The sequence below is a fragment of the Phaseolus vulgaris genome, chromosome 2 (genome assembly GCF_000499845.2).
Source record: "Phaseolus vulgaris cultivar G19833 chromosome 2, P. vulgaris v2.0, whole genome shotgun sequence".
In the NCBI taxonomy this organism is placed as follows: domain Eukaryota; kingdom Viridiplantae; phylum Streptophyta; class Magnoliopsida; order Fabales; family Fabaceae; genus Phaseolus; species Phaseolus vulgaris.
Window position 1 is genome coordinate 2,712,318 of NC_023758.2, and position 136,887 is coordinate 2,849,204.

Genomic DNA, 136,887 nt, shown 5'->3' on the forward strand with positions numbered 1-136,887 from the left:
CATTTGTAGGCCTTAGTTGTTTAATGAATACAAACAATTCAGAGTCTACGAGACTCGGACACTTCTCTTAAATGGACGTATCCGTGTCGTACACACTTATCGGTGTCGACACTCGTACGACACTTGTAGGACACTTATCGGTGAAGTGTTCAATTCAAAAAATATGTTGGATTTTTGAAAATTCTAACACGATTCTACAACAATTTTAAAATGTATAAATACAATAATTTTCTAAAAACTCAAATTTATTGTATAAATTTTTATTATGATTATAAAAATAAGGAACAAATTCTTTTGAACCAGTCATGAAAAATATCTTTATGCTCTCGAAAGAATCTTAAACATACTTTTGCACATAAATATTTATTTTTAATTTATATAATTCAAAATTATATAATATATAGATTTGTGTCTCCGTATCCTACTTTTAAAGATTATACGTATCTCTGTGTCCGTATCTGTATTGTGTCAGTGTCCGTGTCCGTATTTGTGCTACATATAAAACCCAGTTGAGTAAGAGAAGTTAAAACCAGATATTTTCCTCTTCATCCATGACTAGGCTTGCGTTTGCGTTTGTGGTAAGTGGAAGATCTCATCAGCATCCACCTTCCTTTCTTTAAACACAACACCATTCCTTTAACTCCAAATACTCCATAGGACTGCTACCCAAGTATGTTTGGCCACAAGCTTCATCTTTATTTTTGTGACAATTATTACTACTAATACCAGGGAGAAGACAAACTATTGCAGGGACATATGGATGTACAAGACATCGTGCCACATTTGATAACATATGCGAGCTTTCTGTGCCAGCAGGCGAAGTCAAAAGACTTCATCCCTCTCTTCACCTACTTCAATCACCATCTCAAATGTGGTCCTACAAAGTTTACAACTACACAATTTAAATCTTTAATCGACTTATAAGAAAAAGATATCAAATTGCAAGTTAATCGATAAACATACAAAACATGTTTAATAATCATATCGTTGTCCTTTTTTAGACGACATTGATACATGTTCCATCAACATAGTAAGAGAAGGAAAATATATGAAACATCCATAATCAAGTGTTTGGCTTTAAGTCATCTGATAAAATATCTCGTATCCAATATCAAAAGCTAATTTTTCATTGGAGACAAAATTATTTAAAGATTTAAACATATCTTAGATGCTACTATATTGATTATTTGTTAAATTAAGACCCACAACAGTTCTATCTCAGGGATGTCGAGAAGAGTGAACTAGAATAAGAAGGTACTGAGTGATCAACATTAACCAGCTTTACTACTATCACGCCCTATGATAGAACCTTTGCCTTTTTCAGCTTTCTCCGTTAGATAGCTAATAATTTTGAAGCAAGAAAAGATCTCATATCATTTACTATCACATTTTGTACAAGCCACTTCTCTTGACTTGTTCTACTTTCACTCGGTCCATGGACAACAAAAGCAATTCCATACTATGGTGAGGGAGAAGGTTGTTTCTTCTTTTTTGCTGTTTTCAGCCATCGCAAAAACAAAAAATATCAGAGAGAATTTATTGTCTTGTTCTAATATCATAAAGAATAAGTATTTAGCAAACTGAAATTCACGTTCATATTTCAAAAATTGTATCCTATGATTACAATATTTTTTAATTATATACGACACACGTTATTGAAATTAATTCTCAAAGTCCAAATTATACAGCTGAATTACGGGAGATACATATAAAGTTCCAAACTATAGGAATATAAACAAACACACTAATAGATATTACAATTTCTCCAGCATAATTGACTAATAAAACAACAGAAGTAAACGGAAATACAGAAAAACGTTGACTGATAGAAGCATCTTGTTTCAACTGCTGTAACATCAAGAGGCTGCCACTGAAACCTTAGTTTTGTGGGACATTCATTGACCTTTCCTAACTCAGTGAAGAATTCAGGGTTCTTGACAGAGATTGCACAATCTCATGCACACTAGGACGACTTGCTGGATCACTCGATATGCAGTTATCAATCATTTCAATCACAAACATAGCAAGTTCAAATGGACAATTTTCTTGCAAAGAGGGATCCACAAACGCCTTCAACCTCTCCTGGCCACTTTCTTCACCAAGCATGACACGTAAAACATGTGACAAGTTTGTCTCGTCTTCTGTTAGAATAGCAGCAACCTCTTTTCCTGTGATCATTTCCAGCATCACTACCCCAAAAGCATACACATCAAGCTTCGTAGATACAAGACCATGTTCCAAATACTCGGGAGCCATGTAGCCTCTTGTCCCAACAATGTGCCTAGTGGCAGGAAATTGATCTTCCCCTCCTTCCACACGCCTAACAAGGCTTAAATTTGCAACCTTTCCCCTGAAGTCACCATCCAGAAGAATGTTACAACTCTTGATATCCTTGTGGATATAAGGAGGAGAAGTGAAACTGTGAAGATAATCTAGTCCTGTGGCCACATCCAATGCAATCTGTATTCTCTGCGTCCAACTCAGAAACTTCCCATCCACGTTGTTGAAGAAGATCCATTCACTCAAAGCTCCATTAGCAGCATACTCAAAAACAAGGTACCAACGCCCCTCGTGGAAGCTAACCCCGGAAAGGCGTATAACATTGGAATGGTTGATTTTGTTCAGTATCTCCATCTCCTTTGTCACATCACCTTCGATCTTTTTAATTGCTGCCAAATCACCATTAATCACACCGCGATAAACAGACCCTTTGATCCAGTAGCTAGGACTAAAGTTATCTGTTGCTCGCTTTAGTTCCTCAAAATCATACACCTTGAACGATTGACCTATGCCAGATATGATCTCTGAAAATTTTTCATTTACCCTCCTTTGTGGTTTTTTCTTAGTTGCCTCAAAATTCTTGGCCACTACCGCTGACTCGTCTTTGTTTCTATTTTTGCGATAGCGTGTGAAGAAAATGACAGCACAAAGAGCTGATGTCAAGGCAACAGCTCCAACAACAGCATACACCCATGTTTTCTTGTGATGAGAAGAGGGGGGTGATGAGGGGGGTGGCGTAAGTTGAGCTGGAGAAACGGTTTGAGAACTTGAGGGCTTATCGTGAAGGGGAATTAGAAGTGTAGTAAAGGGATAGATAGTGGATTGTGACAAAGTGAGGCTATTAGCTTCAAGAGTGGTCATAGTGCCAACACCAAATTTCTCAGCGATGACTGAAACAAAATCATCCGGCTTCACCAAGTAGCTTAAGAGGTACCTAATGGCTATCTCGGTTTGGTTTTTGGTGGGACAAGCACATCTGAGAGGCACTAGAAGTTTTCTACCGGGGTATATGTTTGCTGGGTTGTGGTTTTGACTCTGCAAAGCTTGACATGTTGTGAGGCCCTCGAAAGTGTTATTAGCAATCAAGAAGTAAGTTTCTGAATTCTGGAATACATAGGATGTGTTTGTTTGATAATACTCACCTGCACAGGAACAGTTGACCGGAACAAGCACCAACTTGTTTGTTTGGAAGGTGTCATTCAGGGAAACGGAATTTATATGAGCAAGTTGGGACGGATCAGAACCTAATAAAGTAGATATTGTGGAGACAGAGTTGTAAATGGGTTGAGATCTGAAAGTAAGGAATGCTTGGCAGCTGTTTGCACCATTACAAGTGTAACCACGAATAGAGTTTTTGTTACCACTTGAAGGGCATGCTACTGTGCCTAAACCAATATAAGGTTGCTGCCCCAGAATCAGAGAGAAGTTGTGGATCAAAACGGTGAAAAAGATTATGAGAGTGAAGGGAAAGAGATGCATTGTTATTGCAGACAAGAAAGGTGTAAGAAGGATTTCTCAGTGAATGCAATTTGAACCACTTATTTTCCTTTTTGTACACAAGCAGGCCTAATCCTAGCAATTGCGTAGCACTTTATTAAATGATTTAGGGAGTGCATTTTCAATTTTTTTTGGAAATTATTTTATTGATTGGTGATGATTTCTGAGAAATAACCAGTATATTGATTTTGGTTCTTGAAGTTGACTTGGAAGTTAAAATATTTTCAAGCAGCAGATTGGCTTGGATTGTTGTTGACTAAACAGTGGATAACACTATAACATAACAAAACTTGGATTATACGTTAACTTTACGGCCTGTCTCATCACTTCAGGAGAATAAAATCAATTAAAAAAAGGATGAAAAAAATAACTTCAAATGACTGAGACGCTGAATCAGTTGGTTTTGTTTTGCTTATATCTTCTCTGTGCAACAATGTTGGTTAACCTCTCACTCATAATATTTTATCTTGTAATAACATCTTTAACCAGCCCATTTTGCAATCCCTTTTTTTTTACACTACCGCAATTTCCACCTGCTAACGTGGACATGAGCTTAAATTATGTTCTGGAAAATTTAACAACTTAACTTCTGTTCAAGCAACAACTACGAAGTTTAAACTGAAAAATTCAATCACGCTAAAACATTGAAGAACGCATACTTTGCTCCAAACCTCAAAAGTTCAAAGCTACTTTCAGTTGATAATGGGATGAGGCAATGGTAGTTACGTTCAGACTTCAACTCAAATATTGTGATTTGTGTTTTGTTGGTTGGAGCTACTTCTTTTATGTGGTTTGGTCTTTTGTGATATGTTTCTCAATTTTTGTGTAGAACTTTTCTTTTGGAACATAAAATAAGATTTTGATTGTTTTGTATTGTTCTTTTCAAATATTAGATTTATAGGTTGTGACGAGTAATTTATTATTTTTGATGTTGTAGAAATAGATAGGAACTCTAAACTACTTTCTATTATTTTATTTTTTTATTGATAAAAAAATACTCAAATATCGATTGAAAGCTCGTGTGAAAGTGGTTTGAGTACGTGGAATCTAATTCGAAGTTAAGTCAGAGCAAATTAATTACTCCAACCGTACCATACCATGATCACAAAAAGAAAGAGCATGGCCAAGCGTCAACTTTCCTCAAACTCCCAGTTTAAGGTTAAATTAAATAATATAAACTTCTCTATAAAAAAATTTAAAATAGATAAAATAGCTTATATTTTGAAATAACTATATAAATTATATTATAAATAATAAATATCACAATAGATTTTAGTTTATGAAATATCGCTTTACCAAATTACACTACAAGAAAATCATGAAATAAAAATTAATTTTTAAAAACAAAAAATAATTAGTTGTTATAATAACTAAATTAAAGACTATTTCAGATACTAAAAAAATTTTGATTTATAAATTAGTTTTTATTATTGTTAAATGATTTCTAAATTGATATCTAATTAGCAACAAAGGTTTTTCTACCAAATTTAGAAGTTAAATAATTGGTAGTTAAAACCTTGGTAGCTAATTAGAAACTATTTAACAATAATAGAAACTAATTTTTTTTTAATTTTTTAAATGGTTTTAATTTAGTTACTATACCAACTAATTATTTTTCTCGTAAGTAGTATAGTATCGTGAACAAAGTTGAATTATACTACTCAAAATTTAACCAAAATTAACTCAAATAGTTTTCAATCTGATTCCATTAGTACACAAATCAAATGGGTTTAGGTGAGACCAAGCTCTAGACTTTCTGGCCAACCATTTTATTAAAAAGTAACTACAACTTTATAAAATTAAAAATGATATTATTTTATTAATATATATTGCAATTTATATTATAAAAATAATGTACGCAGAAGTTAAAATTAATTTCGTTTATTTTATTTAAATTTTAAAAATATTTATTTTACTTATAGTTTGTTTAAATATTGAATCAGTTTAGCCTATTAACGCATTGATCGAACATGAGACCATTAGACTTAAAATAATTTAGTCAGTAAGAGAATGAATCACATATAAGTTTAAAAAATTTTACCCCTAGATTCAAAGAAGAGATATAGGCTCCAATAACGAATCTACATTCTGAAATTGGAAGAGTTTTTTTTTAATCCCTAGGTTCATTGGCATTTTATAGGAGTGTAATTGCCACAAGTGATTGTAATTATTATTATTATTATTATTATTATTATTATTATTATTATTATTATTATTATTATTATTATTATTATTATTATTATATTTTTATTATTATTATTATTATATCTACAGCATTACTTAAATACTTTACTAAAATTAAGACATAGTTAATAAGTTACTCCCTTCTTTTTACTCATAAATTAAAAATGGCAATAAATACATATATTTTATATAAAATAATATCATCGCTCTCTTAATAATGGAATTATATTTACTCCCATTATTTTCTATAAGATTAAAGCAATTTATGTGAGAAAAAATTTAAAAAGTAATTAATAATACGGAAGAGCATAAATGATTATTACATATGTTAAAGGAGAGAATATTATTTTATTTTACTTGGAGTAAAATGGTTTTCATCAAATCATTTAAAATAAATTGTACTCGTTGGATTATGAGGTTATATTGATATATAAAATTAGTAAAACGGTTGATAAAATCCAAATCGATCTATTCTGGGGGGTTAACTGAAAAATTATATGGCTTGATCTAGTTCATATTTTAAATGAACAAAAAAATAGTCTAAGTCAGCTTTGTATTGAAAAAGGAGATATTTTTGTTCAATTTAGAACAAAATATTAAAAAGTAATTCCAAACTTAAATACGTTATAAAAATAAATTAATTTTTAAAAGTAAGTCATTTTTTTTTATTTTAGATGTAATGATTTGTATATAAAGTTTAACACATAAATTTTAATAAACATTTTATTTTTATTTTTTTAAAATGCTATCATTATCTAAACTGATTTGGAGTACAAATTATGGCAACCATATAAAAATTGATCTTCAATTTAAATCATTCAATCTTGATACAATTCATTTTTCCAGAGCAATCTATCATGTTAGAACTATTTTCTCAGCTATATTAACATATAAACCTGTGTAACTTCTATGTTTCTTCCGGATCTTGTTTTGTTATATAGTTTTCTTCGTTTTTATCATTTTAAAATGAAGATTCAGTGGAATAACTGCTTTGAAAGTTATTTTATCTCACTTTTTGTTTTCTTTGCAACTTTTTCATAATGAAAGACCGTGACTTAACTCAATTAAATAATAGAGTAGATTATATCATCATTTTCAAGCTATTGTTTTTAATCAGGCACTACTAATTTTGTTTACAACAGTTCAGTATCACATTAGATTATGAAAGCTCAAAATGTAAGGAATTCATTCATATAAATAAATCTTATTTATTTATTTTACTTAATTCAAAACTTGATCACTTGACCCATTATTTTAGTACTCTCCAATGAAACACTATTGTAAATTATCCCTAGAATCGGGGACAATATTTGTACATGGTCATGGTAAACTTAATAGCAATATTGTAATGGGTCAACTCAACATAATGAGAAAGTAATTATTATGGTTGGTTTTATTCTATCACAGAAAATCAGTGCAAGAATTGCACATTAAGGTGAGATATTCCAAAAGCAACCGATCCTGTCTTTGACTATACAGACAAAATGCGAACATAAAAAAACTGAGAATAGAACACAGCAACAATATTTGACTACAATCTATTTCCCCACCAAATTAGAAAATTTTTCCGCGTTTTCTCAGTTTTCTTCGCAACAATAATTCATAAAGTGGCGTAGAACATCGCGTTAAGCGCTTTTTTTTTTGGTAATTTTACCATTTTTTTAAATTACTGAAATGAATAAATTGTGCATAAAAGGCGATTTCATTTTATATTTATAAACATATTTATATATTTTTTTTAAAAAAAATTAAAGTTTTTGTTAAAAACAATTTCGATTTTACTATTATCATTATAATAAAATCAAATCATAAGAAAAAACACTAGTTTAATTTAATTAAAATTATATTTTTAAATTAATTTTAATAGTTATAATAATATTTCTAATATTTATTATAATTATAATAACAATAATAAATATTACTAGTAACAAGATTATAATAACTCTAATTATTATAGAATAATAATATCATCAATTTTTATTATTAATATAATTATTATAATAAAACTAAAATCTTTTGGAGAAGAACGAGTTGAAGTAGTGTTTCTTCGTATAATTTCAGTTTTATTTTTTCTTAAATATAAATTATATTTGCAAAAATGATCTATGCAAAATGAAGTCATCTATTGAAGGATGATTTATTTTATTCCGTAATTTTCTTAACTTTTACTCATTTTAGTAATTTAGAAAAGGAACACTAATGTGGTTAAAAGACCATTTTTAGTTTTTTGATTCAATTATGGTCCATCACTGTGGCTTTAGTTAATTTTTATTTAATTCAAAATTAGGATGTGTTTCGTAACAAAAACGAAATAAGAAAAATTATGGTAGAGTTGAAGTAATATAAAGTTGCTTTTTACTTGGTATAATATTAACTTTTAATTGTTTTACAGAAAATAATTTTGAATTTTTATTTATTGTACTTTCTTTCATTTATATTCCCACAGTACTGTCATTTGTCAAGATTATATTGCAGTTTACATTTTAGTTTTATTATTTAATTAAGAAGAAAAGGAGGGATGATAGTTGGCTCCAACACAAAAAATACTATTCTGGAAGATTAATTATAAGCCCAAACTTGAAAGGCCACAAGGCTGAAATCAGACTAGTCCAAATTAGATGAGAGAAATTATTTTTTTTCCACCTTTAATTCAAACTAAAATTCTTTATTTTTCAAAAAAGACTTCCCACAACCCTTAATTCTAGTGAGGAAAAAGTTTTTTCAAATTTTTCCTTCACCCATACCTTCTCTTTAACCTTCATATTTTTTTTTTCAATTCTCATAATACTCTTCAATTAAAATTAACAAAAATTTAATATACATTAATTTTCTTTTAATAAAAAATATATAAAAAACTAAAAATTCAAGATGTGTCAAATAAAGTTTTCTATAAAAAACGATGTTAATAAAATATCACATTTAAATTAATTTTTGTATATTTTAAAAACTGTTTGATATTGTTTATTTTTAAATACTATAAAAAATTAAATAAAAATATTAAGTTATTTGAACTAATTTGTGTCATAAAAATATAAGTTAAAAATGATTAAATTATTTCTCTTCAAAATAATGAAAAATAATAATAAAATAAAATATAAATATATTTAAAAATATGTTTACTTTTATTATTAGTTTGAGCAAAAATAATATTTTATTTTTCTAAATTTTTTGTCATTATTTTGGAAGTCAAAAAATCCAGAAAAAAAAATGAAGTGTAAAAACGGAGTGTGAAACTACACAAAATAAATTTATATTCGTCCTGAGAAAATAGAATACAACAAATTTTCTTACCAATTGTCTCATACACGCTCAAATGATAAAATTGTTTTCTCAAACGCAATGACTGGAGAAGAATGAAAGTATTACGACAAATGCGATTGCAAAGAAAGTATGAGGATGCGGAAGTGCAACTGAGATTATTTAGAAATATGAAATTATGTTTCATTTAAAAATATTTAAAAAATTTAAAAAGGTTAAAACTGACTTTTTAAAATTGAGGTGGAGGTGCATTTGAAAGGTGGGGAGGTGTTGGGAGAATTTTAAGTTTTTCATATGAAAAAGTTTAAATATTTTTCCGCTTGGACAATAAATTCTTTGAGGCCCTTTAAGCTCAATGTGCGAGAAATGGATAAGAAAAAAGTGCATGATATAATGATAGATAAGAAATTACATTCATAATACAATAGTTTTAATACACTTTGAAATAAATGAATTTCTCATCATTTGATATACTAAGATAAAAAAAATTCTCTACTTTTTTTATCTTATCCACATAGAGATGTTTTAGTGCATCGTAATATGCCTGATGAGCGGGTTAACGATCTCACATATTTAACATCAACAACTTTAAAACGTTGTTCTTCGTTATAGTTTGGTTTTGGCACACGTCCTCCTTTTGTTACTGTGAAAGAAGCTCCATTCTCAAATGCGTCTTTTACGGAATGAAATTCCCATGCATCTCCATTTGTATTATTATTCTTTCTCCATGTCACCTAGGCACGTTAAATCATAAAACACTATCAAATCAAAGAGGCTTTCACACATACCCAACTTTTATGAGGTGTTATTAATTGGATATTAAGTAGTTGAAATGGAAATGCCAAAATTGCTTACCTCCTTGTTCCCTCTTGTTGGTGCTATAAAAAGATTAGCTTCACTTTTGAGGCTAGGTCTCATACTTCCACCAATGGCATATTGCAGCCAACCTAAGTAAAGATTGTTCACTACATGTGCATATCCATGACGAATCCTGGAATTTTTTATTCATGAGAAAAGAAAATAAACTATGAAATTTACTTAAGTTTGTTTAGATTGATTTATTACTTAAATAATTAATTACCTTGGCATGCGTTGATTACAGTTAGGTCCAAAGTGATTATATACGACAGTAACCTTCATGTTCTGATCTCTCACATAACCATCATCATGTCCAAGAAGCATAACCTTGTCTTGATTTCTAAACCAGTTATTAGATATAGTGACATCAGTCGAACCTCGTGTTACATCAAGTAGACCATCTTGACAATTGTAAAGTGTATTATGATCAATCCAGATCTTTGAAGCAGTAACTAATCTTATTGCATCTCCATCTACATGACCCAGAGAAATCACCTTTCCTTCTGGTCCCATCGTAACCCCTGGGGTTTGAGGTTTGCAATCATGAATTCGAATGCCATGGATGATTATATTTGTGGCCTAAAAATAAAAGAAATAAATAAAGTTGTTCATTAAGTGTTAACTTGTATAAACAAAAATTGAAATGTTGTGTGTGTGTGAATATTTTATTTTGAGAAATTGGTGAATAGTTACCTTAAAGACCATTAAACATGCATTTTTAGCAATGTCAACATTAACTCCTCGACCATCAATGGTGGTAAAACTACTAATAAGAAGGGGTCTCTCGAGTTTAATATGCATGTCTCTTTGGAATGTAATCCACACTTTACCTTGAATTACAGAAGCTCCATACCTTAAGGTACCAGGCTTGGGGTTTATAGGATCATCACTAGGGTCAATAACTTTATAATGGACGAGGTCTTCACCAATGTTGTTTATCATCTTGCCAGCATAGCCTATAGAACATGTTGCTAGTTGAGGACGCTGAATCCTCCATTTAGGATTCAATCTCCAACATTGATCGATCACATTCATTTTCAATTCATGTATTTTAGATTGTTTTGCAACACTAAAATTTGAAAAGAGAATACCAATAATAATAATGTTTAAAGCAAAATGCCAATAACTAAAAGTAATATTACCAGATATCATGGTAAAAGATTGTTATAATTGATGAATGTGAATTATAAAAAAAATATTGAAAAGAGAAGATGTTTGATAGTATGATTTGAAAAATTGTAGTGTAAAAGGTGATTATATATAAAAGATTTATCTTCGGAGTTAGTTTAAGTTGTTTTCCCAAGCTATGGCCAATGAGGTATTCCTTGCTAAAGAAAAACTATGAACAGAAATATGTAACTAAGTCTGCTTAATTAATTTTAAATGCTAACTTTAAGTTGTAACAATTACCTAATTTTAGGCAACTATAGAAGTAAAATTAGAAATTCAGGTATGTGATATTTTTCAAAATGCTAAAATTTAATTTGAAATTCATTAAAAAATATTTTAAAGTTAATTTAACATCCTATAAAATTATATAGCGTATGTCATGTTCTTATTAGATTATATTACTCGCATTGACATTTGTTATATTTAGATTTGTTTTTCATACACCGATATAATTTGTTATATTTCTAAACCAAAAAATAAAATATTATTAAAATTCATAAACTGTTATATTTCTTAAAGTCAGATTCCTCTATTGATATACTAATAGAAAAATCTCACTAATTTCATAATAGCCTATTAAACAGTATATTTTTTTAATAAACATTCTTCAACACCCATTTCATCGTGATAAATAAAAATAAATTAAAAATTTAGGAAAGAAGACAAAAAAATATAACATTTATTATTTTAATAATAATTATATGAAAACTAAGTTCTAATTAACTCACAGTAAAACGTCCCTTCCAATGCATGTATAACTAACAGCTAGTTTGTTTCCGTGGAAATTTTGCAAGCAAAGAAAAATATTAGTGAGAAAACCAAAAAATAAAATATTATTAAAATTCATTAAGGTAAAAAAAATTGATTTTCCTTTCTTAACAAAAATGTAAAGATTTATGAGAAAATAAGAGTTAAATATATATTATATAATTATTAAAAATTTATATAATATCATTAAAAAGTTAAAATTATTCTTAATTTTATTTGTACCAAATATTTAATAATATTATTAATAAAAGTAAATGAAAAAATAAATATAATTATTTATTATAATAATAATATTAATCATAAATATAAATATATAAATTTAATTTTTGTTTTTTTATTTAAATATTTTAAAAACAAACATCAATTTGTAAAATTATACTACAGAATCATTCTAAACCTCACAAATTTAAATAAATTTTCCTTATAAATCTATTATAACATATTTCAATCCAAACAACTTCATTTTCATCTCAAATCACTCTAAACAGAGTTCTTCAAATCACTTTAAACAAATCACTTTCATCCTATTCAAACCCACCGTAAGTAACTTACGGAAAAATCAGCTATCTAAAATTATAATAAAAATAAATATATAGTTAATAAAATTTAAAAATAATTAAATAAGAATGATAAAATTTGAAAGAATAAAATGTTTTTAAGAATTAACTAGATTGCATTATTAGAGATATAAAGGAAGTGAAGATGCGGCGACCAGCAGCTGAGGTTGCCAGGTTGTCCGTGAGAAAGTGAGTGTTGCAATACCAATCTGTTAACATACGACAAAATTAAATTGATAAGACTGAATTATGGGTTATGAACGAAAAGACGCATGTTCCATCCATGTTTTCTTGTGTTTTGTGCGATTGAATGCTGTCTTCTGTTCACTCTCTTGCTATGTCCCCACAACCAAATGTCTTAGTTTAAAGAAATCAAATAATGACCAGCAGAGAACGAAAACCATAACAAATAGGCTTTCAAAAATTTGTTTCTTTTTAAATTAATTTAATCGGATTCAAACTCATCAAAATAAATAAATTACTGTGATAAAATTATTATGTATGGTGGTAGGGAAAGTTAGAAAAAATAATTTAAAAATTGTTCTATTATTTATAAAAAAAAAGATAATTTGTTTAATTAAAAACATCTTTAATTTTATTTTTTATTTTTTCTCCTTTTGTCAAAGAGTCAAATATTACTGATGTATCTGGTCTTTTGAGTGAACCAACTATTCTCCTTCGTCTTTCAACAAGTTAGCATCTTGGACTCTTTGGAGTAATTCACACGCACGCTGGTATCGATTTTATAAGTTTGGGACAAAATTAATATATGAATGGTGTTAATATAGATTAATATTTTTATAATAATTATAATGATGATGATAATAATAATAATATAATCAATATATGTGTTTGAAAAGAATCTAATCTAGGTATGTAATTTAATATTTTAAATTATGGGTTAATTTTCATTTGCTAATATTTCTTTTAATACTTTTAATTGTGAAAAATAAATCAAGATCATTAGTTTGAGATGATTATTAAAACTCAAAACAATTTCAAGATTGATACTAATAGTTTTCAATTCATCTTCTCTTAAAGTTTTAAATTTATTTGAATCAAATAAAAAAGTAAACACGTTTCGTATTTTAAAAATGGTATAAATCGATTATAATTACCTATAATGCGAAAATAATATGTGGTTAAATGAGTTATTTCATTACTAATAATTCCATCAAAAAAAAATTTCTATGAATCTTGCGTTTTTCGTAAAACTTTGACTCTATTAATTTCGATAGTATTTTTGTGTGGATTCTAATACAGGTACAAAATCATTTCCCTATAATTTTTTAAATGAGTTATAAGGCTTCTTAAATAATCTATACCAATATCTATATGCATATTTTTAGATTGCGTGCTATTACTAAAATTGACAACAAAAACATATCACACCAAAAATTTATTCCCAATAAAAATTCAAAATTATACATGTCATAAGTTGCTAAACATATACTTTTACTCTTTATTTTGTGATCTTCACTAGTTTTTGATAATTCAATAAAGTGCACTCCTTGTTTTTGGTTCTTGAAATTTTACGACTTAATACTTTCAATTTTATATTCCACCTAGATTTAGAAAGTGGTTTAGTGAAAAACTTAGATATATTTTGAAATAAGATTTTCCACCCTTTGGTAAAAGAAACAAAGAATAAGTGTTTTGCAAAACTCCAAAAAGGAATAGCTCCAAGACATGAATTGACCATATCACTTAGAATTATCATGTAGAAACTTTATGCAGAACTTGCCAAATCTACCATTTGAGCAGAATTCTAGTTTATGATATCTTTCGGACAAGCTATACGATCAGCACATATTTTCTTAGGATTAGTATATATCATGTTATAGGGCTGATCTCAGCTGGTTTCGATGGATAGGAGGTTTTTAGTCATTTTTATATATAAGGAGTTGAGCATCTCCAAATACTTTAATTAATTTAATTTAATTATTTTTATCAAAAGAAAAACTTAAAATTAAATTCAAATTATGACAACCACAATCAATGATTATACCATGCTAATATTTTTTGAACTTTATCTTCCATATATATCAATTATTACATCCTTGCCATTTATATCATTATAAGGTGATATTTATCCAATACATACATAATTTTATCAAAAATACTTTTTTCCATGTTGTTTCATTCGGTTGTAAAAATTCTAAAAAGTGTTTTTTCTTTTTATATTTATTTTGACCCAACAACTCAAATATCAATACATCTCAAAATATGAGTTATTTGCTCTTGATGGTTTCCTCTGCAGTACAATAATATTATCCTAAAATGATAAAATGGTTTTGTTCTTACTGAATTAATGAAACATAATTGTGAATATTGTTAGTTGGTTTTGCTCATCCGTACATATTTTAATTCCGTTTTTTGAGATTATGGTTGTGTTGGTAACAGGAAAAAAGCCTGGCTAGTTTATAGCAGTTACAGTTGCATATATAATGGTACCATTTTCGTGAAATGAAATTATAGAGGGATAGTATGGACATACAAATATGGATAGTGGTTGTTTAATAAGAGAACTTATACATTATTTTGTGTTAATTAGAGTTAAGTATTTTTAATAGTTCAATAAAAACAGAATCAGAATCAGATTATGTTACGTGGATATGATATATAAAAAAAATATTAATAATGAATTTATCTTTTTACACACTGTTACATGATAAATCTATCCTAAATTACTGGAAGAGGTTATATAATTAATTTGGTTTTACTGATTTGAATGTCGAATTATCCTCTTTTTTATTTTTTTCGAATGTTGAATTACTAAAATTTTAAAAAAAACTACTGGGTGTAATTTTTTACATTAGCCACAAAGGACGAATTTAATCGTCTTGTAGCACCTAACTTATTAATTTAGTGTGGATGCGTAAGGGATCATGTAAGCAGTGCTGTGTCAATTACTTGGGAGAATTAGAGAGGACTATGTTTGGAGTCGTAGAGTTGGATGATGACTTTATTTCATAGGGAATGCAACCACGGCACGAACTAGTGATTTATAGGTCAAGAAATAAAAATAGAGTTACTTTACTATATCACATAAAAATTATAATTATTAAAAAGTGAAATTTAAATATTAAAAATAATTAAAAAATATAATTATTAAAAAGTAAATTCTAAATATTAAAACATAATTCATAAAAATAATGCTTGTATATATTTATATTTATTTTTAATCGATCTGTTGTTGTGATTTGTATTTATTAGAGAAAGGATAATGATGAAGCCGAAGTCACGAGATCAAACTGGACACCCATGCATATGACGTTAATAACCAATTTGCGACGCACAGACGCCGTTCTCTTTGTCCCTTTCTTTGTTCCTTTCTTCATTCCTATTTTTTTTATACTTCCTCAAAATTCTTATTTAACAACATAGGATTATCGTCTGTTTAAGGAATGGTAAAACAATAACAAACACCAGATTCATAAAAAAAGTCAATTATATAAATATATATTATAATTTTGATATTTTAATGAATTTAAAATCTCATATCATAAATAAAAAATATTTTAAATAATTTTATTTTATTTGTTTTACCGCCAACCTTCTCAATTGTTGATTAATCAAATTTTGAAATTTAACCTGTTAGCTTGTTTATTTACCTGTGTAGAATAAAGAAAGTTTTTAAATAAGTTAACATGTTAGACAAAACTTTAAAAAAAAAAAGTTAAACCCAAAAAACCTTATAATATTAATTTTGTTAATAATAAGTATACTGACTAGATTAATAAGACCTTCTCTATCTTATCTTATTTAAATTTGTCTTGTCTTGTTATGTCAGTTTTAAAATCTTATACGTTAAAATTAAAAGACATTTTATTTTATTTTATTAATCTTATAATTTTTTTTAAGACGTAATTTTATACAAAGTTCTAATCTAGAAGAACTTTGACAAGAGTAATCTTCAGCACGAATGTCATAAATTTTAAAATGTATATATATCTTACTTTTTTTCATATCAATTTAAACTTCCTTATAAAATGTACTAAAATATAAAGTTTTTATGCTATCTACACTTCTATAATCATTTTGTTTTATTTTTATTGTAATATTGTACAACATAAAATTTGATTTTATTATTATGGTATATGTTAAAATTAAAAAAAAAATACCATTTCATTCCTAAAATTCATATGATTTCATTTAACATTTGAATTTTTACTTTAAACCTAACTCAACTCCATAAAACCAACTCAATAAGGTGAGGTTTGCATCCACTTATATACTATGAAAGACTCTAATCTCTAGTCGATGTGGAATCTCCAACAAAAACCTTGGTAGCTAATTAGATACCAATTTAGAAACCATTTAACAATAATAGAAATAAAAAACTTTGTTAGTATCTAAAATGGTCTCTAATTTAGTCACTATAACAACTAATTAATTTTGGTCCCTAAAATTGGTTTCTATTTCATGTTTTTCTTGTAGTGATGGCCTAAGCAAGGGATGTCTTTGTGGATACGCTGGGTGTCTTAAGAGTGAAAAGGAATCTAATTAAAGAGATTGATATATTGTATTTTAAGAATTTTATTTTAACTTTGAGAAACATATGCAATTAATCTTATAGGTTTTATTTTAATGATATTTTACTTAAAAAAAAGAAAGAAGGGTTGAAGAGGCCAGGTACGTAGGGAAGATGAACCTTGAAGAGTTTGAAGGGCAGGTTCAACACCTTTGTTTGGAAACAAGATCCCATCTTGAACTTGGCAAGAATAATGGAATGATTCATGCGGTTTCATTGCAAAACTCTACACATCCTACATTTTTGTTTAATTCACTCACTTCACACTCCCAAACAAGCAAAACAATGAATGACTCCATTGAAAATATTCATGAATTCATTGTACGTTATATTTTTAATAAGAATGGACAAATGTAGAAATATAGCAGCTAGAAAGATTCATTAATGTAATTATTTAAGATTTGAACTTGAATGTGGTATTAAATTCAAAACAGTTGAGATTGCCTTATAAAGTATTTCTGTATACGGGAATGATACATCAAGGATAACATTAAATAATTGATTTATTATTTTTTTTTTATCGTGTTTTATTTTTTTCTTCTATTATTTCTAAGTCTCAAATTTTGACTATATTTCCGAAATATTTTTGTTTAAAATATTTTGATGGTAAGACAAGTGTTTGAAATCAGCATTTTTCAAAATTCGACGGAGAATAGTTTGGTACACACTCAAACAAAACAGAACAAAACAAAAGTGGCATGTAGTATCCGATTTATTTTGTTTAAAGAAAAAAGGTAATTGGAAAACCCGTAAAAGAAATTGTTAAAAACCGGAAAATGAATCAATTCTCAGTGGGTCAATTAAAAATAAAGTGTTGGCAACATAGTTTTTATTGATTAGATTTATTTAAAAACGATAAAATTACAAAAAAATTCACAAAATTTTATAATTTTCAACAAATTTTAACTAATAAAAAGTATATTAAATAATTGTGAGAAAGTAGTATTAATTATACATGAGTTTCCAGAATATGCTGTGAATGTTCCGAATGAATTTACGGTTCAGGGCCTACGGGTGAGAGCTACTTGATTTCGCGTCAGAGCAACTTGATTTGGGTTCAGAGTTTCTTGTTTAAGATGATGAAACAAAAAAAAAATGAGTACGGAGAACACAGTACTATAATGTCAACACTTTTTTGACATCTCTGCCCACTTTAACTTTGATAATGGTATCAACAAATAATTTTAAAGAGTTATGAATCGAATGTGTATAAAAGGTAGCTGTGTGAAATCATTGTTTTTGTTTGATAAAATAAGTAGAGGAGACACATTGTAGTGGATAATTTTGCATTTGTAACATGCAAGAAATTATGCATATAGACTCACATGGAGTTCACTAGCCAAAAGAATCGATAGCATCGGTTGGGAGAATATCCTCCCACAGACGTAGCAACAATACTAAATTTTTGTTTTAGGCAAATTGTGCAATGAAACCCCGATAAGGACAACACGGTCCCACCTTACATACGCGCTTTTCGCGAATTCACTACTTTATTGAGTGTGGTTTTAAAACCTCCTCTTCCTTTAAAACCAGGTACGCTAAACCTGTCTCCCAGTTTGAGCAAGAGGAGCGAAATTAAAATACACAATGCCTCCCTCGTACTGCGTGAAGGAGACTAAACCCTGCGTGGGTTGGGTTCAGCATTACTTCCAGGATTGTCTCTGCGATCTTAAAGATGAAATCTCCTTTGCCTTGGGCTTCACTAGTCTCATATGCTGGGGAGTAGCAGAAATTCCTCAGATTATCACCAACTTTCGCGCTAAGTCTAGCCATGGTGTCTCTCTAGCCTTTCTCCTCACTTGGGTCGCTGGGTTCGTCTACTTTTCCCTCTTTCATTCTCTTCTAATTTTATCACTCTAATTCTTTTGCTAATCTCTTTTGATGCAGCGACATATTCAATCTCGTTGGCTGTGTTATGGAGCCTGCCACGGTACCACACTTTTAACCATTAACATTCAAATCAAAACATTTATTTTCCTCCATACCTGTTCTTATTCCAGTTCTTTCATGCTTTAATGTTTTTTATATATGTAAAATATGTTCTATTTGTACTTATTGTGTTTTGTTTTTCTTCTTGCTTTTTGGATGGCTGCAAAACCAGTTGCCTACTCAGTACTACACAGCTCTGGTAATTACTACTCCGAATTTCCTCTGCAAATTATTTTCTTTTTGGGGTGTTTGGTTCTTTCACAGCTTCAAGCAATATAGTTCCGAAACCTTTAAATTTATGTTTAGCCTTGGAAATTGCATCTTTTTGGATATGTGTTGATTTTTATTATCTTGGTTTTAAAGACTTTCAGATTCTCATGAATGCATGAGTTGCTCTTCTAGTAGCAAGTATTTATTGTATAAAAGCCTTTAAAGAACGATTTAATATTTATTTTTAAATATTTAATTAGAAATGTTTTAATTAAATGTATTCAAATCATTGTCAAAAAATTAATATTTAAGGCATTTATTAACAAAATCCTGGTATAAATTAAATTGATTTGTATTTCAAAAGCAAGATTGCAATAATTTAATATAAAAAAATTTAATCTAACGCAAGATTGAATTTTCTTCAATGAAGCATATTTAATTTTTGAAAATAGATTTTACAATTGTTAACTTTGTGAAGCATACTATCCTGAACTTTGAAAACTGAAAGTAATTTATGTCCTTAAACAAAAACAAATGTTTGGAAAAATAGGCGTACTTGTTACAGAATACAACAAAGCAACGACATGTCACAAGTCTCAAAGGCCACCATCGGACACGTGCTACTGTATTCATTCCAGAGACAAATCAACGCGAATATTCTATTGAAATCATCTCTTCCCCATTTTCATATTTCCCGTGTTCTTATATTTTTTAATTATTTATATAAGAAAATATTTAACAGTATAAAAAATTGTAGACTGAGTACATAGAAATTAAGCTTAAGTCCTTACCGTCACTTGTTAATGTGATGTGCAGCTTTACACAATCACTACGATCGTGCTAGTTCTTCAAACTCTCTATTATGACTATATCTATAAATGGGGCAAGCATCATCGAAAGACCAACATGGACGAGGTACAGTAATAATTTCAAATTTCTTGTGCCTGTCTCTGCTAATCAAAATCGAAATCTAATTTAAAAGAGAACATGTTTATTAATAGGCCCAGGAAGAAGAGAAAAAACCCTTGAGACCCAAACCAGGGCCTCAATCTGGGATTGCAATACCAAATGACGAACCCAAAGCAACGCCTCGACGGGAATACTACTACAGGTAACTATGTCGTTTAATTTCATATACGTACATTTTGCAATCTTAAATAATGGTTTGATTAAGAGATGATTCAACTTATTATTTGTTTTTGAGTTAATTAAACAGGTCAGCCAGATCTCTGGCTGCTAATACTCCACCATTTGGTACCTACTTGAGAGCTGCTAAAAGTGTCCCTTCAGCCATGGAAATGAACAATGATTCATCCTCTGATGATGAGCCACCTCAACTTTCTTCCACCAAGCCTGTGACACAGCCTAGACCCATCCCTCGATCTGTCCCTGTGAGTTTTTATCCCTCAAATTAAGGTCAATAGAATTTGTATTAATGTCTCAAAGGTTGATATCTTAATTATGTAATTTAAAATGATAGTATGTATGTATAACATGATGGTCAAATTTTGAGTCGCTCCTATTTTTGTCTTGATCTACTAATACATATTTACCTCCTATGTTTCAGGCAAGCTATGGAACATTTCTAGCAGCATCTATGAACTTGCTCCGGCAGGGTAATGCTTTGAAGGAGGGATACATCAGATTCAATGGAAGAAAGCTACTGGTGCAGGTATATACATTGCCTATGGCACCGGTTAACTAATTTATTCACACACTGGCATGATCATTTCTGCAGAGTATAAGGTTGCTTTGCATAATTGCATTACCTTGCTGCACCTAATTTGTTGAACTCATCACAGGAGCAAAACATGCACAGTGCCTTGGGTCAGTGGTTAGGATGGTTCATGGCTGTTATCTATATGGGTGGCAGGCTCCCTCAAATATGGTTGAATGTCCGTCTCAGAACTTTTTCTTTTTATTTCTGATAATATTATTCGTTTCTTCTACCGTTGTTTTCTATTTTTTTCTGTGTTAATTACTGATATAAAGTTGTTGACCAGATTAAACGAGGGAGTGTGGAGGTAATGTTTGATCTTAATCATTTTTGTTTTTTCAAATTATAACTCAAATTGCATTTCCACTGAGTTATAGATGTGCTTTCTCTCTTTATCACGACAGGGCTTAAATCCTCTGATGTTCCTCTTTGCATTGATCGCGAATGCCACTTACGTTGGAAGGTTACTATTTCCCTCCCTTGCATATGTTTTTCAGCCTGTTATTATGAAGAAACTAAAATTAAGCAATATTCTAACTCCTCTGCTGTTCTGGCATGTGTGCAGTATTCTTGTAAGAACTACTGAATGGGAAAGCATCAGAGCAAATATGCCATGGTTGTTGGATGCCGTAGGTTGTGTCGCATTGGACCTATTTGTATCCTTTATACGCAGTTTTTTCATGCAAATATTAAATCAAAAATATTTGTTGTGAATAAGAAATTGCCTCTTTTTTTCAGAACTTACTCATCAAACATAGAAATGTGTTTAGGACTAGAAAGTTGTTAAACCTTAACAATGGCAGATAATTTTGCAGTACGCCAACTATAGATACATTCGGAAGAAAGCAAGAAGTGATGATGGTGATTACGGGAACTACAAGGAAGCCAGCAAAACTTTTGTGTCTTGATATGCCGAACTGTAACAATACGTGTTAACCTTCCCAAGACTGAACCATGGTAACACTTCAATTCCATCATAACATTTTAGCTATTAGTAAAGGCGTGGTTGGAAAATTGAAGTTGCCTCGTTAGGAAACGTGTCTATTATTCGCGCGTTAAGATGTGCTATAGGAAGCTATGCTATCAAAGTTTGTTTCTAATATTGTTCTTATATGGAGATGGAATGTCTCATTTTCATTGCTAGGTTTCAGATTTATTATCGCTAAGAGATCTTAACTCTTGAATCTTGGATATGGAGTGGAACTTGGGAGAGAAAATTCTTAAAAGTCTTTTGGTATTGAGTGATTAAAGTGATAAATATTATAAAATATGTGTCTTTCTCTAACCTTTACCTCTTATTTATAGAGTGTTTATGTTGTTGGTAGATTTAGATTAACACAAATAATGGAACTAATCTTTGTATCATATAAATTTTTTATACACCTTAATTAATTATGTTAATAAGGTACCTTAAATAAGTCAGATTCCTAAAGTATGTTGGATAAAAAAAAAGGATAGATCTCAACTATCAATTTCACTTATTGGTCATAGTACAAATTAATTATTATTTGATAAAACAAATTCTCTTTAAATCTATTGACCGGTACATGCTTATTTAAACTGTGAGTTACAAGTAACCTAGTTTAACTTAGACCACCGTTTTTTTTAGTTTAAGTTGATTTGTTATAAGAAATTTTCAGAGTTTTTTCTTTTTTTATCGGCAAGAAATTTTCAGTGACTCTTGGAGAGTTTATTTTGACAACTCTACTCTTAATATATAACATAATTTTTATTTACTCATCTCACTCTTGTATAAAAATTGTTCTTACAGCATATATTTATGTTATTTCGTTATTTATAAATCAATCATCTATGAGAATATATTTAGGAAAAAAAATATTTTAATGTGAAAGTGAATCAGAAATAACTAATATCAGCATACATTATCAAAATTAATTTAACATAAAAGCTCTCTCTCTCTCTCTCTCTCTCTCTCTCTCTCTATATATATATATATATATAATAATAAAATAATTAATTAATTTAATAAAATAAATAATTACATAAAATTGTTTGAATTTAGGTTATTTCTCTCATTGATTTCCTAGTGTTAACAAGGCCTGAGACAAAAACAAAATCTAACTGATTACGCGTTGAAGCCCACTTCTGATGTTGTTTTAAAGGTGTGTTTCTTCCTGGATTACACTTTTCAGAATATTTCTGGAATATACTTTCTATAACACATTTTATGAATTGCAGATTTATCATTCTGAAAATTAAAAAATGTGTTTTGGTAAGAATATTCTAGAATGGTTTTTTGCCTTCCAGATTTCCCATTCTGAAAATACACTTTGCTTACTGAACCTCTATCCATGAAACACCTTTTCTTATGTAAACCTTATTCCGGAATTACTCAAAGTTATCAAGGATAATTTTGGTATTTCAAAGAATGTACGGGTGCCAGAAGAAAATGTAGAGGTGCAGGAAGAAATACCCATTTTAAAGATGCATATGCCTAACAAGAGGCTGCTTCTTCCTGCACCTCCATACCTTCTTGTGCCATCCCCATAAATTTTTCTTATTCCAAAAATACCCTTTTCAATATTCCGGATTATATAATCCGAAAGTCATTTTTTAGATTCAAAATTAGCATCCGGATTATGTAATCCGGAAGTCTTTTGTGATTAGCTTCCGGATTACATAATCCGGAAGTCTTTTCTATACATAAGATTAGCTTTCGGATTATGTAATCCGGAAGCCTTTTTTTCCGATGTGTTATTAGCTTTCAGATTACATAATCCGGAAGTCTTTTCTAAATATGAAATTGACTTCCGAATTATGTAATCCGGAATTTATCCGGATTACATAATCCATAGGCTTATTATTTTAAATCCAAGAGGTGAAAAAAAAGGATAAAATGGTATTTTTATATTTAGTATGGGGGTGGCACAAAAAGGTATGGAGGTGTAGGAAGAAAGAGTCCTAACAAGATGACACCATATGTTTATGGGCCTAGAGATGGAGCCATGAAGGTTTTAGGTGTTGTGTGCATGAAGCAAGGTTGAAGGATGGCCAATACATTTTCAATTAACTTCAAAATGAACTTTAAATTTACTTTCACTTCAAAATAGAAAATATGTTAGAAGAAGTGTATTATAGAATGTGTCAATGTTGTTCTTTTTTTAGTTATGATTATTGTTTATATTTAGGAGTCTCACGCTGTTTAAGAATTTATGTTAATAATAATTTAAATACATATTTTTTTAATTTTTTAAAATATTTTTTTAAGATAAAATTATGATGAAATTTTAAGTTAAGACCAGACAATATCTCAAATTTCATGATTATTTTTAACGATATTTTGTCAATAAACTTAAAGTCGGAACATTAATATCTTTTATGATAAAAGAAAAATAGCTACAAAGAAGACGAACTTTTATTCTTTTAACCTTAAATGGAAAACTTATCTCGATACTCTTACATTAGTTAGATTAAGAACAACATCCTTTTCCGTTAACCCTTAACCTTTTAAAGATAAAATCATACTGAAATTCTAAATTTTAAAATAGATAATATCTTAAATATAAGTTGGAACAAGTATGGTAGTGAGAAAGAGGAAACCGGTAGCATGTATCTAAAAATGGATTAATATCGAGGTTTAAAAGGTGAATGTCATTAATGTAAGTTTGAAGCTTACAATTCGGATTCAATTTTCAGCTTCCAGAGGTTGGAGTCGCTTAGAAGACAATTGTTGGTTCTGGCGGTGAAAGAAACAAACAACCAAAATAGATTGTAACACCTGTCGCTGTTGCTTTTGTTGTAAAAAAACAAGGAGATATGAAACCCCACCCAACACATCTCCACAAATGAAACGCAAAAAAAAAAAAAAAAAAAAAAAGATGATAAAGACTAACCAAAAATTTAATGTTGTTCTTGAAGTAATCCACATTTGCTGTCGAGAAATTGAATTAACATGTGTCCTAACTTCGTATTCGTCATTAGTTCTAACCGACATTTTAGGGACTTTGTTCATCTCAATGGTACATCTCATTTTCTGTCTGTCACTACTCATGTGCTACTTTCTCGATCCCTTTATTTCTCTATCTATATTTTTTTCTCATTCATGCAAACACAGACAATTAATTTGACCGTATAATATAAAACCATTATGATGCCTTGCTTTTCATTTTTAATTTACAACACCATAGTAATCCGCGAACCCCATGTTCTATATCACCCTGTTTATATTGCGTACAAATTTAGATACATGCATAAGTTGACTTCAAAGTTAAAATAAATGACTCATTGCAATTTTTAATGCCTCAGAATCTTTATTCTGGTTGAACATCTACTCTTTTACATCGTCTCGTCGCTGAAACTAGCATGCTACTTCATCTAGGGTCTAGCACAAATGAAAAACACCTAAAATCTAGTAGTCTGGTTGACTTAAAGAAAACTTTTAGTACACCAAGTGGACCAATTTCAAGTTTGCAACACTTTCATCATAAAAAATAATAACAAACGTCGTTTGAAATAATCCAGGGAAGAGTCAGAGATCTCGTTTTGACTGCTTTATGCCATCTCTCATGGAAAACATATATTATACTCAAAATAAATGTTGAGCAATGGCAAAATTATTATAGTTAATCTCACTCAAACTATATATCATAATTTCGTATACGTTTAACTTAACATCTTTTTATGTCAATTCTAAATTAAACTTCAATTGGTTTTAAGAATTATCAATGACTAAAAATGATATTGTATGAATTTAAATTATTTATTATATGCAATTATAGTTATATTTTGGAATTGTTTCAACCGTTAAAGTGAATATCACGGTGAGAATGGGAGAATATGCAGAAAGTATGGGCAGCATCACTGGTTCCACGAGACACGACGCCTAACGTGGCAGATTAGTTGTTAGCTTTCTATTAATGTTTCTATCTGCCATTTGCATGTTCTCCCAAAGCTTACAACATTAATTTTATTTTCATTTCTTATTACTGAATCTAGGTATTTATTTCTTCATTTAATTTCAATTTCAATAAACCGTCTAAAACGAAAACATGATGAATGGAATTGTTAGACGCGTAGAGGCTCTGTAATGACGAATTAATGTTTACGTACATTTCTGACATTGATTCCTAATGCATGCATTGAAGCTTTATAGTAGTACTTTTTTGTTTTTTCATTTAGTGAGAAAACTTGACTTTTGTTTCTGTTTTTTCACATTTATTCACCTATGTACGATTTAGTAATAGGCTATTGATTGTTCTATAATTGTTGAATTGAAAAGAGGATGCATAACCACCACGGTCCACACTGCATTCTATAATCAATGGGAATGTTGAACATGGGTAGAAAGAAACAAGTTTATTGAACTAATTAAATAGCAAGCATGATATTAGTTTTGTTATAATGTCAAGTAATTAAGGGGAGTGTGAAGTACCTATCACAACATCATTTGTACAGATTTTACATTTAAAAACATAATGGTATTATAGTTTTAAAGTTTTAAAGTCAATTGTTATCTGATTTTTCGATTTAGAAAAATATAATTTCATATCATAGTAATTAAAAAATTTACTTAAAGTGTAGAAGGGGGAAAACTGGAATTTACTTTATTAAATCAACTTATAATCTTCTGCATAATAGTAATAGGGTTGAGGTTGATGATTTTTTCAGCTTAATTTGAAAAATCAAATGCAAAATTCTTTGTATGGAGTTTGTTCTGAACAGAATTCAAATTAAAGATAATTTTTTAAAAAAGGGATGAAATCTTAGATATAAACCTATGTCCCTGTGTGCTAGTTGCAACCTAAAACTATTCAACATATTTGTCTGGAATGTAGGGTTGTTTCTCAATTTAGAATAAATGTTATAAGTGGTTAGGAATTTATCAATGTCACATAATTGTGTTTAATCGTTTTCACTATTTTAATTGTGCAGACTTAAATAAGAAGCAAAATATGGAAAATTATGTGGGAGAGGTTTAGGATCACAAAATTAAAGTGGTCTTAAAAAATGGAGTCTGTGATGAAGAAATTTTTGGATTAGCAGAATTAAAATGTTGGACGTGAATTACAAATTTAAATAAAATGCAGTTGTTTTCTTATCCTAACTGATGCTTATGTAAAAAACTTGCCTACAAATGGCATAATCACTAGCATATACTCTAATTTTAATCTCTTCATGTTGAGGCTTGTACATGTTGAAAGTTTAAGTGGTGGATGTTAGGTTTTCGGGCTTACTATCTTAGCAACAGAAGCGCACGACTAGCTTTTGGTTTCTTTGTTTTGACAGGGTAAGAGGAAATGGTTTAAGCATTTTGGAAGGTGCAATGGTAGAAGGCACTAACTCAAGGCAGAATTAAGAAGAATCATCAGAAAGGAGGAAAATGAACTAATCTTTGTGTAAAAGGCAAAAGATGACATAACATCTAATCTCTACTACAATAGAAGAGAAAAAGGGATGGCAGAAAACACAGTGTTACCCTTAGCCTTAGCAGCAGGTATACATCAAGCTTTGAAAGACTTTGGCAATATGGTGGTTTTATCAAGCAAAAGCTATGTGTACCAAGTGGTTCAGTGATGTAGATTCTAATAGTAGAGTTTTGGATTTTGTAGGATTCTGTAGTTAGATAACTGGATGGTTGAGTCTATATGTGGTTTTCTGGGTTTGGTTTTAAAGAGGAGGTTTGAATTTTCTAGTACTTTTTGGTAGGGCTGTAGTATGTGTTTATGGAGTGAGTAATGTTTTTTATATTGGATTTTTGTAAAACTTCTTTTTTGGATAACTTGCTGCATGATATAACTTTTGTATTATTAATTACTATTCTTGAAGATTCTAGCATAAATTAGTTGGTTTTGTGGAAATTCTTCATAGAAGTGCTTTGTGAAAATTATTTTAAAGTTATAATGGTTAAGTTAATGTTTGTATTTAATCCTTAATCCAAGTGAGATGTAAGATTTTATTCAAATAAAACAGTATTCTACGCTAACTCCTTTCTTGTGGGTCACGTGGACGAAAAGTAGAAGCAGACGCACGCATATGAGCAGAAAAAATTGTGGCAAGAAAATAAAATAAAAAAATTAGAAGGATAAAATAAGATATGGGGTAAGTGAAATAAAATGTTAAGTGTTAAACCGAGTTAAGTTATATAGTTCGTCCTTGTTTTTGGTTGAAGGGAGGTGTAGGTTTTATTTATTCATTGTTAAATCTAAGTGCGTTTTTAAATTTTAGAATTGACTAAAGAGTGGGTGTCTGAGTCAGTGATTAGTTACTTGTAGGAGCAAATGAGTCCAATTTAGTATTTAATTTACGGGCATGGATGATTCGATCTTAAAAATTTTGCACCACCAAAAAGAAGATACAAACAATCATGATCAACCTAGTCAAAACCTTGAAAAGCAATGTCCGGCTTTGGCCAGACAATAGAAGAGGAAAGAGCGATGATTCAGTTTCAGAAGAAAAATATCCAAAATACAACACACCATCCTTTTCAGATCCGTAGCTACAATAAACCCAGCGTCACCGACACAATACATCGTTTTCAACTTTTCTCTCACACACCCAACCACTGTTCAAGTTCGTTAACAAGTCTGAAGATTGCCCACTCCCATTTCACACACGTAATAACGCCACAAATATTATTTCAGAATCAGAACAAAAATAGGAGGTAAAAAACAGCATTCAAGAAGACAACTAACAAAACTACACTAAAATTAAAAGTTTGGTATTGGTAACAGTAGTATTTGAGTGGCTGAAAGAAAAAAAAGTGGAGGATATATATATATATATATGTATATGTACCTGGCTGTACATGTACAGTGTAAGATCAACACGGCCATAGCATGGGGCCGCACACGGCGAGGAAGGAGCGACTCCGGCGCCAGCTCCCAGGGACAACCAATATACAACACCACTGCTAAATCAAAACTACCCCGCAAAGCAAAAAAAAAAGTTTATTTGAAAAAAAATGTACTTTTACTACTACTAATAATAATAATGATGAAAATAATAAAAATGGTTGTGGCGGGCTAGGCTTCAAGAGCGAAAGGGGTTTGGAGAAGATCGTAGGGAGCCCACAAGGCATCCAAGGGGCAAGGGCGGTTGGCGTCGAGGCGGGCCCAGGGCTTTCCCTTCCCACTCCAATGCAGGAGGCTGACCGGGCCTGGATGCAAGTCTCTGCAGAGGCCTCGGAAGTTATCCCCGCCAAGCCCGTGCTGGTTCCACCTGTGATCCACCGGGCCTATGTTGCCAGCGAAAACGAGTAGAAACGGCGGCAGAGAGCCCAGCTCGTAGATCCGCATTCGCTTCTGGAGCTCCATCCACTCCTCGATCTTCCTAGTGTAGTCGCCGGCCCGCCAGCGTTGCAAGTCAATCACCATGACACCGGTGTTGAAGTAGCAGGGCCTTCGGCCCGCGAAGGTGAGGGAGAGAGAAGGGTTGGACCAGAAGGAGGGAGTGAAGTAGGCGCTGAAGTTGGCGTTGCAGTACTCGGGTGCGGCGAGGACGGTGTCGTTGTTGTCAATTCCGAGTGGCGTTGCGGCGAGTTTGGCGATGTCGTCGACGAGGACGAGGTCCGAGTCGAGGTAGACAATTTTGCGGACGCAGGAGGGGAGGAGGTTGGCGAGGTAGTTGCGGGCGTAGTTGAGGGGGCAATCGAGAGCGGAGCGGATGGAAGTGGAGATGAGGCCTGCAACTTGGAGGTCGTTGAAGGGGTAGATTTGGAAATTGAGATAGGGGAAGGAGTTGGAGAGGGTGCGGTTGAGGAGGAGGGAGGAGGAGGCTCTGGAGGCGGCGGTGACGAAGTGGAAGACGACGTTTTCTGGACAGGAGGAGTGCTGGAGGACGGAGAAGATGGCGGCCATGGACCCCCGGAGGTAGGTGATGTCGAGTGTCATTGCCACGTGGACAGCCTCGTCCGAACACGTGTCGGTGGGTTCCGGGACAATGGTGGCACAGGTGGGGGAGTTGTAGAATTTGGGTGCTTGTTTGAAGTGTTGTTGATGATGAGCAGTGATGGCAGCGGCATCAGTGGAAACGAGAAGGATGAGACAGAAACGTATGAATGCAGAGGAATTGGGTGCATGAGTAGACGCCATCACCTCTCCGATGAATGATTAAACGAAAGAAGGATGATTGAAGGTTTTATCTATAACCATTACAGAGAAAGAGAAAGGAAGAGAGAATACAGTTTCATCAGTTCCTCTTCTACTCTATCACTACTGCTACTACCATACAACCACCACCACCACCACCATTTTCTCTCTCTATGCCTTTCTTGCCTTCCCTCCTTCTCAACCCAAGTTTTTTCAAGTTACCCTTTTAAGCATACTCACTCATCTTCTCTATTACGTACTCTTCTCACCCATACCATTTCTACGCCCACTTAATTTCACTCTACATCAATAATGTTACTTTCTGTTCGATATAACTTTTTTTTAGATAAATAATTGTTTCTCAAATTCATTTCACAACTTAAACAAATAAATCAACCATGTAATTAATTAATAAACTTATTTCTTCTTCAGTCAAGCATCTGATTATTTATATGAAATATTGATTCCAAACCACTATTTTTCTTACTAATTTTATTGCACACTTGGGAATGAACAAGAGCGAAAAAGTTCTTACATATATTTTTCTAGTAAGGATTAAACACAAACCTGTAAGTCTAAATAATTATATCAAATAATATAATTATTTATTAAATCAATTAATTAATGTCCCTCTTTTGAAGTAATACACAACTTATAACAAACTAAAATATGTATAATAGCTATAGATTATATTAAATTAAATTGGAGATAACGTAGGAGTGAAAAGAAAAGAAAAAGGATCCCTGTGATTGAGGAATTGGGATGCACAAAAGGAGTCACTTCCTCGAAGGGCATAGATGGGGCATTTGGTAACATTACTAAAAAAATTGTGATTAAAAACTTAGCCACCACCTTCTTTATTCAATTGGCCTGTTGCAAATGGCTTCACAGAGGAGCCACGTTGCGTGAAAGGACCCCAACATAGTGCCACATAAACATGAAATGTCATATAAAATATAAGGAATTTGTTTCTGAGAAAAAAAGAGCGAAAGAAAAAGGTATTTTGGTGTTGGTTAATTTGAAAGGGAAAGGGACATCCAAGCTAGAGAGATATCACAGTAACAACTTGTCTTTTTCTCTATATTGTGAGCTATTCTGCACCTTCCTTCGTCTACTTCCATGACCTCATGTAATTTTAGTAAACTTTACCAAATTTATGTTTTCTTCCACACTTCATACACTTTATAAAAGTCTCACCAACAAAATCTCTTACAAATTTAAAACTATCAGGTGCTGATCATGTCTGATATAATAGACTTTTAATAAAAATGATAGTTGTTTACTCTTATGGAATGACGTATTTGTTTTTACTGAATGTATCAGAAGTAAAACTAACCTTCGTTTAATAAATTTTGCAAGATGAGACTCTCTCCAACATATTTTAATATTTGAAGAAGGCAAAACGCATTATTAACATATAGAAGAAGCAAGAGTATAAGATGTACTCACTTATTGTCAAGATACAAAGATAGAAAAATATAGTTAAAAATCCTATTATATTTATTTCAAATTTTGATATTTGTATCAACTTCACCTCTTATTTTATTGTGGTGGAATGATCATGTCAGTATGTTGTCTTTATCTCAACACTTGTTGCACAAAACCATGGCCTAGTTACCAATTTAATTTGTTCTACATTATTCTTCCATACATGTGTCAATTTTTGCTGCAATCGCTTTGCTCAAAATAAAATCATCTTAACCCACAACACACCAAATACATTTTTCACATCTCATACTATCCATCCATGACTTTCCATATTAATACATGTGCAACACGGGACCGAGAACTAGGTCATGAATAACTATATTTAACATTATAATAGTACAATTAAAAAATTTAGAAACAAAATCACATATAATGTCATAATTAAAAAATTTAACGGTGAAAATTGTATTACTACATGTCTATAAAGAATATAAGGATACAATTCATTTATACAAATAATTTAACCAACATCATCTCAATTTATGATTCATTATAGTTAATTATCCTAGACTAAACACTAACTTATACTCTTCTCATCGAGAATCAATATTTAAATAAAATACTTAATTATCAAATATTTAGATTCTAAATTTGGTAGTAAAAACTTTTGTAACTAATTAAATATCAATTTAGAAACCATATAACAATAACAGAAATTAATTTAAAAACCAAAAAATTTTAATCACTAAAATGATATCTAATTTAATCATTATAACAACTAATTATTTTTTTATCTAATTAATTTCTATTTAATAATTTTTAACTTTTCTTTCACACCCAAAAAGTTAGACCCACAAAAATAAATTTAACATTTCAAAATTGACTTATTTCAAAAAAATCAACAAAAACTTCAAATTGTCCCACAGATGAAATATACTTAGTGAAATTTATCATTATACAAAATAACAGTGAAATTTATCATTATATAAAATAACTCACATACTAGGATAAATCACCTCCATTTAGTTTTATTCAATTGAAACTAAGTTTGGATTTTTTTTTCTAGTGAATCATTTCTCTTACTCTTATAATAATTTTTCATATAAGTTTATTATTATTGTTGTTGAAGAACTCGTATTAATAAAAAAATAAATTAAATTATTTAATACAAATATATACAAATCTTCACTATATTATCAATTTTGTGATATTAAATTAAATTTATGTTTAAATTTTACTTTTTCTCAAGAGAATTTATTTTAGTCAAATTTTGTATCATCAACTATAATCAACTCGGATGTCTTTTCTAATTAAAATTTAACAAGAAAACACTAATTTAGAAAATTTTCTATATAAATAAAATGCATAGAAAAAATAATTTAAACGCTTATTAGAAATAACCTTTAAATGACTTCTTGACATTGTCAGTAGAAGTATAGAATCAACCATTTGCACTTAGGGCATATTTATTTGCTATCATTTGCTGAAAAAAGCCAACGTTCACTTTCATTTAATTGATTTTTTTTAATTCAATTTATATAATATAAGTTTTTAGTAATTAAAAAAATTGCAAATTAACCCTTTTGACGCGGATCAGCTCATCTTACTATATTAGATGAAGTGAGCGAAAAATAATTGACATATCTTAAAACAAATTATTTGTCGGCATCTTAAAAAAAAACAAAAATTTAACGTGGTCCAAAAACTTGGGATGACTTAACTGAATTCGTAAACCGTGACATTTTATTTATATATACAACTGTATAAACCGAATTTCCGTTAATCAAATTCAGTTTAAAAACAATGCATAAATTGTTGATGTGCCAAATTGTGTTTACTTAATAATTTATATTTTGGATATATAAGACTAGAAATAAATATTTCATTATATATAAATAGGTCAAACTTCATAATTCACTTCACTTCTTAACAATGTAAACAAAGTTTTTGAATTAAGATAAAATAGTGTTTGGAAGCAAAGATTCAATCTATATATTTAAAAAAAAACAATGCATAAATTGATATAAGTTGGTTACCATTAGTTTTTTTTTTTCATTTTTGCTTTAATAAATTCATTGGTTTAATTTGATGGTATGTAACTAATTAAGAGTTTAATGACATACTCGTTCATCTAATTTAATATGACTTTTAAGATAATTATTGTAAAATTTATAAATTTATTATACGCAGGTGATTTATGATCGGGTTATTATATAAATTTATATTACATTGTCAACGTACAGTTTTTATTTATTTTTTCTTTTAATTGAATATCATTCCTTGATTTTAAGTTTTTTAGCATAAATTTATATTCTTTGAGTAAAATTCAAATTTCTACCAAAAGCTATTCTTAAATTTTTAAACACCTTAAAAAGTAAAACATATACGCAGATTTTATTCCATTTTATCCATCCAATAGTTGTCGGTCATAATGAATTCTGATATATATATATATATATATATATATATATATATATATAATGATTAAAAAAAATATTTAGATAACTATTATTTAAATTTAGAATTCTTATCTGATTATTTTTCTTTAATGAATAAAAATATTTATTATTGATGATAAAGACCATTTTATTTTATGTATTGTTTGTGTTGTTTACTGTTAGGACAAATGTTTCTTGGATGCTTCGTAATCGATGAAATACTTGTTTTAATTACGGTGGAAAAATTAGGTTTAAAGTTACTTATATTTTTTGTGAAGGGAATGCGTGTGCTGATAAATTGACTAATTTAGGATTTATTCATAGATAATCCTTTCATTGATATAATAGATTTCCATCTAGTCTGTTATTATAATTTCTTTATTAATATGTATAGTCTACCTATGTATCATTTTTGTTAATATATGAGTTTTGATCTAGTTCCCCAAAAATACTTGAGATGTCAGTCTAATATAGATATCAAGTAACATAGGGATGCCCTAACATGAAATCTTTTTTATATGTATAAAAAAAAACCATTTTATTATAGTTTGCTTTGATGAGGAGTACTGGTACCTTTGAAAAAAAAAATACATTTCATACTTTTATTTTTGTTGGACATTTAAAAAGGCCGTAAATCTAAAAGTGCTCATTAATTAACTAGAAAGTACTAATTGATGAAAAGTTATAAAATTTAAACTTGGGTATTGAAATTTATAATCTTATTTTCTCAAAAAAAAATTACAATAAACGGAAAAGGGAGGGTAAGAAAAATTTAAAGAGTTTTGTTTGGTAATGAGGCACAGTTAAATTGAGCATGTGGAGCTTTGGGGAAGAGGCATGGTAGAAGTCCAATACCATTTTGTTTGGTACCACAAACAATAAATTGTTCCCACTTCTTAATAAATGAGGATTGACTTTTCGTTCATTTTCATTTTCTGTTCTTCGTTTCTGCAAACTACAACCTCAACTATTCCAAACGTGAATCACGCCAAGGACTTCCTTTTACAATTCAACATCTATAAATTTGCTTCACATTTTATACAATTTTTTTTCTTCAATAAAAACTATTTTTATACTACTCCAAGTTATTTATTATCAGTAAATGATGCATTGCACAATATTTTTTATTTTAAAATATATAATTTCAAGGTAAAGGTAGAAAACATAAAAGTTCACAATTTTTTTTCCGGAAAAAAATCGATAGACTATGACTGACCTTTTTAGTTAGAATTTAATTTTATTCTAACTCGTGGTATACTAAATTTAGTATCACAAATTACATAAATAAAAATAGAAATGACAAAAGTTACTTATGTTATCAATAATAAGTATCCAACGAGTATCTTTTGCTTCAAAATATGTTTGGAAAAAATTCCAAAATTAACTCAGACATTCCTCCAGAAAATGTTTACGAAATTTAAGACATATTAAATGTTAAAAAACACCAACAAATAATTAGGAACTATTCTTGATATAATTTTTTAGAAAAATATATTTTAAAGGTAACAAACTACAGATCCATTAAAATTACTGCATAATCCAACCAACAAATTGTTGATAAGGACGAAACTATATTTAATTTCCTTAAACTTCTCTAAGATTGACTCTTGTATATAAAAAACACTCACTAGAAGAGATGAATTGGATTTTTTTTAACATTAATATTAACAAAATTAATAAATAAGTCCTAACAATAACATGATTATAAAAGATAACTCTTTAATCCGATTATACTCTAAAACTCCTCACAATCAAGTGCCAGAATGAGGCTGATATTCTGATGCTGAGATATCTTTTAATTTATATTGATACATATTAAGAATAACAAAAAGAAGAAAAGTCATCAGATTAAATAGTATAATTATTAATCGTACCATGTGAAAAAAAATTATCTATTATTTTTTTATATATATATAAGCTTTCATTTTAGAAAAACTTTTAATTTAATGAAAATTGAAATGTAAAGATTTTCTTAAAAGCCTTCATTATTTCACCTTTACAGTTTATTGATTTACCCTTTATTGGTTTCCATCATAACTAAATATGATGTGCGGATGAGCTTCTTTAGTTTAGGTGGACATAATTTTATTTTATTTTAATAAAATTAAAATATCTTTTAAATTCTCTCATTTATTATATTTCTCATTTATTACATATTAAAATATCTTTCCTGTACTCTCATTTATTATAATTTTTGTTGATAAAAAAAATCATCTTAACTATTTTTCATATTTAATAAACCTTCAACCATAATCTGTAAACCAATATTCACATGCTTGTAACTACAGAGGCTTTGCCCTTTGATTCTATGAATAAAAGGGTGATATTTTAAAATTTGAAATAAAAAATAAAAATGCAAAAAAGAAAAGAGAACATTCCCCCCTCTGGTTTTGAAAAATATGCTTTTCTTTCCACTTTCTCTTTAATCTATTTCCCCATCCTGTTTTTGTCTCTCCTCCAAACATTCCAATAAAAACCATAAAACCTGTGAAGATTATTTTCTGTCCATTGGCCCAAATCCAAAACAAAATAACTATACTTAAGAGCAAAAGGAGATAAAATATAGACTGCAGAAGATAAAATATAGACTGCAGCATCATCATCGCCTCTACGTACAATGATATCTGATAGAATTATCTACAAACAAAGTTAACTAAATGCCCAAATCACAATAAAGGAGTTCACTATGTCTCCAAAGCAAATCAAAATATATCTATAGTAAAAAATGGTGTATTCTTAGCATGCCGCCGTCTAGAATCTTTTAAACATCCAACAGTTTCCATTCTTATGAAACCAGACACCCTCAATTTGCCGGTGGTAAGGAGACAAATAGCACGGAAAGTTTCAGTTATCAATCACAATAACTCTCCAATGATGAGATCCTGTCGTACCAAAAGTCCTGCTGCTAATGAAAATGCTACAGCAGTGAAGCTACCAATGCTCCTAGTAAGGGGGGTATGTTTTGATAAGTTTTTTTACAAACATTGCTAGAAGAAGAAAGTGAATAGAAAAATGGAATTAGTTTTCCACAAACTAATTAGTTTGTGGGAAAGTTAAAAATGAACTCTTGTATAAGCAAATATGTGAAACTGCTACAATATTAACTTATACACAGTAATTTTAACACTGAAAAACTAATTTCATTTTTTCCTCTAAAAATACTTATGGAGCAGTTTATTTAAACTTCAAGGCTATTTGAACCAACAACCGTGGAACATGGGAAGACTTGGGAGATGCTACTAAGACAGCAAAACTGCAGGCAAGTGATAAAAGACCAAACAGGTAGCATTCAAGTTCACCGCAGATGCTTATAATACAGTTAACAAAGAGTCAAACACGCAGCAGCATTCCCAGACATAGAATTCCCTCTTCAATCGGCTAAAATATTTACACACAACAACTCCTCGAGAAGCATTGCAACCTAGACAGAAATGACATTACCACACAAAAATAACCGTAAGGAGGACAAGAAATCCAATCAACATAAGCAGATTCTTCAAAACATTGTCCTCCTGCCGCTGCACTTGGCCGCCAGTTGCCTGCGGATACCCGCGCGTGCCCCCTCCGTGAAAGCTATTAAACCCAAAGGGGTAACCAGAAGTTGTCCCGTAGACAGTGGCATCCTGAAAGCCATGGAAATGAATGTTGAGCAGTGACGGTATAAACCCAGCAAAGGCAGTGGAAAGTGTGAAGTTCCCAAATCTGGCAGTTGCCATGGGAATGAACCCTCCCATGAGTCCAAACCCATAACTCCCAAAAGGGTTGGCCTCAGGAGGAGGTGGGGGCGGCGCAGTTTGCGGCCTCTGCCCCGAAGGACGGTGAGGAATCTCCATTCCAGGATATGATTTAGTTCTGGGATCAGTCTGTGTTTTGCCCCTGCCATAAAGAGGCACCAATTTCTCCTCCTGCACAAGGGCCTTGCAAACAGGGCACTCCTGAGAATGGGAATGATGATGGAGCCACCTATAAAGGCATGGCCAACAGAATAGGTGACCACAGAGTGTGATCACGGGGTCTTGCGCCAAATCGAAGCATATGTTGCATTCGAAATCACCAGCATCGTTTGAACTGTTACCCGAACATGATGGGCTCGGAGCAGACGGTCTCGTTGATTCCCCAAAACCACTCGTCATTTGCCTAATCCCTCACTCAGATCTTTACAAACAAAACCAAACCCTACAATGTCACCCAAAAAAAATCATCAAAGGCTATATCACATCATCGTCACCGACAAGGCCGTACTAAAATACAAAAATCAGCGAATTGTACTAAGATCTGCAATTAATCAATCGACGGACAAATCTAGAGATTGAACGTGGAAATTAGCGGAACGAGAAAATGCAACCAACATGAAAAAAGATTCAATAAAGCAAAAAAAAAGATACAGATCTGATATCAGAATATGAAAACAGAAAATTATATACAATAATTAACAATCAAATAAGCAAGCATAAGATAAACTTACAATTTGGTTGAGGGAATGACAATTGGTTTGGGAAGGCACAAGAATTTTGATTAGAAAAGTAAATCCTGCGTAGCAAAGCCCCAAATTTGGTTCTAACCGAAAACCTCGTGGAAGGTTCCAGGTTCTCTACGTGCTTCCTTTCTCACGTTCTATTTGTTTTATTATTAATTTATTTATTTATTTATTCTACTCCATTCTTTCATTATTCTATCGTATAGGTAATCACAACGACTATGCAAATCGGCCCGTTTCACTTTCTGCCAATTTGGGCCATTATGCATTATGAGTGACTAGTCCCGGCCCGACATAAAAAATAAGTAAGAATTGAATTTTACTCTATGAAGTTCTGATACTCTTCTTAAATGGAGAGTTTGTGTTGCACACACGTATCGGACACCAACACTCATAAAATATTTATCGGTGAAGTGTCTAAAGGAGAAATACATTAATTTTCTAAACACTTAAACTTATTGTAAAAAAATATTTTTATTATGATTATAAAAATAATGAACAAATTCTTTTGAACCAGCAATGAACAAATTTTCTCTCTTTAGTTAAGAAACATTTCTACTCGATTAGATTTTCGAATAGAGTAAACTTATTTTTGGCTCTAAAGATCCTTTGTTTCCTGTTTTTCCGTAGGATTTGAGAAAATTAATCCTCTCAACGTATTCTACCATATACTGCATAACTTGCGTTAGACCTTTATATCTTGAAGCTTATCCTAGGGGTAAAATTCTAGAGCTTGTTTGGAAAGCAAGCAATTAAAGTAAGGGAAGCTAACTTTAACTTTCAATAATACCCTATACTAAAATATTTGAAAGTGGAGGAGACATGGTCCCAAGTTTCAAATTCTCTTGCAAATATGTTATTTGATAAAATTGTTTGATTTTATCTTGTGTGAACATGTATAAATATTAGATTTTGATAGTTTGGAAGTTAGATATTGTTTTGATATTGGAAAGGTTCTTGAATGTTATGAATTTTTAAATATTATGTGATTGAATGATATGTATTATATATGAATGATGAAAATTATATGAATTTGATGTCATACATTTGGGATAATGTATGAGTTATTGTTTGATTGTACATTAAGTATTTAAATTATATGTTTAACAAATATCCTCTAGCTTCACTAATGATATAAGTCATATAAACTAAGATATCAGGTGGTGAGAAGCTGATGAGCGAGTTCATACACACTAGGTGTCGTTGTAAACACTCGGTATTGGATGTTTGAACTTATCCTGATCTTTGATGTATGGATTAGATGTTAGCCTCTGATAAGGGACAGACTTAATGAGTCTTCTGGAAGACGATGAATTCATGTGTAGTGAGTATGATTGAAATGAGATCAAAGTGTTATGGATTGTGATTGAAAATAGATCCATGTGTGACCTATATGAATGATGTAATTTGTATTGAAATTTTATGTGACAACATTTAAAGAAATGTTTATAATTGATTAGTTTGATTGATTTTTTTCTTGAATTATGTTATGAAATTTATTTTAATTAGTTTACCCTTACTTTTTTGTTGTGCTGTGAACTGTGACGACTATATTACGTACATGAGCAGATGATTATATAGGAGTCGGAGAGTCTGAATGACTTTAGAATATTGTTTTGAAACTTATATTGTAAATATTTGTATTTATGTAAACTCTAATAATGTATTAAGAATGTTTTGAAAAACTCTAAGCTTGTCCATAAATATATAGAACTTGTATTGTATGTATTTTTTAGGTGTTAATTTTTTTATTTTTTTTACAAAATACTAAAAGTCAAGTTAGTTGTAAAACTGATTATGAGTATAATGAAACTTAAATTGAAAAGGAGAAAATGTTTATAAAATAATTATTCTCAAAGAGATCTCCCTAAATTTGCTTTTGCTAAAGAATAATAATTAATGACATTTATGTTTAGCATAATTATTACTATCTGTATATATAAAAAGATTAATTGTTTATAAACTATCGTACGACTACTGAATAAAAATGTGATCCGATATATTATCAACTAACTTCCTTTTTTTGCAGAAACTTTAGTTGTACTATATTACGTCGTAGTTCACATTTTATGTTTCATGCCAAAATAATAAGTAAGGGTATAATGCATAAAAGTTTTAATTTTAATGTATAGATAAATATCATAAAACAATATAATTAATTTAATTTAGAATAGTAAGTATTATCACAATTAAAAAATCATTTTACAGTCGTTATCCAAATATTTCATTCTCTACTATTAATATTATTATCACTTCACTATCATTTACAAAGTAGAAACTCAAGTTCTGAAAGCCGATTTAAAGATTTCAATACTAGATCTAGAATCCTTAAAATAATAGAAGGATTAAAATCATAAATTGCAGAGAATAAGAGAAACTATTGAATACGAGAATATAAAGATGTTGGAGTTGAAGATGTAAATAAGAAAACCTATTTAAGAAACTTCGACATAAACACTCCCAACAAAAGAAAAATACGAAGAATGAAATCAACCAATTTATAAACTTTTAATAATTTATAAAAAAAATCATTTTCTCCAATTTTATAAACTCTTAAATGAAATAAATTTAAATTATAGGATTCAAAAAAATTATATATATATATATATATATATATATACATATATCACTACAAAATAAATTATTAAATAAAAATAATTAGTTAGTATATTAACTAAATTATATAGTATTATATTGATATTTAGATTAATTTTTATTATTAATAAAAATTTATAAACTAGTTTTTAAATTAATATTTAATTAACTACTAACTTAATAGATTTTAAAATTGATAGTTAATTAAATACTTATTTAAAAATTAATTTAAATTTTTTATTAATAATAAATACTAGATATTAATAATTTTTATTAATATTTAATTTAGTTAATATAGTAACTAATTATTTTTTTATTTTAAAAATTAGTTTCTATTTAATTTAATGATTTTCTCTTGTTATAGAATGTTACACTATTTAATATCTTTTTATTTCTGTTTGATGAAAAAAAAAGGTAATCCTTTCTTACTCAAAGTTCCATATCTGAAAAAATTTATATTAATATAACATTAATTTATATAAATCAAAAATTGACATTATATGTATGAGATTTTTGTTAATACCTTTATACAGATTTTTTTATTTATTTCTTTTGCGATTAAATTATAATTTTATATGTTTATTCGTGTTGGCTAAAAAAACTACACAATAATAATATAAACAAATTATCAAATTTTAGTTTGTTTTAAAAAAATATAGATTATGTCCTGATAAAACATAATAAACAAAAACTAAATATGAAACGATATTTCAAATTCAACCGTGAGTAAAATATCATGATTCAGGAGAACCGAGGGGTGTGCCCAAAAGAGAGGTCCAACTTCTTGTTTTGCCTCTTCATCCAAAACCTTGGTCATTGTTCTTATAGTTGTCATTTTGAAAGTGTTGGAGATCCAAGTCAACTAAATATGTAGAACTTATTTTATGACCCGATTTTATGAGTTAAATTATATTTAAAATTTACTTCTTATCATAGTTGAATTACTCTACCATTACACGCATACAACATATGTGGAAAAAAAAATCAGTTTATTACGCACATATTGAAAGAATACAGTAAAACTATAGATAAAAATAAATAAATAAACTAGATAAGATAGTGTTGAATTTGAGGATTAGTAATGTGACGATGGGTTTGAGAAGTGAAATAAGATTGGGTCCAAATGAATAATGAATGGGGCACCTACCAATTTGGCAAACTCTATTCACTACGAACACCACAAATTTACTGTCTCTCTCTCTCGTCTCTCCTTGAGTCTCGACCCTCCACCAATCCAAAATTACAACACACGACAAGGGTAACCAGCAAAACCAACAAGACAGGGTAATGTGAAGAGGAGAAGAGGACCACAATCTACGGCATGTACACGTCACCGTCCGGGGGTACCCTCGGTAAGGCCACGGCGGTGATGAAGGCCATTAGCTTCTACCTCTCCGACCACCCCGTCATCGTCAGTTTCCGATGGAGCCACGCTCTGTGGGGCTCTACCTGGTCCTTCCTCTTCTACTCAATCGCTCTCTACTTTCTTGTTTCCATTTTTCTCCACCTAATATTAGCGTTGCTTCTTCGCCGCGGCCAAAACGTTCCACTTGGGCCGTTACCCGCGCTTCACAGCCTCTCAATGTCCGTCATCTCCGCCACCATCTTCGCCGGCCTTCTGCTCTCGGCCGCGGCGGAGATCAGAGAGACGCAGTGGCTCTGGCGGCGTTCCAAGACCCCTCTCGAGTGGCTCCTTTGTTTCCCCCTCGGGACGCGTCCCTCCGGCCGCGTCTTCTTCTGGTCCTACCTTTTCTACCTGTCGCGTTACGTCCACATGTTGCGCACCGTGTCGGTCGTTCTACGACGTCGTAAGCTGGTTTTCTTCCAGCTCTTTTATCACGCGATTTCCACGTTCATGTCGTTCATGTGGTTGGAGTTCTCGCAGTCGTTCCAAGTTCTCGCGATCCTCTTCACCACGCTGGCGTTTTGCGTTATCTACGGGTCCCGGTTCTGGACCGCGATCGCGGCGCGTGGCGCGTGTTTGCAACTCGTGCTGAACTGCCAGATTGTGTTGCTTGGGTGCAACTTGGTGTGTCACGTTGGGGTGCTTTTGCTGCATTTTTTCACAGGTGGGTGTAACGGGATTGGCGCGTGGGTCCTGAATTCTGTGCTGAACGGCGCTGTTTTAATGCTGTTTCTTAATTTTTACATGGGAGTGGATTTAGGAAGAAGGAGGAAACCTAGTAAGAATGTGGGTGATTCTGATTGTGAATGTGGTGATGATAAAATCGCTCGTTCCTGCTCTGTTTTTGGCGCTGGAAAGGAAGCAGATAGCAATAAATTGAAGTCATGTTAGAAGCAGAGATTGAAGGTTTTTTCTGGAATTGGGCACTCTCACTTTTGTAATTTAAAACACATATACGCTCTAAAAGCCAAATATGTTTGTAGGAAGGTATATAGAGTTTGTTAGTCGAGTGGAGTACTCTTTTTTATCATTTACACTGTAACTTATACAATCATTCTTCATCTCTTCTGTACAATCATTGATTTTTGTTTGTCATAACATGAGAACACATTTATTAGTTTATAAAATAATATTTAACTTAATTAATATAATAACTAAAATAGTTACTATTTAATAGTTTTTTATAATAATTATTGTCCTGACTAATCTCACATGAAATTATTTTTATTTATTTATTGTTAATATTGTGTTTAAATCTTCCCGGTTCTTATTTGTATTTTGTATTAAATCCTAAATTCTAAACAAATTTTGCATTTTAATTCGTCGAAATTAATAAATTGGATATAAAACCAGCAGATATCGTAATTATTTTTTAGTTCCCAAAAATATAGTTATGATTTTATATAATTTGATAACCGTTAAATTGAATAATTCGTATTTATTAGAGTGACAAATTTGATACAATATTAAGCAGCCATAAATTGACAAAAAATATAAAATATATTAAAAGTAATCATAGATATCTTAATGAATTACGTTTAGTATCAGTTCAGTGTCATGCAGAAAAGAATCATCCATTCACTAATTTCACACACACAAAAAAGTCGGATACCATAATTCTATAAACTGCAATTTGAAAGCTAACAATGCGTAAGGAGTGCTGTCAGGTTCCTATGAGGTGCAATTGTTGTCATTAGTGGATGCCTCAAACATCAGGATCCTATCTAAAACATGCATAGAAACTTTACTTACATCCGAAAAACCAACCATATTTCTCATCTGAGGATTCTATATCTTCATTTAGAAATGAAATGTGCTAATATATTTCAATTAATAATAAAGTATAGTTTTCGAACAAAATTCTACTAGGAGAATTGAACTTAAGATGAAATTTACACCTACTAATATATCCTTATCTCTAATCTCTAACATTTCATCTAGCAACAATAGAGTAAAAGAAAGAACAAAATTAAGCAGGAAAACTGTTCCTATAGGCAATTAGGCAGTACAGAAATAGAATAGAAGTGTTATACACAAGGTAAAATTTGTATGTTTCTTTCATAATCATAAGCACAATAGTGTCGTTGTTCTGGGTGTTTAATGAGTACAATATAGCAGGAGCAAAGAAGATGCCAAGGGGCTCTCAAGTAGAGTAATTAATAATTTTTTTCACAACCACAGTCCTTGCTCTCCTTATCTGCCGACTACATTCGTCAGCTTGCTTACTCAAAGCCTCAATGGTCTCTGCAAAAGTGTCTATATTCTTCTTAATCTCATCAATCGCAAACTTTACACCATCCTCATTTCTCAGAGCAAAATCAGCACTCTGCAACATGGATTCAATCTTTATTTCCAATTGGTCAATGCGCACCCGGATGTTGTTCAAGTCCATCAATGTAATGTAACTAGCATCATGCATAGTAATTATTAAATTTCTTTGGCCGTTCAAAGCTTTCTCATATCGCTTAAAAAGCGAGTCACACCATTTCCCCACGGAGCCCATTGGAACTAGCAAAGCACCGACCAAAGCAGTTACAACAGGTGGTGCAGAAATCGCAGCTGCCACCACTGAGAAAATCAAAACAGACACGAAGGCAGCAACGAAAATGGCATTTGACACCCTCTTCAGTGTCTTGAGGGACTTCAATTTCTTATCGAGCTTTTGCTTTCTGATTTGCAGTTTCTTCAGCATTGATGCTTGCTGTTGATAAACTGATTGAAACAAGGAATAAAAATCTTCTGTGAAAGGGTCCCCAGCTTCCTTGAAAACCTTAAGCTCTTGCAATGTCTTCAAATAAGTAGACCCTTCAACCCCATTTTGCACCTCTTCCTCAAAATAGGTAATTGCAGACTTAACCATAACATGCCTTTCGCGTGCTCGATTCAAGCATTTGTCAAGAGCATTGCAGAATTTCAATGTCTCGAGGCTATTTTCAAAGAAGTCCTCCACCAAGGAGAACAACTCCTTGTCCTTCTTATTCCATATATCTTGCTTACATTCCAGAATGACTTTGGCAACATCCTGATTCATTTCAAGCAAACTACCAGTCACTTCCCCAAGTGACTCAATGGATATAGAACGAACCTCAATCCCATTAGCAAGAGAGGTGATCACCCTGTTGGTGCGCTCCCGAATGGTAGCATCAAGGGATTGCAAGTTTGGATCTTCAACACATGCCGCTTCATAAGAACTTAAATCAGCCGCATAGAGAGAATGGGTACCCATTTTGATGGGTGTTGGAACATCACTACTACTAGGTCTCTTACTTGTTCCACCTCCCATCATAGCAATTTTAGTCCTAACAAGATTAAACCTAACCCAACTTCAGAAAAATTAGAAGATCAAATGGACTACGATTAACTTGCTCTTTCCCCCCCCTCTCTCTCTCTCTCTCTCTCTCTCTCTCTCTCTCTCTCTCTCTCTCTCTCTCTCTCTCTCTCTCTCTCTCCTCACAAATTCACAATCAATTACCAATATTCCCAATCCTCAAAAAGTGCATAGTTACAACTGATCAATTAGATTCTGGCTGAGATGCAAGCAAGAAAGATTCTCAGAATGTAGCAAGATCCCGCACCCAAAAGATCCTCACTAGAGAACACAGAATAGGTACATAAAAACAGAAATTCTAAAAAGGGGATAAATTAAAGCTGCAACTTTTAAGTATATATACGCAGAGGGCCGAATTAGAAGTTCTTAGTACCTGGGATTCGGTCGAAGTTTAAGAATTACTTTGGTGTCTGTCACTTGAGTTTCCGCCCAAAGTGTGAGTGAAAAGAATCAGACATTCCAATTAAGTGAAAACCACGATACACGAAAGTGAGTTGCAGATTTAATGTGCAAAGGGAGGCTATGAACGTAATTGAGAAGTTTGAGGGTTTGCGATTTCCCGAACCATGGAAAAAGTCAAAGAAGAAGTAGGTGGTCAACACCAAAGAGCGTCGGGGCTCAGTAGCTACGTCGTTTTTGAAGCTTCAAAGAAGCTTCATCATCTTTAGTGTTCTACCCTTCCAAAACGAGGCTAGAACAACCAAAGGTGTGCGCTTCGACCAAACTTGTTCTTTAATGTTTCTTTGTACAAAAATACTTTCAAATCTAAGTTTTACTTTTCCTATCTTATTTACCGTCAAGTGATGATGCAATATTGATCTTTTTATTTTTAATAGTGTAAATTAAGTGTCAGAATAGAATTTTCTAAACCATTTATCTAACTTCATGTGTACGTAAAATATATTATAACTAATATTAAAGTGTCGAGGACTAACATTGTATATAATTAATGCAATAGTACAAAATTAAAGAAATAATATATTATATTTTATTAATAATTTTGTTTTTATATTTTAAATATTTTACTTGTATAAAAAAGTTATGATGTTTTGGTTTTTTTAAGTTTCTTGTTTGGATATGTTTAAGATAAAAATGTTGGGCTTCAGGCTAAGGGGTCATGGTCTCATAGGCCTAACTTCACCTTCAAATTAACATTCTGAAATCCAATACGTCGAACTGGAAATGAGTCAAATTGCATAACAAATATGAGACTGTTTCTTCCTGCAACTCCATAGGTTTTTCTGTCATCCCCATATATAACGTGAAAATACCTTTTTAACCTTCTTGTGCCATCCTAATAGAGTAGCTTCCGGATTATGTAATCCAAATACGCATTTGAAAAAAGACTTCCAGATTATGTAATCCGTAAACTAAAAAAAACTTCTGAATTACATAATCCGAAAACTAATCATGCATATGAAAAAAAGCTTTAATCCATAACCTAATTATGAATTTGAAAAAAGACATCTAGATTATGTAATCCAGAATATTACAGATAAGTATTTTTGGAAATATGAAAATGTATGAAGTTGGGAGAAGAATATATGAAGGTGCAGGAAGAAACAGTCCAAATATGATAATCAAGGTATTAAAAGTATAATTAAGATTAAAGTTAGATATGGTATTTTTTGATGAACTTACATATAATTCAAAAACTTACAGTTAAAAATAATCTATAAATGTTTTTAATTGTATTTTATAATTCAAAACTACTTTTGGTTAATTTTAAAATAATCAAACACTTTGCGCCTTATACCGTGATTAGTCTTCATTTATTAAAAAAGTGTGATTTTTAATTTCCATAAAAATCCAATTAAGATGCAATTTTGAAAAATAGCAAATTTCAAAACTCTTGGAAGTGGCGGTTGTGCAGTGTGAGCAAAGAGATTTCCACAAAGTGTAAAACATGAACACACTTTCATTCCTTCCTTGTATTCTTTAAAATAGTTCTTATTTTAACAAAAAAATCTGTATTTAATCGCTTGTAAATACGAGTATGAATAATATTAATTTTTTAAATTGGATATTATAAGGAAGATGATTATGTAATATTTCTCTTTGTTCGATTAAAACACTTTTAATATATTATATAATCTACAGAATTTATATTAATTTTTATTTAATTTTTTAATTTTTTAGTTTATATGTTATACATTTGACTATTTTTACTCTTTTTATATTTATTTTATCTTTATCTAATTTATTATTTGATAGTCTCATATGATATTTATATAATTATATTTTTTTAATATTTAACATTTAAAATAAGAAAATGTGTATATTTACATTGAATATTTGATAATATAGTTTATTTGCCTCTGTGAGTTTTATTTTTTATAAAAAAAATATTTAATTAATATTTATAACATTAAGAGATAAGATATGGATATATTAAATTTGTATAGGATGAAGATAAATAAATAAAAAATCATATCCGTTATATAAGGGGATGAAGATGAAGATAAATTTTTACTTTTTAAAAATAATGATAAGATAGTCAAAGAAGACTCACCCACCTCCTTAACTTCTGCTCTACTAGTGTAGGTCAATTTCTTTAAAAAGGTTTTTTAGAGAAAAAAATCTCTTTAAATTAAAATTAATTTATGGATAAGTGATTAATCTATACTTATAAAATTTTATTGTTTAACTTTTACATAAATTAATTTAACTTGATAAAAAAATTGATTTCAATTTTTAAATTTTTCTTTCAATAAGTTCTTTTGTAGGAGATTATCGAAGTGATCATAGAGATATTGATACAAACACTAATAGTTTGATACGTAATTTTCAGACAGCTTTGACAACAGTATTCTTGTTGTGTTGAAAATTTTTGTGCTTAAAAATTGAAAAAATCAGAGAGTACATTTTAGTTGAAGTTGAATATTGTGGCTACATTTTATTGTTTGAGTTAAAAACAAGTACAAGATAGTAAATTTACAATTAAATGGAAAAGGAAAGAACTATTATTTCACATCATATATGCCCCGATTTGGAAAGCAAAGAAGAAAAAGACTGCAAAGTCCTTCGTTACATTTATGTATCCCCAAAAGTTTAAGGTACCTGACCTTGTCAGCCGCCACCAAGCCATTCCCCGCCGTCTTTCCCAATTCAACGAATCTTCCTTCTTTAAAGTTTACCCTTTTTAAAAGTTTTTAAAACTAAGGATGGCAAAGCGGGCCAGCCCGCCCCGCATTGGCCCGTCCCGCGTTTGATCCGCAAAAATGCAGGACGGGTTGGCCCGCCCTGCAAAGTTATTGCGGGCTAGAATTTTCAACCCGCCCCGCATAAGAGCTGGCCCGCAGGTTTGCGGGTCAGCCCGCGTTCTTTTTTTTTTTAAATTAAATATTTATTTTGTTTACATTTTGTTATTAAAAAATTGTCAAATTAAACCTATATATTTGTTATTATAAAACCTAACTTTTTTTCCTTCCTTTACAAATATAGTCAAACATCAAAACATTAAGATAAATATCAAATATCATTATTCTTCCACTTCCAAAACATTAAAAATACCTAATTCCAAAACATTAAACATAAACATTAATTCAAAAACATTAAACATAAACATTATTGACATTCTTCCATTTCAATAACATTGGATGCCACCTTAGTAGAACCTTCATCCATTTTTTCATAATTATAATCTTCCCCGTCATCTGCATATATTAAAACAATGACAATTAATTAATTAATTTTTCATAAAAATAATACAATAAAAATAAGATAACTTTTGGCTCAATTGATGGTTTGGTCATGGGTAACTTCTAAAATACCCTTTGCTTACTTCTCCTTCTCTAACCGGTGTCTTGCTCCTTTATCGTGTTTGAAATTGATTTAATTGGCATGACCCAGTTTAGGTTGCCCTGCTGCTACTAAGTGTCAATATTTTTTTCTTGCGGGTTTGCGGGCCAACCCGCCCCGCCCCGCAACTGGCCCGCGCGGGTTACGGGCTAATGCGGGACGGGCTAATGCGGGTTAGCGGGTTGAAAAGGTCATCCCGCCCCGTGTTTTTTACCTGCGGGCCGGCCCGCCCCGCTTTGCCATCTCTATTTAAAACTATATTTATATGGATAGATTGGATATTCATTCATACAACAATTTAATATATGAATTAGATTAAATATTTATTAATTGAATTGACTTTTTAATGGATCAAAATTTATTAATAATTTTTTTATTGAATTTGTTAATACATTGTGACATGAGAAAGACACATTTCCATGTAGCTATGTATCTTCACCCTCACTTTATATTTTATTTTTAATTTTAACAATATGTTTTTTAGTATGGTACGGAGTGTCAAGCATTTTTCTTCATTTTTAAATTGTAATAGTTGCTTGTGAGGGCTGATGGTGGTTGGTGGTGAAAGTTGGTGATTGTGGTAAATTTTGTACAATTTGAAAGTCACAAAACCTAAAAAAAAACAAGGATGTGCAAAAATGAAGTACAAAACTAAAAAAAAATCGTACTGGAGTACATCGAATGCAACAAGTCTTCTCATAAATCTTTCACACACTATCAAGTGATGAAACTGCCCTATCAGATAGTGCGGCTAGAGACGAATAAAAGAGTGTTGTAACTGAAAGAGAGGTATGCAACGGGAAATAATGTATGAGATGCAGAAGTGCAATTAAGATTATTTAAAAATTTGAGATTGTAATTAATTTAGAATTATTTAAATTTATATATGAGTAAGGTATAGAGGTGGAGTAAGAATGTATCGTTAGAAATATCATACTATCTTAAACATTCTATACACCTTCCCAGATACCATCTTAAAAATGATTTATCTCTCTCCTTCATCTCCTTAACTTTATAACTTTCTCTTATCACTTCATTGTCATTTATTCCAACTTATAAAAGACTTTACAAATAAAAATTATAACATCTCCATTTTAACATATACTACATTTATAATTACTCAAACTCAAACATTTATTCAATATGACTATTTCATTATGATATCTTGAATATAACTGTATACTAGTATGCATATTTTGATAACAAAGAGAATATTTTTATATTTTTATCTTTATTTAATATTTAAATTGAAGTAGATACTAAAAGTATTTTTCTTTATTATTGAAGATCATATGTTTAGTAGCAAAACTTCTTTTATATACTTTTAAAATTCCAATTGTATTAAAATTTCTACATTTTTTACATTTCTCTAGGCGGAAATCCAAAAAATAAGAAAATAAGTTAAATTCACAATAACAAAAATCTATAAAAATAAAATAAAATATGATCAACTATCTTCATTTGTCTCCTATCGACCTCTCGCAATATAATTTATTTATAAAGCAGATAACTTTTAAATTTTAAATTTTAGAAAGATTTTATACATAGCAAAGCTATAAAGAGATAATTTTTTCAATGAAAATAAAAATAAATACTTATAACTTGTTTTGAAACTTTAAATTTTTTATCAATATTAAAATTTATTTCTAAAGAAAACTGTAACTCTTACGTTAACTCTGTGAAATACAGATATGCTATTATGATTAATATTAAATAAATAAAATTATTTTATTAAATTTTATATATTAATAATAGTAATTTATAACGAAAAATGTATTTAACTTAAATTATTTGTAAAACAAATAATGACTTAAAAACATATTAAAAGGGTGAATTGATTGAAAAGGATCTTTAATTTTTTTTTTAAAACTTCACTTAAAAATGATTGTGATTTATGAACATAAGAATACCACAACTTTAAGATAATGAATAGTAATAAGAAATAAAAAACACACAAAAATATTTATTTTACTTCGATTATTTCTAAATTTACATACACTTAATTCAAACAATTTGGACTGAATTTTTCACTAAAATCTTAAAATTATTCAATTATAAAAAAAATGTGTAACTAAACCAAGATAAAAAAAAAAAACTACTCATTATTAAATCATTTCTTATTAAGATTTTTCAAAATGTTATGAAAACATCCGGGATGTGTTTGGATAATGTGTGAAAATTTGATGGAATGGATTTGTGAGGATGTGAGAAGAAAGTGAGTTTTTTTTTTATTAAAATATGTTGGGATGAATGTATGAGAAAAATTTATGTGAGTTTGTGAGTGATGTGATGGTTGTGAAGAGATTTTAATTTTTTTTAAAGATGTAAAACATTACTTTACAAATTTATCCTTACCTATTAAAAAGTTTAATAATGAAATAATTTTTTTAATTCAAAATATATTCATAAATTTTAAAATTATATATTTAAGATTATGTTGTTTGCTTCTTGGATTATGCATAATTGATTTGTGAAATGGTTTGATTTATGAAATTATTTTTATTTTAGTGTGAAATTACTAGTTTACCTTACTTTCTGTTTTGTACTTGTTTTAAAATTTATGATTATGTTTTGTACTTGTTTTAAAATCTATGATTGTTACACAATAACATATGATGTTGAAGACGTTAAAAATACATATTAATATAGATAGAGTAGTCCATATTTCTTTTATTATTTTGTTTTTAATATATATATATATATATATATATATTTAATTAGATAATATTTATAAGAATAATTTAATTTAACAAATATTGAAATGAGAATTTAATTTTTTATATAAACTGTTTTACGGAAACATGTTTTTCTTTCTATGGTATTAAGGAGGAAGTGTGAAGGAATGGTTGAGAGGAAATTTGACGAACAAGTGTCAAGATGAGAGAATAACATACACTACAAATAATACTTCTTCAAATAATACTTTTAATTATCAAATAAAATGTTTATTAAATAAGATTATTTATGTAACTTTTTCACTAAGCATTAAAAAAGACTCCTTACAAGAAAAACGTTAGAAATATTTGATGAAGAGATATGTAGTACGACTTAGAACAGAAAAAAATAAATGTTAACTACTATCATGTTGTTTTATCTTTCTGCATGTGTTTCACGGGATGTCATGAATTACGTGCTAAAATTAAAAGGAATTATAGTTTCCGAAAAGAAAATTGAATTATGCATTAATGGGGAAGCGAAAATTCAAAATTAGGAAAAAACGCGCTTCCAACCTTATCAGATAGCCGTCTCTAGGCACAAACTATTTTTTTTTTCTATTTTGTAAACAAAAATTTAAGCTGTCCTAAATTAAGAAAAATAAAGACCATCTAGTTTAGAAAATTATGTGTAATAATTTGTGAGAAAATCATTAATATATGTAATATTTTCTTCTTCAAACAATCTAAACTACTTAATGAAAGTTAGGTGGACATTGTTTTAGTCATAGTCTTATTCTAAAATAAATTCTTATATATTTGAAATATTAATTCTATACATTTTTTGATTGAAATGAATTTCTAAAGAAAATTTAAGTAAAAAAAAATCAATATTTCACATAGGATATATTGTTATTTATCTTTGTTTTACAATATTTTATGCATTTTAAAGGGACTGTATACTAATAGATATGCTTTTAACCTATCTGGATAAATATTATCGTTCAAAATTGATTTTAGATAATACCATACAAATATCAGCAAATTTATTAAAATGTGTTTATCTAGTATAAATATAGGAAGGTTTTTACTATATAATAATCATGAAAGTATATAATCTGAAAACAAATCTGAAGGATAATTCAATGAATTTTAATATAAACAAACACGCCAAAAAATAATTAGATTAAATTAACAATCAATACAACAAGTCTATAAGTTCAAGAAAACATATTACAACAAATTATTAAATAAAAAGTAATTTTAGAGATAAAAAAATTATAAAATAAAAAATAATTAATTTATATATTATTTTATAGACTAACAAAATTATTAATATTTAAATTAATTTATATAATTAATAAGTAGTTTCTGAATAATAATAATTAAAATTCGATACTTAATTCAATTTAATAATTATTTATTAATACTAAAAATTAACTTTTTTAGTTTTTAAACTAATATTTAATTTTATTAATATAATAATTAATTATTTTTTATTAATTTTTTTAATGAGTTTTTAGTAGTAATAATTAATCCTAAATAAATTTTTCAAAATCAAATACTCTATTGTGAGATATTTATTTTATCTTATTCACTAGAACAATATCCATTATAAAATTTATTAATTTAAATTTTTATATTGTTTACACAAAAATATAAATAATATTTGTATTTGAAAACACTGAAAAATTTATTATCGGTGATAAAAAATGGGTCTGTGTTAATAATGTTATTCACTCTTCTTTCTTTTTTTTCATTAGAAAGCAATAGTTATAAAGATTTTTTTTACATGTTTGTCTTACTGATTTTAGTCATTTGTTTTTTATATAACAATAGTTCCTACAATTTTTTTCTACATAGTCTTTTTTATTTGCAAGACTTTTCTGATGAAAAAAATTTACAAATATAGTGAGTCAGAAAGCAAAGTTGAAAATGGAAAAAACAAAAATAAAAATTAATATGATTTAAATAATACTTACTCTCTTACTAAAGTATAACGCTTGCCATTAAAAACAATTTTAATAATTATTTAATAATTATTAAAGAGTAACACATTATTCTTAAATAAGAGTAGTTGATGTTGAAATTGCACATCAATTAAAAATAAGAGTAGTTGATGTCTTTACAAATTAAATTAGGTAAATTAAATTTAAATTTTACTTTTTATAAAGTCATTTAGAATTCATTTTAAGGAGTGTTTGTATTGAATCTATTGTACACTTATTATTATACTATTTATAAATAAATAATTTTACGCAGGAGTTTAAGGAGTGTTTGTATTGGATCTATTGTACACTTATTATTACAATATTCATAAATATATAATTTTACGCAGAAGTTGACTGATCTGGATATGAATAAATATGTTAAAAATTTCAAATAAATTAAAAATAAATATTTTTTATAATATATATATTTTTAATTAAACATGAACTAAAAAAATGGTTTGTTAAAAATGTGAGAAAGGTGGAAGAATGTAGTTTTGAAATGGAGAGAGTACAAATTAGGGACTAGCTGGTTAATTTAATTTTTATAATAAAAAAAACTGGTTAAAAATTAATATAAAATAATTGATTTCATAAGTTTCAAAGATAAAACCAAATAATGATCACATGTTCCCCTGGAAGAAGAACCTATAGTTTGATCGCCCCTGACAGTAAAGAATATGTCCTATCAAAAATTCCGAAAGCAGGTGACACACAGAGCCAAAGCAATAAAAAATACCTATATTTTATTACAAATTCACTCAACTACACACACACCTTAACAAACAAAATTGACGACGAACGAAGCAAAGACGTGAACACAAAACTATTTGACGCGTCCCCAGAGACAAAACTCGGTATCCAATGTCTTCAGATGCTTTGCACACTCAATCACACTAACTAAACTTCTTTTTTTTTAATATAACGTGATTATTATATTCTTGATTTCGTTAACTTTTTTTAACTATTATTAATATATTAAACTTATCTTTATTATTAATAACTTTTAAAGTGTTATCATTGTATTTATTAATAAAACATGGAAGTATTCATAATATTTAATGAAAAATTAAGATTTCATAAATAGACTATCAGATTCTGATAAACTGTAAATATTGTATTAATAACGAAAATATGAAGTATTAATTAACTTTGCCTGTAAGCGATGTAATCGGTTAAAGCAAGTAGCGGCGCTGCCTTTCGGGGATCAAACCCAAACAATTGTTCCTTGGCTTCCTGCAGCAGTTTTTCAGCAAACTCCTTAGAGTTATCTATCCCTAAAAGTTTAGGGTACGTGACCTTATCAGCGACCAAGTCCTTCCCCGCCGTCTTCCCCAATTCCTCGGACGTCTTAGTTACATCCAGAATGTCATCAACCACCTGAAACAGCAATCCGATGCTCCTGGCGAACTTCCTTAATTTCTCAACCTCCTCGTCCGACCCACCTCCCATTATTGCGCCCAACACAACCGCAGCTTCCAGCAACTTCGCCGTTTTGTGCACATGAATGAATTCCAACCTCTCCAACCCCACATTCGAGACCCCCTCCGAATCTATATCCACCACCTGTCCCGCCACAAGGCCTTCCCCACCGATCGATTTCGCCAGCTCCCCAATCGCGCGAACCACGCGCGTCGGGGACACGCCCTCGGTCGCCATCGCCACATGCTCGAACGAGAACGCAAGCAGCGCGTCGCCAGCAAGGACCGCCACATCCTCGCCGAAGACCTTGTGGTTGGTGGGCTTGCCGCGGCGGAGGTCGTCGTTGTCCATGCAGGGCAGATCGTCGTGGATGAGCGACATGGTATGGATCATCTCGACCGCGCAGGCGGAGGGGATGGCGGTGGCCTCGTCGCCGCCGACGAGCTCGCAGGCGGCGATGCAGAGAATAGGGCGGACCCTCTTGCCGCCGGCGAGGAGGGAGTATCGCATGGCTTTGTGGATCTTCTCCGGGTCGCGCAGCGCAATGGCTGCGTCCAAGGCTTTGTTGACTGTGTGGGCCTTGTGGAGCATGTAGACTTTGAAATCGAAGGTTTGATCTTCGATTTCCGCGATTCTCACAGTACTGGTGTCTACCTTAGTGGGCACAGCAGAGACTGAGAGAGAGTGAAAAGAAGAAGAAGAGGATAGTTTTGGCGTTGGTGGTTTGATGGTATTGGGAAGCAGTGAGAGAGTGTGGAAAAGGGGAGTGTGAAAGAGAGGTGAAGGTGTGATGAGCATGGAGGAATTAAGACAAACGTTAGGAGAAACCATGTTTGGTACCAAGTGAGAAAGACGAAATGGTGTTGTGCTGTCTTACGTGTTCTTTGTTGTGGTTGGCCTTGTTAGATATATAGACTTTGGCCTCAATGCACGCCTCTTACCCTATACATAGTGGGATCATTTCTCATTCCCAAAATCAACAAAAAGAAATTGCTTAATCAAACAAATGCATTCATCTTTGCACATTTCATTAATTAATAATTAATACCGATTAATAAAAAATGGTATTAAAAGTTAACGTGTATGAATTATTTCCTCTTAAGTCACGTATTTCATTTAATATTTAATTCAAATTTAATTTTTTGTTTCCCTTATATTATCAGATAACTCTGTATTTTATATTTTTATTCTATTTTTCCCAATTTGTGATTTTAGTTTCTTTATTTTAGAATAGATACATTTTGTCCTTGATTTTAGAAAGTTTATTTTTATTTTTTTTATCAATAAAAAATAAATTAATTAAAATGGACATCTAAATTTCAATCCTATCACAAAAGGTCATATTTCCCAAATCCTATCACTATAGGTCATAGTTCCCAGAAAATTCATAGTCCATAGATATCCTATAACTTCTTTACATGGTACACCAAGAAAATTAGAAAATATTAATAGTACCTTTAATGAGTTTATAATTTAGTTAAATCAAAATACAATATTTGTAAAGTTAAAAATAAATATGTTTAGAATGTGAGAAGTAATTATATCAATTTTGAAATAATATTCATATTAGTGTTTGTTGTGAACTTTTAGAATAGTGTTATCCAGCAGATAGTATATGGATGAGAGAAACTCAATAGGTTTACGTATAAAATAAAATGTCAAAATTAAATTTATAATAAATGCTTAAAGAAAAGGATTGGATTGGAGAAACTCAATGGGGGAAAACACGAGCCCCAACAAAAACTGGGAAGTGCGTCAAAGATAGATAGATGCTTAAATCACTTTCTTTATGGTTATTTATGGTTCTATTCACTTTCCAAAGACGTTTTCAGAAATTGTCTGTAGCAATGACAATGACGTCATGGTGCTAATTTTTATTGTAATGTTTCGAATCAAGAGAGTAATAAAATAAGTGTGTATTATTAATTAATAACAACTATTCTCAATATGATTTTGAAGATGATAGTTATACACTACAAAAATAATAAAATAAAAATTATTTTTTTATAAAAAGTAATTAATTGTTATAGTGATTAAATTAAAAATATTTTAGAAATTAAAAAGAATTGATTTTTAAATTAGTTTATATTATTTTTAAATTGTTTCTAATTAGTAAATCAAGGTTTTTTTCTATCAAATTTATTTAAAATATAAATAATTAGTAATTAAATATTTATATAGTTAATTAGATAATAATTTAGAAATTATTTAACAATAATAAAAATTAATTTAAAATTGTTTTTTTAGTTTTTAAAATAGTTTTTAATTTAGTTACCATAGCAACTAATTATTTTTTTTTCTAAAGTTAATTTTTATTTTATGATTTTTTTATAGTAATAAAATTCAACATGTACCAAGGTTTGTGATTATATATATATATATATATATTTCTATTGAAAATTAAATAGCTTTGAATTAAGAGTTAATAACATTGTTTTCTTAAAAGAAAAATAATTAAGTGAATAATTTACTGATGTTTGAAACAAAAGTTTTAATATAATTACAAAATTTTAAAAGTTCACTGTTTTTAATGAATTTATTTACATGTTTCAATTATTTATGAGTCTCATATATTAATAATTAACAGTGACTAGTATAAAATTAAATTGCTGTAAAAAGTTAACGTGCATGAATTATTTTCTTTTTTATTCATATACTTCATGCATTGTGAAGCGTTTGAAATGATTCATTTAATATTTAATTCAAAGTTAATATATTATGCTGTTTAAATTAAATGATAAAACCGAGTTTTATTTTACTTTCTTAATATAAATAAGTATCCTAAAAAATATTCAGCAATTTTGTTTTTTTTAAACAGAGATATTTAGTCTCCTATTTTTTTCAAAAACCCGTTCAATACTCAATTATATATGTTTTATTTCTTATATTTCATTGAACTCAATAGTTTGCCCGTCTAATTCTCAATTATATCCATTTTATATTTTTATTTTAATGAACTCAATAATTTGCTTGTGGTATATTAAATCAGCATGTTAAAATAAAAGAATAAAACTTATGTAAATTTATGAATTGGGCTAAAATTTCATTTTTTAAATACGTGAACCAAATATATTTATTTTAAATTAGAATATCAAATTTACACAATAAACTAAATAAAATAATTAAAGTTGTATTTATGACAAAACGATATTTAACATCTTGTTTAGTTTAGATAATGGGTTAGAACCGGAAAGGATAAGATTAATGTTATATTGGATGAAAAAGAAAAAATATATTTCTCCATTTCATCTTTATTTTCTAAATAAATATATTTAACTTGTATTCTTATTTATTTATTTTCATTAAACTCACTTATTTTCATTGTATTTTTTCATTAACAAATAAAACATGAGAAAATGAATGGATGGTAGTTAGAGTGTTGAAAGTCAAATCGATTAAAAAACAATAAAAAATCTTTTGGATTATGTTTCGTTTAAATAATTATTATGGAAGATGCAATAATCTTTTGGATTATGTTTCATTTAAATAATTATTTAATAAATAAATAAAAAATCTAACTAGAAACACCATTTAATAGACCGTGACAAGTTGAGAATGAAGAAGAGATGAAAGGCAACAAAGGCCAAGAAGTATATGACAAATAAAGAATGTGGCATTGGGTGAGGTTTTGAGTGAGAAGGAATCTGTTGCCATTTCTGGGGTCTCTTCTGTGACTTTTGTCCTTATCCTTCTGTTTTCATGTTTTTACTAAAAACACTAAAAACTGTTTCAGCCAATGCATGTATTTGGGTTGGTTGGGAGTGGACACGCATTAACTCCAACCTAACGATGAAGATTTTTTTCACTCACATTAAATCAAATATTTCATTTTTATTTTTAAACTAATTTTAAATAAATTATCTATTATATTTTTTTTCTTCATTTTTTCTCTCCAAATAATTTTTAAAACATAATAAAAATGATATATATATATATATAATTGGAAAGTAATTGTTATATTGAAACTCAAAAAATAACAAATAAAAAGAAGAATGCCAAAATAAAGATAGGGAACATAAAAAATAATTATTGCATTTTATTTTTTAATTACGAGTATTTATGCAATTTTAAACATGTATTTTTTTTTCTTCTTACTTTCTATTTTACTAAGTAACCGAGGAAAAAAAATTATGCCTCACCGCATTTAAAAGTATCCTAAATGTACTCTTTTTTTAATATTGGGATGATAAAATATTGAGGTTTAAAGTATCATTTTTTCCAATGTAATTTTTTTATTATTAAAATGACTTGACTTAATCAACTTGTTAGTGTTATTTGTCTTTTTTTTTATTAATTTGTATTTTTTAATTAAAGTAGGAAAATTATTGGATAATATTAAAATAATTACCTCCTTTATCAAACTCTTTGTAACTTTAAGTTTCATAGATAGTTTGAGTATAAAATTTGATTAGAAGTTTGAATTTAGTGGCTTACTCTAAAATACACAAGTTATACACTTAATCTCTTTTGCTCTTAGATGTTTCCTAAAAAAAATTTTTTCAAAAGTTTCTTTATGTAGTTGTCTTAAGAATGAACTTCTCCTTTGGATTTCATCATCCACCATATCTATCCATCAAAACTTCTTTTCTTATCAACACATATAGGATATAGGATATAAGATAATTTCTTATCTTTAAGCACTGAGTTTTCTTTCTTTTTTTTCTCTCTACATCTTTGATTAGTTTATTATAAACTCATCTTCTCATTGAATATATGAGGTTTGTGCTTATAAATTAATCTAAACTTAAATAAGGATGATCATGTATTGCTTGAGATGTCTATGTTGTCATCCTGATAGTCTTGAGTTTATATAAAACATATTGATGTTGTTGGTGTTGTGTTGTAAAGTTACATCCATAATCTATATAAGTTTGATTATTTGTGTCATACGTATATGTGGAAGGGGAGTAGGAGGTCCCAAAAGTTTATGTATCACCTCTTAACACGTTAAAAAAAATTATCATAGAATCATAGTAAAGGTTCTAACTATATTTTTTGAACTAAAATCACATAAGAAACACAATAAACCTAATTTCTTTAGGTCAATAATGTTAGAAAACTCGTTTGACTCTTATCATATGATATTTTTGTCTATTTAATTCAACATGTTAGAACATGAATAATTCATCAAACCCCGTGACTTAATACTTATAAAACTCATCAACAAGTCAATAGTACCTTCCTTGTTATCATTATAATACTACTCTGATAATTACTAATCATCATTACTACACTTCTTATTCCAACATATCATCCATACACTGTCTGGTCATTAATCACACTTTGTGGTTACATAACCACCTTTTAAATTAAATGACCTGTATATTTGGAATAAAACAATCTATATTCATTTTTAAACAACCACTCAAATATATATTAATCTTAAAATTGAATTATAAACTAATAAATGAATGCCACTTAGTGATGACTCACGTAGCTTGAGCGCTATTTTAATGCTTGAGTGGTACTTAAAAAGGAAAGAGAGATGATTGATGCAACATTTTTCTCGTTGAGCAACAAATCAATGTTTGAGTGTTCAAATTTATAAAATAAATACTTATTCTCTTGTCACTCAAGGTCAAAGTAACACTTAAGGCGACCCAACTTAGTGCAAAAATATAGTAAGTTTAAAAGTCTAATACAAAACATTGTTTCATCATTCTTGAGTGATAATACATTATTTGAGTGACAATGTGAAATCTTGAGAAAAGAGAATACACGTGACATCTTTCTCACTTAATCTTCATGGCAAAACTTGGACAAAAACTTTATCTCTTAAAAGACTTGATGAATGTTTTAATAATAATATTATGTATCTACAATAAATATTATCGTTTAAGCGATAGGTTGACGCTCAAATAACATAAAAAAAATTCTGTACTTTATCTTTCTAATATTATATATATATATATATATATATATATATATATATATGAATCTGAGAGAGAAAGTATAAGACAAGTGAATGATATATAGTACTCATGATTGCACCTATCTATACTAAATTTTACAATTGAGATCCAAATTTAGATTCATCTCCATTTAGATACTTATATCTGGAGTGTAATAAGTATCATTCTATTCAAATTCTATGTAGACACAACTCAAGTAACTCTTTCTAATCGTAAAAAAAAATATCTTACATTCTAATAGTAAGATTGTTGGTATATTTTTTTAGCTACTATCAACAAGCCTAATAAAATAAATCATAACATAATCTAGCAACACTTGTGAACCATAATGATTTAGAGAATTATACGATAAATTTCTCAAAATAAATAAATCATGAAAATAAATTGAGATTAACTTGTTGATAAATTTAAAATATTCTGATTAAATTAATTTGTAAGAACTTTTTTAAATAATTTTTTAAATTTGTATATAAATTAATTTTAATTTATAAATAAACTAATCTCACTTTTTTTAAAGTTTATTTATCATAGATTTTTTGTAAGATATATCTTGATGAGGGTCTTTAAATTTAATTTGTTACAAGACATTTGAAAAACTAGTAAACTTGTTATATTATTAACTGAAATAGGTTTATTAATAATTACAATTTCCTCGTACTATTGATAATATATATATATATATATATATATATATATTTTGTTGGATTATTATATATAATTATGTATATACAGTATAATGCAATAAAATATTTGTTTACAAATATATTTGTTAGGCCTTTTATTGTATTAAAGATGGTTAATACCCTTATTTTGAATGACATCAAATAAATAATTATGTTTTAAGGTATCAAACAAAATATCATTTTAAATTCATTCAGATTAAGTGTTTCAAACAAAATATTAGATGTGCTAAGATTAAGTATAATATAAGTCTAGGATTAATTATTTATCAATTTATACTTTATTTGGTATTATTTTTTGGAGTGTCCTGTAACATTTCCTATTTTGCATTTATATATAATCAAATAAAAGTAAAACAAACAAATAATATGTAATTAACATATGAATATGTACAATTATTTCAAAAAGATATCCTTTTTATAGAGATTTTAATATATACACCAAAACTTTTTGAAACAAATAAAACATTCAAATGAAAGTTATCTCATCCTCGAGCAACCTCATGTGCTCCTGTGTATATTATCACAGATAAAGAAACAAACCCAAACAAAAAACAGGATAAACTAGCTATATAAATATTTATATATAATTTCAATTTCAAATTAATAAACATAATTCATCAAGTGTCATACAATTTCTTAAACCATCAAATGTCTATTAAAATTCATAAATTCTTCTTTCACATGTCAGACTTCTACTGACTCACAACACATAAACACTTAACTCTACTTTCAGAAGACTCATGCGTTGACTTAGACTCAGAGATATGCATCTGTCATACTATCTCATCTCACGGTGAAATCCACATAGTTGTGCACATAAATAATACCAATATCATCTCTCCCAGTATGACATGGTTAACTCATATAACAGGTCAAGTTAGTTATCGTTCAAACAACTTACCCATTCATATGAACCTCATTCGACTCTCACACTACCTGGATAACTTCATCTATACGATTTCATTATCTTAGGAGAGTCAGGATATCTCCTTCTAGACGAATTCCTAGTCAAAGCACATCCTAAACAATCTTAACACTGTATTTTCTTTCTTGAAAATACTATGTCTTGATTAAAATTCATATTCCACATCTCACAATATCCAAAATCACACAATTAAATCATACCAAAGCTTAAAATTTCATTTAACTCATAATTTTATAAAACTACACTCAACAATTCATGTTCAACATTATACAAACACTCTCATTGAGTCTATTAACTATTATGTCAATTTATAAACCAAACTCATTTAAAATCAAACAACCAATTCTCATCAAACATTTCATTTGAATTAATTCAACAAACTATTCAAATACATTCCATAACTCATTCAATTCCAAACTCATACATTCTACAAGCTTAGGGTTTTATTGACAATTTTAACTAGCTTTCCTTACCTGAACTTGAGCAGATGCTCCCTAAGAGCTCCAAACTACCAAAAGCTCAAGGGTAGCCTAACCTGCACAACAGAGTCCTGATAAAAAATCTAATTATACCACTAGGACTCTGAGCTAATAGAGACTACTTCTGAAGATAAAAGAATTGCATGCAAGCTTAAACTAAAGACAAACCTAACCATATCAAAACTAAGTCAAAGGAAAATGAGCCAAGAATGAAATTACTCTATCTGAGATTTTGATCGGGCAATCTTATAGAGTTCACTTTCAGGAGTCCAATGGCAAACTCCAATCGTCAAATTGATAAGCGGGGAGGTCAAAATCTTAGAGAGAAGAGAGAGGAAAGAAAAAATGAACAAAAATGAACTTACTCTATTAGAGATTCTGACCAGACAGACTTGTATTCTTCGCTACCAGGAGTCTAATGACGTACTCCCATCGTCAATCTGATGAGCGAGAATGTTAGAATGTTAGAGAGAAGACAGAGGAAAAGAAAATGGAATATTTAGAGAGATGATGATTTTTATAAAATGAAACCTCAATAACTGAATTTCTATTCATATGCTCTTTTAAATTTAATAATAATAAAATATTGAAGTGTCATTTTAATTATACCATGTCTTTTCTAAAACTATTTTTCTCGATTCTTTTAAAATAAAACATGAATAACTAAAATTCTATTTATATGTTATTTTACATTTAATAATAAAATATTCAGGTATCATTATAATTATACCACGTCTACTCTAAAATTATTTTTCTCGATTCTTATATATCCTATATTATTTTACCAAGAATAATTAAGCTAGAGCAAATGACTGTGCGCTAGAGCAAAGATAAAATGTTATATAAAGAATAATTAAAAGACATGTTTTAAGTAGCAAAGTGTGATTTTTATATACTACATATCAACTTTGGTGAACAAGTAATAAATATTTTATGAATCAGATAAAAAAATTATTTTATAAGTAACATATTGTATTATAAAAAAATCATTAAATAAAAAGTATTTTTATAAAAAATAATTAATTATTATATTAATTTAATAAAATATTATTTTTAAATATTAATTTTAGAATTTAAAATTTTGGTAATTAAAACTTTGATAACTAATTAGATATTAATTTAGAAATTAGTTTAAAATTTTGTTAATGATAAAAATTATTTTAAATAATAATTTTTTAATTTTTAAATAATATATAATTTAATTAATATAATTACTAATTATTTTTAATATTTAATATTTATTTTTATTTAATAATTTTATTGTATTAATGGTAAAATGTAGGAAATTGGGTGATGACTATTATATCTTCACCAAACCTCAAAACTCATATCTTTTTTAAGTCTCATGTATAATTAAATAAATGGACTCCTTCCATTGTTGATTAACACGAGAACTCTTAAACTATCATCCTCCATCTTGTTACTTGTGATATTCTTGGGAACTTTTTTTTGTGAGAATACCTAAATTAACTCAAAATTTTCATATTTATTATTCAAAACATTGCATTTGGTCACTCAGCTTTCTTATAATTTATTAGCAACATGTAAATTAGCTTTCCTGAGCATGAATAGTCTACTAGATAAAGAATATATACTTTGAATTTTTCTTGAAAAAACAAGTAAAATTAATATTTAGATTAAGATTATACTTGTATCTTTGTAAGTTTTAGTGAACTTTTATGGTGTTACAAAAAATTAGACATAGTCTTGATGATTAACACAAGTCAGAATTGTGTTCTTTTTAGTTATTCTTTGATCTCCTCTTTGAAATATTTTTATTAAATACATGTATTTTTGGAAAATGCAAAAGTTTTTTTTAAAGATTAACCCGTTCAATAATAAAGAATTATATATATATATATATATATATATAAATATATGATTTTAGTAATGAATATAGTTGACTTAGTCGTAGACCTTTCTCATGTAGTCTCACTTATTTTCAATGATAGTTGAAGCCAAACACTTCTTTTATGGTCCCATAATTTTCTTCCCTGAACTGAACTGCATGCTCTTCTCTTATAATATCATCATTTGTCTTAGTTTAATGATTTTGATGTAATCTCTGAAGAGTGATTATCTCATTAATAAGCCTTAAACTAAATAAAAAAAAGGTTAGACATACCTTGCTAATTATTTTAAGTAGATGTTTATCACAACTTATGCCATTTGTACACCAGCAATCAATAAAGATGTGATAAAGGCATTTTTTACTCAATTTTTTTAATAAAAATATACAGAATGAAACTCAACATCTCACAAAAAAAAATTAAACCCATGATAATAAAATGAATAAAATAATGATAAATTTCAGCGTGTAGAAAAAGCAACGTACTGTGCAAAAAAAAAAAAAAGGAAAATGCGATATGCATCGGTTGATATAATGATTATGAAGGCTTTTTGGGGCGAATGGGAAAATAGTTAAGAAGGTTAGTACTCAGATTTTGCAGAGCTGCAAAAACCCCGAAACTCTGTGTATCTTCTGTTCGAGTTCGCGCTTTCTTTTCAACCAGGTTCTTTCTTTCTCACAAATCTGATTCCTTCTTTTACCTATCTTCTTCTTCTTTTGACTATTATTGTATTTTCTCCATTTTCTTATTCTCTTTATCTCTGATTTTCCGATCCCTTTGCCTTAGGGTTTTTTGCTCGCTTTCTTTTCAATTGCTTCACGCAATTCTCGATTTAGCCACACTTTGATTGATACTGTGTTGGATTCTGTATTTTTCAGAATATTTTTTTTTGTAAGAATTCTTGAGCGTGATTGTTTTATTTTCTCCTCGTTAATTTACTAGATCCCAGTGTTCTGTGATGGACCAGTATATTTTCGTTTTCAGCGTAACCTTTTGATCATCTATCATTAGTTTGTATGAAAATAAAGAACTGTAAATGAGTAGCTCAATATGCTTCTTTGCCTTGGATTTATTATCGTAGAAGTATGATCGTGTTTCCTACTTTAAAATCCACGCCGTTTAGATGTTATTCTTCGTAGAGAAGGGTGAGGTTAAGTGCATAAAGTAGCTGGATCAACTATTAAGCTTGTGAATGTCTTACTGCTGTCCAAGGGGAAGGTTGTTAGGGAAGCTTGTGAATATACTTGTTTTGTCATTTTAATGTAAATGGTTGGGCTTAAGGCTAATAGTTTAGAATGGGTAAGCTGGTATACTTCCCTGGCCTTCAATGGATTTCTGAGGCGTAGAAATAAGTTGATCTTGTTCCTCTTGGATAATTTCATAGACTGTGATAAAATGTGATCTAATGCTGGATCTGACATCCTTCTTGTAGGACTATGATTAAACTTTTTAAAGTAAAGGAAAAGCAGAGAGAACTTGCAGAAAATGCAGGTGGTGGACCACCCGTTAAGAAGCAAAGTGCTGGCGAGTTGCGTCTTCACAAAGGTTTTCTTCTTTTTATTAATTGGAGTGGCTCTTGCATGCTTTACTTTACCCAATTTGTGTGGCATTCCAAAATTTCAAATCAATGAAAATGTAGAGTGCAAGAGGAAAATGAAAGGTCTAATGATGGTAATACGTTATACTTTGATCATACTTTGATCGGACATCAGATACTGTGGGCTATAAAATCTTAATGCAAAAACTGCCTGTGTAACTTGATGTTGAATGAGGCAGGAATTTTGCTGGGGCCTAGTCTTGAGGCACAGGCGGGGGAGAAGAATGAAGTCATATGAACGGATTCATTATAACAAATATAAGAAAGCTTTATTTTTTCAGTTACTGGGGATTCTGAGTTGACATAGGTTGAAAATTAAAAGCATAATCTACAGAAATATTGTCTAGAGTTACATATTTATTTCTGATCTAACAAACTGAAATAAAATGTTGAAAGGGCAAATTGCTTCATATTAAATATCATACAACTCGTTGCATGCTGTGAAGTCCTGATTTGTTTTGCAAGATGATTTTTGTGCTATTCTCATTTTGATTCTGGTAGAATCTAGACTCTTGCCTATCACTTTTAGCCAACTATAATTTACATTCTTTTCTTCGACAAAAATTATAATATAAAAAGGGCATATTATAGTGCATGTAGATTAAACTTGTTTTACTCCTTTTGGGAATGAGGCCCTTGAAAAGAAATATGGTATAGAAGAGAGGAGTATAAAATTTTGCGTTTTCTGAAAATATACTGTAAGATCTCTCTACCTAGTTGTAGGGGGACATGAAGGTTTTGACATCGACGGATTATAATTTTTGAAATAATTCATTTCAGTATATAGACAAATAAAACGGAAAAAACCCTGATATCAAAATAATCTTTATCAAATTCGTGCTACAATATCGTTTTTAAAGTAAATTAACCAATGCTTTGAAAAGTAGTCATAGAGCCAATCACAAAACCAGTTCAAGGTTAATAGTCTAACCATGCTGGAACCTGTAGTAATTGAATACTGTTTTTACAAATTTTAGTAAAAGATATTATAGAATGTGAAAAAAATAATATTAATTTCAGAACACAATTTTATGTATTTTTAAAATAATGTTTGTGCTAAATTAAACCAATACTAATATTTTTAAGTATTAAAATCAATATGTTAAAATAAATATAATCTAATAGTTATTGTAATAACTATGTAATATTATATCATTAAAATGTATAAACTAAACCAACTATGTAATATTATATCATTAAAATATAAACTTAACCAATACGCATATACTTGAACATATTATATAACTGTTAATGCTTAATACTTTAAAAAGAACTTTTCTAATGGGTAATATGAATCAATATGTTGTTTCATATTATGTTCAGACACAATTTTTATTGATTTTGTTATTCCATCAGACCAATTTGTTGTTTCATATTAGGTTTAATTCCATCCCTTGATTGTATGATATTGTCAAATTGCCTGAAAATTTGTAAGATTGTTTTAACATGCAAAGTGTTAATGTGAGATAGCTGGCATCGGTATGATGTTGTCAAAGTGTGACTGTACCTTGTGTGAAGGTGCTTTAATGAGGCATCTTGTTTAAAATATTTACTCCAATTAACTTTGAGTTCTACATTGGTGTGTCATGGTGAAAACACTTCTCATTAAAACAGATGGCTGTTCCCAAACTCTACAGATGGTGACGATTGTCAACTGCATGGCATTTTATAAATCAGTTTTAAACATACAAAACTAATAAGCGGTTTATGACTGATTCTGCTAGTTTCATGCCTGTTTAATTTTAGAGCAGTTTTTGTAGTTATTTTAGGGACCAGTGAATGGTTTACAGATGAACTGGTTGGTTGGTTGGTTATAATAACTATGAAATTAACCTATTTTTTTTCATGGGACTGAGCGTGTTTAATTACAGTTTTGTGTGTGGGAACTGTTGACTGGTTTAGGGTTGAACAAATTGAATTGGTTGGTCTGGTGGCTTTTAATAGCTATGAAATTAACCTATTTTGTTGTGGGACTGGCTGAGAAGGTGGTGGCTAATTAGTTTTTTCCTCCTGTTCTAGAGTGTTCAAGTCTTCAACTGTATATTTGATTGAGGAATATTTTTCTCTTGAAGTTTGTTATTCAGCCTCCATAGTTTCCATGACTATGAAATTGGTTTCTTTTCTCTATCGGATAAACCAAAAAACTCATCTGAACATCTGAAGCATGATATTTAATATTTACATACTCTTCTTCAATGGGCCGCCATCCTGCAAAGATTTACGATTTGTTAAAATGTTTCTCTAGTACCTTAAATGCTTTAGTTGCTGCTCTGGGACGTTTCTTGTATCAACTATTCCTGAGCCTGTAGTTTTTGCCATTTATTTTGTTATAAAAGTTGTCATAACAGTTTTGTATTACATCTTTCAGACATAAGTGAGCTGAATCTACCACAATCTTGTACCATACATTTCCCCAATGGAAAAGATGACCTGATGAACTTCGAAGTTTCAATTCGACCCGATGACGGATATTACTTGTATGGAAATTCATACAATTTTCAACTCTGCGTTCAAACTTTAATTGATTCTAGTTGAAGGAATTCAAACCCCTGTGATTTGTTCATCTTATTTTTTTAAAAATTATAAGTAAAATTTTCAATCTGGTAAGATCTTTACCTGTGCCTGCAAGATGAAAAAGCTTTTAAGAAAAAGCTCACTAATCTTCACTATCTTTGTTTGTTGTTACAGAGGTGGCACATTTTTGTTTTCCTTTCAAGTCTCTCCCATCTATCCACATGAAGCGCCAAAGGTTAAGTGCAAGACAAAGGTAGGATGGACTTTATTTTTTTTATACTCTAATTCGCTCATTGTAAAAGTCGGTGTTACAGATTTAATTTTAGTTTTGGTTTCCGTTTCAGCATCATAAATTTATTTGTAGCATTGTCTCGAATTTGCAGGTCTATCATCCAAATATTGACTTGGAAGGAAATGTTTGTCTCAACATCTTACGAGAAGATTGGAAACCTGTCCTTAATATAAACACTGTCATCTATGGCTTGTATCATCTCTTCACGGTATGACTGCAGGTTTTTCAGCCTTTTGATTTTTTCCTCTTTTGAATTTTGACAATAATCTATTCTTTCATCTGGTGTGCAGGAACCAAATTACGAGGATCCACTGAATCACGATGCCGCTGCTGTGTTGAGAGAGAACCCAAGGTTGTTTGAATCTAACGTGAGGAGGGCAATGTCTGGAGGGTATGTGGGGCAAACCTTTTTTCCTCGTTGTATGTAGACCTTTGTTCAATGCCTTCAAGTTCCTGTTCAAATGTCATCAAATGCTTGAAGGCCCTTGGTTTGTAAAATCAAAAAATTGGATTTTACTTTGTCAGTGCTGTTATTTTTCTTGGTGGAGCAACTGGCTGAGTTCCTAAGATCACCAAGCGCGTTTAAAACCAAACAAGTAGAATATTATTGTAACCTGTGATTTAGTTGAATTTTGACGTATTATTCTAAAGGGGACCAAGAGAAAATGAGTTCAGCTGTCTATGTTAGTATTTTGTTTCCCATGCATTATTTTTGCTGTTTTACGTCTTCCAAAAAGCATTTTATGATTATTTCCAGCTTCTTTTCCTCTCGTTGTCAACTCTCAAACTTACCCCACTCAAGCCATTCTGTCTTTTACCTCCAAGAATCCAATAAACAGAAACAAATTCTAATTGACGGCCTATTTCTGGCAACACCCAGACATGTAAAGACTAGTTTATTTGACTACCCAGTAGCTTCTTTTTATGGTTTTCGATAGATGTCTACGCACTCAGTGGAGTTCAAAGTATTCGATGCTCTTTTAACTTTGGGTATTCAATTCTTCTTAACCAAATACAGTTAGCGTAAAGCTGAGTATGATGAAATTTCTTCTCGAGGTTGTGTTTTTTTTAGTGATCAATTGGAAAAACTTGAATTCATTCAAAAAGTGCTTCATTATCATTGAGATTCTTCCGTGTAGTTGAACCAAACATACAAATTTACTGTGTATTTTACAGTGAACCATGGAAGGAAAACAATCTGAACACATAAATGTATGAGCCTATTTCATTATCCTAATTTCCTGAAGTTTCTGACCATTCAGCTAGATATACCTTGTCAAGAATAAGCAATGGCTAAGTCAGAACGTCGATCCTCAGTAAGAAGCCTCGCCATGACGGCATCACGAGTGTAATCTGGATTCTAAAAATCAAAATGAAATCATTGCTCGAAATTGGTCTCAATGGTTTCGTGTGTACTGCGGATGATTCAACGTTTTTTAGGAGATTTAAATTCCAATTAAATAGGGACCCAGTTCACAAGCAGAGAGTGAGAGGGCTCCTTTAACATGATCTACCATTCTTAAACAAGTGAGTCTCACATCATCTCCTCCTCTTTCAAAGCAAGCATTTTAGCATTTTCACGGTCCTGCTTAAATATGTAATATAGAGGGGTGTAGCATAAACAACACAAACCAAATGGAACAACCATCATGGAAAGAAGGCCCTTTGACAAGGCAAGAGCCTCCGGTGAAGATCCTTTGATGGGATCAACGGACTTTGAGTTATAGCCAAACATTTTCTCAGAAAGAATCCCAACCAGCGGAGCCGCTATAGAAGAAAACGAGCCTTCAAAAGCTCGATCAAATGCATAAATCATAGTACGGTGCTTGACAGGGACTACCTCAGCAAACATAGGAGCATTTGCAGCCGCACCGTTCCAGCTGATAGTTAGACCCATTATAAAAAGGGTCACAGAAAAGGCAAGAAAACTACTCACTGACTGAGGGATCACCTTAAGAAGAATCCATGAAAATGGAATGCCCATAAAGGCACTGAACTGTGCGCACATGGTACGAGCAGAATGAGGGTAGACTTGTGATAATTGATCAGCTATTGATCCACCTATGAAAGACCCCATGGCACATCCAATAGCAAAAAGACTAAGGAGGGTTGCTGAAGTATTGTTATCAAAACCTGCACAAAATCAATTGATCATGTCATAAGTAGGACAGATTATAATCGTCAAACCTCATAAAAAATAACGGTTAGACTTTTTGAGAAGGCGATAAATGACTTTATATGCAGTACAACTTTTAGAAAAATACGAGTTTTTCAAATTGACATGTTGCATTATTATTATGTGAGCAAAAGTTCCTTCATGCTCACCAATTAGTTCGAACCACATTGTGAAGAACACCATTGCAGTCCACGGCAGTGACCCAATAATGCCCTGTAAGACAATTATTTGAAATGTTTTCACTTTTATCACAGCTTTCGTGGCTGCCCAAGAGTCCGTCCAGATTGATGCTGTACTACCATTGCCTTTATAGATAGAGTCATCCCTGCTAAAAGCACGCAGATGATATTAATAATTACAAAATGAAAAGATACAACGCATTCAGTTATTTGTCAGTTATTATTCATGGGGATGAAAACAATAAAACCGATAGCTTGGAGGCACAGACTTCCGTCAAGAGTTCGATAAGCACTAAAAGTGGTGCTAAATGATGACACACGAGAGATGTAAGTAGTAAAATGCCATTACCTGTCTGAACTCTCACTAGTCTCTCGAGTGGTAGGAAGTCTTTTTCTTGGGTCAACAACGTATAGTAAAACAAGGATTCCAATTAATGCACTCAAGGTTGCCATCAGAATGAATGCACATCGCCATCCTTGTATGCCCCAAAACTGTTTTCCAGCCATGACAGTAGCCAGAACACCACCTCCTATGCCTCCCAAGTTACCAATGAGACTCATCAATCCAAACCCAGTTCCTCTCACTCCATCCCTGTAGCTATCAGCAATGAAAGACTGGAGTGCTGGAATCACAATTGCCAAACCAAAGCCATTTATTGCTCTCCAGAATGCAACCTGCAGAAAGTTGTGGCAAACCCCCACAGCAGCTGTAGATAACGCCCAGCACAAAGTGCCCATAGCAAGAATTGTTGGCCGATCATAGCTGATAACAAGTATACCAGCCAGAGGTGATGACAGTCCCTGAACAAAGTTTCTTATGAATGTGAGGTAACCCAAGTCAGATGGCCCGGCATTAAATGCTTCACTAACTTCTTTATAGACAGATGGAAGAAGGTTTTCATCCGCGCGCTCCATTACAGCAGCAAGGTTGATAAGAATGAGGGAGAGAGACACACCAAAGATCTGTCTTGTTCTACGAAAAAAAATATATATAAATGAAGAATAATCCTTAAGTAAGCCATAGCCGCAAATCAGGTGCAGAAAGGGAAGTAAATCAGAAAAGGGCAGGAGTAACACATAATTGCGTGAATGAGGTGCTGTAGGCTTCTAGGGTCTCATTTTCTTAATGTCACACATTTAAAAGTTTCTTGATGAAACTAAATGCATACATATAATAAGCCCTTTACGAATTATGCATTCAATTCTAAAATCTAACTTATTATGTGGTACACTGTGTCTTATTAGAGCAGAGTGCTACGAATAATGATGAATGTCATTGCCAAAGCTTCCTTGAGCACCTCATAAGAGATCTATCTGCTATTTTAGAACTAGTGTTACTGACTGTTCTAAGTTGCAACAGGTTTTCAAAGCCTTGAATGGAGGAACCCTATGCCTTTGTTAAGAGCAAAATACCATTACATTGCTGCTTCTACCTTTCAGTCTAATTTTATTAAAGCTGTGTTTCAGGTCAAAGAAACCTGTCAAGGAATATTGATAAAGATTGAATGTCGCAGATTTATAAGAAATTCCACTTCAAACAAAGCTTATTTTGCAACAAATTCTGTGTCTATAACTATGTTAAGTGTAGCAGGATAAAAACAAATCCCCAAGGTCTAACTACAAAATAAATACTCAGTGTAAGCGCCTCAAAACTAGGCTTCACTATAACTGATCCCCCGAATACGAAAGATCTAAAAGTCGGTTCTTCCTAACTAAGTTTGTATGTCTACTTCAATTTCCTGCCTTGGAGTTTCTGTCATATTTATTTCATGACGCTGTATAAACAGGGTGAAAATATAATTAGATTCAAAACTCCCTTAGGAAATTCGCATGTCTACTGAAAATAGGATATGCACTGTAATCCATGAAGACTTTAAGTTCTAGTCATATATTACAGAAGTATCAATTTGAGTTAAAAACATAAACTGTTCACTAAATTTCAGAAACTCAAAAGTGAAACAGTCAAATTTATAGAGGATGCACGCAGTTAATCCAAATCATGGAAGATTCGTAATTGAAAAAAAAGAACGGAGTTCTGAAGTACATAAAATAGATACAAAATCATCAACATTTCATTGTCCTGAAGAAGAACCTAGCTTAGAAAATCCCCATACGTTAGCTAGAAATTACAGCAATACAATATGTTTGGTCCTAGTTGTGAGTAACTATCATCAACTATCGCCATAAACCTAAACAATCTCATCTTATTATGTGCAGCAGAAACCATAGGCCACAAATGATCCCTAAATTCTACTGTCTCTGATAAGTTTAAGTCTTATTAGATATATGAATTTGAATTAAGCAAACATATTTATTACTTTCAAACTAAATTCGCTTATTTTATTTTGACAAGTGGAACGAGTCTTGTGGACATAAACATACTTCAATTCAATACTTGTCCGAATCAAATAGAAGTTGAAAGCTAAAGATTATGCAGATTTCAAGGAACAATAAATTAGAGATTGCTCCAATAGGAATATCCTCAAACCACATATTCATTGCATTTACAATATTTCCCCTATTCTTTGTTTCCTTCATTACATGAACAGCTCATCGATTTTTTTTCAAACATCAGAGGAGAACACAGTTAACTGATACAGTCTTATCGATTGGAGAGAGAAGAAAAGTTAAAATACTCACTTCATGGTTTGAGAACGAGAATGTGTGAGACTGAGAATTGGAGATTTGGTTGGAAGAACAGGGTTTTGCCTTGGAGTTGGACTCAGTCCCATTACAAGTGAAAACCAAAGAAAGCGGAAATCAGACAAAGGCCTCCGAAGCTGCGTCCATGGCGGATCTGACGTATTAAACTATCAACAGATTTAAGGGAAGAAAAAGTGAATGAAAATTCCGAGCACGTGCTCTTTGTTTTACGATATTAGTATATTTTTATATCCTAAACAAACAAACGAAACGCCAACACAAAATCAATCTCTCCATGTACGATGTTGCATCTGTCCTTACTCTAACCCATAAATATATTTGGAAGAAACTAGGTAAAATGATAGACTCTCAAATCATAGCCATTATCATCTCCTTCATCGTTTCTTCCTCATGCAACACGCTACTTCCAGGTCAATTACGCACCTATTTCTTTAGTCACTGCTATTAATTTTTTTTATTGTTAACTTTTTTTAACCAGATCTTATTTTAAAAAGTAATTTTATGTATTATTTTGAAATTTAAATTAATAAGATCTTTGTAGCATGACATGGACATTAGTAGGACACGAAGATACGTTAAATTTATAAAATATAAAATATGGGAACACGAATTTATATATTATATAATTATGAATTATATAAATTGATAGTAAATATTTATATGCACTAGTATGTTTCAAGTTATTTTTTGGGACAGAAAAATGTTTTTCATGAATGGTTCACGAGAATTTGTTTCTTATTTTTATAATCATAATAACAATTTATACAATAGAGTTTGAATTTTTAGAAAATTAATGCATTTTTTAAAAAAATTGTGTTATAACCGTACTAGAATTGTCCAAAATTTAGCAAATACTTTTTAAATTGAATTTCACGGATAAGTGTCCTACAGATGTCATACGAGTGTTAATATCTAATATATCAAACACCGATACGTTATTTAAGAGCCGTGTTCGAGCTTAATAAGTCTATATATATGAACTTGTAAAGAAAAATTATTTCTGGTTATACACAATAAATTAAATATATATTCGGGTGGAAGTGGATTCAATTTCATTTTCTCATATTGGGCCACGAGTAAACGTGTTAGGTCGGAGTCTAATTTATTTATAGTTTGAAAATCTTTTTAGTTTTATTATTCAAGCCTCATTGAAGATTTTTTTTTAAGGATATTAATAAATAAAAAATTTTATTAGTTCATCATATAGTAAAATTTTCTGTAATTTATAATTTTACCAATAATTTATAAATATTATTATTATTATTATTTTCTTCTTAATTGTTGTTATCGTGGGTAGCCTGCAGGGACTTTTCAAGACGAGAACTTACAGAAGCGATTGGACACCATGCTATCGAAAAAAATAAACGATTAAAACTGACAGAAGCGATTGGACACCATGCGATTGAAAAAAATAAACTATTAAATCTGACGGTAGCGAAGTCAATAACTGTAGCAACATAATTGGGCCAACAAATACTGTCTACATTTTTAATCACTTATTTGTAGTTATCTTTCACAAACAGATGAAAATGACTTACAACCTTGGTTCACTTTTCTATTTTCACATTTAATTTTTATTTCCTCTCTTCAATTATAATTTATAACAAATCAATTTACAGATATTTTCTATGTTTTGTTTGGTTAAAAACATATATTTTCTATAATGTCATCTACTAATTATACTATTTATAAATTAGCAAATATTCCCCCCTCAAGCAACTATATTTTAATAAATAGATATGCATTAATAGCAAAAATAAATAAAAATTATAATGTATTATATATTTTTAACTTATAAAAAATATTTTAATAAGTGATTAAAAAAATTGACTGTTTAATGATACAGTCTTTTTACGTAAATAATATTTATTAAACTTTAATCTATTGTTGTAATTTTTCTGTGGGTTTGGCGAAAGAGGGCCAGAAGCTATCAACAAATTGGGCTTCTCACTTTTTAAGTTTCCCCCGTTGACAAAAACGGCATGAACTAAATGGGCCTGAAAATTATTTCAGATGGCTTTTGCTTTCTGCACTATATCATTTTGCAACCTGCACTATATCACAAAAGTGAAATGACAGAAATACTCTTATAAATTTGTAAAGTATTAAAATTGTAACTTATTTCTGAAAGTGCTTTCCAAATATGCTTTTCCAAGAAAGAAATGGAACACCAATTGCCTTTAAAGTACAACTGACAAATTGAAAAAAAAAATCAAATATTATTTTATGTGAAAAAAATTTAGTCAGCATCCAAATTAAAACATTGATAATCTACAATATTCATTATCTTACGACTTCATGTAAAATATAATAATTTCATTTTTCTAAAAAAAAATTCAAAGAATACTGGCGGAATATATTAAAATTTAACAGTTGAAAAATATATTTTGAAGTTTTGGTCCATTTTGAAATGCATTTCTTGGATTAAAATTTTAATGCTTCCAAAATATAATTTCTTGATTTCAAAAATATAAAAAAACATACAAGTAAAATTGTGAGGTATAGTTTTTTTTCCTTATCACACAGGCTTAACAAAGGTCCAAAAGAAAATTAGGCGAGCTTCATGCATCCGATGTTTTTGAACATCACTCTATATTTATTTGAAATTTTTAATTTTTAAATAAAAAGAAGTTGTAGATCAAAATATATTTTGGAATATATTTCTGGGTTTGTTTTTATTCCGAATTCATTTTTCAAAATTTCTGAAATCTATTTTCCAGAAATTTTGTTTTTTTTAAATGTATTTATTTATTTATTTGAGAATTGGATTTTTTTTCCAATTCTATTTAAAAATTTATTTTCAATTTTGTTTTTTTTTATTTCAGATGTTTAATTCTGAACTGAAGACCAATTTTGGACAAAATTTATTGAGTATAGTTCAAAAGTCAGGAAGTGTGTTGCTGTTAAAATCTTCTAACTGCGGTTTCTGCACTACACAGCGCCCAGTTGCATGAAAATGGCTTGAAGAGCATCCTGCATGGCAGGCATAATAAGCGAATAAAAACATCAGTGAGATATTGCCAAAATAATTTATTACTACTCCTAAAAGTAGGGTGAAAGAAATAATAAAATTATTATTGAAATATTTTATTATTTATCCTTTTTTTGAAAGAGTAATATATTTATATATCGATGTTAATCAATATGCCAAAACTCATTGAGATTCATTTTCGATATTTATTCAAAGATTATTTGTAAATAGTATCGGCCTCAAAGTTGTTTCACAGTGACGGTTACTAAGATTTTGGATGTTTAGCACCACCTTTTCAAAGTGCTCCATAAATATTTTCAATGATTCTCCTTTTTCTTGCTTTATATTTACCAAGGCAATTGATGTCAAGTGATGCGGTCGGCTTGTAGCAAACTGAGTTCCAAACTTCTCTACTAAAGAATCAGAGAAATCAATAGACAATGGTGTCAACCGAGTAAACCATCTTAAGATTGATCCTTTCAAGGTTGTTGAAAATACTCGGCACATAATGACATCATTCCGCGTATACATACTTATCTGCGTTGTGTAAATTGTTATATTTGGGATCCGAACTTCCATCATTTTTATCTATGGTTAAATTCCTCCAGGTTTCAGGTAATGTGGTCTCTATAATGGCTTCAGAGAAAGGATGTCTCCTTACAGGTGTTTCAGCAAATGTACCGAAGCCTCTGGTAATCTTCTCCTCGTATCCTCAAAGTTGTCTTCATTGTGTACCTTCTGGTGGACGTGTGTTCTTGGTTGAACAGTTTCAAACAATGTGTTTAAAACCGTCTATTCATTCAACTTCCTCTTCCGCATTCTCCGCTCTTAACATACTTCTTCATTACTCTTCTTTAGTGTTTCGAACTCTCTTTGCAACTGCATGAGACATTTTGATTATCTCCCTACTCCCCAGACTACTCTCCTCTTCTTCTCATTTTTCCTCACTTCTTCGATTATCTTATTTCTCGGCCCCACAGTGGGCGCCAAAATGTTCTTGCAAGGGTTTAGAAACAAACTTCTTTCTTCTGAACCTATTGACTTCTCGTTCTTCTATCTCGGTTTGGGCTTTCTACTTACTATTCCTTTGATTTGGTTTGGGTTTGGATGTGATTTGTGGGCTCCTACTCATTAGACTAGGTCAATTGGATCTCTCGGCCTTCGGTCTTGGTATCTGCTCACGGGTGGATGTGTGTCCCTACAAGAAGCTTTGATGATAAAGCCAAAATTGATTTTAGTTTATTATCATATAAAATTCACTCTACTTACCTTTTAAGTTTATCACCGGTTTATAGTACTCCTTTATTGGGCTTAAAACCCATTTAGGCTCTTTCTCTTTTTACCTATTATTTATTAAATGTAGTACCTTTGTTTGGTTTGGACCAATATAATGGATTTTGTTATAGTGTTTTGCTATTTAATTGTTTATTCATTTCTTATTTGATTTTTAGTCTTGTGGTTAGCTTTTATATCAACCTCTCGACTTTAATCTTTTGACCTTTTGATCTTTCGACCATTCGACCTAGTCAGTAAAAAGCAAATCATAAAAAATAATAAATATAAAAGAATAAGATTTGTGAAGAAAAAGAGATTTTTTTTTTATTTGGTACAGTTCGAACAGACTGCCGGAACGGGAAGAGAAGAAACATCACTTTTAGAAAATTAAAAAATGACAATTTGATAGAGAAAAATAAAGGATAAATAAAAGAATTAGAATTATTAATCTAAAAAGATATAAAATATATAAAATATAAACATTATCCCCATGGGATACAAAATGAGCACTCTTTGCAATTATTTAATTTTTTGTGGAAAGTGTGATTTCTCCAATTTATGGAGCTCACGACTCAATCAAACCATTTGTGTGGGACCCCCACCCCCACGTGCTCTCCTCCGCTATTGTAGACCTGGTCGTCTTGGAAACAGCACAGAGAAAAAGTGCATGTCATGTGATTTAATTTCATTTAATTTATATTATATGATATAACATTTTCAAATTTAAGCTATTTATCACAAAAAAAAAAAACGAACTTAGCAAATATCTTTCATTGCCTGGAAAAGAAAATTCCACTTTTATTTATCTCTAAAATGCGTGCAACTAAAATATTCTCCTTATTCACGCATTTTCATTTTATTTATCATTTTTCCATCTTTAATGATTTAATATTTCAGATAGAGAATGTTAATTTTTTAATAATATTCTAAGACACTCGTAAATATGTAATTATAACTGTATAGTGTGTAATCAATAAGAATATGTGAGCTAGATCAAAGTATTGTATTACGAAAATTAATATAACTACTAGTTGTCTAGTTAAAATATACTATATATTAATTTAAATAATAAATAAATTGAGACAAGGATCTAGCATATAATTCAACAGACCAGAGGGCACGTGCCCGTGGTTCCCACACGGTTCCCGTTGGTCCCTTCCTAACGCACGTGTGCAAAGTCTTTCTCCCTACCTTATTTTATTGCTTTTACTTTTATTATTGTACCATCCGTAGCCTTCGCATTTATTTAGTTTGGCTGTCTTTATTAGATCAAAATATTAAATAAAATGTTTTATTCAAAACCAACCAGAAGTTAAATTGATAATGTTAAATATCATATTTTCAATAAAAATATTTTTCATTCTTCACCCAATCTTCATTTATCACTCCTAAATCAAACGCTTTTCATGAACATTACGTGTTTCTTGAATTGCAAGTTTTGCATTTAGTCAAGATTTGGAAAATAAACAAATATAACGGGAGAAGTTGAAGAAGAGTAGGAACTAGTTGCAATTTATAATAATGTTTTCATTCTATCCTTCTTGTATTTATGTTTAACTAATAAAAACAGAATAACTAATTATTTGTTTTATCAAAATTATATTATTTTTAATTTTTAAGCAAAATTATATTTTAGTCCTAGACAATCTTATGAAGTCAATACCAATTGGGTTGGGTTGGCTAAACACTATGTTTAATGAGTGAGTTTAATTATTGTGTCTATTTTATAATCTCTATTTAAAAATATTATTGTATTGGTAATTTAAGTGCGACATGAAACCTAATAATTGCCTAATAATTATTTGTGTGGTGTAGGTTATCGTTAATAACTAAACCAGATTAAATTCTGTATTATTTATTTTCTACAATTGATTCGTGATTATATGTATTACTTCCGATCCGTTTTTCCATTAAAGAGGAGATGGAAAAAGGAAAAGCACGAGTATTTGTGAAGGGTTTTATTTGAAGAGGGACCAGAGAGAGAAAACAAGATTTTTTTTTTAACGAAGAAGAAGAAAAGGGAAAGAAAGACCTGATTGTCTGGTTTAGAAGATCTGTCATTGGTTGGTTGAATTTGATGGAAAGAAAAATAGGAGAGAGAGAAAGCATTTAAAATGGTGATTTTGACATTTTTTAATGGAGACGATATAAAAGAAGAGAATAGTAAGAAAAATGAATTTGGTGAGTAGTTGATTATTCTCAGTCAAAGTTAAGATTGATTTATGAAGAAGGAAGCATGAAAGTTAGTCAAAGTTAATTTGGTTTTTGTGTATTAGTAATTGGAGGGATTAAAGTTTGAAGAACTCTGAGAATTGACTTGAGGTTGAGGAAGAGGGCAGAAGAGTGAAAGTGAGTCAGAAATCATAAGGGCATCTAATCTCATGTGTACTGTACCATGAAAAGAATGGATTGGCGCGCGCCGAGCCGTGGGATTCCTCTGTTACGCCCCATGCACACCACTCGACACGTCAAAGGTGGTCCCCCCAACGATTTCAGTTTTTTCCAGTCCCACCCACGCTGTGACTTTCTTTATTATGGGTTTCTGTGTCGCACGTGTGGAGCCGACTCAACCCTCCTTCGATGGGTCCCACACTCCCGTTTCCTGGTTTGTCCGTATCTGTGCTCCTTCCAACTAAACATCACGTCACGTCAGACCAATCCCCAATTACCGGAGAACGGGGCATGTTCCCAATCATCGCCTTCTTCTTAATCTTAATCTTAATGCATGTGTGCCTATACCACATCCCTATAATTACATACTAATCAAGATTAATTCATCTAACACCTTTTTCTCAACATCATCAACTACCATAATCAAATTTCAATTTATTTATTCATTCAAAATAAACCAGTTTTACTATTAATTAATTGTTGGCAGCTCACGGTTGGAAGAATTATATCCATCCAACAGGATGCATGAACCTTTGCCACGGGTAGGACCACCATCCACACACACTATGAACTGGTATGCAATAATTGGGAGGTGTTTACGTGTTTCATTTCACGTGTGAACATTTTATATTTATTCTGAATTCAAATTTATGCTCATTCCGTTTGGTCATAAATATATTTTGATCATCGAGTATTATCTAAAGCATATAAAAATGTCTACGATCGTGCACTCCGTCTGGGTTTTCCGATATTAATTGAAACCAAAACCAATAGACAACGATAGAGATAGAGATAGAAATGCGTATATCTATTTATGGGTCCCATTCCGATGTGCATGTATATCTCCGAAGAAAAATTTATTTGCATGTGGGCTGCGATGTTGTTACTTTGACCCGTTACTCTACACTACTTGTAATTGTTACCAAATCAACGTGACAAAAGCAGAAGAAACAATGTTTACATGATACCCAGAGTTGCAAATCACAAGAAATCTCTGTCAGTTTTGTGTGTAAATTTCGATTCCTTCCATCAGTATATATTTTTTAACTGACAGTGCTGTCTGGAACATATTCTCTCACATAGGTTGAATATTTATATTTTATTGTGCCTGTGGTGTGTGGCTGTGTTTTTGTGGCAGAGCTAGACCTAGGGTGTAGGGCACCTCACCATTAGGTGTAGGGGGGGCCCTCTGTATTTGGTATGAGTCATGTGGGGAAGTCCTCGCCGCAGAATTGGACTGTGGTATCCGTGATTGAGCTACAGGGCTGCACTGTAAGGATGCTAATTGTTAACAAACAGGTCATGTGCCTTCCATGAAGGGAAGGTGCGTTAGGTCACCCATGTATCTTATATTTCCTATTTCAACAAGCTTCTTTCCCCACGCCTTCTGCTCACACTATTTTCGAACATGCCACTTAAATCAATTTCCTATTAATTATATTTTACTTTAAATATCCTCACTTATTATTAATCAACCTATTTTCCTGAATTTCCTTGGATTCACTATTCCACTACCCTCATCATTACAAACAACTACTGTTACCCTTTTTTTTATATTGCCCAGTCCTATGGGCTCCACGCGTTCCGATTAATTGTTTAAGCATTGTTTTACTGCATTCAAACCTTAACACTTTGTTTGTTTTCAAGCAAATTTAAGAGACCAAGAAACACGACATAATTACTAGAGGTTGAATTCCTTCAACACGTTGATTATAATTCACTTCTTTCACTCGTGTCTATGAAACAATATTACGAGAAAAGAAAAACTCATTTAAGTGATATTTATATACCTGAAAAAAATTGATTTTCGGATATCGACCCTGATTTGTAACATTTGGCTTGTATTGCTTGTGATTCTTTTGAAACATGTCTCGTTAGTTTTGAGTGGAAATTTGTTTTTTAAACATATAAAAACTAATACAAATTCACAATTAAATAAAAAAGATAAATAAAATTATGTTTGTTCAAAATAGATGTACTTTATATCATGTAGATTTGTAATGTTAATAATTGGTCAATAGAAAAATGAACTGAAAATGCACAGTGATGTTAATTTCTTCAAGTTCTTCAAAGTACAAAAAATAATAATAATAATAATAACAACAATAAATAATGTTCAGAAAGTTTTTAAAGTTGCAAGTCAAGTGGTAACAGATGTTCAGGTTTGTTTATGTTGAAAGATGAACAAATTATTCTTATTTTCATATTTTTATATTATCTTAAAAATGAGAGTTTTAATAAAAAGATTAAGATATAAAGTTAAAGAATAATTCAATCAAACATACTTTAAAATTAGAAAGTGCTGGTTAACACTCAACATTCTTTCATTCATTTGAAAGTAAAAGAAAATAAAAAAATATATATTTCTTTGCCAAGCACAAATTCAAGAACCATAAGTGATTTTTATTGCAAATTTTAAAATAATGGTGATTTTTTTTTCTTTTATGCAGCGTGTAAAATATTTACTTATTTTAAATGTTATTTTGTTGGCAAAATTAATCAAGAGGTAGTTTACATATTCATGTATAAGATGACATCAAATTAGTGATGGTGAAACAACATATTTAGTCTATTAGTTTATCTAACTCATTTTTGTATAAAACTTATTAATTTATCTAACTTATTTAATCTAGATTACAAGTGAAATGAGACACAAATCATTATATTATTTTTATTTTTTATTTAATATTATATGTATATAATATTAATATTATTTTATAAAAAATAAAATTTAATAACTTTTATTTTCATATTATGTTATTTAAAATATGCAAATATATAATAAGATTTTTAAATAGCAAACTCTTCTAATTTCTATTGAAACCATAGAATATTATAATTTCAATTAATGATTGTAATATTTAGTATCTTAATATATATAAAAAAGAACAATTTTCTATTCATTTCACCAAAAACATTATCTAATCAACTAGATGGAATATATAAAATATTAACTTGATTAAGCATGATTTGAGAAAATATATATATTAAAAAATATTATTTTTTTAAAATGCTTAATATTTATACTCAAAATTTGTTAGTTAAATATTATTTATTGAATAAAATGTTTGCAAAGTTTTACATTTAATTTTATATATATAAAAAATGCATATCTAATTAATAAATATAATTTAATTAGTTAATTTTAATTATTATTGATAGAAATTTAAAATGTAATCTAAAAATGTCCATAAATTTAATTTAATTGGTTCAAGTGATTGTGAAACCTAATTCATTATTTAAATATATTCCATCGAGAATGGATTATGTTATTAATGACTTAATTATATCTTTAATCACAAATTAAAAGTGTAAAACAAAATTGTCCTTAACACATTTACAATTGGTTGTACTCTTATATAAATTGTATATTTGTTTTTACAAAAAACAAGGAGGTAGTATTATGAATTTCATATATTATTTTATTGTCTTAACTAAATTATGATAAAAGTTTTTAAGAAGTTGTGCCAAGATGATTTGATAAAATAATATTAGTATATTGTGTCATTATGTTTAGATCAAGCATAGAAATTAAGCACTCCATTTTCCAAGAATATTTATGTTTGATATGTTTTTTTTTTCAAGATCAAGATCTGAATAAAAAGTTTTTCACTTAAGAGGAACAATTTCCTACATAGTAGGAGCTCTTCCAACCATAATTAGGTCTTTCTCTTGTCATGATAATTTTATTTTCCATAGTAGATTATTGTCTAGAAAAACACAAAATTTATTTTCATGTAATTAATCAAAATTATAAAGTTGGCAAAAAATCACTTTTTAGGGTTTCACCAATAAGTTGAACATTTTGGTTTGCATATCTGATCCATCATTTGAGCTGATTTAGCTAACTACACAAAGTTAACTTCATGATTATCAACAAATATAAACATTTTTTTAAACCCTAAATCAGAATCATAAAATTGGAGAAAAAATCCGTTTTGAAAGTTTCACCAACAAATTGAACATTTTAGTTTGCATATCTGATCCACCATTTGAACTGATTTAGCTAATTACCTTAAATTAACCTCATATGATTATAAGCAAATATAAACATGACCAAAATTGTGTCATGTTGACACAACTTCATAAAAATCATAAAGATCGTCAACTTGAGAACGCTCAAATCTATAATATTTTTAAAAAAAGTTTTAATAAAAAGAAAAAAAAAGTCTCATGGTAGTAAAAAAAAACCTGAAAATGCTTATTATAAACAATTCAAAATTATCCCAATCAACTATTTTAACCATCTTCTTAATCATTAAACAAAAATATAAAAAATTCGAATAAATTTAATGTGTTTATTATCTAGAGGTTCTTTTAATTAAATACTAAAATCAGGATTTAGTTTTTTTTTACAGTTAATTAATACATTAAACTATATAAAAAAATGTATTGGTTCTTAGTAAAGTATTATCTAGGGAACTCAACAGTTTATACATGACTATACTTAACGGTGTAATAGTTAGATAAAATAAAAATGCAGAGTTTGTTTTTTTTAATATATATTGAGAATATTTTAAGAGCAATTTTATCACTACCAGTATGGCAATACTGTTTACCTTTGATCCACTTGGGTGGGGTCGGTGTCTCTTCCGTTCTCCTCTGCATTCTAATTAGAAGAATATATATGTGGTAATGAAAAGGAAAAGGAAAAGCAAAAAGAAAAAGAAAATAAAGAATTAGTGAAGTGAAAACTACGGCAGTGTGAAAAGGGAGGGAGAGAGAAGGAAAAAGAGGAAGAGAAGAATCTAAAAGGGAAGCAACCTTTCCATTTCTCCTTCTTCATCTGCAGTAGCACCAAGAAACTTGAAAGAACCTGGCCTAGCTTCTGTTCCGGTGACATAGGCACAGTCATAGACACAGATTCTGTACTTGCTGTGACCGGCAGAGGGAAGCGGAGCGGGCTTTTGCTGGCCGGAACGATGACCGGAGGTGGATCGACGGGGAGGATGCCGACGTGGAAGGAGAGGGAGAACAACAAGCGGAGAGAGAGAAGACGGAGAGCGATTGCTGCTAAGATCTACACCGGCCTTCGAGCTCAGGGGAACTACAAGCTTCCCAAGCACTGCGACAACAACGAGGTCCTGAAGGCTCTGTGCGCAGAGGCTGGTTGGATCGTGGAAGAAGATGGCACCACCTATAGAAAGGTAAAACTCAATAGTCTTTGGTCTCATCAGATCACAGGCTCAGATCTGCGCTCACTCTTTCTCAACGATAACGGATAATTAGTTATAACCATTTATGTTGACACAGGGATGCAAGAGACCCACGGGAAGTGAGATTGGAGGCACTCCACCCAACATAAGCGCGTGTTCTTCGATTCAGCCAAGTCCACAATCCTCCTCATTCCCGAGTCCTGCGCCTTCCTACCACGCTAGTCCAACCTCTTCCTCCTTCCCCAGCCCCACGCGCATTGACGCAAACCCCTCTTCCTTTCTCATCCCATTCATCCGCAACATAACTTCAATCCCCGCCAACCTTCCCCCTCTCAGGATATCCAACAGCGCCCCTGTCACCCCACCTCTTTCCTCTCCCCGAACCTCTAAGCGCAAGGCCAACTTCGATTCCCTCTCCCACGCCTCCTTCCGCCACCCTCTTTTCGCCACTTCCGCTCCCTCCAGTCCCTCGCGCCGCCACCACTTCGCCACTTCCACCATCCCTGAGTGCGACGAGTCCGATACTTCCACCGTCGACTCTGCCTCCGGCCGTTGGGTTAGTTTTCAGGTTCAGACCGCCGCAGGTCCTCCTTCCCCCACCTTCAACCTCATTAAACCCGCTATGCACCAGATCCCTGCCCAGGACGCCGTACAGTGGGGTTCGGTTGCGGAGATAGGAATAGGAGTGTCCGATTTTGACTTCGAGAATGGCAGAGTGAAGCCTTGGGAGGGTGAGAGAATACACGAGGTGGGAATGGATGATTTGGAGCTTACTCTGGGCTTAGGAAAAGCTTGATTTATTCCTTACAACCACCTGTTAGGACCACAGATGCAATTGCAATCCCTTCCATCTGCTATCTCCTCGCCAATTGATTGGTTGTTATGCTTATATTTCTATATTTTCTTTTTCATTATGTGTACAGTGCCTCTTATATACCAGTGGTTAGGTGTTCTGTGACATCAAGGAATTTGACTTCATTGTAATGTCTTGTTACTTGTTCAAAGGTTGTATTTGAAGCAATCTTCTCCAAGTGTTTTCTTCAGACTTTAATCTTCACTTACTAAGACTTGGGAAAACTAGGTGATATTCCTAATTTTATTCTCTTATTCATTTTGTTAATGCTCCTTTCTTGTACATTGCTCACTCTTCAAACTTGATGTGCTAAGATTCGGATGTATGGGAGATATCAAGTGATAAGAGGTGATATACTGAAATGCTTTAATCTTGATTATTTATTTATATGGTAATCTGGATAGTTTTTTTGGAAAATTCTTTTATTTATACTATAAGCATGTTTAGTTTACTGCATCTTTTAGTTTATTTGCCTAATTGAGGTTTCTTTGATCCTCTATCTTTTCTGTATCCTGTGTTTAAACTGGTGAGTTTTGTTGAAACAATGTTGTTATTCATTTAATGTTAAGTATGCAACACTTGTTAACAGAAGTGAACTATATTTAACATGATGTTTCCTTCTCATGGAAGCAAATCTGATATGCAAGTGATGATCTATGTCAATATTTACAGAGAAGTGACTTTGCTAGATGGCTAAATGAAAAGTTGGTTTTGAGATAGACAAATATCCTCTCCTTTTTTGATGGAAGATAAGAAAAATGATCTATTTTCTTTTTCATTCATAGTTTCCTGTACTCGCCTCCGACAGGGAATTTTGTATTCAAACAAAAAAAGTTGTACCATAAATTGGGGAGGGGAGCCATATCATCTCCTACTCTGTATAAGGTGCGACCATTTTTCTTTTGATTGAAGGGGTTGTCATGGCATGATTCAGAATTTTGAATTTTATATCCGGTTGCATTTGTGTTAAGTTATTTTTAGGACAAATTATGTTCATTTGTCAATAAGACTAATTTCTTTCAATATAAACTTTTGGACAAAGAAGGAAAAACACAAGTATCATGAATATAGTGTGTACTTTAATAACCAATTATAAGTTCAGCGCAATCTATATTTTCTATTTTCTGACCTTGATCTGTCATTTTTAATAAGAAACAAAATTAACCCAACTTCTTCAAACAGAGGAGCTAATCTAAGTGATTATTACATAAGATGTTTGAAGGTCAGCTTCCTTGTCAACCTTCTTATTATGAAACACTGAAGAACAATGATGGTGAAAGTCCTTTGTAAAAGTAAAATGGGCATTGAAACATGTTATGCTGATTGCAAATTATGTTTGTGATTCATCGATGGGTGTAAACTAGGGTTCAGGATTACCACCCTCCCGAGGGTTTTATGATGGATAAATATGTTATCACCATAACTTTTTATTATTTATATTTATTTTTGACAATATCATGTTTCAACCTTTCTGCCTTCATCTTCTTGATGAAGTGATTCAACAACATCGGTGGAGTTTTTTTTCTTGCAATTCAACTTCAAACTATTTGAAAAGAATACTAGCAATGATTGAACCAAATCCTGTAGAATGGATTTGGTTGTGTGGATGAATTTGTTAATAGTAGGTTATTTTACATTCTTCTTATTGCAAGAATGATTACAATAATCCAAATCCTTCAGGGCATTCTTGTTCTCTGTTGTCATGCTTCAACTTCGAAGTTGATGGTAAATGACAAATTTGAATTTGACCTGTTAAAAAGTAGTGATCTTTAATTTCACACATGCATTTGATAAAACAAATGAACAAGAGGGAAAATAAAAACAAATTGGATGCTTTTCTGGTGAGGAGAAAAAAATTAAGAGAACATAAAAAACGAAGAAAAAATAAGTAAAAGAAAGGAAAACGATTCAACTGTCACAGTATTTTATTTTAAAAAAATACTGAGAGGTTATGCTTCAGAATCTTCAGAGGGTGATTAGGGATGATGTGGCTCATGGATACTCAGATGTAGATCACGCTCTTAAAAATTTATACTCCCATTTTACAACACATTTTATTATTTTTATATTTAATTCATATTTTAATTAAATAACTTAATTTCGTATATTATTACTATTTATAGTTGTCATAGGAATGTTAAGTAACAACAGTGTTGTGAAAACATCATTATTCTTAAGGAATTCAGTTAAATTTGCGTTGCAGGAGATTAAATTCAATTTGACTTTCTTCATAGGTAAAATGCTAACTTAACTGGGTAGGTTGTCCTTTTTACAAACTAGCCCTTCTATTCATTTTATGGCTGTTTTGTTGTCATCTTTTGTAGGAGTTTTAGCATAGTAATTTAGTCACTCTAGACTGTAGTTATACCTTGATTTATATATATATATATATAGAAAATAATGAGTTCAATTTTGATCATGAAGAAGAAGATTATTTATCGAATAATTATGAATATTGAAAAATAAAACCAAAGTAAATTATCCTATTATAAAAAATGATTTTATATAATTATAGATAGTCTCATCTTTTTTTTAATAATATAATTATATTAAATTTTATATACTGTTGTAACTAAATATCATAATAACAGTATGTTAAAAGATGGTTGAACATATTAAACTGTATATTTAAGTGGTTATTAGTTCATATTATAACCTTTTTATAATATACTTAAGTTATATTTTTAGTATGTTGAATATAATAAAGTACACGAGCTCCTTATATTTATTTTAATTTAAATTTTTTTATTAAGATTAAAGAGCTTTTAAAAACTTTTAAAAATGATTATTAAAATATAATTTCAAATTATAATTGAGTTTGAAACAATTTAGCGCAATATTTGGTGAGATACACCTTAATGTTGTTAATATTCAAGTTTAAAGCAATTTAATGTGATCTTAATTATTTTTATATTGATGTATTTGATGGTAACATTTTTGTTTAAGGGATAACATGATGTGCTATCAATTGTTAAGTGATCATTTATAAAACAATATTCTTAATTAGTGGTTTATGTGGATTCATTTTTCAATAGTTGTTTTCTAGTTTTCATGGACTCAAGGCTGATGTGATTGTTGAATTAACATTTTGTTTTTTAAAATATTGTCTTGAAATGTTCTGTTAACTAGTAGTTTTCAGAGATTCAAAAAATGATAACATTTTGAATTAACAACATTTTGTTTCTCAAAAGTTGTCTTGAGATGTCATTATTTTAAAGTGTATATGAAAATGTGGAACAACCTTACAAGTTTTTACACATTGTTTCATTCAAAATGTTTATATTAATACATATAATTATGGTTAGTTCTCTTTCACCTTTATTTGCATTTGCATTATAGGATTTGCATTTTTTCTCTATGATGATTACTCAATAAATGATAATGAATGGTAAATTCATTGGTGAAAATAGTTAAAATTAGTTTTGCTCTAATGAAAGTAACAATATTGCTCAAAAGGCTATTATCATTTCCAATGTTTTGGTTACCATGGTCTTTTTTAATATTTTGTTAATGTAGTGAATATCAACTGCCATCACACTAATGGATGGATTCGTTATAGTAATAATAAATTGGATTAATTTCCAATTTACATATTTACTTTATTTCCTTGTATTTGGAGCTAATTTGATCTTTCCTTATGATTTTGGTCATAATATTCCCTATATATACATATTTTTTTTTTCTAATTCTAGTTTAATTAGATTTTACATTTTCAATGCTTCAAAATAGATATGTAATTTTTTGGATTTGGAATTATTTACTAGTTTCTATAACTTTTTGAAGTTGAGACAAATTTACTAAATTTTTTTAAAAGAATCCGTGCAAATTTAATTTTCTTTATTTTAACTTAGATTTTTGTAATTGGATTTATAGACCTAATTAGAGTCCACATTTTGGCTCATGTTTATTTTATATTATAGACCACATGTATAATCTAAATGTGTTCTAAATTGACATTTCTTTAGTTTTAAGTTTTAGAATTTGTTTCTTCATCTCTTTTTCTCTAATTTTCTCTTGAATTTAGAATTATCTCTTCCTCTTCTTCTGCCATTTGTGTTTTCTATTCTTCATTCATAAAAAACTATTTCTTCAGGATCAATTCATGAAATCAAGATCAAACATTTTGAATTACATTTTTGCATTGTTCGTTTAACCCCTCGAGTTTCTTCTTCTTTTTTGTAATTTTAGATTTTCAGTTCACTGTAATAATTTGCTTTTCTTATTTTAGAAGTTAAATTAAGAATCAGTTGAATATTTATTTGATAACTATGTACAAATTGTATTGAATGATATTTTGATTCAATTATCATTACTTGTTTAATTGAGTAATTGGATTAGTTAATTATTCAAGCTTGGATCTAAATCTTTAGAGTACTTTGATAAGAGGAATTGTTTAGTTCTTGAATCTGTAAATTGACTTTCTTTATTTTCTTCTATTATTGTTTTTACAATATGTAGCATTTTTTTTTTATGTTTTTCAATCTCTATACCCCCAAAATTTATTTGTATGAGAAGAATGTTAAATATTGAGAATGATCGATACATGTCCTTTGAGAATCAACCTAGGTTGTATTTTGTATTATAAATTTTAGAGAAAACTTGGAATATTTGATTTGAAATCAACATTGAAAATCAAGATTCTTGCTAAAAAGAGCTCATTTAGAAATGCGAAATCATCTAAAAAAAACAAAGAAGCAAATTATTAGTGTAGGTAGCTTTAGAAGGGAGGTTCATTAGAGTATGGATTCTCTTAAATAAGAACTAGACTAGACCATCTAGCAGACAAGCAATCAAAACAACATAATTGATTTTATGCTTCTTCACCAAACTCATAGGCTACGTTGAGTTCTTCGTTAAATAAACTTCCTAAGTGGTTCCACTAGTCAAATTAACGATTGCATAAGTACAAAAATGACTCCTAGTTACAACGAGTACACAAAGCACTCCTGGATATAACGGGTCCCAAATCACTCGAGATTAATATCTCACAGAAAGAAACAAGTTATGGATATCTCAAAGCTACCAAACTATATATGTTTGATGAAACAATAGGCCTTGAAGAGATGTTGATGTTGCCTTAAGCCTTGAAGAGAAGTGGATGCTACCATGAGCCTTAAAGAGAAGACTTGGTGCCTCATAAAGTGTCTAGATAGTTAAGGTAGATTAGACTAGTGTTTGTTGTCTTGATTTATCTCTTATCTCAAGCCTATGTTGACGAGTCAAAGCACAAAGTCTTTTAAAAAGGATTTAAATTGTTTTTTAAACTCTCACAAATTTTTTCAATCTCTTAAGAGCTTTTTCAACCAGTTAAAATTTATGGTTTACACATTCTACAACTTTTTCAATTGGTTATTTTGAAGAAATAATTGATTGAAAGTTTTTTTTATATATAAAGTTGTTTGAAGTTTGTTTTATTTCTAAAATTCTATTTTGTTTCCAAAGTTAGTTTTGTTTCCACATTCAGTTTTCAATTTCTCAAAAATATGTTTTGATTCTACTTAGTGTATTTTAGAGTTTTCAATCTGTTATTTAAACTTTCACTATGTTGTTCTCTTAACAGATTTAAAATTGTTTTACAAAATCATTTCAGTTTTGAATTATATAAAAGGAAGGCTAGTTTTCTAAGTTAATCATCACCTGAATGCACATATTATTACTGTTTTCAAAAGCTTGAGAAGTTCTTTGAGGAAATTTGATTTTTGGAAGGTTCTTTTGAAACTTTTGGGAAGTTCTTTGTGTTGTCATTTTCACCATTAGCTTGTGGTCAAGAGTTTCATAAAGGTGTTGGAGTTTGGAGGTCTTGGTTGTGTCTCCCAAGTTTGAAATAAGGTGTATTCGTTTCATACTTCTTTGATGTTGTAAAGTTGTGTTAGTTTGCTTCTAAGATAAGGTTTCTTGAAGCATAAGTTTGGTTGGAATAGTATTTTTCAGTGCGTGTTTGTAGTTCTTGTAGGGTTCAAGAGTTGTTCTTGAGCAATCTTTTGTATAAAATTCTTAGATTCTTTTGATATAGTGAAAATCATCTTAGTGTTAGATGTGACTGGATGTAGCTCAATTTTGAGTGAATCGGTATAAATCTTTGTGTGCTTTTTTGCTTTCAAATTCATTGCTTTGAATTCTAACAAATTCATTACTTTGAAATTCTAGAAAATCTATAAAATTGGTATAAAAGGTAATTTGTTGTTTCAAAGATCAATCAATTATTTTTTGTTGAAGTATTTGTCTTTTTAGTTTTCTAATAATACAATTCCTAAAAACTATTAATTGTGCTTAAAGAATTAAGTAACTACAAAGTGTTTTGAATCTTTCTTGTCATATTAAAATCAAGCTTTTAATAGGTCATCAAGTATTAGAACATATTAAAATCTTCTATTTCAAATATGAATTTAAAATTGTTACGGTGTAAGTGAATGAGCTGTTTAGAATAGTAAATATGAAGTTAAAAATATAATTAGTTGTTCTTCACTACAATCAATTGTTTTTCTGAAATTCCCTCTGTTAGAAAAATTTAAATATGTTATTCCATAAAGCAATCAACTATTTTTCTATCAGGATTGCTTAAAAAGTTTTTTGTGAAAATCATCCTAAGTACAATTCACCCCTCTCTTTAACTTAGACTCCCGAGAGAGAATAATTTAAGCTCCATAGGATTACTTCATAATGTGATTAATTAGAATGGTTTCTTTCACCCATAGAGAAGACTTAGCAAAATATGATCACTAGAAGATAGGAAGAATTTGTAGATCGTAGATGTGTTCTTCATCTTCGTCTTGACTAAGATATGATCTTCGCTTGATCTCACTTATCTGCATAGAATTTTACTCATCACTTTGACTAGAAGCTTGAAATGAAAAGTCTTTTGAATGCTTATTTTTGCACTTTTTACTTTAACTAATCCAAAATAATTATAACAAAATTGAATATCTAACATTTAATGACTATTAAATCATAGTGTTCAAATATTTTGTAATGACTATTAAATCATAGTGTTCAAATATTTTGTTTTTGTAACCATATAACTTGTTGATAGTTTTCCATGTAAATGTTTTCCAAACTTAGACATTTTAAACGTCAAAGATATAGCTTCAAATATGTTAAAAAACAATTGTCTTTATGTTTAGAAAACTTTTATTGTTAGATATGAACATACGGGGAACGATAGACTATTTGTCATGAAGTTTATGTATTTTTATCAATGAAAATTCAACCTTAAAATCATGAGTATCCCTTAACGGTGCTTGTATGATGACATCTTCTTTGTCTATATCTCTTCTTTTAAATATTTCAAATGCATATTCTTTAAAATAAAGTATACAAAATTTAATATTGAAAAAAAAAACTTCTTTTTCTATGCTTATCATACTTCTCAATTCCAACAATACTAAGAAAAAAGAAAGAACTTTTAGAAATGTAGATTTAGTTTCTGAGGGTATTAAATTGAGCTTTCAAATATTTTAAAATATTTTTGCAAATGAGTGAATGATTAATTTTAAATCAATGAATAACTTAAAAAAAAAATAGAATGTAGCAATTCAGACATGACTTATAAAAGATAAAAAGAAAATGAATTATTACCAATCAACCTCATAATCTTATTTTGATTCAATTAATCCGTCAATCTTCAAGTTTTATAACAACTTCTTGAGAACATACAACACAATAAACAATATTAAACTTTATAATACTTCTTACACTACTTCTGAGATGTTATCGCAATTAACCATCCTGACAAATCCTAGTCAAGATCAATACAACATAATTTAGAAAAAAACCACATAGATAAATTTCAACTCATAATATGTTCAACACAAGAAATAAAGTGTGATGTAACATGATCAATGCATGTTATTTATGTAATTGTTTTTTAATCTAAGAAAAATGACTTTTACAACAATATTTGTTAGTATGCAGGAAAAACTGAAATAAAAAAAAAACAAAGAGAAAATAATTGAAGAGTGATAATAAAAATATATAATCAGACACAAACTAATTTTCTTATAATAAAGATTTTTGCTTTGTTTGGATTAAAGAGTGAATTTGAGGGAATGAAATTGAGATTATTTGGAGAGAAGATATGAGGTTGTTCAAACTAAGGTAAACAAAGTGGGAAGTGAAGGAAACTAAATGGAAAGTTTGTGAATGATGTGATAAATGTGATGGATGTGATTGAAATTTTAATTTTTTGAATTGATAAAATAATAAAATTTAAAATTTGCCCTTGTGTTTAAAGATAATTTGAAAAAATATATGATTTATTTATTTGTGCATTTGAGTTGTTTATAATTAAAACATTATTTCATAAACAATGTCAAAATGTGTGTTAATATTGAGGTTCATAACCTCGTTGCACCATGAAGTTCAATGTGTTTATTCAACAAAGTTGTACAAAAACTCTTATTGGAGTCACCAATTACGTAAACATGGGTTACCATTTAATATCAACATGGACCCATAATCGATTATCAACCAAGCATAGTCGGTTATACTCTAAAAAACACACATATAATCGATTAAGACACAAAGATAATCAATTATCCTTTAAAAAAATAGAGCATGCTCATTCAATTAAGTGTACAAAAATCCTTACTCAGGGTCACTACTAACGTAAACACAAGACACCATTTAATATCTACATGGACCCACAATCGATTAAGATTAAGGCACATGGGTAACCGATTACCCTTTTAAAAGAAGACATAATGGATTATGACAAATAGATAATCGATTATGCTTTGAAAAATAACGCTAGTCGATTATGACATGAATATAATCGATTATCATATGAAAAATAAGCCATCGATTATGTAAAACATAAAATTGATTACCCGTGTAAGAATAAACCATAATCAATAATTGATGACTTTGTTAAGAAGGGATAATCAATTATCAATTCAAAAATAAAATATAATCGATTAGGCTTACAGTTGATAATCGATTATGATGCTCTTTTATCACTTACTATTCCAAATCTTTATGCACCTTCCTCCATTATATTTGTCGGGATTCCAGATCTTTATTCACCTTACTCCTTTATATTTATTATGTAAAGTAAAAAGTAAATTGCATACACACTCAAAGTGAGACTATTTTTTATTTATACACATCCATACATCTATATGTAACTTTTTTTCAACATTATGTGTATGTTAGTTAGGCAAGGATGAGAGCACATCCTCACTTTTTCTTACTCTCATTTAAGTGCACATCAACTAATACAAAAATGGTTTATCTATGCTCTTCTTTCATGTCTATAATATATCGTGGAATCAAACAAAAGTTTAAGAAAGAAAATGATATAATATTAAAAAAATAAACAATCCAAATAAAAAAAAGTGAGATAACACAAAATTCAATTGTTAGTATATTTTATCTTTATATATATATATATATATATATATATAAATAGTGTGTCTATGTGCAAATAAAGAATCAGTGAAGTGAAAACTACAGGAGTGGGAAAGGGGTGGGAGAGAGAAGGGAAGAGAGGAAAAGAAGAAACTAAAAGGGAAGCAACCTTTCCATTTCCCCTTCTTCATCTGCAGTAGCACCAAGAAACTTGAACTAACCTGGCCTAGCTTCTGTTCCGGTGAATTAGGCACAGCCATAAACACAGATTCTGTACTTGTTGTGACGTGCAGAGGGAAGCGAAACGGACTTTTGCTGGCCGGAACGATGACCGGAGGTGGATCGACGGGGAGGATGCCGACGTGGAAGGAGAGAGAGAATAACAAGCGGAGAGAGAGAAGACGGAGAGCGATTGCTGCTAAGATCTACACCGGCCTTCGAGCTCAGGGGAACTTCAAGCTTCCCAAGCACTGCGACAACAACGAGGTCCTGAAGGCTCTGTGCGCAGAGGCTGGTTGGATCGTGGAAGAAGATGGCACCACCTATAGAAAGGTAAAACTCAATAGTCTTTGGTCTCATCAGATCACAGGCTCAGATCTGCGCTCACTCTTTCTCAACGATAACGGATAATTAGTTATAACCATTTATGTTGACACAGGGATGCAAGAGACCCACGGGAAGTGAGATTGGAGGCACTCCACCCAACATAAGCGCGTGTTCTTCGATTCAGCCAAGTCCACAATCCTCCTCATTCCCGAGTCCTGCGCCTTCCTACCACGCTAGTCCAACCTCTTCCTCCTTCCCCAGCCCCACGCGCATTGACGCAAACCCCTCTTCCTTTCTCATCCCATTCATCCGCAACATAACTTCAATCCCCGCCAACCTTCCCCCTCTCAGGATATCCAACAGCGCCCCTGTCACCCCACCTCTTTCCTCTCCCCGAACCTCTAAGCGCAAGGCCAACTTCGATTCCCTCTCCCACGCCTCCTTCCGTCACCCTCTTTTCGCCACTTCCGCCCCCTCCAGTCCCTCGCGCCGCCACCACTTCGCCACTTCCACCATCCCTGAGTGTGACGAGTCCGACGCTTCTACCGTCGACTCTGCCTCCGGCCGTTGGGTTAGTTTTCAGGTTCAGACCGCCGCCGGTCCTCCCTCCCCCACCTTCAACCTCATTAAACCCGCTATGCACCAGATCCCTGCCCAGGACGCCGTACAGTGGGGTTCGGTTGCGGAGATAGGAATAGGAGTGTCCGATTTTGACTTCGAGAATGGCAGAGTGAAGCCTTGGGAGGGTGAGAGAATACACGAGGTGGGAATGGATGATTTGGAGCTTACTTTGGGCTTCGGAAAAGCTTGATTTATTCCTTACAACCACCTGATAGGACCACAGATGCAATTGCAATCCCTCCCATCTGCTATCTCCTCGGCAATTGATTGGTTGTTATGCCTATATTTCTATATTTTCTCTTTCATTATGTGTACAGTGCCTCTTATACACCAGTGGTTAGGTGTTCTATGACATCCAGGAAGTTGACTTCATTGTAATGCCTTGTTAATTGTTCAAAGGTTGCATTTGAAGCAATCTTCAAGTGTTTTCTTCAGACTTTATTCTTCACTTACTAAGACTCGGGAAAACTAGGTGATATTCTTAATTTTGTCCTCTTATTCATTTGGTAATGATTATTGGTCACGGTTCTATTTAGATTCTTCGAACTGTGCTTAGATTAGAAAGCTTACTATGCATAATATATAAACTTGATGTGCTCAGATTGAACTATTTATGATTATATAATGATTTGTCCATTATTTGGGAGTCTGTTTCCATTTATCTATAGCGTCCTATTTAATTGATTGAGCTGTCCTTGATCTTGTTGTTCTTCATGTAGATTGGTTCCTTTTTGTTTCAATGTTAGTAATTTTTTTGCGAAGTATGCGGCACCTATTAACAGAATACTTAGTCTTAATAAGCTTTTGTATGTTTCGTTCTTGTGGGGAAACTCACTAGTCTAACTTGTAAGTTTAATGAACACTTACTGCTGAGATACTTTGAAACAAGTCTGATATGCAAATGATTATTTATGTCAGTATTAGCAGAAGGTGACTTTGCCAGTCGAGAAACTAAAAAACAGGTTTGAAGATTCTCGGATCTATTTATCCTCTCTTTATTCTTCCGAAGAAGGAGGATCATTTGGGATTGATATCTTTTTTCATGTTTATTTCCTACTGTTCTCTGCACTGCAGGGAGGGAGACCTGTGGTCATATGAAAAATTGTTGTTGCAAAAGTTAGGGACCATAGATCTACAAATTATATCTCTATATCACAGCATCTCGTACTTTGTGTAATGTGCAAATCTTTTTGCATTGTTTTTGGGAGATATTTATCATCACATGATTTATTAGTCATATTTTTTAAATTTGAATTTGATATTCTGCAGCATTTGTCGTATCTCATGATTCAGAGATAATGAAGTTATATTTGTCAATGTGACTAATTTCTTCTATTATAATTCTTCAACTCGGAAATATTATTAATATAACATGAAATTTTAAAAATAAATCATGATTTTATACCATTTTTTTTTAATCAAAATTTATGAATCAAGGTAGGTGAAAGTACATGGTCGTTGTTGCTGTAAAATTGTCAGTTGGAGGTGAGCAAGGTAGGTCTTGTTGCTGTAAAAAATGTTAGTTGGAGGTGAACAACGAATGACTTGCTATGTAAGTAACTATTTGGTATATAATTGTGCATTAACTATGTTGTTGTTTTTTCTAAATAGAAATATTAAATTCTATAATTCTTTATTTATTTATTTATGTACAAAAGATGATGAGTATGTGAACTTTCTCCTCTAAAGTTTGGTATTTAGAACTCATTAAATTTGGGACTTGAATTTTGAATCTTGGTGACATAGCTAGCTTGAATGACAATGTTTTTATCAACCATTTTATTCTTAACTGCGGCAGCAGAAAGAAATGGTGTATAAAGATGAGAGTTTACTTTTCAGATGGTTTTGTAATAATTAAGGGTGAGTACAATAAGCATTTGAGAATCCCTTGAATCCTCACACTATTACATTATACTATCACATATTCATGTTCTTCTCACACTATAACATATACTATCAAATATTCATGTTCTTCTCACACTATACCACATATTCATGTTCTTGACACATTAATGGACAATGGCTAGAGTGGAGAAGAACATATCATGAAATATTAATGATATTTTTCTTCAACCCAATCTATTTGATTTGTTTATTATGAGTTTATCCTTGGAGAAGATCATAGGCTATCTAGAATGATTCCAACTAATTAGAAAAAAAAAACTAATTTATTTATGAAAGAATTTGATTTATTTTTTTATAATAAGTTTATATGCTTGTGTACTTTATATACTTTTTATATACTCAAAATATAATAATATGAATCAATTAAATATTAAATTAATTTGTACTTTTGTAACTTATTATTATATAACAAGTGAACTTGTCATTTTATCACTCCTTAACTGTATGCAATTTAACTTTTAATTATTACTGTGTTTCATATTATAAAAACTTTTACATTGTAAACTTTTTAATTTTTTTCTTATTTATGAAATTGTAGTTTTATACTTAACTTCTTTTTAATCATATTCTATTTTTGAAAATATTATGTCACGATTATGAATTTATAATACCTTATCCACGGGGAATGTGTCCTGTTTGAACCTGCTATCAGTTTGGTGTTGCTTTTTGACATATCACCTCATATTATTAATGATCAAATAATGAATATAGATGGAATAGAAGTATAATGATGTATGATGAGTTTTGTATAACCTGATGGTGTTTTAGCTAACAAACTGAGAAGTGCATGTCTCTTTCTCTAGTTTGGATTGTGGGAGAGTTAATAGCTTCAAGTTCAGAACCATCATCTTGCATTCCATCTCAAGTATGAAATCTCTGTATTGTTGTTTGGAATGCATGTAGTATGCCAGAATATATAAAACAAAAAAACATGACAAACATTTTCAATGTTTGCCTCACAAAATACATAGATAGCAGGGCACTCCATCCTTGTCTCTGCGTTTAGGAATTATGTTTCTACACAGTCGCAACAAAAATATGTTGATCTTAGGTGGTACTATCATATTATATAAGAATATCAATAAAATTTCATAAATGAAGGAACACATGTTTTAGTTATCAAATTGGAATTATCAATTTACATACATATATTCTTATATTGGTAATACACGTGAGCAGCATACAATAACATGGATTATTTTACAAATCACACACAACCCTCGTACTATACAAAACAACCTATGCACTTCATGGTGATAGATTTTTGTAATGAATACTAATTCATAAAAACAAGGAAATTCTAATGTCATATTTAAAAGAACAATTGATGATGAATTTATGCATGACCATAACAACCACACAATATGGACAGTGAATGAAAGCAAATATTTAGGTTTAAATACATTTTATACAAAAAAATTGTCTGTAGAAGAATGTGGGCCAACTTTTGCTAAACATGTGTTATGTTCAACTAATTTGGGCTACTGTGGGCTCTTCAACTACATAAAGCCAAACATGATCCAAAAAGAACTACGTATTGCACATGAATCTAATTTCAATTGGAAATCCTGAATCCAATTTTCTTAGTTCTTCTTTATTCTTCACATGTTGTATCATTGAAAATTAGCAACATCGAAGTGTTTTATTACTGTTAAAAATAAAAGGTAGGGTTTTGTTTCAAATTGGAAAACACACAGACGGACAAACTTCTTAGGTACTATGAGTTACAATATTCAACTTAAGTTGTCTTTCTACAAGAACCTCCTCCCATATAAACATAAAATCACATTGCTCTTTTTCAATTACATCAAAACATGAAACTACAACTTAAACATGTACAAGGGGCAACCATCAAATACTCTTTAAATAAACACTGAACAAAGGCAGATCCAAATATTTGTATAACTAAACCGGGAAAAAGGTGTAAAAGGTGGGTGTTTCTCATATTAAATACAAGAACCTAAAAACATTAATCACATATTAACATATATATGCACATATTTTTTTTATTGGTTATCTATTTTTTTTATATTATATTCATGTCAGACATGTGTAATCACAAAAATAACATAAAATTAAAAAAATATATAAAAAACCTAGACCAAGTCCATGTGAAAAAAATTAAAAACAAAATAAAAAAATAAAGAAACTCTTAAGAGTAGGTTAAGTAAACCCTAAAAAAAATTCTCTAATATGTAACTTTCAAAAACAACAAGAAATTATTGAATAAAAAAAATCTAATCATATGAACTCTCATTTGCATTTAACAAACAGTAATAAAATTATATGATAACACATCATTATCATTTTTTTTTTTGAATTATCTTTTTAAAAATTATTTTATTAGCTTTCACTTTAACTTGAGAACGGTCTTTTCTGAATATATATTGCATTTGCATTACATTACATGTATCACACCTTGTTGTTGAAGTGTAGAATTTGACATAAGTTTCTTGTGACGGTTAAGGAGTAAGAAAAATTTATATATTTATTGTGAAAGTTAAGGAGTAAAAAATATTATATAATCAGGAATATATATACATTATATATAATTAAAAATGTCGGTTTATTTATTTTTATATCAAATCTTTATTTATTATAAAAAAAATCCAATTTGTTTTTAATGAATCTTAGCTATAATATGCTTTTCAGCACTAATAATTAAAAAGGATGAAATTTCTTAAATAAAATAAATATTATTTTTACATTGTAAAATTTTGATTGATGAATTTTGATTCCTTTATATTAAACAATAATGCATTCATAATAGCCAATCGATTACTCCAACAAGAGTTAAAAATAAAAAAAGGGATCTGCTGCGTACTGTTCAACCAAAGAAACATTACTTTGTATAACCGTGTAGTTATTTGAATTAGCGTATGCAATTGTTATAACAAAACTTAATAAAATCGCATTCGTCTATCAACTATAATTATTATTATTATTGGTTGGAAATGCTTAATATATGGTAATCAGGAGAAGCAGTTGGAAATAGTGAAAGAAAAGAGAGAGAAGGGAAAAATTGATTAATTAATAATAATGTTAGAATATATAAATATATGTTATATATAACATATCATGTTATCCCACGTTTTCTGTTCCTTGTTGAGAATATCTTTCTCCATTAAAAAAAATAGTTCTTAAGAGTAAATGTAATCAGTTAGTTTGGTGAAATCATACACCCTGTCATATATTGTTAAAATAATATTTTCTGCAGTTCAGGGTACTATGTCCAAGAAAAAAAAGTTGGTATATATATATATATATTATCCACATAACTAATCAAATAATATTTTTAAATATTTATATTTATTTAAATTCAGGTGTTCTGGTGAAGATGAAGTTGGTAGGAATCTAGGTAATTTTTGAGTAGTTTTTCTTTAAGTTTTAGTGAATCAGCTTCCTAAAAATAAAGGGAAGTTCCATCTGAAAAAATATTTTGACAGCAAAAGATATTCTGACATTCAAGTTAGTAAGAACATAAATTTTTACGTTTAAGTTAATAAGAACATAAATCTATGTATGGAGTGGATAATCTAAGTTGAGAGTGATTATGTATTTATAATTATAAGTCTTTATAAACTTAGATTTTTTAATCACCTAACACGTCAGACCAATTAATACATAACCTACCAAATCTAGAACTGCGTAGGATGTAGAAAACTAGAACGGTGTAGGACGTAGGACGGTAGAGCGTATGATTAGAGTGAAATTTATTGTTATAGAGATGGGTTACTGTTATCACAGGATTTTGTATCAATTCCAATCAATCAATGTTTATTTAAATACTTAAGACATTAGAAATGAGAGGAAAGTGATCTAATTAAGTGTTTTTTTTTGTCTAAATTCTCATTCTACTCGCTTACCATACGGGTGAAGCACCTACCTATTCTCTTCCAATCATAATTACACATTAGTAATTGATAAGGTGTTCTTTATATAATGGTTTTAAACATTAACATTTGTGGGATATGTAAATTTAATAAATTTTTCAATGAGGTGTTTCACATATTAAATCTAGTTTATTCCTATTTTATTTTCTTTTAAATAAAATATATTTTAATACAATTTTCTCATTAATTTATCTTTTGTTTCTCTTTTATATAATATAAAGAATCTATCTTTTCACTCTAATTCAGTTCTCTCTATATAAATAAAGGTTTGAAGGAAATTTGATTATTGTTACAAGAAATATGTTAAAATAACTCAAATCTTATGTAATTAAGATTACCTATATCAAATAATAGATTAAATAAAATTCTCATAGTATACTTTAAGTATAAAATGATAGTAACACTTGATTATTAAATTTTGATAAATTAATTTGTACCTGAAAAATAAAATAAAGAATGATGTATATTATGTCCGAGCTCTTCCAATACATCTTCAGATCACTTGATTTCTCGTCTTCTTGATTTTTTCGATCTCTTAGTAGAGGTTGAGTATCTGCAAAGACACTTGATGCTTAAGTCAAATGTAAATAGGTTCAAGTTACAAGTTCAGAGTTTAAATATTTATTTCCCTTTTACTTTAGGAACATTCATTTTTTTTTTTATAGTTTTATCATTGGTCTTTTCATATGGAAGGGATTATTCTAGGTTCATACATGTCCAATATTCTCTTAATTGCGCTCTTCAAGAATAATCAGATTTTATCCGATTATTGTGATTGTGGTCGAGTGACCGATATGCCAAAAGGTCTGATAATAACATGATTATTTGATCGAAAGACTGAATTACTGTGAAATTAGATAATAACAGATTTCTTTAACAGAATGATTGACTTATGGACTCATCACCTCCCTTTACCACTAGTACATATCTCATTCTTTCTTGGATACATTGATACATGTTCAACCTTTTGCTTACAAGATTGAAGAAACATTTGGAAGACAATAATGTAATTTGGGTTCCAAAGATTTTGAGGAAAATGCTAACATTTTGTTTCAACTTCACACTTTTCACTCTCTTTAAATTTGTTAAAACATTTGGAACAGAATAGTCTACTGGGTTCCTTAGTTTTTGAGGAAAGGCTAGCGTTTTGTTTCAACCACAGTTTTCAATCACGTAATATTTTTTAAATCACAAAATATATTGGTCCCTTCATTCTTCATGAATCTTACTTGATTTTATAGTTTTTAATAAATTTCAATTATAAAACAAAAAGTGCTGTGATACATAACAAAAAAAAAATGTAAATTATGCATTAGCCATTAATACATAACAAAAACATTTATAAATAAGGATTAAAACTCAATTGGGCTATTAGGTCTTGTTGAATCTAATTCGTCGTTCGTACCATTAAAAGTTCAAGCTGGTATAAATAGGAAAACACTCAAAGTCTCCTTATAAAAAAATATAATCTAAATATTGTAAACTGATATCGGAGCTAAGTTAATATTAAAAAAAATTATTAAATAAAAACTAATTTTAAAAATAAAAAATAATTATTTTAATAATTAAAAAAATTATAGGTATATAAAATAGTTTTTATTATTAATAAAATTTATAAATTAGTTTCTAAATTAGTATTTAATTAACTATCAATATTTTAGTTATTAAATATCAATTTATAAATAAATTTATAAATTTTATTAATAATAAAAATTATTTTAAATATCAATAAATTTTTTAATCTTTAAATAATATAATAATTAATAATTTTTTATTTAATGATTATTTTATAATGTAAGTTACGTGAGAATGAATTTCTAAATTCCAAGTCACATATTCCGTGACTTGAAGTGCCTTGATCACGAAATCAAGAGATTGATTGAGTCTGTTACATAACAATTAATAACATCTCTTAGTTTTGACTCTAATCAGATTCAATTCAAATTCTTAGATATTTTTAAACTTAAATTTACTTTTTTTATTTTATTTCAAATTAAAATAATAATTCATATATATTTTAAATTTTATGCACCTCCCAGTAGCAGCTCCCTTCAATAAGAAAATCCACATATGTAATTAATTTCCAACAGTATCAGCAATCTAAGAAAATGAATATTAAGAAAAGATAAGTAGAATGAGGAATTAAGTAAAGTTGATTTTACTCCTAATTAAGGAATTAATAGTATCATGTATTAAAAAAAATATAAGCTACAATCATATGAAGCAATACGCACATTAATTAAATTAGAACACATTTTTGTATTCATCCGCATTCAAGTTCACTCAACTTTTTATTTTTACTTATATATATATATATATATATATATGCGTCTTTATTCTTAATGTATTTCCTTTTTTCAAAATATTTGTAATAAACTCTGAAAATATTTGGTTTTCAACTTTTATACAACTGTATATTTAAAAATAAATATAAACTGACATTTTTATAATTAAAAATTAGTTAAAGTGTAATTTTTCTATACTTTTTAGATTTTAATACTCACATTTTAATAAATTCGCAATCTTTTCAAAATTATAAATTATATTTAATGAATTAAATAATTTATTAAAGATGTCTTAAATGAATACGTCAAATCTAAAATTCAACCAAACTAAAATAATTACACAAAGCTAAAATTTTAATTAAAATTATTGTTTTTTAATTATAGAATTAAAATATTAAAAAAATTACCATATTTAAATTATTAAAAAATAAATTAGAAGTAAACGTTACTTATTTTGTATTATTTATGTCCGATTTTCATTTAAAACGTTATTTTTTTCAATAATTTTCAACTTATGCAGCATAGATGCTACGAACACTGACACTACACACGAACACGAAGATACTTATAACTTCTGAAATGTAAGACATGAGACAAAAATCTATATATTATATAATTATGAATTATATAAATTGAGAATAAAAATTTATGTATGTTTCAATTTTTTTTTATAGAGCAGAAAGATATTTTTTATGACTGGTTAAAAATATTTGTTTCTTATTTTATAATCATAGTAAAATTTTATACAATAAAATTAATTTTTTTATAAAATTAATGTTTTTTTTTAAAATTATATTAAAACGATGATAAAATTATAAAAAAATTAATAAATATTTTTTAAATTGGATATTTTACTTAGTGCGCCGTATAATTTTCAACCAAACTATAATATTCTTTAAAGAAAAATATCCTTTTCCACCGTATAAAACAAAACACTTATATTTTATAATATATTTTTAATAACATGCATTAATAGCTTATATTAAAATATATATATAAAAAAATAGGATCTTGGTACATTGATGTCCAAATCTTTTTTATATCCACTTAACAACCATGGTATACTAGAAATGTAGCAGTTTAAGAGAAAAGAAGATGAATGAATGTAATTTTGGTTATAAAGGAGGAAGTTAAAGCTGAAAAGAGGAGGTCGAAACCTTAAATCGATCGTAAGAGAGAGAGAGAGAGAGAGAGAGAGAGAGAGAGAGAGAGAGAGAGAGAGAGAGAGATATGGTAACATCAAAACCACATGCAGTTCTTCTGGCAAGTCCCGGCATGGGGCACATAATTCCCATGGTGGAGCTTGGCAAGCGCCTCCTCACACACCACTCCTTCCACGTCACCATCTTCATCGTCACCACCGATTCCATAACCACAACCTCTCAGATTCTCCAACAAACATCCAACCTTAGCTCCCTCAACATCGTCCATGTTCCTCCCATCGATGTCTCCCACAAACTACCACCCAATCCTCCCTTAGCAGTACGAATCGGGTTAACCATGCTCGACTCCCTTCCATTTCTACGCTCCTCCATCACATCCATCGATAACCTTCCTCCTCCTTCAGCTCTTATCGTTGACATGTTCGGTCTTCCAGCTTTGCCCATGGCACGTGACCTTTCCATGCTAACCTACGTTTACTTCGCCACCAGCGCCTGGTTCTCTGCTGTTACAGTTTATTTTTCCGTGTCGGACAAGAAAATTATGGAAACACACGCCGAAAGCCGCGAACCACTTTCGATTCCCGGCTGCGAACCGGTCCGGTTCGAGGACACGCTCGAACCGTTTTCATCTCCGGGAGGGGAGATGTACGAGGGTTACCTTGAAGCGGCAAAGCAGATCGTAGCCGCTGATGGAATTTTGATGAACACGTGGGAAGACCTTGAGCCCGCTGCGACGAAAGCCCTGAGAGAGAATGGGATTTTGGGACGGTTTACGAAGGGAGAGGTGTACGCTGTTGGACCCTTGGTGAGAAGCGCAGAGAAGAAACCGGAGGGTGGAAAGAAGGATGCGGTTTTGCAATGGCTGGACGGGCAACCGGATGAGTCGGTGATCTACGTGTCGTTCGGGAGCGGTGGGACAATGTCGGAGAACCAAATGAGGGAGGTAGCGTTGGGGTTGGAGCTGAGCCAGCAGAGGTTTGTTTGGGTGGTGCGGCCACCATGCGAAGGTGACGCGAGTGGCGCGTTTTTCGACGTGGCGAGTGGCGTTGACTATACAATGAGTTACTTACCAGAAGGGTTTGTGAAAAGGACGGAGGGGTTGGGGGTGGTGGTCTCGATGTGGGCCCCGCAGGCCGAGATCCTACAACATCCTGCGACGGGGGGTTTCGTAACGCACTGCGGTTGGAATTCTGTTTTGGAGAGCGTGGAGAATGGCGTTCCCATGGTGGCGTGGCCACTTTACGCTGAGCAGAAGATGAATGCTTTCATGCTGTCGGAGGAGCTTGGGGTGGCGGTGCGGACGGCGGAGAAGGATGGAGGAGTTGTGGGAAGGGAAGAGGTGGCGGAGGTGGTGAGAAGAGTGATGGTGGATAAAGAAGGTGTGGGGATGAGGAAGAAAGTGAAGGAGCTGAAACTGAGCGGAGAGAAAGCGTTGGGTATATTTGGTTCTTCTCATCATTCGCTTTCTCAAATGACCAAACACTGTGAACTTCATCTCCAAGCTTCTCATTGATGTCTTCACCCACCTCTTTTACTCTTCAATCCACTTTTCTTTTTCTTCTTCTTCCTCATCTTAATTACAACACTTTTTTTTCCTTATTTCCACCTTATTATTATTCTCTTAATTATCTTCTTCGCTTTACACTCTTTAATCTCTTTTTGCCTGTTAATGGCCATGTGACACCGTTTCACAATTATCGCAGTTTGGATTCAACATAAATACTACCTTATTAAGAAGGGTAATATATACACACAACCTAAATAACAAATAGATGTTTTATATAACATAAAAGATTGTATGATATAACTTTTATAGTTGTTAGAGTCTCGTTTCTATATTAAGAAAGTTATATTTTTACTCTCTTTTTATAGGTTTGTATAGTTGTGACATACTTTTACATTGCAACTCTTTATTACTATTATTTTAATAAAATAATTCACATTTTCTCTTATTTGTATTTAACAACTCTATATTAATAAATATTATTAAATTAAATTATTTAATTAAGATATAAATGTAAGGATGAGTAAAAAGTATGTAAGATGATAAATAGGTTGTCATTATTTTATATAATGGAAATTTTAGATTAATAATTTATTTTTGTGTGTTTTCTATTATGGTATGGATGGTGTGATAATCATATCTTAGACATAGTTCACTACAAGAAAATCATGAAATAGAAACTAAAAATAAATTAGTTGTTATAGTTACTAAATTAGTCATTATTTTAGATACTAAAAAAATGAGTTTCTAAATTAGTTTCTATTATTGTTAAATGGTTTCTAAATTAACCTCTAATTAGCAACCAATGTTTTGCTACTAAATTTAGAATTTAAATAATTGGTAGTTAAAACCTTAGTAGCTAATTAGATACCAATTTAAAAATTATATAACAATAATAGAAACTAATTTAAAAATCAAATTCTTTTTAGTATCTAAAATAGTCTTTAATTTAGTCATTGTAGCAACTAATTATTTTTTGTGATAAACATGTGAAAAAAAGTCTTTGAAAAAAATTAATTCGTAAGAGGTATATATATTTTTAACATTTAATGTTTAAATTGATATATATATATAGGTATATTTTATTTTAAATGTAAGATCAATTAAAAATTTGTATTTGTGTTCACTATTTTTATCTTTTTTCAAAGGTAATACATAGTAAATGCAAAATTATATTGTTGTAATTAAATTAAGAAACACGGTTTCCTTATCTAATATAAAAATGAATAAAATATTTATTATTATCTACCCTCTTTAATTTTGATATCCGCAAGAGAATCGATTGTGGGTCATTGTTTATGTCATTATTTATTAAAAGTCAAATATGTAAATAAGTATAAAAAATAGCCGCCTAAATTGTCTGCGTTTGATGCATTTTTTTTATCCTTGTGGTTCTATCAAAGTAGCTGTATTTGAGGAAGTAGTCAACGTTCACGATAAAACAAAGAATGATTACAATAGGCATAACAAAACCTTATTTTCCTAAACTAAAACATTAAGAGAAACTAATGGAGAAAACCCTCATATGATTCAAAAATTATTTCCAAAAATATTTAAAATTACGTTTAATCAGTTTTTTTTAATATTTCTAAAAATACTTTTTCAATTCTAAATCAATAAAATTAAAAAACAATTGAATAGGGTTAGAAGGGAGGTTAAAATCGAAGATACACATGATAGGAGGAAATTATATTTTGTTTTTCTTTACAAATTAAAAAGAGATTAATGAGGAGTTTTAATAAATTAGATTTAATATAATTCTGGACTTGTTGTTTTTTTCATTTTGCGTTTCTTTTTCATTATTTTGTTATATGAATTTTATGTTTGGGATTAAATATGTACAACAAAGACCTTTATTAAAGAAAAATCATAATATAATTGCAAGTGTTTGAACAATCCAACATGAGAACATAATATAGGAGTCAAGTATTAGAACAGAACACTTTCTTTCAAAATGCAAGATTTGAATGAAGAAAAGTTTACAATCTGATTTTGTTGAATAAATCACGTTTTCTTCATCTGCATTTTAGAAGAAGACTATGACAATCATTGTGCCCCACCTCAATTCATAAACTTTGTTCTCACAATTTTTATGTCATCAATTATTATATTTTGCATCAGATAATATTCATCCAAAAGAGTGGTATATTCTTTAGGATAATAATTCATTTTCACAATCAATTTTATAATCACATTATAAATTTTAATTCTATTATTTAACAACAATCGAATAGTTATCGAATGTCGTTGAAATAGGTTTTATGGTGTTTAAATTATGAAAAAGATTTAAAGGAGTGAATTATGAGTGATATGAGAGGAAAGTGAAGTTATTTGGATTGAGATATATTGAAATAAATTTGTGAGAAAAGTTTATTGCAGTTTCTGATTGATAGGATCATTGTGTAAAAAATTTAATTTTTAAAAAATGTAAAATATAAATTTACAAATTTATCATTATCTTTAAAAATATTTAAATAATAATAATAAAATAATTTATTTATTTATATATATAATTAATATTATATTATTATTAATATTATTATATAAAGAACTATATTTATTTTTATTAATAATATTATTAAAAAAATAAAATTAAGGGTAATTTTAATTTTTTATGATATTATGTAAATTTTTAATAATTATAAAATATATATTTAACTTTAGTTTCATCTTAAATCTTTGCATGTTTATATGAATCAAGTCTTTTTATCTCGATTTCTGAATTTTAATAATATTTTATTTATTGATTACAAGTGTTTATTGACCCAATATGATTAACATATATAATAATGATACGAAATCTTATCCAAATTTTAAAATTAACTCAATAATTTATTATAAGTAAAATTTAATAATTCTATAAATATACACACAAATCAAAATAAATGTACAAACAATATTTATTATCCTCACCCATTATATTTCAAATACAAACTTATACGTCATACTACTTTTTATAGATATTCCACCCTATAAAAATGAAATTTGTGTAATATTGCTGATTGGGAATATTCAGAAAGAAAAAGAGGAGCATTTCCCGACCCAAAAATATACACCTCGATATATTATATGTGAATGATCTCTTAAACAAGAGAGTTAATAACGTTATTAATAAATATCACATCGTAAATATCTCACAAATTGTGATTAGAGAAAAAAAAAGTTTTAAATTTCAATCAGAGGCTCTATCTGCATCTTGGATATGTAGAAACTTAGACTATAAGTAATCAAAATTAATATAACCGAGTTTTCTTTTATATAAAATAGTTTTACTATATCAAATTATTTGTAATTTTTTTATCATTTATATTTTAACAACTTTTATATTTTATACTCTCATTATTTAAAACTTTAATTGATGTTATATTAACGTATTGGAGTAAGTTACTTAACAAAATTGAAGTCTTAAATTTATTATTTTAACTATAACTCGTATTAGAAATGTCTTCACCAAGAACTACAATTGCAAATTTGCAACTGATGATTGAATATCAAAGCGGTTAAATTTGAATCTGATAAAATCATATCCTGAGTCAATAATTTGAATTTAGAGTGCATGAATGTGTAGCAGTTTCTAAGGACAAACTCAACTACTGTAATTAGTTCTTTTAGAACAATATTTATAATGATGAATAAATGTATCTGAAAAGTTAAATTAGAAGACATTGGGATGATGAATCAGCCTCTGGACAAGACAAAGCCATTAAATCAGACTGGGCCAATGCCATTAAATCAGACTGGGCCAATGACATTAAATTTAACTAGGCTAGTCACGTGCATCAACAAGTATCACAATTTCTTCAAAACTATGTTTCCCACACCTCAAGGCACCATACTTTGATGAGGAAAATGATACTTTGAAAATCTTTCAAAATTAAGGAAGTTTGGAATTAAATATAGCACGTGTCATGTATAAGAAAAATTAGAATTTGATGTTAAAGAAATAGTCATTCTCCAACTTGGAAATCAAGTTTTGTCATACAAGGTTTAATTAAACTATTAGTAATATGATTATTTAGAGTTTCAAGGTTAAATTAAACGATTAGTAGTATGATTATTTAGAGTTTCAAAATCTTTGGTTGTCTTCTCCTGTTATCATCATTTGTTGTTTGTGTTGTAATTTAGAATTAATGACATTTGTTAATTGAGTCTAGAGCCTCCACGATGTTTATAAGGTTTATGAAATCCAATCTCATCTGTTCAAAATAAAAATTGTTGATTTAATTATGTGAGACTAAATTTCATACCTAACACCACCACATGTAACATGAGAAATTAGAAAAATTAACTATTAATCGTATTCATAATAAACTAGATAAACCAATTTTAAATATGTTAAAAAAATGTTGTTATTATCAAAATAAAATTTATCATTCTCCAGATAAACAATAAAATGTTATTTCTTGTAATATTTATTTACTACTTTATTTAAATTTGTTTACATAATTTAATACTCTTATTTATTTTATTTTTACCCAACAAATATCATGCATTTAACTTTATGTTTATTCAAAATCTAATTCAATCAAACAAAGCTACAAAATGACAAAATTTTAAATATTTAATTAAAAAAAACAAAAAGTAAAATAAATCACTTCATTTGAATTCTTCAATATAATTTTATTATTTTTCATATTTTTAATTTTTTTTCTTATAATTTTTAATTTTTTTAAAAAAAATCAATCAATATATGTGTTATTTTTTCTTATAATAATAATAATTATTATTTATTAAATCACTATATATATGTGTGTGTTTTTAATAATTAACTACTTTTCATTAATAGTATATTAATATAAAAACATAATTATATAATATAAATCAATTTATTTATTTTTAAATAACATAATAATAAAATCATATAACAAATACAAAACAAAATTTTAAAAGAGTGAAACACATATACAAAAGACATAAAAGACATGACTTAAGAATGTCCAAAACAAATTACACAGAAATCACGTACATAAATTACGACTTCAATACAAAATTAAACAAATGAAATTGTACTTCACTTATTTAATTTTACACTAAACGTATACTTTATGTACACAACTCTTCCTTTTATAAATATAACACAAAGAAATTGTCTTTCTCTTTAGACTTCACCCAATTATCATATCATTATTTTAATTAAAATCATGTACATAAATTATGATTTCAGTACAAAATTAAACAAATGAAATCGTATTTTACTTATTTAATTTTACACTTAACTTATACTTTATGTGCACAACTTTTCTTTTATAAATATAATATAAAGAAATTGTTTTTCTCTAAGACTTCACCCAATTATCATATCATGTTTTTAATTAAAATCATGTTTAGTAAGTTTGACTTATTAAATTTTAAGTTTTCAACCAAAATCGGCTTATGTTTCCACAACTTCTATTAATGTGTGTTTTGTTACTTCTTTGGGTTAACTCGTGTAATTGTATCTGGTGCAAACAATTTGATCTTCATCAAGAAGTTATTATTGATAATTAAATCATGTTTTCATTGATTACGTCATCTATTTAACAGTTCAAATTGATTTAGCATACTAAGAGTACATACAAAAGTCTAAAATATACAAAAATAAAATCAGTCCCCAATAGATCAAAGAGAAAAAACCCTGCGCTTTCATTTAACATAAGATTATCAAAATTTCTTAATTTCTTTGTGGATCAAGATGAAAGTGTTCAACATCTCTTCTTGTCTACAAGAACTAGCGTGTTCTTTGAGAAAAACTATCACATGATGTTGTATAACTTTTCATTAATATTTGAAGACAAAATGCATTTATCACTAATTCTTAGACGTGTTCAAAAATGCATTTTCTCCAGGGATTTTCCTAAACGGTAGAGACTGAGGAAATGTTATGTGGTCAGAAAACCAATGGTTGGTGATAAAAATGGTAAAATGAAATTCCGTTCACTTTCATCTGTACTAGTGGTTCATGAGTTTTAGGTACAAGATCCGACTTATTTACAATACAAGGAAAAAGAAAAGAGCCGATGCAGGAATGCCGAATGGATAGACAATTAACATTCTAAATATGCAGAATTGATATACGCTGCATATTGATTCGAAGGAATAGGCATCTCAATGCATCTAAAATCTAGATTACAGTATAATAGGGATACGGAAGAAAATGGCCATAAAAATAACGCTGAAGCAAGTAAGTTATTAGCTTATCAACTCCAAAGGCAGCTCATGCACCTATAGGTTCAGTAGCTTTCTTCAGCCAAGCACTTTCAACTTCATCCAAATATGGCGCTAGAATATCTCTACATGTGGAGTGATAAGAGTTCAGCCAATTTATCTCGTCAGGACTTAAAAGTTTCAGGTCAATCAACTTCGCTTGATATGGTGCCTGGACAAGAAACACAAAACACTTATGAAATACCATTAGAAATAGTATTATATTGTCAGTAACAGACAGTTGAATTATTTAAATATCACTTGTTTTGTAATCATGGAAAATTCTCCAGTTTTAAATTAAATTATACAATACCGAAGGTCCAAAACTACCAGCCTAAAACAAAGTTCAGAGATAGGTAACAAGGAAAATAAATTTGTAGCAGAGTTTTAAACGCAAATAGAAATTTTGATGCAATCAAGTGTAATAAAGCTAACAATTATAACAGATTTCTATTATAAGCATCTTAAAATAATAACAACAACATTAATAACAAAAACAATAATCATGAAATTGCATTAAAGCACTAATTAGTTCAGTTGAATTAAAATCTGAAGAATTGAATAATTAAGTGCAAAGGCTTTTTACATAATTCAAAATAAACATCCCACGCAAATAAATTGAAGACAAACAAGTACACATATTAGGACTTACCCAGGTAATGTGCTCAAACGATAAGTAACCTTTATCACCAAAATTGAATTTTGTATCAGCGTCTTTGACAATAAGCACATTCTCCAATCTTATCCCAAACGCTCCATCCTCGTAGTAACCAGGCTCTGGAAAAACAAATTCGATGCAACATTTATAACGTGCATTCAATTACAATCGAACAATTCTGGTCTTTGAAAATGATTCAGAACAATCAAATATAATAATAATAGACAAATAATGGGGTAATCACAATTTCATGGTCTGCTATGATATAATGATACTAACCATCTGTAACAGTCATAAAAGATTGCAATGGTACATTTCGAGCATGTGGTCTGAAACTGATTAGGTGAGGTCCTGCGGAATTTACATTAGATTAATTTAATTTTGTATTGAATTGGGGAAAAGGAAAAAACTAGAATATGGAATCAAAATAAGCAAGAAACAAATAGTGGTAGTTCCTCAATATAATACCTTCGTGAACATTGAGATAGGACCCAATTCCATGACCAGTACCATGTCGATAGTCAAGACCATCTTTCCACAAAGGAATTCGAGCAAGAATATCAAGAGCATGCCCTAAAAGTATTTGAAAGAAACAAAACAAAGTTGCCAAGTTATTGTATGTGAGATGGAAACTGTCTCAATTTTTCACAGAATTTGACAGTTAAGTTGGTAAATTTATTTTATACCATTTGTCCCATTAGGAAATCTAGCATTTCCAAGAGCAATGTGACCCTTTAGTACCTGCAAAATGTTTAGCAAATCAGGCAACGTAATATAACAGTGGATGACTACAGAATATGATTGTGTGATCTGGTTGCTGACAAATAAGTGTGTAACTTTACAAAATATTATACACTAATAAAACACTTCCCTGACTAAAAAAAGTTTAACAAAGGAAAACGACTACTTTTAAAATTTGCTCCCTATGTCAACTTGATTTTCTATTCAGGGATAGAAACTTGACATTCAATGATGGTTAAATTAAAAATTGGGCCCCTATATTGCTTCGGACCCTGCATTGAACATATTATGTTCACTACAAATAAAAAAAATAGTTCAGAAATCAGTCCCTACCCTAGTATGTTGGTATAACAGTGTTAGCCAACTCAGCAGAGATCTAACACCATTATCACTTGGAAAAAAGTAGGGACTGATTTTTATTCAATTATTTTTACACTATATAAATTAGTGTATTTTAAGAAACTAAAGCGAATTCTTTTTTTGAAAAAGTGAGATCTTCTCCCACTCCCCGATCAATTTGGGAGGGAAGGGTTTCCTTCAGGGTCCAACAAGAAATAGGCTCCCTCTTTCTTATATCTCCATCTCAAACAAACTCTGAAAATTTGGTACTTTCTATTTCCAGAAATAAAACCGTGTGTAATTGATTCATAATTATAGTTTTGAAACTATGTAACTTGCAAAAACAGCAAAGAAAAAAGGGCACATACTGCTGTGTAACACGCTTTTTCATGAGTTGAAGGTTTCCCAAAATGAACTGTTCGTGTAATATCTGTTGTTCCATCTAGATACTTCAGAGAAACCACCAGTTATCAATATACAGAGGTAGAGATCACATTTGCAAAACGTAAAAACAACAAAATTCACAAAAAATGTCCGTGCTACAAGTTGCTAAGGATAAGACAGACCTGGGCTCCAGAATCAAAGAGATAAATTTTGTCTGGATCAAGTTCAGCACATGCTTCTGCCTTAGGAGAATAATGAATGATAGCTGCATTTGGGCCAACTGACGAAATAGTTGGGAAACTCAATCCTTTGAAATGCTGAAAATAGGGGTAAGAAAACTTAGGATTACATATAGGCTTGCATACTCTCTTCACTAAAAATAAACTTTAAGGCATTCATGTTCCATTTAAGTTCATAGGAAAAAAACAATCTTCCTCATTATTTTCATTCCCTTCAAATCCATGGCATTGTGTGCTCACGAAAATGAAGTTGCAAGAAAAAATGTGATCCCTATTTCCTACATATAACATACCAAACAGTTCACAACATTTTAAGTCCAGCTTATATGCAGAATATGCAGAAATACTTGGGAAGGTCAGTCATCAGTCATTACCCAGCATACAGTGGGTTGAACAGATTCTAGGGAGGAACATATAGTATAGTGCATAACAAAGCCTAAAAATGTATCAAGGGAAATACACAATTTTAGGAACTACACGTATCCATTATTTTTAGTTCAAAACTTTCTAGAAAAGTCTATCCAAATAAGCACTTAAATGTTTAGTTAGCTCCACCTCTTTGGATGCTCGGAAACTTTCAAGCTGGTCACTTACAGTCACCTCAGTCAATTTCAAGGACTGCCTGCCAAAGTTAAAACAAATATCTATAAGTCACCTTATGATTAAGCTTTTTACTGATGCATATGGAGCTAATTACTGTGAAAGATATGCCCAGACTATAAACATCCTCAGTGATCTTTTAAAACCTACTTTAACAAAGGTCAAAATAACTCTTATTTCATAATGTTAATTTTGCCAGAAGCTTTATAGAGGAAATTTTAATCTGACATGATTTCCCTGTTCACAAATAAAACTTGTCAACCTTTTCCCAGCTTCCACAAATGTGTATTATAATAAGCATGTTAGAGATGAGTACAGTTCAAATTTAAGAAACTTACAACTGCTTCTCCTTTTTCACAGAATCCTTCTCCAAAAAGTATCCAGAAGCTCCATAAACATCCTGCATCTGCACATTGAACCAAGCCTGTGTATCTTATCCTATGCCTCAGAAGTCATAACATGTTGCATTTTAAGTAGATTAAATAAAATGAGGGAATAAAAATATAAAAACTAAGAGAAGAGAATGAAAAAACATGGCTGTTCTCATCCAAAAAATGAACATATTCTGAGACATAGGATCCAAATATGCAAACCTTCTTATCCAGCCAGACAAGATATTGCACGACCGCTGCACCATCACGAATATGCGCCTTTTTTAAACCATCCAATTCCACCGAGTTCTGAAAGTATTGGAGTAATAAAAACATAAGCTATGTTGAGTGCTGAAATGGGGAAAAAAATTCCACGATATAATTTGTTATTTGTTATTAAATCAACTGCTGCTGATACTTTTTTTTCTTAATTTCCTCCTAAAATAATAAACTTAAGTGACATAAAATCTGTTAGCAATCCTGGATACATTCATCCATATATGTGAATCCAATTCACACTTCCTAAATTTTTTGTGCAAGGTTGGTTTGAAAAAGGTCCACACTAAACTTCTGAGCTAAAGCCAAAGACCTTTGTTAAGATGAAAAAAAAATACAACCTTTAAAGCTTTTGCAAGAGCCAAAGGTGATTGCTGCAACAAAACTGTATCAGGGTTCAACTTTGCATACAGTGCATAACAGCATGAACCTGAATCAGCCCATATGAGGTTGCTATTTTCTTCTGCTTGATGTCCACCATTTACTCTCTTGACCGTAGATACAGTATCAAGCTCATCTGTTGCAAGCAATGTAACATCAGAGCTTACATCTGTATACTCTCGAATTTCAATCTCGTTCTCCACTAAATGAGCTTGAACCTGGCACAAATCACAATTTTTTTATTGAGTTTTAATTTCTCCAATGTTTCCCCTCCCAATGTCTAAATAGATCATGAGCCAAAGTAATACTCTCCAAAAAGACCTTTCTTAGTATTTCAATGTAAATAAAACTCATTTAATTTGATCATGAAATGTACCCTTTGATTGGTTAAGATGAGAAGTATTGAGCCTAATGAATAGATTATATAAAGAAACAGGGGCAACTTGATATAAAGCATGTTTTTGGTAACACTTATAGGAATGTAGAATAAGAAAAACTAGAACGAGTTTCTCCTCCATAAGCTAAAATTGGTTAAATAGAATAACAAAAATAAAAATAGTTTCTCCTTAATAAGCTAAGATTGGTTTATGTATAAGCTAATTTGCAGAAGTTCTCAAGTAAGCTTTTCTAAAATATATTTTAAACTTGCATAAGTCAATTTTACTGAAATGAACATGGAGGAGAGCTATAGCATTCAACCTATTTGATTATTCTACTTCTTTATTTTCAACCTTCTAAACCAAGAGTCTTCACATAATCATGTGATGTAGTCTGTAGGCTCTATTTGGCTGTTTCCATTGATTTGTTTTCATTCTTCTGAATTGAGGCTTCACATACTCAGTTATGAGTAATGATTGTGTTGAGACTTATGGTTGAGCTATTTTGTCAATTTCAAATTTGAAACTGTTACATTGAGCTCAGCACTTTTACATTATACAGTTCAAACTACTTTTTGTGGTGTCTCAAAATCTTCAAATTTAATATAAATAATGAATTACAATTCACAAATTAAAAATTAGCTTGACAATTCACAACTTAAATTGTGATTTGATAACCTGGTCTGGAATACATTCATAGCTGATGAGACAGAAATTACTCAAACTAACCTCAACAGAAACCTTTCGCTTGTCTACATAAATGAAAGCGGTATTGATTGTCACAATAGCAAACGCATGAACAACAGGACAGTAGTCCACATCACTTCCACGAATATTATATAACCACGCAACCTGTATTGTAGCCACATTATTCAAAACAAAGTTACAAATTAAAGAAATACTCTTAAAAGGTATGAAAACTGAGTGCGGCATAAAGCATCCACAAACTCAGAGCAGAGAGCCTTTGTGTCAGGGGAAAAGATGATGATATAATAGTGTATCAGAAGATGCACTTACTTCATCAAGTGCTGTGAAAATTATACCACGGGCTTGCTCTTGCAGAAGCCTTTTTCTCAAATCTTTTAACTTATCTGCAACAGAGCGACCTGCGAATTTCAGTGGATGTACAATAACAGCATTAATCTCTGCCTGTGGTCGATTTTTCCAAACTTCATCTACCAAATTTTTTGTGGTTTGGACCAGCTTCTGCTGTTTTTCAGAAAAAGCTCGCTCCCATCTTTGAGCAGTATCGATTGAAATGCACCAAGGGTCAACCCCAATAAATGCTTCTTTTGGCAAGTTCTAGAGAAAGGAAAGACTCATCAGTATAGATATACCACAGTAAAATAATATATACAACCCGTTCTTTTAAGAGTGTTAATGCAAGTGCAGGCTAGTCAGCTCTTCCTGAACAATACATGATTACATGTTGTTAGGCTGTCTAGATGTGTAAATTATGAAAATGTGTTTCTGTATTGGTTAATAACGTGGAACTGGGTAAGTCAACCAAATTATAGCTTTCTCCTGCCAGTTTTAGACATGATGATAAATCAATCAAATGCAACTGAAAATAGATTGTATTATGCTTAATGCAAACCAGACAGCTATAACTATATAGGAATGTCCTTCCTAATAAGAAATGCTTCATATTTTTAAGCTTATTGCTAACAGCTACAATGTGATGAAGATATAAAGAATGTACAAGTGTTAAGTGCTAGGTTCTAAATTTACTAAGCCAATAATTTCAAATGCTGTCACGTCATGGGTAAATCATAATATTATTTTGCCTCATTCTGAAGTTGAAGATTGTGTCTCATGCTGAAACTTAAAATTGTGCCTTACATATCTTTAAAATGCGAAGTGTTAGCAGCTTTAAAACTGACAATAAAAATACTGAGGATGGTTTCAATAATTGGGTTCAGTGATGCCCAAAATTACTCTCGTCATGCATTTATCAACAATGGCGGAAGAAAGATGAGAGTTTAGTGGGGTAGAGTGCATGACGCATAATCGACCTTCAATATACTGATTTCCGCACCTGTGTGTGTGAAATGAAACTAAGGTTGTTATAGATATTGTACGCACATCACCCACCATGCCGTATATATATTGTACACCATAAAGAATTCCCCATAGACATATACGTACACACACACACACACACACACACACACATATATATATATATATATATATATATATATATATTTGTATATATATATATATATATATATATATATTTGTATATATATATATATATATATATATTTGTATCTAGTGCAAGGTCACTCACATCAGCTATCCAGATATCTACAGAAGGATCTTCACCGATACGCATTAGCTTCCACTGAGCACTAAGCTCTTGCTCAGCCTGCAAAAAATATCTTCCATCCGTCCAAAGCAGCGCTTCGTTCTTCGTTACGAGTGCTAAGCCTTAATGACATTAAAAAAATGAAACATGAAGACACGACACAAGAAAAAAACCGTAATTCTTTAAAAATATTATAAAAATAATTCTCACAATATTGGAAACGTTGGAACAATGGCAGTGAAACGAAAATAGGACGCGACCTAAACCCTAAACAAAACTGAAGGAAGCTACAACAATAAAGAAAGAAAGCAGAACGGAAAATCATCGATTAGCTCTGCAAAGCAGAACGAAAAAAGACAGAGACTAACCAGCGCTTCCAGTGAAGCCCGAAACGAATTCGCGGCGCTTGTCTCGTGCAGATACGTATTCGCTCTGCAAACTCAAAACACCATAGTAGAAGCGATATCAAGTTAAAAAGGAAAGATCCATAGGATTAGAGAAAATAATCGAGAAAAGTGAACATTTCGGATCTACTCATATTACAGGGATAGAATTATGCACCTGGTGATAATCTTCAGAAGGCACAACTAAGGCATCGAGTGGAGGAGAGTGAGTAGCCATCAAAGACCTCAACCCTGAAAGTGTGTCTTCCATTTTCTTTCTCTTGATTTTGCGTAATCTCTCTGCTTATAGTCCTGAGCTACTGCAATACAACTAACTCTGATCGGTTGGGTTTATATAGAGAGCGACTATGCTATGCCGTTTGCACCTCTTCAATCAGGGACCCATCAAATTCCTACGAAATGAATGGTAAATTGGTAATACCTTTTCATTTTTCTGAGTTGTAATTTTGTTTTCAGTATTATACAGAATTTAAATGTTGATTATTGAGTTTTTATCTTAGGTAAGTTTCGTTCCTATATTTTGAAAAAATTTATGGACTTTGTAAAATGTAAATATTATAATTATGAAAAATAGAGATCGACATTATGGATTTTACAAAATACAATAAACAAAATTATATTTTTTACAATTATTTTTAATTTTTATTACTATAAGTACTTTAGTATGCTCTGTTAATTATTTTAGTTTCTTTTAAATTATAAATTACTATTTTAACTTATTAAATTCTTTTACAAAAAAACTGATTACATTTATGAGGTAAATATTTGATGCATAATTACTTAAATATATAAATTCAAAATCATTTGTCATATTTGTAATAGCTAAATTAATATTAAAATCATACTTCATTTTATTTAAATTTGAAGATATTATAACAATGATATTTTTATGCATAATAGATTTGATAGAGCACAAAATAAAATTATATTTATTTAAATTTTATAAATAATGCAGCAAACTCATAACAACAACATTTCAATAATTTAATTAGAAAATTAGTATAATTTAAGAAATATAATATGATTTTAATTTAAAATTAACAATAATAAATTATGTGAGTGAGAAATATTTGAAACAAAGTCGAAAAAATTCTGATAAATTATTGTGAGTCAAACTTTGATAGGATACTGCCAAAGATTTTAATGTGTTAAGATGGTATTTGTAAAAGAATGTTAAAGTGAGTAAAAATTATTGCGTACCTCACTTCAAAATAAAATAAAATAAATAGCATTTTCAAGTTATGGCTAACATATGTAGAAGTTGATTTGTAAATGCTCTAATTTCACTAAAATTATATTTTTATCCTGTATAAGTTAGTTTTAATTTATTCCAAATTTATTTTACTTTATTTTTATAAAAAAAATTACTGAGAAGATTATGAAATAAATCCTGTAATTCGATGAATCAATCAGATTCCATTCAGATGATTTCGTGGAGGATGAAATATTATTTCTTAATATGGTTGGTATTCATTCAATTTACTCCAGAAGAGTTTTTTTAGTAGCAGTGTGAGTAATTGAAGCTACGTTACGCAAGTCCTCAGCGAAAAACGATAAATGAATTGCAATAAACGACTAAAATATGAAAAAGATATTGAAACGGGTGAATTTAAAAGATAGGTTGGAAAGGACTAAAATATGAAGAAACTAAAGAGAAAGAGTAAAATGAGTGGGGTGCATAAATCCGAATTTGTGGGTCCACGTTCATGTGTTTATGATTTCGTGCAACTATCTCTCACAATACAATTAATTAGGCCCAACGATCGTATATGTTCGCATCTCCGGCTTTATTTGATCAACTTTAGTTAGGTTAATTTTAGTGTCAACAGCTGTCATGGTCCTGTTATTGACACACCCCAAATTCACCCTCACACAGTAAACTACAAATCCTTGGAGCGGTTTAACAAGATTAGTGCAAGAATCTATCTAGTTACATAATTAAATTGCTTATGTAACAAGGAAATTAAGAAAATCATCGACACTGCAAATAACCACGTGTCATAATACACATTCATGTATAAAGGCACACAGAAAGAATTGAAAAAAGAAGATACACAAATTCACAAATATTATTTGACGTAAATCTATCAACATCTACAGCTTCCAGAAACAATGCAGACCAGAACAACAGGGGAATCCCCAACCCCAATAGAATCAATAGTGGAACAGACTGTAATTCCTCCTCACAATGCAATGGTAAAATGCCAGAACCAATTTGACTACAGAGAAAGGTCAAAAAATACAAATGACCAACAAGAATAGAATGAAATTATGAAAACACCATCACGACTGGGCAAGCCTCTTGACTACAGCAGCCATATACTTGCCCTGATGCTCTGCAAGAGCGAGCTCTGTTTCACTTGGTTCTCTTGTGCCATCACCAGCAAACACTCCAGCACCATATGGAGAACCCCCTCTAATGGAATCCATCTTGAACATTCCGGGTCCAAATGTATATCCAACAGGAACAAAAAGCATTCCATGATGTGCCAGCTGAGTGATTGCCGTCCAACTGCAATAAAAAGCATTCCAGTTTTTTATGTTGCTTTTCAAGCAATATTATCTAACAAACCGTTGCATTTTCCATCATCAGGTATAATAAAATCAGTTTTATGTAAAGAAGAATATGCGATCTCCATTATCAAAACCTCTGTACAAGTTCACATTCAATTTTGACTTATTTGTCTGTCTTCCAGAGAGTAGAGTTACTTCATTCATCATCTAAATGAATAGGAAGGAGTGGAAACATTGTTCTCTTCATCTACGGAAAACTTAAAAGAAAAAAAGTTTACCACAATGAGTTTATTCCTTAACAAACTGTAATCTGCAGAGTACCCTAAACTTTATGTAACAATCTTTAGAATTTAGATATCATCCCCACATTATAACTGAAATTCATCAGGCTGGTAGGTACTTGACAATCTAGATATAGTATGAAGCATAAATAACAAGTAGCACACACGAACTCAAGAGTAAAATGAGACTTTCTTGAGTCACATTTACTCATCAATTGAGCAGCTGAAAACCTAAGATAACTGTTTGAGACCCCTGAAGAAAGCTCCTCGTAAATTAAAGACCAGAAACTGAAAAACATCACTCATCTTGAAAATGAACCTCCCACACAATCCCATTAAGCAATAGAAATCAACGTCTTGGACACCAATTAATGCATTGAAAAAATATTCTACTAACTCAAATTTCCATACAATCTGTAAAATTAAGACAATACATGCCATCCATCGATTAAGGTCCAAATTGAACCGACATTCACAAAACCAAGAACGAACAAGAAACGAAAAATGAAAAATGAAAAATGAAAAAAGAAAAAGAATTCTTACGCTGTAGTTTCTTGGCCTCCTCCTTGAGTACCAGTGCTAACAAAGAACCCAGCGGGTTTCCCGGCGAGCTTCTGCTCCTTCCACAAATTCCCAGTGGAGTCAAAGAAAGCCTTCATCTGCGCAGCCATGGACCCGTACCTCGTCGGGAACCCAAACAGCAACCCATCCGCCGCCGCCAAATCCGCAGGCGCAATCTCCTGTATGGTCTGGTCTTTGCGCGGCGCCCGCATCTGATTCAGCACCCCAATCGGCAATGTCTCCGGAACCCTATACAAAACCCCTTGCACACCATCCACGCCATCCACGCCTCGCTTCAACCTCTTCGCTAACCCCTCCACGTGCCCGTACATCGAATAGAACACGATGAAGATCTTCAATTTGGCAGCGCTGGGGACCGACGAGGCATTCGCAGGCGCTTCCCGAGGCGGCGCGTCGGGTCCAGTCTCGTGGTGGCTCGCCGGGAGCGAGGGAGGTTGGGCAGAGTGAGTAGGAGTTTCGTCGGCGACCGGCAGAGGCTTATTCTTGCTGGGAACACAGCCGCCACCTTTACCCATTACGGAGGAATTGGAAATGCAGAATGCAAAGTGTAGCGAGAATTTTTGTAAGAGAAAGAGAATAGAAGCATCCAAGTAGGAGTGAGATTTGAGAATTTGAGAGAAAAAAAGAGTAGTGAGAGTTGTTTTGAGTATCTTCGAATGATTGGTGATGTCACTCTCGCTTCCTTGTATTAAAGGGAAGGACACGTCACCACTCCCCCCAACCTAATCAACACCCCCATTTTCTTGCATTCTACTCTCCCATCACTACTCACTTCACTTCATCTCGTTTCTGATAAACTTTAATTCTTTTCTTTAAATATTTCACCATAAAAATGGTGGGTTGGTCAATGACAACCGTTTTGGTTTTTCTTATGTTCAGATTTTTCTGCCTAGTAGTGTGATGATAGATGATACACTTGTAATCTTTTTATTATTAGCTTTTAATCTAATCAACCAAGTTATTTAACACCTCTCTCTCCATAATTAATACTTAGCTAGGTTGTCATCCCTTTCTTTATTTTGTTTATGGATTTAGCAAATACAAATGTGCTAATATGGAAAAATTTAAATGGAGATTTCTCAAAGAGATTCTCTTGTTCTTTACGTTAAAAGGCTTTATAAACTCATACTCATTCGTACCATTGCCCAGCATAGCATATTTTTAAGATTTTTTTTTTCTTTAATGACTAGGATGTCTATCATCATTGATTATTTGTGTTAGGCTATACTTGGTGTATTTAAACAAAAATTTATGAGTGGGCAAAAAAATATATTGTACACCTATTAAAAATTCATTTATTTAAATCTTATTTTTATTTAAAAATTCATATACTTTTAACTTTTTTAAATTGGATTTTTATTTTATTTACACTGACTTTAAAAGTTAAAAATTCTGAAATTTTAATCCAAATTACATTAGGCTAAAGGTAAATCCAATTGTGAATGATGAATCTCAATTTCTTTGAATGTTCGTTTTTCGTATTTTGTTGGATTAATAGGTCTCAGCGCACAATTGACTTTCCAATAGTAAAACTTTGATTTTCGAATTTTATTCTAAAATTTTTATTTTTGAAACACAGTTATCTATTTAAGGTTTACTCTTTTAGAATATATATATATATATATATATATATATATATATAATTCTGGATAATGAAGGAATTTTTTATTGTAAATTTGGGAGATAAAACATATTCTTTTAGGGTTGATTCTCCTAACATCATATCAATTTATACATTCAGATCTCATCCAATACATTAACACATTAATGTAAAAATGTCTGTTTTGTTTTTACTGATTTAAAATTTTTGTCTTTGATGTAAAGATCCGTAAACAAACATAAATGAGTTATGAATCTCAATTCTCAGTACCATTTACTATACACCATTCTGGATATGAAAATTCATAACTCATAATTTACTTCCGGATATGACTATCCAAAGACTTAAATGAAATACGAAAATAACCTTCTGGATTTTGAAATTTGAAACGTATAAAAATCACTTATGGATTTGTGCTCCATAAGCAAAAATGAAATAAAGAGCAGTGTTGGGTTTTAAATTTTGTGTTGGGTGCATGTCGTAAATGATATGGTGCAGGGAGAAATTGCCCTCTTTTAGCCCAATTTGTGTTTTCAGACCTTATTAAGTAGGCAAATTTTTCCTTCACGAAATTTCAAAACAGTAGAATTTGGAAGACAAGTTTGTATTTCGAGTATAGGGATTATATAATTCGAAAATGAAAATAAAAATAAAAATAGTGCACCTTTGGTTGAAGGATAATTTTGTTATTAAGAGATTTATGGAGATGCGATAAGAAATTATGGAGGTGCAGAAAGAAATAAGTAAAGCAAACAAAAAATCCTATTTATTTGGATTACAAAATTGATAGTTTATTTGGGGTGCGGTTTAGAATTTACACGATTGAATTGAGACTGTTTCTTCCTGCACCTCCATACCTTATTCTCTCACCTCCATAAATTTTTAAATTTCCAAAAATGCTCTTCTATAAAATTTCGGATTATGTAATCCAGAAGTCATTTTTCAAATTTATAATTAGCTTTCGGATTATGTAATCCAGAAGCCTTTCTTCAGATGCATGATTACTTTCCGGATTACATAATCCGGAAGTCTTATTTAGCTTCCGGATTATGTAATTCGGAAGTCTTTTTTCAAATGTATTCCAGATTATATAATTCGGAAACTAGTTTATGGGGTGACACAAAAAGGATAAAAATGTATTTTCATGTTGTATATTGAGGTGGAAGAAGAAGATATGGAAGTGCAGAAAGAAACAGTCTTGAATTGACCCTTACTGGATCAAAGAAGAGTCTTATGGCAGGGCAAGTAAGAAAAAAACAAATTAATTCAAAACATACAATTTTTCCTCAAAGCACAGATGGGTGAACATGGATAATTTTCCCTATAACTTCTTATATACTGGACCATTATAAAACAAAACAAAAAGATAAGTTAGCATAAACATAATCTAGTGAGAGAACTTGAATTTTTATTATGCATCACAAGAATGTTATACTAAAGTCAGTAAGATCACTGAAAAATAAAATTGTTTTTTTTGGAACATTTAATGGAATTGCGAGGTAAAATCAGAGATAAGAAATACCCAAAAAGATTTAATATTTAAAAATGGTAGGAGTGGAAGTTAAAATGTATCCTGAATTTGTTATTTTAGAATATAATTTTGAATTTGGATATTCAGCACAACTTTTCGGATTAGGTTTTTGGAAGATTTTTTTGAAATGATTTTCCTAAAATATGTATTATTTGTATTCTTTTTAAAATAAAATTTTGATTTTCCAATTTTATTTTAGAATTTTATTTTTGGAACCAAAACAATCTATTCCAGAAACATATTTCTCAATTCCAGATTTCTAATTCAAGAATACACTTCTGGAATTGATAAGGTGCAGGAAGCAAAAAACTTTTTGCTGGAAGCTCAAACTGGAATGGCGTGGTGGTATTCATTTTGGGCCTCTCAAGGCCTAATCAGTCATGGCAAATTCTTCCTTCACCATACCCCAATCTGTTATTGAAAATGATAAAAATGTCTATGTAAAATGACGAAAATAATCTTAAATATAAAGAGAATGCAAATAAAAATTACTTCCAAAACCTTTTATCCAGAAATATTTTTAAATTCTGGAAATTTTTATCCGAAATACATTTTCAATTTTGTGTTTTGGATTTTTTTTTGTCCAGAGTATATTTTTATTTTATTTTTAAATTATATTTACTATTCCGGATTTTCAAATATAAAATAAGGTTAATTTTAAAAATCTTAAGAAATGATAGGATAGTTAAAATTGATATGGTGTAGAAAGAAATTGTCATAAGTCATTCCTTATAAATTTAGACGCAAAAAATCAACATTGGCATATATTTACTTGACAATATTTATTTAACGCAAGTAAATTTCAGAGAGTATTTATGCCAAACAGTGTAATGGATTTTTTTTATTTTTTATGTTTTGATAACTTATACTCATTTATTAATAAATTAACTTATTAAACACTATTTTTAATTTGTGTGAGTCAAAAGCAATCCAAATCTAACGTTAAATAAATGAATGTAATATTATATTTTTTATTATTGTCATTTTTTTTTATATAAAATATTGGTGTTGTGCACGCGTACAAGACTAGTTACTAACATATTAGACTTAGGCTGAGTTGATATTTTTGACTGAATCCAAAAATGGTCTGAACTCAATTAAAATAAATTTGTTTAGGAAGTTGGGTTATATTAGCTTGTTTTGAGATACTTAGCATTCAATTATCTAATGTGAAAAAGTAGAAATTGGTAAACCCTTACCCTTCACATTCTACCTCTTTTCTCAATCCTCAACGTTGATATAGCCATGCCACCCAAATCCACCATGCAATTGCACCCTACCCACCATTGTGGATAACCCACGTGGAACCACCACACCCTCCTAACCCCAACTGGTACAAGTATGTAATTATTATTATTTTTTTAATTTCAAAGGACGCATGTCTCACATTGCTTGGTTTGAGTTTTCTAATAAACTAATAGTAAGAGGCTTGAGTTTGTGCCAATGAATTTGGAATTCAGTTCAAATGTATTACCAAACACCATTGCTCACAGTGGTTTTATAGGCGTGAAAGCAATTATGATGCGTTATGTAATTTATTTTCATTGCATTATGATGATGCCTGCAGTAAAAACAAAACCCTTACAAAATATGCGACAATCTTACATGATTTTGATCCATTTGGACCTAAATTAGCTGTATCAAAAAAGGTTTCTAAGGAATTCAGCATAATTATTTTTGTGCTTAATTCACACCCACTTACATTTTTTAGGTACGACAATATCATAACGCGTGACCTTATCCTACATTGTCTCATCTCCTTTTGCCCTAGCCCTATCTGTTTTCAAATTCTCACCTTCACGTATTTCCTTAAAAGTCTGCATATATAGAATATATGTCCACATGCATGTGTTCCACGCATTGCAGTAAACAGAAGAAAAGTCTTACATGACTTCCTCCGTTACCGTGGCCCGGGATAGCTTCTTTCTTTCTTCTTTTTGTTTCTCTCTTCATCAATTGTGAAACACAAGTAAATTAAGGAGTTTTTATTTTGCCAAATGCAACACCACTCAAAGGATATATAAAATTTATATTGCCTCGTCAGTGCCTCACCGATCCCGATTTAGTTTTATACTGCTAGCTTAGCTACTCCAAATTTACTTCTTCTGAGTTCCGATTGAAGTCAAGTAAGCTCACTATATTATAATAGTTGGTTCACATTGAACCAATATATATACATGTGTTGGTTGAATTGAAGAGTTGAAGTAACAGTGGGAGCACAAGAAAAATTAATTAGTATAGTATATATATGAGCCTGAAGGTGAGGGAGCACAAGGACCACGAAACATTGCGATGCATCACGCAAAGCTAAAATAAAATAGTACAAGAAAGAGCGGGTGAGAAGTCTTGTTTAGTTGTCTTGGGATCAAAGGACACCTGATAAATCAATCTAAGTAATTTTGCCTCCAGATTCCATATCTGCTCGATGGACACCCGGCTATTTTTTGTACCCAACACATGTCCCATATATGGCATTGTCTTTTGATCACTTCTCTATTTATCATCAAACCACCCTCCCAATATATCTGCTGAGAGAAAAAAAATGACTAGTATTCTTAAAAAGATTGATTAAGAAAGTTAAAAATGAGCATTTACAGAGCTCCATAAATTTTTGAATGCCACTCTTAACGTGGTTTTTTAATAAATGGTGTCTGTGTTTGTTGTTTTTTTTAACTTGTACTGGTAAGACATTAGTTAATGGAAGGGAAAAGAAAGAAAAGAAAGAAAGGAAGGATTAGATAACAACAAGATGAGTGGGAAGCATGTGCTTAGCCCAGTGGTAGTTTACAGAATGAAAGACAGCCAGCTTGGAATCCCTTAAAGAGTGTGAAATAAATTGGAATCGAAGGACGTAGAAACGCCACATCCCCACTAGTCCACCTGCCACGTTTCGTACCTCTGCGCCTTCTTTAATCGGAATTCATTAAGGGATTAAAAAAATTTAAATGACCAAGTAATAGCTAGAATCTTTGATTATTATAAAACTCCCTCGAAGATCCTGACTTAGCTGTGTGGAGATTTCTTGCTTTTAAGTATAGGGAATAATCCAACCTTTATGTTTGCATGTGTGTGTGTTTCGTGGTTAAGTGTGAAGCTTTTTTAGGAAAGCGACTAGCTAGGGCTTTGCCTTCCAATTGAAAGCTCAGCCCTTAGTTTCTTTATCCCTTTTCTTTTTTTTTTCTTCTACTATTTGACTATACAGCCTTTGCCTCTTTTCACCAATGGGGCTGGGTTTGGTAGATTGCGAGTTACTTTCCCTAACACAAAGGCACGCGCTGACATAAACCTTTATCTGGTCGTTAACCAATCACACTGCTTTGCTTCGAGTGGCGTAGGGTGCGTGAGCCATTTCCCTTCATTAATCTTGAAGTTAGAGCTCAATTAAGCTAAGTCACAGGTGACCGACCCAAAACTAGACAATGGCCCAAATTATGGCGCAATTCAGGGGCTGTTGAAAACTAGGTCTATAGCTAAAAAAACCTTCAATAAAAAAAAAAACGAAAGAAGGAAACTCTTGCTAAGTTGAACAAATATGACTGGATTTTATATTATTAAAAAAAGATACCCACTGACATTAAATTAAGCACGTACTTAGAGGCTAAAGCGTGAAACGGATTAGTATGGAAGGAGGGAAACATGGAAGAGAACTGTGTGTGGCGGATACAACACAAACAAATTTGACCCCGCGATGATGACATTGCTCACATGCATATAAATATATATATATATATATATATATATGTTTGTATCCTTATCATCACATCATTATCCATATTTTTATGTGTGTACATGGATGGGTGGCATATAGGACCATATTTATGTGTTTGATAACACAAAGATTAGATGTCATCATCATGTGTATCAATTACGGCTTGAGAGGTTAATGGTGGTGATGATAATAATAAGTATATTATTAGTATGATGGTGTCCGGAGAATTTTTGTATAAGATTTCTGGTGTGTGTTGATGAGTGAAAAAGGTGGTAGAGAGCAAGTGTTAATAAAACGATGTTCCTAAAAATTGGTACAGACGGGTCATGTGTATGTTGGATGTCATGAATCCATGCAAAAGAAATGAGGAAAACGGGACCACTGGTCTGAATTAATCGTGTTTAATTAGTGATCGAAAAGAAAGAGAATTGGATATAATGTGTTGAGATCCAGGGCACATGGAATTAGGGTTTAGTTTAAGTGAGTTTAAGGAAATATGATATTCGAGAATGAAGGGAATGCAGTTTGATTAGGCAGGGTGTGAGTGAAAATGTTGAGGTGATGAGCAAGGTAAATGAAAGTTGGAAGATGGGGAAACAGGGGGTGTAGGTGTCGGGATAAACATGACACCCACTTGTTTAAGGGCTTTTTTAGAGTAGTTGATTGATTAGTTTAGTTAAAGTGAGAATTATTAGACTGAGAAACAACTCAAAAGCATGAGCAAGGGAATCCCGTCCGTGCCACGCGCATATTCTTTGGAATAGATTATCCATTCTGTATTAAACAAAGGGGGAATTAATTAAGCAGAAAATGATGTTGATCTGGGTTAGGAGGGAATCTCTCGGTTTCTCTCTCTTTTCTTTTTCACTGCTGACCATGCTCTATGCACCTTCATCCTTATCCTTTATTACCTTACCTTATACAACCACCTTTATCTTTACTTTAAATCCAGTTATAAACTCTAGTAAACTTGACGAGGCATCACGCTTTGCAATCTCATCTTATCTTATTTTACTCAAAACAAATATGTCTATTGTACCCACCATTACCATAATCCCAACTTTCCCCCTCACAAATGGAAAAATGTCAAAACACATCCACTGCTCACTTTTGGCCTGAAAACGATGTCAGGATATAATAATAACCAGAACAATTAAACATCCATCCCAATCACTGCCCCATGGCTCCTGACACTGTTGACGAATTCCCCATGCACTTTCTAGCTTTCTGCTCATGGTTCATTGAATCCATCCTAATTAATGGGGTATTCTCCTGTTTTGACAACCAGCCTTTATCTTTCCTCTTTGTAGGGGAGACACTTTCACCATATTAGGTAACTTTTCCCTACTCAGTTCTAACCCCCTCCCTATGCGGTAGTAAAACCAATCAAATTTATGTATCACCAGGGACACAAACGGACGCAAAAATATGCTAATACGGAATGGATGTTGAGTGTGGGCGATGTCAAGCGTGGCGGCTACAGTTGCTCTACGGGTATAACCAATCACAGGATCAGATAGTGATTGGATCTGCTGAAGACGAGTGGACAAACAGGGACTATTATTACTACTGTTCAAATTACAATACTTTTCAATTTTATTTAATCAGTTATCTCTCAGATGTATGTATAATAAAAGAGTTGAAACAAGAAATTTTAATAATAAATAAAAATATAAGAAGAAGAAGAAGAAGAAGAATAAGAAGAAGAAGAAAAAGTGTGTGTGTTGTTGTGACAGAATGAAGATGAATAGAGAGCTTACGCGTGGAGTGGAAATGGAGTGCGTGGTCCCAGTAAAGTGCTTAAGGGGTAGTGACACGCGTTAAGGTGCTTGAGTTGCCCCCATGTGCGTCTCTTTGGTATGGCCAATGCGTCTTTATCGTCTTATAACTCTCTCCCCGTGCCTTTGCTTCAACTTTCTGTACTACTCAACTCCTCCTTCTTAACGAATTAACGGCTCACAACTCAGCTAACTTTTTTTTTTTTTTTCTCTTTCATCATCACAAGAGGACGAAACAACTTCTTCTTTTCTTTTTTACCTTTTGTTATGCCTATTATTCTCTTTCAAAAAAAAAATTATTTCTCTAAAACTTTAAATACCGTTTAGCATTAACACTGTATTTTTTTTTTTATATATTTTTTCCTTTTTCTTATATCACGGTGTAAGGCTAAAATAGCGAAACATGTCATGTGGTGTTTTTTATGATGTCGTTCAAACAACATTTTGGATTCCATATTTACCAAACCAAGACTAGTTGCAACGCTGGGATCACCGCCCAAAACGTAAAGCTTGCCACGCAGACACTATTTCACTATTACAGATAACACGATATCAGTATATTATTAGAGGATAAGTTTTACCTATTTTAGTTCTCTTCTTCTTTTACAAAAGACATTATTAATCTTCGTAAATCTATATTAGAGGCTAAGTCTCTCGATGAAGCAGGAAAATAGCCACTAAAACAGAAATCTCAAATACCTCTAAATTGAACAAAATAAGACAATTTTAAAAAAAACTACAACCGAAATTGGAGAAATAAATATATATTTCATGCGAAATAAGTATCCCATTTTAATTTATTTTATTCTTTAGTGATAAAAAAATTATATTATGTTATTATGTTATAATAAATTTATATTATTATTGTTTTAAAATGTTATATACAATGCATCTATTTATCCCAAATATACACGAATCAACTTTATCACAATATTATATTCATGCATCGGAGGAAAAAATAAAATAGATTTTGAATAGAATTGCGGCATGCAAGATTGTTGAAATTGGTACAATCAGTGAGTCATAGGACGACAGCACATGATTCGTACAAGTAGATTTTTGGTTATAATTTTGCTTTGATCAATCGAGTTGTGGAAGTGTTTAAATTTGGTGCAGTTTAATTATAATGAAGAGAAGAAGAAAAGAACGTAAGATTAATTATAGGAAAAGAGAAAAAGAAAAAGTGATTCGAATTCACATTGAGATTTTGTTAAAGGAAAACTGTGGATGGTTAAAAAATGACACGATAGGAGGCCATGCAATTTGGTACGACACTGAAAGGTCTGGAATGAATGGTGAGGATAGGGTTTGTACAGTGATGATAAAGGAAAAGGTCTGAAACTGCAACAACCTTTGTCTCCATAGGAACCCCTGAAAGATAAGCTAGTTTTTGATCATTGCATTCGAGAGAGAGAGAGAGAGAGTGGAAAAGAATGGGTGTGACGGGAATGTAACTTTTTCCCAATTTTCTTTTTTCTGGCCTATTCACTGATCCCACCGTCTATACTTTTGTGCTAGTTCAACAATCGCGACATGTTAGGATAGAGAAACCTTTTTGAAGGATTACAAAGGGGACACGCTTTATTTCTTCTCCAGCATTGAATCTGAATATTCTCCCAAACGTTGACCAGTTTGATGCCACGTCGCGCTCCCATTTTGTACACCCAAAAATTACGAAAACTATAAACAAAACAAACAAAAAACTGCTATTGTTTACACCCTTTACTTTCACTCATCAACATCACAAAGCTTTTAAATTCATTTATACCTCACTTATTAACAAAACTCAAACTCGCATTTATTTACAATTTTACGATTCTTACATTTTTATGGAATATAAACCCACAGATCAGCTGCATGTAGACAAAGGAACAGAGAAAAAAAACTTACATTTACTTTTATTACAAAATTATTGTTAAAATTATTTTATTTTGATAATTTATATCTAATCAATGTTTTATGTATGTTGATATGACATTTGTGCTTAAAATGTACGATTATGATACGATATTTATAGAGGGAAGAGACGCATCTTTTTCATGGTCCATGTGCATTCGTTTTTTCTGAAAAAAGATTAAAAAATATTAATGTGGATTATGGTATGTTAATACTGTGAATATATATTCAGTTTGGATTTCTAATGATAAGTACAAGTGGTGGTAATCACAAAAAATCGATGAAGCTTAATACTGTGATTTTGGAGTTCTCCATGCGTAGTTTGGTTGAGAATGAAGTTTTGTAATGTTGGTTTGGTAATTTATTAACAGGGAATTATGAGTCGAGGCACAAAAGTTCAGGAAAGACCATTTTATTTATGTAAATAACATCAAGTCATTTTTATCGTATATCAGAAAGAAAAAAAAAAGGTACTTTTTTCAAAATATAGTAGCATTCTTTCCAATACATATTGCATGCGTACCAAACACACACATATATATGTGTGTGTGATTCATTTCATTCGATTTATATTTTTTCATTCCATTTTCTCCTCTATTTTTGACTTCAGCCAATTAACACCAGTGACTTCTCTATCATCGTGTGTTGCAACACATTACAATGGTAAATAACATAAATTATCCACTTTATAGTTGTATTCTTGAGTGGAAACTAGTACAATTTTGCTATACTTGATTGATACATTGTCTTTAATGACTTTGTGGAGATGGGTTTGAGAACAAAAGTACATCAACTTTAGGACGCATATATGGTAAATGGGAATCCTTTTTTTGTATTGTCATCCATCATTATCTTTGTCGATTTTGTCGTTATCATCACCTTAGTTCTCCCTGAAAGTCAGTTTTTTCGTCTTAAATTCTAAAATTAATGACACTCGATGTTTGTATATATTCTCCTCATCTTAATTTCCTTTCCAAGTTTAATTGCATGGTTAAATATTTTTATAAC

General features: G+C 30.5%; 15 protein-coding genes across 16 annotated transcripts; 6 read left to right on the forward strand and 9 right to left on the reverse strand.

The window, feature by feature from the left end:
* Positions 1-1,571: 1,571 nt before the first annotated feature.
* LOC137810180 (lysM domain receptor-like kinase 4) lies at positions 1,572-3,912 on the reverse strand. Its single transcript, XM_068611329.1, has one exon. The coding sequence runs from the start codon at positions 3,757-3,759 to the stop codon at positions 1,909-1,911; it is 1,851 nt and encodes a 616-aa protein (XP_068467430.1). The 5' UTR covers positions 3,760-3,912; the 3' UTR covers positions 1,572-1,908.
* A 5,813-nt stretch (positions 3,913-9,725) lies between these two features.
* LOC137809862 (probable pectate lyase 4) lies at positions 9,726-11,229 on the reverse strand. Its single transcript, XM_068610924.1, has 4 exons — positions 10,771-11,229; positions 10,301-10,656; positions 10,075-10,210; positions 9,726-9,953 (listed from the first exon to the last, which is right to left on the reverse strand). The coding sequence occupies exons 1-4, from the start codon at positions 11,227-11,229 to the stop codon at positions 9,726-9,728; spliced, it is 1,179 nt and encodes a 392-aa protein (XP_068467025.1).
* Positions 11,230-18,580: 7,351 nt separating this feature from the next.
* LOC137810181 (vacuolar lysine transporter YPQ1-like) lies at positions 18,581-22,247 on the forward strand. Its single transcript, XM_068611330.1, has 12 exons — positions 18,581-18,917; positions 18,994-19,036; positions 19,208-19,234; positions 20,062-20,160; positions 20,247-20,356; positions 20,462-20,636; positions 20,813-20,917; positions 21,048-21,140; positions 21,249-21,269; positions 21,367-21,425; positions 21,528-21,618; positions 21,766-22,247. Exons 1-12 carry the CDS (start codon positions 18,694-18,696, stop codon positions 21,868-21,870), a joined length of 1,152 nt encoding a protein of 383 aa, XP_068467431.1. The 5' UTR covers positions 18,581-18,693; the 3' UTR covers positions 21,871-22,247.
* A 6,363-nt stretch (positions 22,248-28,610) lies between these two features.
* Positions 28,611-30,326, reverse strand: LOC137810183 (probable galacturonosyltransferase-like 1). The gene has a single exon (XM_068611333.1). The coding sequence runs from the start codon at positions 30,010-30,012 to the stop codon at positions 28,945-28,947; it is 1,068 nt and encodes a 355-aa protein (XP_068467434.1). The 5' UTR covers positions 30,013-30,326; the 3' UTR covers positions 28,611-28,944.
* Positions 30,327-37,139: 6,813 nt separating this feature from the next.
* Positions 37,140-38,481, reverse strand: LOC137810184 (uncharacterized). Its single transcript, XM_068611334.1, has 2 exons — positions 38,341-38,481; positions 37,140-38,051 (listed from the first exon to the last, which is right to left on the reverse strand). Exon 2 carries the CDS (start codon positions 38,006-38,008, stop codon positions 37,313-37,315), a length of 696 nt encoding a protein of 231 aa, XP_068467435.1. The 5' UTR covers positions 38,009-38,051; positions 38,341-38,481; the 3' UTR covers positions 37,140-37,312.
* Positions 38,482-41,933: 3,452 nt separating this feature from the next.
* On the forward strand, positions 41,934-43,406 carry LOC137810185 (fatty acid elongase 3-like). Its single transcript, XM_068611335.1, has one exon. The coding sequence runs from the start codon at positions 42,269-42,271 to the stop codon at positions 43,241-43,243; it is 975 nt and encodes a 324-aa protein (XP_068467436.1). The 5' UTR covers positions 41,934-42,268; the 3' UTR covers positions 43,244-43,406.
* A 973-nt stretch (positions 43,407-44,379) lies between these two features.
* Positions 44,380-46,439, reverse strand: LOC137810186 (UPF0496 protein At2g18630-like). 2 transcript variants are annotated; one of them, XM_068611336.1, is made up of 2 exons: positions 46,054-46,439; positions 44,380-45,651 (listed from the first exon to the last, which is right to left on the reverse strand). In XM_068611336.1, exon 2 carries the CDS (start codon positions 45,636-45,638, stop codon positions 44,496-44,498), a length of 1,143 nt encoding a protein of 380 aa, XP_068467437.1. In that variant the 5' UTR covers positions 45,639-45,651; positions 46,054-46,439; the 3' UTR covers positions 44,380-44,495. The 2 variants fall into 2 exon arrangements, 1 of the variants encoding a protein (XP_068467437.1); XR_011080850.1 differs by lacking the exon at positions 44,380-45,651 and adding an exon at positions 45,710-45,941 and having other exon boundaries at positions 46,054-46,427.
* An 8,780-nt stretch (positions 46,440-55,219) lies between these two features.
* LOC137810187 (geranylgeranyl pyrophosphate synthase, chloroplastic-like) lies at positions 55,220-56,533 on the reverse strand. Its single transcript, XM_068611337.1, has one exon. The coding sequence runs from the start codon at positions 56,374-56,376 to the stop codon at positions 55,270-55,272; it is 1,107 nt and encodes a 368-aa protein (XP_068467438.1). The 5' UTR covers positions 56,377-56,533; the 3' UTR covers positions 55,220-55,269.
* Positions 56,534-65,868: 9,335 nt separating this feature from the next.
* On the forward strand, positions 65,869-70,477 carry LOC137810189 (NEDD8-conjugating enzyme Ubc12-like). The gene is made up of 6 exons (XM_068611340.1): positions 65,869-66,057; positions 66,827-66,939; positions 69,360-69,468; positions 69,680-69,758; positions 69,889-70,005; positions 70,088-70,477. Exons 2-6 carry the CDS (start codon positions 66,831-66,833, stop codon positions 70,223-70,225), a joined length of 552 nt encoding a protein of 183 aa, XP_068467441.1. The 5' UTR covers positions 65,869-66,057; positions 66,827-66,830; the 3' UTR covers positions 70,226-70,477.
* Positions 70,478-70,891: 414 nt separating this feature from the next.
* Positions 70,892-75,241, reverse strand: LOC137810188 (putative glycerol-3-phosphate transporter 2). Its single transcript, XM_068611338.1, has 4 exons — positions 74,793-75,241; positions 72,502-73,125; positions 72,123-72,298; positions 70,892-71,930 (listed from the first exon to the last, which is right to left on the reverse strand). Exons 1-4 carry the CDS (start codon positions 74,882-74,884, stop codon positions 71,332-71,334), a joined length of 1,491 nt encoding a protein of 496 aa, XP_068467439.1. The 5' UTR covers positions 74,885-75,241; the 3' UTR covers positions 70,892-71,331.
* A 10,754-nt stretch (positions 75,242-85,995) lies between these two features.
* LOC137810190 (BES1/BZR1 homolog protein 2-like) lies at positions 85,996-87,729 on the forward strand. The gene is made up of 2 exons (XM_068611341.1): positions 85,996-86,600; positions 86,707-87,729. Exons 1-2 carry the CDS (start codon positions 86,376-86,378, stop codon positions 87,403-87,405), a joined length of 924 nt encoding a protein of 307 aa, XP_068467442.1. The 5' UTR covers positions 85,996-86,375; the 3' UTR covers positions 87,406-87,729.
* Positions 87,730-96,854: 9,125 nt separating this feature from the next.
* On the forward strand, positions 96,855-98,509 carry LOC137810191 (BES1/BZR1 homolog protein 2-like). Its single transcript, XM_068611342.1, has 2 exons — positions 96,855-97,359; positions 97,466-98,509. The coding sequence occupies exons 1-2, from the start codon at positions 97,135-97,137 to the stop codon at positions 98,162-98,164; spliced, it is 924 nt and encodes a 307-aa protein (XP_068467443.1). The 5' UTR covers positions 96,855-97,134; the 3' UTR covers positions 98,165-98,509.
* Positions 98,510-107,042: 8,533 nt separating this feature from the next.
* On the forward strand, positions 107,043-108,830 carry LOC137810194 (UDP-glycosyltransferase 72E1-like). Its single transcript, XM_068611345.1, has one exon. The coding sequence runs from the start codon at positions 107,288-107,290 to the stop codon at positions 108,731-108,733; it is 1,446 nt and encodes a 481-aa protein (XP_068467446.1). The 5' UTR covers positions 107,043-107,287; the 3' UTR covers positions 108,734-108,830.
* Positions 108,831-114,605: 5,775 nt separating this feature from the next.
* On the reverse strand, positions 114,606-122,430 carry LOC137810192 (aminopeptidase P1). Its single transcript, XM_068611343.1, has 16 exons — positions 122,146-122,430; positions 121,953-122,016; positions 121,567-121,706; positions 120,291-120,575; positions 120,003-120,125; positions 118,857-119,114; positions 118,462-118,548; positions 118,207-118,274; positions 117,824-117,890; positions 117,212-117,346; positions 117,014-117,094; positions 116,252-116,306; positions 116,034-116,138; positions 115,845-115,916; positions 115,560-115,684; positions 114,606-115,079 (listed from the first exon to the last, which is right to left on the reverse strand). Exons 1-16 carry the CDS (start codon positions 122,236-122,238, stop codon positions 114,918-114,920), a joined length of 1,920 nt encoding a protein of 639 aa, XP_068467444.1. The 5' UTR covers positions 122,239-122,430; the 3' UTR covers positions 114,606-114,917.
* A 1,609-nt stretch (positions 122,431-124,039) lies between these two features.
* Positions 124,040-126,153, reverse strand: LOC137810193 (probable NAD(P)H dehydrogenase (quinone) FQR1-like 2). The gene is made up of 2 exons (XM_068611344.1): positions 125,327-126,153; positions 124,040-124,500 (listed from the first exon to the last, which is right to left on the reverse strand). Exons 1-2 carry the CDS (start codon positions 125,878-125,880, stop codon positions 124,272-124,274), a joined length of 783 nt encoding a protein of 260 aa, XP_068467445.1. The 5' UTR covers positions 125,881-126,153; the 3' UTR covers positions 124,040-124,271.
* Positions 126,154-136,887: the final 10,734 nt, after the last annotated feature.

Excerpts from the sequence above, each read along its gene's own strand:
- LOC137810180 (XM_068611329.1), bottom strand. The coding sequence starts at position 3,759 with ATGCATCTCTTTCCCTTCACTCTCATAATCTTTTTCACCGTTTTGATC.
- LOC137809862 (XM_068610924.1), bottom strand. The coding sequence starts at position 11,229 with ATGATATCTGGTAATATTACTTTTAGTTATTGGCATTTTGCTTTAAAC. Across the intron at positions 10,211-10,300 it reads TGTAATCAACGCATGCCAAG|GATTCGTCATGGATATGCAC; the intron begins GTAATTAATTAT and ends AAAAAATTCCAG. Across the intron at positions 9,954-10,074 it reads CAACAAGAGGGAACAAGGAG|GTGACATGGAGAAAGAATAA; the intron begins GTAAGCAATTTT and ends TAACGTGCCTAG.
- LOC137810181 (XM_068611330.1), top strand. The coding sequence starts at position 18,694 with ATGCCTCCCTCGTACTGCGTGAAGGAGACTAAACCCTGCGTGGGTTGG. Across the intron at positions 18,918-18,993 it reads CTCCTCACTTGGGTCGCTGG|CGACATATTCAATCTCGTTG; the intron begins GTTCGTCTACTT and ends CTTTTGATGCAG. Across the intron at positions 21,141-21,248 it reads TCCCTCAAATATGGTTGAAT|ATTAAACGAGGGAGTGTGGA; the intron begins GTCCGTCTCAGA and ends GTTGTTGACCAG.
- LOC137810183 (XM_068611333.1), bottom strand. The coding sequence starts at position 30,012 with ATGGCGTCTACTCATGCACCCAATTCCTCTGCATTCATACGTTTCTGT.
- LOC137810184 (XM_068611334.1), bottom strand. The coding sequence starts at position 38,008 with ATGACGAGTGGTTTTGGGGAATCAACGAGACCGTCTGCTCCGAGCCCA.
- LOC137810185 (XM_068611335.1), top strand. The coding sequence starts at position 42,269 with ATGTACACGTCACCGTCCGGGGGTACCCTCGGTAAGGCCACGGCGGTG.
- LOC137810186 (XM_068611336.1), bottom strand. The coding sequence starts at position 45,638 with ATGATGGGAGGTGGAACAAGTAAGAGACCTAGTAGTAGTGATGTTCCA.
- LOC137810187 (XM_068611337.1), bottom strand. The coding sequence starts at position 56,376 with ATGGTTTCTCCTAACGTTTGTCTTAATTCCTCCATGCTCATCACACCT.
- LOC137810189 (XM_068611340.1), top strand. The coding sequence starts at position 66,831 with ATGATTAAACTTTTTAAAGTAAAGGAAAAGCAGAGAGAACTTGCAGAA. Across the intron at positions 66,940-69,359 it reads CGAGTTGCGTCTTCACAAAG|ACATAAGTGAGCTGAATCTA; the intron begins GTTTTCTTCTTT and ends TACATCTTTCAG. Across the intron at positions 69,469-69,679 it reads CCCGATGACGGATATTACTT|AGGTGGCACATTTTTGTTTT; the intron begins GTATGGAAATTC and ends TTGTTGTTACAG.
- LOC137810188 (XM_068611338.1), bottom strand. The coding sequence starts at position 74,884 with ATGGGACTGAGTCCAACTCCAAGGCAAAACCCTGTTCTTCCAACCAAA. Across the intron at positions 73,126-74,792 it reads TCTCGTTCTCAAACCATGAA|AACAAGACAGATCTTTGGTG; the intron begins GTGAGTATTTTA and ends TTTTTTTCGTAG. Across the intron at positions 72,299-72,501 it reads ACTAGTGAGAGTTCAGACAG|GGATGACTCTATCTATAAAG; the intron begins GTAATGGCATTT and ends TGCTTTTAGCAG.
- LOC137810190 (XM_068611341.1), top strand. The coding sequence starts at position 86,376 with ATGACCGGAGGTGGATCGACGGGGAGGATGCCGACGTGGAAGGAGAGG. Across the intron at positions 86,601-86,706 it reads ATGGCACCACCTATAGAAAG|GGATGCAAGAGACCCACGGG; the intron begins GTAAAACTCAAT and ends ATGTTGACACAG.
- LOC137810191 (XM_068611342.1), top strand. The coding sequence starts at position 97,135 with ATGACCGGAGGTGGATCGACGGGGAGGATGCCGACGTGGAAGGAGAGA. Across the intron at positions 97,360-97,465 it reads ATGGCACCACCTATAGAAAG|GGATGCAAGAGACCCACGGG; the intron begins GTAAAACTCAAT and ends ATGTTGACACAG.
- LOC137810194 (XM_068611345.1), top strand. The coding sequence starts at position 107,288 with ATGGTAACATCAAAACCACATGCAGTTCTTCTGGCAAGTCCCGGCATG.
- LOC137810192 (XM_068611343.1), bottom strand. The coding sequence starts at position 122,238 with ATGGAAGACACACTTTCAGGGTTGAGGTCTTTGATGGCTACTCACTCT. Across the intron at positions 122,017-122,145 it reads CTTCTGAAGATTATCACCAG|AGCGAATACGTATCTGCACG; the intron begins GTGCATAATTCT and ends TTGAGTTTGCAG. Across the intron at positions 120,576-121,566 it reads TAGATATCTGGATAGCTGAT|AACTTGCCAAAAGAAGCATT; the intron begins GTGAGTGACCTT and ends TCCTTTCTCTAG.
- LOC137810193 (XM_068611344.1), bottom strand. The coding sequence starts at position 125,880 with ATGGGTAAAGGTGGCGGCTGTGTTCCCAGCAAGAATAAGCCTCTGCCG. Across the intron at positions 124,501-125,326 it reads GGAGGCCAAGAAACTACAGC|TTGGACGGCAATCACTCAGC; the intron begins GTAAGAATTCTT and ends TTTTTATTGCAG.